Source organism: Aquila chrysaetos, chromosome 11 (assembly GCF_900496995.4).
Source record: "Aquila chrysaetos chrysaetos chromosome 11, bAquChr1.4, whole genome shotgun sequence".
NCBI classification, from domain to species: domain Eukaryota; kingdom Metazoa; phylum Chordata; class Aves; order Accipitriformes; family Accipitridae; genus Aquila; species Aquila chrysaetos.
The window spans coordinates 28,390,134-28,533,706 of NC_044014.1; the positions used below are offsets into that span (position 1 = coordinate 28,390,134).

At 40.7% G+C, this 143,573-nt stretch overlaps 4 protein-coding genes across 8 annotated transcripts; 3 read left to right on the forward strand and 1 right to left on the reverse strand.

Moving 5' to 3' along the window:
• The first annotated feature begins 4,635 nt into the window (after nt 1–4,635).
• LOC115348043 (L-threonine dehydratase catabolic TdcB-like) lies at nt 4,636–39,041 on the forward strand. Of its 5 annotated transcripts, none has more exons than XM_030029982.2 (12): nt 4,890–5,140; nt 9,604–9,630; nt 12,907–13,249; nt 17,658–17,774; nt 18,702–18,943; nt 23,147–23,312; nt 23,756–23,852; nt 24,734–24,809; nt 25,532–25,657; nt 26,894–27,061; nt 27,373–27,430; nt 36,006–39,041. In XM_030029982.2, exons 1-12 carry the CDS (start codon nt 5,040–5,042, stop codon nt 36,102–36,104), a joined length of 1,620 nt encoding a protein of 539 aa, XP_029885842.1. In that variant the 5' UTR covers nt 4,890–5,039; the 3' UTR covers nt 36,105–39,041. The 5 variants fall into 5 exon arrangements, with proteins under 5 accessions (XP_029885844.1, XP_029885842.1, XP_029885843.1 ...); XM_030029980.2 differs by lacking the exon at nt 4,890–5,140 and adding an exon at nt 5,147–5,334; XM_030029984.2 differs by lacking the exons at nt 4,890–5,140; nt 9,604–9,630 and adding an exon at nt 4,636–4,755.
• A 5,370-nt stretch (nt 39,042–44,411) lies between these two features.
• Nucleotides 44,412–51,765, reverse strand: TMEM254 (transmembrane protein 254). The gene is made up of 4 exons (XM_030029985.2): nt 51,582–51,765; nt 49,694–49,797; nt 48,357–48,416; nt 44,412–46,013 (listed from the first exon to the last, which is right to left on the reverse strand). The coding sequence occupies exons 1-4, from the start codon at nt 51,702–51,704 to the stop codon at nt 45,893–45,895; spliced, it is 408 nt and encodes a 135-aa protein (XP_029885845.1). The 5' UTR covers nt 51,705–51,765; the 3' UTR covers nt 44,412–45,892.
• Nucleotides 51,766–54,603: 2,838 nt separating this feature from the next.
• LOC115347929 (retinal homeobox protein Rx-like) lies at nt 54,604–67,836 on the forward strand. The gene is made up of 4 exons (XM_030029652.1): nt 54,604–54,702; nt 64,790–64,958; nt 65,449–65,633; nt 65,730–67,836. The coding sequence occupies exons 1-4, from the start codon at nt 54,604–54,606 to the stop codon at nt 66,681–66,683; spliced, it is 1,407 nt and encodes a 468-aa protein (XP_029885512.1). The 3' UTR covers nt 66,684–67,836.
• Nucleotides 67,837–70,327: 2,491 nt separating this feature from the next.
• BMS1 (BMS1 ribosome biogenesis factor) lies at nt 70,328–93,808 on the forward strand. Its single transcript, XM_030030737.2, has 23 exons — nt 70,328–70,377; nt 70,875–71,117; nt 71,513–71,703; nt 73,179–73,258; nt 74,797–74,985; nt 75,374–75,516; nt 76,825–76,946; nt 77,563–77,759; nt 78,483–78,619; nt 79,177–80,006; nt 80,954–81,055; nt 82,219–82,376; nt 82,918–82,999; nt 83,980–84,056; nt 85,091–85,273; nt 87,016–87,204; nt 87,829–88,009; nt 88,533–88,591; nt 89,645–89,767; nt 90,847–90,994; nt 91,928–92,103; nt 92,403–92,564; nt 93,282–93,808. Exons 2-23 carry the CDS (start codon nt 70,942–70,944, stop codon nt 93,516–93,518), a joined length of 3,942 nt encoding a protein of 1,313 aa, XP_029886597.1. The 5' UTR covers nt 70,328–70,377; nt 70,875–70,941; the 3' UTR covers nt 93,519–93,808.
• Nucleotides 93,809–143,573: the final 49,765 nt, after the last annotated feature.

The following is a 143,573-nucleotide window of genomic DNA, read 5'->3' on the forward strand; positions in this document are numbered from 1 at the left end:
AAATATCTCATCCTTTCAGCAAAATGTCTATGTGATAAGCAGATACACTCTGTCCTGCATAGTAACTTTACACAAAGCACACTCAGGCTTCCCTCTAGCCTCTTGTGCCAGGAGGTATGTTCTTTGAATTGATGCCTGTCCTTTCTCTCAGCCACTACAAAATATAGCTTGAGAAAGCTAGATCTGTTTCCACTGATTTCAGTCTACCTTATCAGTCTTTTCTCAGGTCCCTAAAGATAACAAACAGGAACGTGACATTTCACTACCATGGGTCAGCTGCTATCTGACATAGAAACACTGGGGGCTGAAAGCCTGGTCTGCTTTATAAATATTGATTTATGCAGAAACTGAGATGGAAGTGAAATTAGTACGCTAAATTAGATGGAAGTGTGAAGCTTTTTGTTGTCTATTTGTTCTTTTTCTCCTTTTTTTAATTGGCGATTCCTTTTGAATTGTTTATACTTATTTATCCATACTGATTATTGCAGTGGTTTACCAACACGTTTGCATCAATGCATTGCATAATCCTAAATTATCATCTTGGTTTTCTGTGTTGCTATTCTCTGAAGAACTTTTATTGTTTTTCTTGGCTTAACTGCAGACTGTCTCCACCCTCTATCTTTCTGCAACTGATCAAATTCTGCAAAGAATTATCCACTTTGGATAGACTATCGCTTCCCACCCATGCTGTTCTCACTGAGGTTGGAAATGTTATTAATTTTATTTAGTGTGGGGAAAAACTTGGCTAATCCTTCAAAACCGTCTTTCAAGTACTGTAATTCAATGAAGTCTTTATTTACAATGGTAATAGCTATTTCTCCCAGTGCTGTCCAAACTGAATTTTCTCTGGTTACAAGAGAATGAAGCACTGTTTTCCATCTTCATGGCAAAATGGTCCCATTTTATTTTTCACTTTGGGGGAAAAGCAGCATAAACTTGTTTAGAAGGCTTTCTAGGAAAAGAAGCAGCTGTTACTTTCCACGTTATGCCATCTTGTAATGGCTTTTGTGTCAGTGACTGAGGGCATAAGCCAGGCAGTCATATACAACCTGATGAGTGTAAAACTGTTATTCTGAGGCTTGGATTTTCCACTTCTTTCCACTCCTAATTGTTGATCCTACACACTAGCACATGAGCACTGAATTTCAATTCTGTCCCTTGATTAAACTGGTGTTTGGTGGTTTTTTACTCAAAATTATCTAAGTACAAGATAATAATATGGTATAATGTGGATAAAAACACTTCTCAAGAAATGACATTTCAGATATATACAGTGCCCCTGATAGAGGCTAGTTTTACTGAGGTCTCAATTAGGTATGCCTAACGTTGTGCAGATATGAATGATTATTTCCTTGCACAAACACAAGAAGTGTCACTGCTGGCAGTATGGAAGATGTAAATGAAACGTTCGGAAAGATACACAGCACTGAGGCACTGGCTTTCTTCCCTTAGGACCCACCAAAGAGCAGCTGGGAGGAGGTAAGAAACTCTAGATTTGAAAAGGAATGTGATCTGGGGAAGACCTATAACTTAGTGTCTTCCTTGACAGTTTCATGGCAATTGTGTTGGGTTTCACTTGACAATACCAGCAATGTAATTACAACTTACATCTTACCTACTTGCTCTTGCCCTCTCTCGCACGTGCGCTCTCTCATATAAAATGAAAAAGTCAAAGATGAAAGGTAGTTTTTCCTTCCTGCAGTGGTTGTAGTGTTTTTTGAAGCACTGTGAAGAGGCTTGGAAGTGGCTATATTAAATTATTCCAGGTCAGGGTTTAAGAGAAGTAGAAAAATGGTTATTTGAAGAGTTTGGCTTATTTGGAAGTTAGATAACGGGTCTCAAATAGGCTATAGCTCAGATCAAATCAATGCAAAAGGTACAAAAGAGTCAACCCCATCCTATCACAGGACAGCTAGTTTGTTGTTCACATGTTAATTCTTTGGTTAGTCTTATGGTGCATATTTTTAAATCTTCAAGCAGTTAGAGGATTGATCCCTAGATACTTAGGTAACTTGTTAATTTTCCATATGTTTTGGTCTGCTGGTAGTGATTGGCTTGATTCTATTCAAGATTAATAAATATAATGAAACTAACATATTTCAGTCTGTTAGCCAAGAGCTGAGAGTGAGATTATATGTGAAAGGTTTGCCTGATCAGTTACTAAAAGGCGATATGCTAGAGAAGTTTTTTGCTGATTAAGTGCAAAACCAGAGAGAAATGAGGGCATCCTGGGAACTTCAAATGCAGCAGATAACAACCCCTTGCTGACAGTGGATTCAGAGGCACGCAGTTTGAAAAAGGAATGACAGAAGATGGTATCAGGGAAATCACTAATAGGATGTAGCCTTTATAGCCAACTAATTCAAATGTATAACTGGTCTACCATGATCAGTGTGCTTTTTGATGTAAATTAAGTAGACAGCACCGTAGGTAACAGTGGTTGGATTCCCCCCGCACACCTGACTAGATGCTCTTGGTAGCAGTGGGAAGGAGGCTGTGCGACGGATACCCTGCTGCTGTGTCTTTCACTGTTTGCATCCACTTTGTCAGTTATAAAGCTCCTCTAACAATCACAGCGCTCTACTTGGAATAAATGTCTGAAAACGCAATGAAATCAGAAAGGAGCTGTAAGTTCCGTCATATGGTTTTTGTAATAGCTGTTAAACTATGGGTTAATCTAGTTCAATTGTATTAAACCTTGAATCAAAAAGCATAAAATATGTATTTAAGTTCATCCCCAGCATAAGTATTTTGCTGTGAGACTGCCCCTAAAACATGGCTTTTATGGGGATATTGCCTTCTACTGGAGAGTTCTGGTTCTTGGACAGCAGCAGCAGATATGCCAACTCTTGCTAATAATTGCATTAGTAAAGACAAAGGAAACACATAGGAATCTCCTGCAGAAGGATATTAGGAAGAAGTAGGAGATCAGATTAACTTCCTAGATGAAAGTGGCTATGTTATTCAAAGGATTCAAGTAACAACAGAGAGAGATGTCTTAGAGAAGACACACAGATACTAAAAAACCAGTGCCTGTGAAAGGTGACAAAATCCAATTGCTCTAGAAAGAGAAAGCAGGACTGCTGTATGGCCATCCTCTCTGCATGCATGGATAGTGAAGGTGGATATGTGAAGTGGCAGACAAAACATAAGAACCTAGTAGGGACAATGAAGTCTGACAGACAAGAATGAAAGGAAGACAAATGTAATAATAGCATGTGTTGAACCATTTCTCTCTCATTAAGGAAATAAGCAGCTCAGAAAATAGTCAGTTAACTTACAGCAACTAACAGTGATGCAGTACCTTCTAAGACACAGCACAGCCAATGTTTCCAGCAGACACTTAGGTAAGGGCTTTGAATGAATGTTTGACGTGGGTCTAACTCTACAGCAGAAATTTCCAAATATCCTTTTTCCCTAGTGGGCTGCTTGTTTGGGAGTGTTCTAGAAGGACAGCAATTCAGTGCTTCATGTACTCCTGTCCTGAAAGAGCTTGGTGAAATTGTTTCCAACTGCTTGGCCAAATGGTCCCAAAAATCCTTTTACTGGTTTTGCGTGGTTGACAAGTACCAATCACAGATCAGGGCCTCATTTTGTGAGGAGCTGAACTCATGTCAAGACTTGAGCGCATTGGTCTGGGCTCACAGACAACCGAAAGCTAGGCATTGCCATTTTCACCACTTTTAAGTTCCCTTTCCTTCCCACCACTGCACTTCAGACATGTTATGAGCAAAGTAATAACTCCACCCACCTTCTCTCTGTGCTTCAGGGCACCGGTGAAGTTGGCCTGAACTTCACTCTGGCTTAGAGCTGCAAGTGTTAGCAGCAGCCAACTGCCTTTTTGTCGCTTCACTCCTGGCAGCAGCGTGCTGCTGGGTTGTGGCCATGTGTAGCACATGCCACCTCCACAACCTGCACATCCAGTGCACTACCAAGGGGTTTTGGGTGGGAGAGACAGGAAAAAATGGTGAGCTGGAGCTTCATCTGTACTGATGAAGTCAGGGGAGCATGCACCTGTCTGCCACGCCAGTGTAGGGAAGGCTCCAGCAGCACAGCTCAGAGTTTCCTAAAGATCCCAGAAGACTATTTGATCATATATTCTGACTCTCCCATATAAAGCAGATTATAATATTTCTCACGGTACTCTGTGGGGAGGGTTAGGTCACAGCTAGGGTTAGATTTTACGATGTGCCTGTTCTCTATCTTGGAGGTTAAGATTTTGTACACTATCAGCAGAAAGCAGAGGGTACTGGGGGACCACTGATACCTGGAAGGGGACACCAGGTCAGTCCCAGAGCAGCCTGGAGCCTGCGTTCCATCAGGGCTGTATACCAGAGGAGAGGAACCACAGAAGGACCCCCTGCTCCCATCCCCATTGCATCTGGAAATGCGGCACTGCCTTTGCTAACACTCTCTCAGGGCAATGAAGAACAGATTTAGATGGGTTTTTTCTATATCTGTTGCTGTAGTCTCTTCCTTAGATGATATTTTCTTTTCTATCTGTATGATCTGGATATCTCTGTTTTTCTGCTACGAGGACTTGTGCCAAGAGAAGACCCAAATGAAGTAATCTTTCTCCTCTGCGCCTCAGACACAAAGACCTGTGTCCCTTGGTGCTGCCTTGAAGAGGATCCCTGTGGGTGACTCAACCACCAGAAGAAAGGCATCCCTTTCTTGCCACCTCTGCCTACCCGAGTGTATGCTGTTAAATCGCAGGCCCTACAGCAGGTCTAGATCATGCTCTACAGCTAAGCAGTAAGTAACTAAAGCTTCAAGTGTCCTGCTAACAGAGCGTCACCCAAGCATAATCCAGGCCCTGACTCAAATTGACAAGGACAGGTTGGCCTCTGAAATAATCTCTTTAAATAGCAGCAGCCATCTCTCTCAAAGGCACTTCCCTCCCCCAGCCAGTGCCGGAGAGCTGCTTACAGCACGTCACCCGCTGTTTCCCACCCAGGCATTGCAGGGCTGGCACTTCTCACAGGCAAGTGTGTCCCCTGCCCGCAGTCTCCCAACTTTGCTTTGCACCAGGAATTACAATGAATTTTGCAGCACAGATTCTCTACTCCAGGGTGTTAAAAAACAGAAGTCCCAGGGACCGCACCAGGGAAGATGAAGACTACGATCCTTTCTGGCAAAGGTTGGAGAATATTGCTGTCTGACTTAGAGCTAGAGTGCTCCTTTCTCCCCCTCAGGGGTCATGGTCAGCCCTCGGGGTCCACCCAGGGCCAGGCCCACGGACATGACAACCCCTGGACCCCTCCTGCCTCCTTATGGTGTCGTAGTTGGACTTTTGCTTCACCTCGTTGTTTATTTAGTCGCTGTGCTGTATAGGTAATGCTTTCTTTTTCCTTTCCTTACTTTCTAAAAAAAAAAAAGGAAATTGTTTGTAATTTTCCAATTTCTCCCAGGGTTCTGTGGGTATGAGTTGCTCTTGGAGTCATCCAGTAGAAGCAGTGGAGATTTGAATACTTTAAGGCTGTGGAGTTCACTTTTTTTTATTTCTTCATAAGCACAGTATTAGTAATAACCCTAGACAGGCAATGGGCTGCTGAAAATTTATCTTGGGATAGCCTGTATCAGATCCTGTTATTATAGGTGTTCTGCGCTTTTCTTTGTTATCGTGCTTACGGTCTTGGATTCCTGTTTTCAGGCTTGCATGGTGCAGATGGAATTGAGAAGACATCTAGCACCCTTGCATAGCACCAGTTGGGGGGTGTGCACCCATACGGCATGGTTGTGTTTGCACAACCATGCTCTTAACCTTTTCCATAGTTGTTTTCTCCCCCGATTTTATTATCTGGACACCACTAGCAAGATCACAACCTGGTGTTGCCAGATGTGGTATAAACAATGGGCAATTCTCATCCTGCCAATAGTCGCAGTCGTTGGTAATATTTAAAACATTGTTTCAGTGGGCTCAATGCTGTTAATAAACCCTCATGGAACACCAAAGGGGAAGACAAGATTCCAGTTCTGCATTGAAAAAATGGCTTGCCCAAAGTCGTACATGATGTGACATGTTCTGGAGCGAACTGGGAATTTTAAACCTGTCCTTTCATCGCAGGACCATTCTTTCCTCTAGTTTGGGTTATGCTATTTGTTCTTTATTACAAGTGAATTATGGAGATGTGTTGATCACCAGAGAACCTCTAAACTCAGAATACATTTAACTTACAGAGGAAAAAAGTTTAATTGCTTGAAAAGTTTTAACTGCCAAACTTTATGAAGTGTTTGATAGTAATCATTTGACATTCACAGCTGTGAAAGTCCTATAAGAACTGCTTAGAGGGATGGAGCTGTTTGAGGGACACTTGGAAGGTGTTGAAGCAGAGGTAACCAAGAGGAGTGACCTTCTGAGTTGTTCTTGCTTTCAGATTAGTTTTTTTCATGTTATCTATTTAGCAGCTGACACCCAGTTGCCATTGCCAGCAGTAAGCAATGACATTTCAGTAGGCGTACAGAAGACTGGCAACAGAATATGACCACAGATGAAGGCAGATAGAGTGCTAGGCTCAGACTGGTAAATCTGACTTGCTGAAAATAAAGAGATATTTTATCAGAAGTGATAATGCAGTTTGGTTGTTCCCTGCATGAGCCTGAGCTTTCTTCGTGTTTGTTGTTGGTGTAACATCACCCAGTTTTGTCAGATCTGTGTATGGTGAGGAGAGTTATAAATGCCTGCTCAATCTCAAGTCTTGGTTATTATGTACCTATCTCTGCTGGATGGTCACAGTGCATACATCCCCTAACATTTGTGTCATACAGGCTAGTAACTAAGCCCTGATCTCTTCGTCTTTAAGACACTCTGATAAGTAGCCCTGCTACGAACTTCCTGCGGGAGTCTTAGGCAAGTCGCTCGATCTGTCTGTGCCCCAGTTTCTATCAATAAAGTTGAGCTAATATTTACTGAATTTGTCTTTCAGTAGTGAAAGTGTTTAGGGGAAGATGTCGGTGATCCCTGTGCGATTTAGGAACAATCACTTTGCATAGGGTTTGGGTATGCAAATGTCAGAGATGCATTTTAAATTTCCATCCTGTCATTGCCACTAATTGGGAGTGATACAGTCTCAAATGGGCGTTTCCAAGTACCAGTGTTAGACAAAATACTGGTAATTTGAGAAAGTAATGTTTGAGTGCAGCATTATCTTCAATCTGTTTTAACTGTATTGTCAGAGATCTAGCGTGTTCCCTCCCCATGCCTGGGGGATTTTACTTGTCACCCTGTAGTCCTGTGGAGGACACTCAGACACTATACAGTGCAGTAGCCTAGAATTACTACCAGTGAAGATGACATCCGTTATGATTCTTGTCATTTGTATCTCAGCAAGCCTCAGTTTTTCAATCATTTCTCTTTCATAAAGACCCGCTTGCACAAGCTGCTGAGATGCTTTTATGAATTGCTGCTATCACAGCATTTGGGTGTGGTTGGAGGTGGTGGGGGGGATTAGAAGAGGATTGGGTGGGGTCAGTGGGGATTTTGCAAAAATAGGGGAGCTCACAGGGATTTACACTGCCAAAAGGAGTTGGGATGGAACAGGAGTGCTTCGGAGCTATTGGGAAAGAGGACTGTAACAAATCGGGAAGGTATCAGAGGGGTGTGGAAGTCTCAGGCATCTGGAAGGGTCAGAGGAGACGGGGCTGGGGACATGGAATAAGAAGGATTAATGGAGCTGGGTAGATTCTGGGTAAAAGAGGGATTTGGATGAGGGAAAGGGCCCTCTCTGTCATATCCTGGGATTACCTCTTTCTCACTCCTTTCCGAGGAGATCCTAGTCACATCTCAGTCATAAGCCGAGCAGACTGCTACCTGCAGCAGGCTGCTTACCTCACCCCTCCCGCTACATGACCTGTCTCTGCTCAGCACATTGAAGAATGAGGTAAAGTGACTTTAAAAGGGTCACTTTTTGCTGTAATAAGTATTCTCAACTTCCAGGCATAAGATCTGAGCCCATTTATCCAGAAAGCAGAAGACAAGTATGTCTAAAACTGTACCTTCCCAATGTCTGTTGCTTGGTGTGCTCCAGGAAGGTGTTCAGCCAGCCTGAATGTGATGGCAGCATATAGAAGCAAGCTTAAGAAACCCCTACCCCCAAAACATTAAAAAAGAATGAAATAAAAATGTATAGAGTACATGTGCATATATGTGCATGTGTGTTGATGAGTTAATTACAGGCTAGCCCCAATTCATTGGGGTGGTATTCAAGCTTAACACTAGCCAGTTTGCACTGTGCCATTGACCGGTCCAAGTTAGGCATTTGCTTTTGAAATTCTTGTCATGGCATAGACCCCTAAGGATGCTAAAATACAATACAGAACTTGTACCGTACTGTTGGTCCTTCTTCCTGCTGAGTGTGTATCATTGTGAATGCAGATGACAAAGACTGCTGTGGAAATGACAAAGAAATGCTGAATTTTCAGTCTTATACTGAAATGTCTTTGTTTCCTTTTGTGGCACTTGAATTTCTATCTATGAAGCAGCAGAGTAACATTGGAACATGTGTCCGTAATTCCAGCTTCATTTCTGCCTCAAAATGCACTCTTGTGACTCATTTTGTAAGAGGTGTAAAAGCTGCCAAATGAGCCAAAAGCTGACATTGGGTACGTCTGCAAATAAAAATGGCAACACTGGGTGAGACCAAAGAGTTGTCTACCTCTGTGTCTTCTCTGTAGTGGTGGCCAGTAACAGGAGCTTGGAGAAAAATAAAAGCCACATAAGATGCTTTCTCTCATTTGCTCTCATGGAGCCTGCCAAGTAAGTGCTTAGGGGCTTCTTGAACAATGTACTTATTAGTCATTATTAGACCTACCTCCATATAGTTGCACAATTTTTTTAGGAACCCATTTATACTGCCTTTCATAGCATCCTTTGGCAGTGAGTTCTGCGAGCTAATTATTTTTGGAAGAAGGGACCTTTTAAATTTTCTACCCGATACTTTCATATGATATGCCCTTAACATTTATACTGGGAGAAACAGTTGGCTATTTCCTTCCCAGTTGGCTATTTCCTTCCCCGTTGGCTATTTCCTGGGCATCCATGACTTTGTAGGTTTTTTGCTCCTTCAGTTTTAGAAGCTGAAGATAATCCAGTATATCAGTTTAATCTGTTTAGTCTGTTGCCACATGGATCCTGAGGAAGCCAATTTGCATGTGCTTCATCTGACGGGGACACATAATTGTCCCATCATTGCAGGATAACTGCATAGGCATTTCTTTCTACCTGTAATGAAGGCAATAATTGTGGTCTTCAGGTATAGTATGTGCTACTACTGTATTTTATCTTCCCCAAATTATTTTTGTTGGTTTTATTAATCTCTTGGTGTATTAATATTACTATTTTTCCAAACTTATTTCCACAGTGCTGTTTAACTTGACAAAAATTATCAGTATATTCAAAAAAACAAACTGGAAACAGAAAAATTATTCATTCCGAGTTGTTGCTTTTTATCATTCTAAGAGTACATTTCAGCACACACTCTCTTTGCATTGGCTTTAAGACTTTAAACTATGTAAAACTATCTGCTTAAACAAATTATATTTTTTTCAGTTCCTTAATTATTCATGGAATGTCTGCATATGGATCTTCTCTTTTATTTTTTGCAGTTATGCTGAGCAGCTGTTCTTGAAAAAGTAGGTTTATAAACTGTATTTCCATGTTTGCTTTTACTAATCACTTTAAAGGTAAAATACCATAATTTATAACCACGTAACAAAGCTTGCTAGCTGTATATTTGTTTTATGGCTGGAAATAAACAGACTTTTTCATGAGAACTTTCCAAGACAAACTCCAAAAAAGGAAAAGTGATTCATTTGAAAGGAATAATGTTTTATAATGCTGGGGTTTGTATTTATATTGGCTCAGACTTTCATCTGGTGGGCATGACCTCTAGAACAGGGGCCGTATTTTGTAACTGTGCATGAGAAGTCACGTGCTGTCTTTTTGTGAACACTTGCATGCTTTGCTGCCTGTTTTGACTGTTCCTGCAAAAGAAATCCATACTGAGGTGTTCTACACCAAGCATACAAACTGCATTTGAGGAGAGAAATGCATATGACCCAACAGGGCTATTAGTTGCTTCTTTGCGATGGATTGTCAAACCTAAACCGACTGTTTACCTTGGGAGTTTGAGAGCTCTCACTGGGTCTGTGGCACACCCAGATGGGTTCAATAGGGAAAAATGTCATTCACTAACGTAAACTAAAAATATGTAGATAGAAGGAGAATAAAAATTAATCTGAAATAAATATACATAATACATACATATACAATACCATGATAATATTCCTTTGGTTATAAGGTTGCTGACCTTTCAGATGCAAATGGATGACAGTTTTCATCTTAAATGTTGACATGGTAAGGTTTCAGATGTGCTTTAAACCTGTCTCAAGGTTGAAAAGCCTACACGTATTTTAAATCTGTTTCACTTTTGTTCTTTTTTTCCAGTGGTCATAAGGTGGTGTCTGCATCAGGGTCCTGAGCAGATATTTACTGTTCATAAGAGCAGTGCTGCAGATCAATGACTGAGAATCTGAAAAAAAAAAAAAAAAAAAAGGAAATACAAGAGTAGGGCCAAAAATCAGTATCCCATTTTGGTCTTTCTATTTGCAAATAAGAACATATTTAATGGCACTAGCGTGGTGGGGTGTTACCCTGTAGATTTCTAGCAGAATCCTGGTTCATCAGTGGACTTTTTGTGGTCATCTTTGGTTGGGATTTTTATGGATTTTTGTAGTTGATTGCAATAGATGCAAGGAAAAAGTGTGAGTTTATCTCCTATCTCAAATGCCAGTCAGTAAAAGGAATTTTTGACCTAGAAAAATCACAAGTTTTTGATCTACCTATATATTTTACCTTACATATAGCCTTTTAACCCATTGCCAATGTAAGAAATAGCATTCATTCCTAATGTTTGCTAAAAATTTTAGATAATATATTTAGAGATAAGATGTATATGTTCTTCTCTTTTTGGAGTGGTTATGGGCTACTGTGATATGGAAAATGTGTTGGGTTTTTTTGGCGGGGGGGGGAGTAGGGAATGAGCTAACAGAGATGTAGCTTCGTATGTGACAATAGCTGTTGTTTATTCAACAGTCCTATTTGGTTCCAGGAGCCATGGGCTGTGCCGTAACAAGTTCATGGGGAGACAGTGTGATCTGATTGTCATCTTTGCATTAAGCTAACTAATATGCATGAGAACTAACACTGAAAGCTTAACATTTTCATGAAGTGTTCCAACCCTCTAACCCCAAAGGAGCAGAAATGCAGAAAAGTATGGAAGAGAGCTACTTGATAAGCTATTTAATTTGAAAACGGAATGCCTGCTGTTTGGGTGTATCAACTTTAAGATATGCTATTGGAAAAATATTTTAAATCACAAGTGTTAACATAAACAAGTCACAAATGTGTAAATACTTTATTTATTTATCTTAGAAAATTACTGTTGAACTCCTTAATTTTGGAGAGAGAAGACCTTGCTACAAAAACTGCCCTTTTTTGTCTCCTGTGAAGATATACAGAATGACTGATGCTACTGATAGATCACTTGATTCAAGTAACAAAGCCTCTTATGCTGCCCACATTGTTATGTGAAGTCCTCAGTGGAACAATTGGAAATGTAATAGGAAGCAGATCTACTGGCACAGATTACAGGACCACGACGAAAATGGATGACACTGCCAAAAGCAGCTGTTTCTAAATATTTTAGAATTCTTTTTTGAAATTATTACAATGCTTATTACAGTGATGATTGCTGCTGTAAAACTAGGGAGGCATTTGCTTTAGCCAGCTCTGCTGATGAATAACTGCATAACTTAAATCCAAATTATTTTGTGAAAATGGTAAATGTGGTTTGTTGGAGATGATGCTGGAATCTCTGATGTAATTTAACATGTAAATTTTTTAGAAAACCCTTTCTTCCAAATAGATTAATGTTGAGTCCTTCATGTAGAGGGGCTTATACCATCTGTGTAATCATAGCCACAGAATGGGGGTGGTATCAGCTCTTTTCCAAATTACTGGTCTTCTGCTTAATGCTTCTTTTCCTCCACGTTACTCTCCAAATTCCTGGAAGTTTTCCATTTATTTGTTAGTAGGGCTGCAAAATCCTACACTGTGGTATATTATCCCTTGTGAACTCCTGAACAGTGTGGACCATAGAATAAGACAATCTAAGGTAGGAATACCAGCAAATTTTTGTAGCAAAGTGTTATGTCTCTGAAGTTCCTTGGGGAAGGAGGTTTGTGTGGCATCACAGTGTCATCTTATCTACAGGTGTTTTTATCTATGGAGTGTTAAATTGCAGATCAGCAGACCTACTTCTTTAGCTCTGTAGTAGGATATAATTGTTATCCCTTATCAAAGTAATTTCCTTCCAATCACGAGGCAGTTGACAACTGTCAAGAGTATGGTCTGCAAGTACGCAAGAGCAGAGAAGCATGCCTCTTGTGTACAACGTAATGACATTTGTTACTGCTATTAATAGGATCAGGGAGTGCTCTGCAGCAGCTATTTGCCTTTTTTGAAAAATATGGAGTTGCGTACAGCAAATGCAATTCCAGTTATTCCAAAATTTCTGGAAGCACTGAACTGGGATCATTGCCGATTGAGACTGAGTACCGAGGAAGGTCTGGCTGCCCAGACAGCATGGATTATATCTTTCTTATTTTCTTGGGTATGACAGTTTCCCAGTTTGTCCACATCCCAGGTTATCTGTGGCTTTCCTAAAAGCTGGCTGGTTACAGTAGTTTTCAATCCACCTACAAGATAAGGTAATATGACAGTAATAATTCAGTCTGCCTGTCTGAGGCTTGCAAAGAGCAGCTGAGATGTGCATCCTTCTTAAATGCTAAATGTCAAGCCTTTAATCATCCAAGCTTTCTTGACAAGTTTCTTTTATTTGTTTTTAGGGATGACAATAAAATAAAGAAACAAGATGCCCCAGCACTTTGTGATCTTCACTGTTGTAAGGATGAGCCAATAAGAAATGGCCTTATTGGGCAGAAGCCACCTTCTATCAACCCTGAGAGACTGAAAGATTTTGGTGAGGAGGATTACCTGAACGGGGATGTGAAGACCTGGGAAATGAAGATAGTGAGCCGTAATGAGGAGTTACTTAGGGATGCCCTTTCCCGCATCCCTCAGTCAAGCAGTAGGACCAGCCTGTCAAGCTCTAACAAGCTGATTCGATTTGAAGATATTAGTGCAGCAGCTTTCAAAATCCAGTGCGGTGTTCAGAAAACCCCCTGCATGGTAGGGAGATTATATGGCTTTGCATTCTCTCAGTATTTCTTTTATTTTCTGTATAAAAGTTGATCAGAAATGAATGAAGAGTATGTGTGAGTTGCAGCAGATAGATCTGTGTAAGATGACCCATGTTCATATTAGTTGTTGTTAACTGTCAATAAGCATTTTCGTCTTACCTGTTTACATTAACCTAAATCCTCAAAGATTGCAGTAACCTGTAAACAAAGGATAAACCACATTAGGCATAGACTTAATGCACTGTGATATTATGCTCCTGGTGAAAAACTCTGGCTACGAGGAACCTGAGTTGGAGATGGCAGACTACCAGCTGCTTGGGTAAGCAGTCTTGTGGGAGAGTCTGGTTTGGAACCAGCCCACATATTTGGAGAGTTTGAAGGTACAGGTTTTCCTCCTAGCCTGGCAAGGCTGGATATCTTCTGCAACCAGGTGGTTCTGCCACGTGCATCTTCAACAAAACAAGGACATTAAGATACACAAACATATGCACCTATCGATCAGTCTAGGTATGAAAATGACTGAGACACTCCCATAAATGCACAAGCATTTGCTAAGCGTAAGAGAAGTACAGCGGCAAGCTAGTTAATTCGTAGTGTATTTCTAGTGTTGGGAGCTCTTCATGAGGCTATTGTGGGCACTCTGTGGCTAATCTCCTCTTTTCACTACAGTGGGTGAAAAGAGCGTCTTTGCCAAATAGCAATTCATAGCAGCAGCCCCAAATCACTCTCTCGATGAATCCCTCCCTGTTGGTGACCCAGGGCACTGGGCCAGCCTCACCGGCTGTGGATTGTCTTTCTGGCCTGCGCAGGGAAAGGACCTTGGTGTCTGAGCCGCTGCTTGGGGTTAACAGTCCCTGGAGCAAAGTGGTTGGGTCTGCAAGGTATAGCAGTTCTCCTGGTTCCCAGATGGTGCCTGCTGATCCAGAATTACTTTTGGTGTTTTCTTTTTGACTTAGAGTTCCCAAAATAACTTCAGCGTACTACTGAAGAAGTGTCTCTCGTGACAAAGGGCACGATACAAGACTGTTTGGGGCTGTAAGGTGGCACAAAAAACTTGCAGGGTAGTGTTGGCTGGAGTGCAGGGGGTCAAACTGGATGCATTTTGCATTCTTATGCTGCCTGTTCAGAGTGACTCGGGAGTAAACCATCCTGCCAGCTGTACCTGGATTTCCTTTCAGAGTGGAAAAGTTGGCTTGCTCGGGAAGGCAGGAGGGGGAGTGAGCAAACACCTGTGCAGCACGGGCGGTCAGGGAGCCGGGGCCTGGGTGAACAGAGGGAGTGTACCAAACTCTGCACGTTGCATTGTTTGTCACTAAAACTCTGAGACTGTCATGCCTGAGAGCACAATCGGTGCTCTAGACAGAAGTGTCAATCTTCTGCTTTTGTGGAGACGCTGTCCCAGGACGAGAAGATTTGCATTTATATTGCAGGTACTGAGCACTACACTTCTCTGTAATTGACAGCTCTGGTCAGGTTTGTTAGATGGGTTTAATCTTGCTGTGCAAAGGTAGGTCTATGGGCAGGGAGAGGGAGAGTGTCTGGGCTTATCTGGAAAGCAGAACTAGCTAGCTCCGTACCCTTTGATAGCCTGGATCATCCCTTCCCTGCAGCTCATGGCGTCGTGCACTTCTGCCAGACTACTGAAGTCTATCTCAGCCCCATCCCCTGAGCCATGTCCTTGCTCTCAACACATCCTAATGCAGGGAAAGGCGAGACTGCACCACTGAGTCCATCTTCTGTTCCTGCAGGCACCCGTGTAATACAAAACGTTTTGTAAACTGAGTGGTTAAGCTCTCTTTGGACAATTCACACCATTTGTTCTCAGGCAGCTTTGCCCCTCAACTTAAATAGCTCTTTTCTCTTGGGTGTCCCTGGCAGCTTTATGCAACATGGTTGTATCCCCTTGCTGCATTTACTGTGCCAAGCTAAACAGGCTATCTTTCTTCAGTCTTGTTTTATGAACTATGCTTTTGAGATGATCAGAATAGTGGAAAACCTATATCCCCACTTGTTTTAGTGTGAAAATAGCCCGTGGCTGTTGCTATTCAAAGTAATGTCCCCACAGAAATCATTAGTATATGTTTCATGCACTGATTCAAAAGGAAAGCATTGAAAGCACAGGGTGGTGTCAAGAAAAACACAGATAACCTTTATCTTAACTCATTGCTGAGAGCTAAGAGCCCCTTTCAGGGACATTTGTTTGGATTAAAAAAGCAAGCATGACTATAACCCATTCAGTTAATTGAACGGAGAAAAACTTTGCAGGCTGATTTCTAATCTGCAGGTAAGACCATGGATGGACTGTCCTGGATCCTTCTGCAGGAGTTCGCCTGGAGCTGAGATATGGCATCATGAATTAATGTAACAGATGTTATAGAGGTAGTAAGTATAGGAAAACAAGGAATTAGCATTAAATTGGGCACTTGGTTTCGTTACTGATGTAGAACTTTAAGGGTTGTTTTGTGTTAGCTTTGTGGATGCCAAATGGAGGCTGTGCTGTGTGTTGTACATTAGGCACAGTATCTGTAATCCTCAGATAAGATCTCAGTGACAAAAGGGAAAACTTACAGTCTGGTTCAATGAGTCTTACAAGGTCATGCATCAGGTCAGTACAGCTGAAAATAGCACTGACACCTCCTTTGTTAGAAGTAATTGCTATATTTAGGCTACATGAAAAAAGCCTCAGTTAAAGGAAGCAGAAAAGGATAACCTGAGGAGTTAAAATATTGAGTATCAAAATTAAAGAAAAATAATAATAATCTGAAGTGTACCACCTCTGTGGTAAAGAGTGACTTAATGACACATATTTTTAAATGTAGGAGACTTAGCAACTTTAAAAAGTCACAGGATTCATCTCCTTAAATCCTTTTTCTCATTGTTCACTCTAGAATCCAAGATTCTCTACAAAACCCCAAAGTGATACAACTAGTACAGTATGTGAAGAACCAGTAAAGCAGTGTTTCTTGTCTAGTGTTCTTGTTCTGTTTTGCATAGGCATTGATTAGGCTGTTTAGGATAGAAACTATTACTCTCTTAGTGTACTAAGTGCTTTCCATTCTTTCAGTTCTGCAGCCAGATTTGCAAAGGAGCAGCAAGTGGTAGCTCCTATTGCAGGATTTTCAGAAGCAAAATAGAGAATCTGGCCCCACCTATGGGTGAGGAACTTAACATATGTTTGTAAATCCACTAAAAAACCTTGAAACATTCATCTGACGTATTTAGTTTAATTGTGTACCTTATAAGAAGTATCTGTTTCAGATATATTTAGTTTATATAAATTCACTTTGAAAGTCCCCCAGTCTGAAAAATTTGTCCATACGTATTACCAAGTACACTATACACCATATGCATGACACTGCCAGATACTTTTTGAGATAAATATTTAAAATATGTTGTCATGCTGTCTTTTAATCTATCTCTCTTTGTGACTTATAAATGAGGGCTTGATCCCCTAAATCCCCAGGTCCTTATTTGCTTTGGCAGACAATGGAAGAAATAGAGCCAATTAGGAAATAGAGACACAGAAATAGAGATGCAATAGGCCTAGGGAACTGGAACCCACAGGCTTACCACAGCTCTATTTCATAAGTTATCTTGTTTGAAACTCTTGTTTTAGATAATGTGGTAATAGGAAATTAATATGGCAATGCATGCTGTGTGTGTCTTACTATAAAAATTGATAAAGCTTTGCCATTTAAAAAAAAAATTTAAAAAATCATGGACTTGGACACTGCATCACATGTACTATGCTTGCTAATTCCTCTCAGCTCAGGCATCCTTTCCGTTCCAAACACTGCGCATTTTCAAACAGCTGCTGCTTACATTTGCAATCCGTGGAAATATTTTTTATTATTTCCATCATTCTTCAAATAAGAAATGTCTTTACTAATGTCGTACTGACCTTAGGAGGCAAAATGGACACTATTCAGTAGTGAATCAGTCGCAGAAATGATAGCAGAGTCATACTGGGACTCAAAAAGGAATTCTCTAACTGCTTTTGTATCTATTAGGAGATGACCTTATTTTGGGGGTATTTAATATCCAGTTCTGCAAGTGCTAAAATATCAGACCATGGGGTGGCTTTTGAAATAATTGAAAATACTTATTTTATTATCTGTATTTGAACAGTAAGACCAAAACAAGTGCTATTTTCAGAATTCATAATGGCATGGGGTACATATTTCAGTGCTGCAAGTTTGAAAATGACTTCCATAAACCAGAAGAATCTAGCAGGTAACAACACACTGTCATGTATTTCTAAGGAAACAGATTATGAAATTTACTTTTTAGAGCTCATACATAGCAGTTGAATGCATGCCTCACCAGGGACCTGATGGGGTGTGGAAGATTTTTCTTAATTTTAGATACATCCCCATAATAACTTTTCTATACTCCAGTATTCTAGGCTATCCAAGCAGTATGGAATGGATATCTACCTAAAGAAAGAGTTCCTCCAGTACACGGGATCTGTGAAGGAACGAGGTGTACTTTACCTTCTGACATCATTGCCTCAGGTATAACAAAATGTCAGCATTCAAAAAGAAACAGATTAGTTCTGCTTCACCAAAATGGGACAGAATTAAAGATAATTTTACCCGTAATGTCCATGGAATCACAGTGTTTCTTGCCTTTTGAACCACTGTGCTGAACAACATGGATAGGTCTGTAAGTATCTGAATGTAAAATACTTTATTACTTTCTTTATGCTTGGCCAATCTGCTGGTGAAATACTTAAAAATATTTGAAAGAAAAGCTTGCAAAATATAAACATTGGCGTTTTTCTGTGGCATTTATGTGACAGTGTTTGTATGCTTACTATGGTTCTGACGTGTTGAAACCACCAAACTTTTAAGTGATGATGAAATTGAGTTACAATGGGTGATGAGAAGGATCTAGATCACCAATTGATTTTGTAATGAATTTCAGTATCATTACGTGAATAGCTTGTTTATCATTTGTCGTAGGAGGTTATTGAGTCTCTGCAGCAATAATAATTATAATTGGCATGATACAGCAGCCCAGAAACAGTGGTTATTCCGCACTTTTGTAATAATATGAATAAATCCTTCTACTGAAGGGAAACCTGAAATGAAATAATTTCACACAGGCAGGGAAGAGGGACCAGATATCGGCTCTGAGGGGCCAGATATCGGCTCTGAGGGGCCAGATATCGGCTCTTCTGGGATCAGCTTTTGCAGCTAATTCCAATGGAACAAGAAGTGAACCCAGAGGAGTGCAGGAACAGGGGTTGATCTTGTGCTGTCTTAGCTCTGTGTGTACATCCTGAGATCACACCAGAAATGCATATACTGTATCATAATATCATAATATGATCAGCTAGTAGAGGAAAAGAAGGAAGTCAGACCATTAGAATGATCCAGGATCATATGGGACAACTTTGTGACAATATACAATGTGCAATAAGCAACCCTGTTTTTTAGGATCAGCAAAGAAAGGGGGTGATCGTGGCTTCAGACAGTAACTTTTCCATGGCTGTTGCTTACCACGCCTCAGAGCTCCGTATTCCAGTGTTTGTCATCATGTCAACCAGCACGTCCCCGGCCAGAGTGAAAATGTGCCGTGAGTACGGTGCCATGGTTATATCCTATGGCACTACAGCTAAGGATTCCCAGACGCACGCAAGAAGGTTGGCACAGGAAAATGCTTACCTCTACCTCGAAGAGTAAGTGGAAAGTGAGGCTGATTAGAAAGATTAGATTAGATACTTGTGCAGTTCTGCAAAAACAATTAGTTTCATTAAAATTTGATCACAGGTCACCAAAATGTTCCCATTACCTGGAGTATGGACAGTTACATATTCCCAGGCACAAATCATGAATCTTTTTATAACAGTTGGGGATAGAAACCAAAATGAAACACTCTTCCCCAAATTAGGCAAACTTCCGGATTAGGAATTTTATGGGCTGGTATGGTAATGGATATATGTTAACTCTTTATGAATGCTGTCAGAAAGCATTAAGGCTAGCTTTCGTTTTTGGTCTCTCTGGACTAAAATGGGTAAAAGCTAATCTTTAATGCAAAGGATTCAGTGGCATAGTGTAGAGCAAGAGAAAGTTAATGCTGTAAAATTTTTGCATATCTGGTGTGACTGACAAAACTGCGATTCTGCCTTGAAAAAAGATGAAGAGGAGGCTACTTCACACATATTTAAAGTAGCTAAAGATCAGTATAAATTTTAGTTTGAACTATTTGAGGTCATTGAACAAGCCCGATCTAATACAAACATGATTAGAATAAGCTAAGACAGGCAAAATTATTTAGAACTGATCCATTTTCCTTTTTTTCCTTTTTTCTCTGCAGTCTCTTCTGGCTTTCCCTTCCCTTTTCTTTTTTTCTCTTACCTTTTTTCAAGTAAGATTTCCAAAAGCGCAGAGGGGTGAATCATTAGCATGAGGTAGGCAGCGGTCCCTCTGATGCACTGAGCTGGAATGTTATTCTCCCTCCCCATCGCTGCCTCTGTGCAGGCTTTAATCACCACTTTGTGTTTGTATGGTACCTACTGCAGTGAGTGCCTGTTCCCCTTTGGCTCCTAGGCTCTACTGCATTAAATGTAGTAATAATGAGTAATGTTGCTTGGAAAGAGGATCCCAGAATGAGCAGAATGGTGAAGGTCCTCACTTCTTTCCCAGCTGGTTTATCGGGAAGACAATATTAAAAACTGTACTCTTCAACTGCACTTGCTGACACCAAGTGACCCCCAGGTCTGCTTGGTGTGCCTTCTCTTTCACCATGGGCACAGCCTTGTCCCAGACTGAGCCTTTCAAAGAAACCCAAAGGAATGAGGTGCCCTAGATCCCACTGAATTTTAAACCCATTTAGGCTCTCTCTGAAAACCACAGCTTTCCATAACCTTGTGATTTCCAAATTTCTGTCAGCCATTTTTCAATTGATGTGTTTACTCCCAGCTGGCTTGCATCAGCTATCACGTTTGCACATAAGAACTAAATTATTTTATTGTAATTTCATGTTTAATCTTCCCCTCCTCCCCAAATAATTATTTATGTTACGTAAGGTAGATATTCTCCGGGTTCGTGAAGCTCCAGGGTCAACGCATGCGAAGGACTTCAGCATCTAGCATTAAGGAACTCTAAATGTACATGTTACCATTAATAATATCAAAGCACTCCGATTTATTATATTTCAGGTTACAAGAAACAGAGTTATTCAATCTGTTACTATGTTTAATTAAAACCTCACAGATGCAATTTTCACACTTTGGAGGAACAAAAAAAAAAAAAAATCAACCCCCCCCCTACAGTTGTGAGCCTTTTCATAATGGGATGCCTGAAACATATTTTTTTGGGTGTAGACTGGAAGAGCTTTCCCAGAGAGATGTATGTATATATAGATAGCCAGTCATCTTCAATGTGTGTCTGACACACATTCATCATCACTCACCAAAGTTGTCTGTAAAACATCAGCTAATCTCCTGTGCTTTAGAATGGAACTTCTGAAATGTCATTGTACTTCAGTTTAATTCTAGCTTGCATAAAATCCCTAGCAATTTGGTCTCTGGATCTCCTTAACCAACAATTCATTCATTCCTTCCTGAAGTAGACATTACATGACTGACTGGTTTTACCTGCACAAGTAATGTCCTGTAGTTGGGTGTGTCAATGTTGGTTCTTCCCATTTCTTGAGTTCAATTAAAATACCGTGTTATGAAAATGATCATGCAAGAGTTCAATTAGAGGAAGGAAACTTTTTATCCAACTGCAACTTCCTGTGAAATTCCAGGAAGGAAATGTGATTTTTCAAGTTGGAATTCAATCATGAAGTCTATATAATTGCTGCTTAGCTAACATGGGATTTTTAATAACTATATATGTTCAGGACTTCGTTATAAATGCAATGTGAAGATTGCGAAAAAGCAACACAGTACCTCTAGGATGATGTGAGAAAGATTGATTTGTGAATCAGAGAAGTAAGAGTGCTACAGATTGAATTACACACCTTCCTTCCTTGAGAGTCCATTTTTTTTCCTCATGTAACTCCATGTCCAAATACTGATCAGACCTGATCCTCGTTCATTTGTGATCTGGTTAGTCTCTTACTCTAGGAAGGACAGCCAATAGCTTTCAGGCCCTTTATTTGGAGAACAAGGGAACAGAACCTGCTAGCTGCCACATCAAAATTTGGGAAACTGAAGCCTGACAGCCCGTCTTGGATTGCTGATGTGTCATACCTTTCAGAAGGCAAATGGCCAAATTTCTAGCTCTGAGTAAAAAATGCTTATTTAAATCTACAGTCTTTAGTTTTATCTGCCCTTTTCCTTGATTTTCCTTCAATGGGATATGATACCGAAAGAGATATGTTCGCTTTCACAAAGCGAAAGTAATCAGTCACAGTGCAAATAAAATAACTGGTTTTATTATAAAAAGCTGAAGGCTGATCAGTGAACTGGTGTTCTAACTAGATGTTAGCAAGGAAAACGTGATTATCTGAAACATTCTTTCAAACTGCTAATAAATCTCCATGCCCAGAGCAGTCTCCTTCAGACAGAATTTTTTAGAGAGGTTTTACTCATAAATTGGATATCCCAGGTCCTCATTCATTTTTGCAGGTCCCCATGGCAGGGGTAACTCCACAAACTCACTTCTCAATCTTATTTGTGAATAAGGCTCCAGAAGAATTGTTTAGGAGACCAGGGATATATTTTTGTCACATATAAGAATGAGGGGAGAGGTCCTTCAGTATCTTGATAAAGACAATAAATTTAAGGGTTCAGTTACCCATCCTGCTATGATTTCTTGCCTTCATCTTTAGCTATGCTACAGGAGTGAAAGTTCATTCCTCCCATCCTTTCTTGTGTAGTTATATAGACTCTTGTCCTGAGGAATTTGCTGTGTTTTGCTATGTATGTGAGGTAACTTCGCAAGAGGGCCTTGGTCTCCACCTTGCAGGCATTCTGTACCCCTCTGCTGAGTCTCTCTGTGCATGTCTAACAGTAACAAAAGCATAGCTTCCTCGTACCCAAACGTCCTGGGTCAAGTAAATCAAGTGAAGTCATTGGAGCTATAATTCTGTTTGCGTATCTGTTTGCCAGAAAAAGCAGAACATACAGGCATACAGAGGTCTCATATTTTTCGTTCATATATCATTCTACATTTACATCTTTGCTAACTTTTAAATAAAATGCAAACCAGCTTCAGAAATAGATCCAAGTCAATTGTGTGACTGTACAGTGGACTTTTCTTCAGTCTTTTGACTCTGTTTGATCCTATTCTGCTCATTAAATTACCTTTGCCTGAAAGTGTTTTACCAGTGAGTATTTTGGCATGACTAAATGCTTCTCCTACCCTTCCAGAGTAATGTGAAGGTATCAGATATTGGCCCTGGACTATGGAAAGACTTAACTCTGTAGCAATGTTTGGTATTTGTGAGGTTGAACGCAGTGCTTAAATTTCATGAAAATTCCCATTTATCACAAACACTAAATTCCGCTTATAAGTATAGCGAAGGAGATCTCCTTCTAAGACTTTGCTTTTAGTTTGGACTGCCACGTTTAAAATTTATGAAGCATAAGGTAGTGACAGCAATAGAAAAATTACTTCTGTCTTACCAGCTCTGTAAACACCTGATACTGGTAACAACAGAGATATGTGCTCTTCACCCTGAAGGCTATTTGGGGAGTTTGTGAACTCCCCAACTTGTGTTGGCACAAGTTTTCTCTCGTCACACTTTACACAGCATGCGATGGTCTGTCTGATGGCAGTGTCCTGTTGTATCGCCTCCTGCCCTTGTGCTGGTGATTTACTCTCGCATGTATCTTTTCCTGCTGAACGATGTCTTTAAAGTAGTAGATTGAACTATTATTGTGTTGACAACTGAGAACCCTGCTGAGCTGTGCCCTTCCTTCCCGCAGGGAGGATAGTGCTGTCTACCTGTCGGGCCTGGGAACCGTGGGGCTGGAGGTGTACGAGCAGGTGCCAAAGCTGGATGCAGTGATTTTCCCTGCAGGAGGCCACTGTGGCTTGCTGGCAGGGTCAGCTGCTGCACTCAAACACCTCAACCCACGTATTTCTGTAATTGTAAGTTTCCTTTCACCTACGAAGTGTTGCATTTTGATGGCTTTCACTACGGCTGTTTTCAAAAGGCGCTGGTATCTACTGATACACTGGCAGAGACTGCATACGCTGGGGACAGGGACTATCTGATCCTGTGGGCTTCACCTAGGAGAAAAGCCACTGAGAGCCTGGGAAGCCTCCTGTCCCTTGGCTGCATTTAAGAAAAAGGGTGGGAAGACTCTTCCAAAGCAAATGAAATCCAGTTCTGTGTTTTGAAATAATTTCTTACTGGAGAAGTTTGGCCCTAAATAAGCTACAGGATAAATTTAGTGGTAGCACAGTTATTATGCAATTTGAAATTAATTGTTAATTCTAAGAGGAAACTGTGTAGCTTTTTTTGGTGTCCACTTTGGTGGTGACTTCTGTTATAACTGGATCAATAAAAAAGTGACAACACTTTTCCCCAGGGGGTTGAATCTGAAAGTTTCCCTGTATTGCAACAATCCTTAAAGGCTGGCCACCCAATTGAAGACCAGGCTTGCAGCAATCACCACTTTTATGGAGGTAAGAAAATGGATTATTCTTTTGGAGGTAAAACAAAGGTTTTCATTGATTTCTCCAACCATTAATTCAGTTCAAACAGACTTTAAATGAAACCTCTGAAGAGTCAGAATTTAATTCATGCTTTAGGAGCAACTTCTGACACGTTTCCCCAACCACCACCCTGTGCATGTGAAATGTTCAGGTGAATACTTAGAAATACGAGAGTATTTATCTGACCATGGTGTTCACAAGCAGCATCTTAACCAGTGAAGTCAATGGGAAGACTCTCATGTAAAAGACTATTTGTGAAAAGGCAGGAAAATGCAGCGCTTAAATATTTACTCACAAAACTGTTGTCAGAACAACAGCGTTTATAAACGATACAGTTGTTCCCACATCATTTGCTCAAAACCCCTCAGCTGTTAAGCAATTTAAGAATATCCTGTTTACCTGATGTTCAAATCTCTGGAAGCTTTGGGTTAAATGGGAGTTTTATAAAACAAACAACTTCTTAACTCTCTGGTAAGCTCTGCCTGTCTCTGCACTCCTTTCCGAACTGTCCTGTTGTAGCTGACAAACCCAGTGCCACGCTTGGTTCTTCTCTCCTTCAAACCTTGCTGAACAGTGAAAAGTGCTGGGCTGCAGGGTCACTCTCGCAGTGCAACTATGCCAGTGAAGAATCATAATTTTCTTAAAGGGGACCAAAATGGCAAAATCTTCCTGGGAGATTTGGGCTTTCATTATCAAATGCATTGTTGTCATATAAAAAAATCAAGCAACTTGAGTTCATATAACAGCAGTGTGCTGCACTCATTAAGGGCACCAAGCAGTCAGGATTCTAAAAAATGTTGAACTTGTCCAAAGCAGCCAGCTTCATATTTGTGTCTTTTTGAAATCTGCAGATGTGAGTGGGCTTTGCTTTGGCAGCAATTCTTTGCAGCTGACTGGGAAACTTGTGGATAAAGTTGTTGCTGTGAGGTAGGTGAAGAAAAGCAGTGAAATGAATAATACTGAGTGAACATTGTTGTATATGAAAAATGTGCTGTACCACCAGGGTATGATGGTTCTTAATTTACAGTGGAAAGCAGGTTGGCAGGAGTTGCCATCGTGCACACACTATGAAAGCATGATAGGTAGTGGTGGGGTGCCTTTCCTTCTGAGAGGGGCACTGAAGACACTGAACCCAATCCCACATATCACAGAATCATAGAATACCTCAAGTTGGAAGACACCCATAAAGGACCATCGAGTCCAACTCCCTGCTCCTCACAGGACTACCTAAAACTAAATCATAGGACTCAGAGCATCATCCAGACTGACCCCTTTGGCCAAAACTTCACCTGCTGCTAGTACATGGTCACACTCTGGGTGTAAAACTTGTCCTTGTTGTGTTCTACAACACTTGAAGGCAGCCTTTGACAAAACTCTTCTAAATCATCACAGAAAGGCCAAGTTGGTAGAATATACTTACCACTAGGACTTAGCTAGCACAATGGTTCTAGCAAAAAATGCCATCTTGTCTTTCAGTTGATAACAAAACTGAGATGTGCATTCACCCCCAGCAGCACAGCTTTCTGCAACACTGCTTTGGGGTCATACGTACCTGGGAGGATGGAAAGAATCCACTTATACATAAATGTATTGTCTTCCTCTTCTGGTAACTCTTTTATTTTGTTTTGACACAACTCTTTTGCCTTCAGGGAGGAGGACATCCTCATTTCAATGCTGAGGTTGCTGGAGTATGAACGAGCCACGGTTGATGCAGAAGGGGCCATTGGACTTGCAGCGCTGGTTGCAGGGAAGCTGCCTGAGTTGAAGGGTAAAAGGTACAGCAGCTATTGCAAACAGGGAACTGTGGCAAAAGCATGGCATTGAGTGCCTTGGTCCCAGGAAACAGAGAGAAACTATTTGTTTTATGAGTGACAAGGCAGCTCCTGCCCCTGAACTGGCAATGGGCTTATCTGTGGCATCTACTTCAGGCTGAAGGGACCACTCACAGGTCAGAAGACCATGTTGAACAAGACACATGTCAGCCTGGAGACCTGACAAATCTTGTCGTTTTCCTGTATTCTCAAATGGTTGGGGGAAGGGCAGTTACATACAGCTCCATGAGGCATGGTCACATCAGCCAGGAGGGCATCCTGCTTTTGTCGGCCTGTTGCCTTCTCTCATTCCACTTGTGGAAATCAGCCTGTCTGCGGTAGGACAGGAGCTATGCTGTCTTCTGCAGTCACTCAGTGACACCTGCTTCCTGGCCCTGAGAACTCCTGCCCAGATAGTCAATGGGATTACCCTTGTGCTTAGCATTAAACGTGTGGGTAAGTGCCTTCTTGCATCTGGGCTTGAGTACTCAGTACTTAAGCGGATTGAGCCTTGGCTCAGGACGTAGCCTAGAATGTATTTAAACATACATGCACTCAAGACAAAATAAAATTTCCAATGCACAGCATTGTATGCTAAAATACTGCTGAGGCAGTTCTTCAGAAGAAGCTGACAGAGTACTTAGAGCAGCAACAAATTTCAGTTCAGTACAGCTAAAATAAAAGGCAAAATGCACAGGTTTGGGTTTAAAGGGGTCAGGGTTGGCTCTGCAGAAAGAGAATTATCATGTGGCTCTTCACTTCCTCTTCACACATTTCTGTACTCATTTTGCAGGGTTGAGATGGATGTAATTAATGGTTACAGAAAGCCTTGAACATACATGTTATCTAACCATTAAGAGGCTGAGACTCAGAATTTCCAGGGGAAAATGATGTCACATTTTAAAAATGTGAAACAGACCTAGAATTCTCCAGCTAATTATATCTAACAGGACTAAAATCTCCAGCACATGCAAAATGAAAACAAGTTTTCAGACCAACAAATGCAGCCAGCTTCTATGCTCCCACTGCCTGCCCACAACTGATGCTGAGAGCTGGGAGCCCCTCTGATATGTAGTACATATTTATCAAAGGGTGGTCCTAGCAGATCTTAAGCTGATATTGAATACAGTGTCTGTGATTTACAGTTCCTTTGCACAGACAAGTGCTAATCAAAAATCCTATTTTTCTTTCTGTTTTCAGAGTGGCGATTGTCATATGCAGTGGAAACTTGGAATTACATTTGCTGCAACAGTGCATAGCTCGTGCCCTGACCCTCGATAACAGAGTGTGCAGATTTTCGCTTGTGCTTTCTGACAGCCCAGGAGACATTTCAAAGCTACTGGAGATTTTGGCTCGGGAAGAAGCAAGGTAAATCAGACTAGTAGTAAGGAAATATAATCACAGAATAGCACAAAGATTATTAAAGATTTGGACATGTTTCCAAATGTTCTCTGAAGTCTGTAAGTAACTAATTAATCAAAGGGTTTTTTCTTGTTATATTTCAGAAAAAACTTTTATTTCCTTCATTTTTGTTCCAATGTGCAAGCTACCTTTGCAGCATAGAACAAAGGTCTAACACAGAAAGCAGCAAAGAATATTACTGTCCAAATGCTTACTGAAACTATTTTAGAATGACAAAGGATTGTTGTGGTATCTAATTTATCCCTTATTTGATTTAGAGTTTTGGATATCAAACAAGAACACACATTTGTGACGTCTGAGCTCTTCACTGTCGAGGTAAGATGAGATGCGATTTCAGTTTCTCTAGCAGTACTGGCCTCCCCTAGTTTATTCTGTTTTCCAATGTCTCTATATGACTATGTTGAAGAAGTCCAATAGAGTGTGCTCAGTGATTTGGGGAGCAATGCGATAGATAATTTCTTCTGTGTTATGCAGCATCTTGCCTCACCAAACACTTAGCAGGCATATAAATTATACAGGACCTGTTTTACCTGCTATTGCGACACCATAGGTGAAATACTCCAGCTGTTACTATTGCAAACCTTCCTTACGTGTGTGGTGGTGTGCCGGAGGTGGTGAGCAAGCTGCAGCATCCGTCCAGAACTTGAAGAGCCAGCTGTGTATGCTGGCTGTAATTACCCGAGATCAATTTGCCTTAAAGCAATGTGGAGAACACCCTTACTCCTAAGGAATCCTCGTTTTTAACTAGGGCCTCAGTTTTGTACCTTATTGTCCTAGTTTCAGCTGGGATAGAGTTAACTGTCTTCCTAGTAGCTGGTACGGTGCTATGTTTTGAGTTCAGTATGAGAAGAATGTTGATAACACTGATGTTTTCAGTTGCTGCTAGTAGTGTTTAGACTAACGTCAAGGATTTTTCAGCTTCTCATGCCCAGCCAGCGAGAAAGCTGGAGGAGCACAAGAAGTTGGCACAGGACACAGCCAGGGCACCTGACCCAAACTGGCCAACAGGGTATTCCATACCATATGACGTCCCGTCTAGTATAGGAACTGGGAGGTGGGGGGCGGGGAATCGCCGCTGGGGGACTAGCTGGGTGCCGGTCGGCGGGTGGTGAGCAATTGCACTGCGCATCATTTGTACATTCCAATCCTTTCATTATTGCTGTTGTCATTTTATTAGTGTTATCATTATCATTATCCGTTTCTTCTTTTCTGTTCTATTAAACTGTTCTTCTCTCAACCCGTGGGTTTTGCTTCTTTTTCCCGATTTTCTCCCCCATCCCACTGGGTGGGGGGGGAGTGAGTGAGCGGCTGCGTGGTGCTTAGTTGCTGGCTGGGGTTAAACCACGACACTTATCCACAAAGAGCACAGAGCAAAGTCATTATTCCTTTGTTGAGTATTAGATATAGTAACAGTGAGGAGGTGTTATCAGTTAATGGCATCTCTTAAAAGGATCATTTGTATCATGGCATATCTCTTATTTCAACTGGTTTGGCAAAGGTGTGGTTCCACTGATTCCATGCTACTGCTGTCCGAGTCCAACCTGACTTAGTTTGTGAAATCACAGGTGGCAGTCAAATTAGGGATCTTTGCTAAACAGGCTCATGACTGGAATTCAGTAATGATATTGAGTAAGCAAGTTCTTCCATTTTGGCGTTTAAATGTAGTTGCCACCTGAATGCAAAAACCTGCTCAGTATTTTCACTTGTGTATGTAAAGAATAGGTTAGATTAAAGATGACTATAGCGAAGGACTACAATGAAGTTCACAAACATCTTTCAGCACATAATATTATCAGTTTTCTCAAGTGTCTAGGACTAAAACTACATTATTCTGCAGTTCGCTGTAATGATAGACCAGCTTATGATTTTGAGTAACTTGAAGATGACATGACACTGCGTGCACGGGTAGACAAATCCCTCTGATTCAGTGACTAACTTAGCTCTGAAAAACCTTTTTACTGAAGGCTAGATTCGACAAACCCTGTAACTCTTCTAAAGCTTTCAATGTGGTTTTTATGAAGTAAGGTTTGTAATTTTTATCAATCCTACTGCGTAAATTAAACAATATCCACTCTTGGTTTTTGATTGAGAATGTTAGAACAATTTCCAGTTGCTCTTGCAACCTCCCCCAATGAGGCAATTTTATCAGAATCTCTAGTAAATACAGTGCCTGAACGAAAAAGTGCCATGTACTATTGTCTGCACTTTAAACACAATGTATTTTCACTGGCTGTCCACTTCAAGAATCTGACAGTGTTGTACTACAAGAGGGTTGAAGGGAGGAATTTGCATCCCTGAGTAATTTATTTGGATGTTGGATTTGTATGATGGCTTTTAACTAGCCTGGGAGAGGCTATTGGATAATTAGATGTGAAGTACAAAGTAGTGATCCAGATTTATAGACCTCAGTGACTTTGGAGGCAGCTCTATCTGGTGACACCTAGTGAATCGTGAAGCTTTTCTGTGAAAACTAAAACAAGGATAATCAAAAATGGTAGAATATTGAATTTATCTTTAAGCATCGCAATGAATTTGCTCTAACCAGATATAGAAAAATGTACATATTTTCATAGTAAAGCTAATATGCGTGGGGGATGTTTTGCTTTTTTCTTTGTTGCTTGTAAGGGCCAAAGCCTTGTGTCAGCAAAGCATTTTTAAGCATTTGCTACTAAAGCAGACCTGCAAAGAACTTTGTATCATTTTCATCAGTGTAAATCACAGCACATTAAATTAAGCACGCATTTAAATCTGGATCAAGAACCAAAAATTATCGTGTGTTGAACTGGTGGTAGTATTAAGAAAGACATTACAGCTATACCCACTCCACTCCAACTTTAATACATACTTTTGATTGTGGATATAGATGAAGTGTTTGACAGAACAGAGCAGGAAGTGTAGTGGCTTATTTGAAACACTAAATCAGTCCTGTCAAGATTGTCATCTCAGTGTTTAATCATCCTTTTAGATTTACCCCTTCATTTCCAAAGGAGAGGAAACTCGGCTTCTAGTCACTGCTTATCAGGAAGATAGAGCAATTTTTTTCCTTCTAGTGAAATGCCTTGCTGGGTTAGTGTTTATTCATCTGGTGCACGCTTGGAATGCTCCATGGGAAGATCCCTGCTGATAGTCTGATTGCATGGAGTAGTAAGGACTTTCTAAAAGGAAGCTTTATGTTCAAACTACACTTCTGGAACAAATAACTTTTGGACCACTACTCGTAAAAATAAGAGATTTTTTTTTTTAATTAACAAAAAAAGATTATGGTTACATTAGATTCAGCTGATTTCTTAATGAAGTGCCTTGTGCAGTGGAATTGGCTGGTCACGTTCTTTGGAACAATATGGGACTTTCTTTTGGATGCTGCCTGCTTATACCTCCAGTTCAGTTTCTTTTTCCCTGTGACTCGTACTGGATTTCTGTCTTGCAGAGGACTACACCCAAATTCACTCTTACCTGGGCAGCTAGGAAATGGATTCCAAAGTCCCACTATTAAAATAGATAACTCTTAGCAAATCCTACAAATAACCAGTCTGGTAGGCTTCAGATTTTACAGCTATTGAAGCAGGTTACATGACCAGGAATATCTAGACAAAAATAAAGATCAGAGCTAAGGAAAAAATCATCTAGTATTACCAGCTAACTGGATATAGAGGTCTAAAGGATTACCCAGTTCATGGGAGGAAGCTACAACTTGCTGCTTTGAACTTTCCCTGTTCTTTATCAGTAATATTCCTCAGATTCAATGTAGGACAATTTATCACTTAAATTGCTTCCATCTGTAAACCTCTTTATAACCATTTGAATCCCTTTAATTTCATATTATTATTGACGTAGAGAGAAGTCATTGAGCAAAATCAATAAGGTTCTTATCTTAATAAGGTAAGAACTATCTTTGCTATGAAGCCATGCAAGGCTCTGCTATAGAACAGCAGTTGCCTGCTTAATAGGTGTCTCATATTTGGACTCAGGAAACTCAGCTGAAAAAAAAATATCTTTGAGCTCATCAAGTTTCTAGAAAGTCTTCTCCTCATCACTGCACCTGCAGCTTACTCAGACTGGCAGGTACAGGAGGGTCCTGGAATAGAGCAGCGAGGGCCTGCAAGGTCTCGAGGTGCTCCAGCAGCTTTGCAGAGAAGCAGCTGCAGTGGCAGTTTTCCCTCTGACCTCGGTCCTGTTTGACATTATGGGGTTGACTGGTCTGTTCACTTCAAACCTCTCAGGAGCTTAACTCTGCTGTGGTTTTTAAATAACCTGGAGGAGACCAGTTGTAAAAGAACATCCATCACGTTACTTCTCCCTCTGACTGTGCAACAAAATACTAATTCATAAATCAAATGTTGCTTTTTCTTTACAATAACATTACACATTGTCCCAGTGGTGTTGGGTTTCCTGGCTCGTTTTGTGTAGTGTAATACCTGTTTTTTCCATACAGTTTATTCACCTCAGGCTATAACTCACTAAATTATTTTAGTCTGTTCTGTTCAATGTGAGTAAATTCCTTTGGGCCAGCTTGCATTTTGCAGAAGACTGGAGGAGAACATTTTGTATTAGAGTCCTCAGTTGCCAACATATTCCATGTTATTGTCCTGTGAAAAGAATACAGAGGAGCATGCAGCTGTCCAGCTACAAGAAGGATGCTATCATTCCGAAAGCATTTCCTGCACAACCATGGGCAAGGCACGGTTTCTGTGTGTCAGTTCCCCATCTGCAAAATGGAGACACTTGGAGTGGGAAGTTCAACAATACATTTCTTCTGAGGCCCTCCAAAAGAATTTGGTCATTTTCTTTAATGGCATTCCACAGCAGATTAACGCAGTACAGAATAGCCTGCCCCGGTTGTAGAAGTAAGAACCTGACTCCAGGGAGGCTAAGAGTTGACCTGTTGGATTATTATCTGATTTGTGTAACATGATGGTAACTTATTTGTGCTTGTGCTCGCCGACCCAAATGCAAGAATATGCCAAAAGATAAGGGCTCAGGTTGCACAACCAAGTGCCAGCTGTGGCAGCTGTTACGCTCTTTCTCATGCATTGCATTGCACTGACCTTAGGGACTATCTGGCAGCTGATCCCCAAACCATAAACTGAAGTGCTGTTGCCAAATAATCTGTAATGTGCAGTAACCTACACTGAGTGTTTACTGAATAATTCAGAAAATTGCCCAGTTGTTGATTTTTTAAATAGAAATGAAAAGCCTTGCTTTATTTACAGAACTGAAACCAGTGTGTATGAATAAAGATTTCAGTTCTAAATCCAGCGATTTTTTTTTTTTCCTGTAAACAAACCTATACTGTTGCTGAGCATGGTGTATCATGAATATTAAGTTTTGTGAATCCTCTGAGACCAACAGCTTAGAAGAAGATGAATGTGGTTTCTAGGACTAAAGAAGTGGGATACAAAGGCTCAGTGGATCAGTCAGGGACATAAGAGGAATTGCACTAGCTGGTTATGATCTATCTTTACATGGAGCCTGGAAAAGCACAAGACTGAAATCTTTTGATTGAGCAATGCTGCTCACATTTCCTCTGCTCTCTAGCGCTGGCTCGGCATGTCCACCCAATATCTTTATTTACACACACAACCTACAGATATCAGGCATCAGGGAGTTGAGAGGCATGCCAGATTAATTTTTAATATCTAGGAAAAGACGGTCTAAAAGGCTAAGTGCCCACATGTGATACTTGCAGTTAAAAGGGAGCAAAGGTGCCCACCCTGTTGCCCAAATTATTCAGCACAGAACTTTGCAAATTTCCTCCATCTTGTGAAGTTATGAACTTTCCTCTCTTTGAACTGGAATTAATTCCTATGAATATTTGAATTTATGCATCTGGATTTTGGTTTTGCACAGAGTAGTAACTTGTGATAAATTTTATCCTTTATCTTTTTTTCAGCCTTTGTCCTGCTCCCTCAATTATTTCTAGTTATTAAATAAAACCCATAAGACGTCCATATTCAGTGAAGACTGTTCTGTCTTCCATTACTTGTAGGCCTGCCACAAAAAAACCCCAACAGGCTAACTAAACTCTTAGGCTGGAATCAATCTTTAGATTACCTGCCACAGAGAGCGGAACTCTAAATGCAGTAAAAAATCCATATGGCTGGTTATTTTAACTGTCTTACAGGACCAAATAATTGTGGTTTTTTTGTTTGGTTTTTTTTTTTTTTTTTTTAATCCAGCAAGGATATAATATGCAGGAGAGAAATACATAAAATTTTGGGGGTTTTGTTGTTGTTGGTTTTTGTGGAGTTTTTTGATACACAGAAAAAAATGTCTACCGTGCAAACCTGGTCCTGCAGTCAATGAGAGCTCTGCTGGATCAAAAAGCCTATGTCTGGTACTGAGGGCTTATGGGTTTGAAACAAATTTAAAGCAAAGGTTTCTCTAGTTGTCGTGGGTTATCTTGTCTGGAGTATAAGAAAGATCAGGCAATAGGTTTTGTCATTTGTTCTTAAATAAGATCAGTTTGGAGCACTTAGTCTTAGTTCATCAGTAGGTATGCAACCTCCTGTAGCTAGTAGTACCTGGGTGACTATTCATCCTAGATAAATGTAATCCTCATATACATCCCCATGAATATGAGGATTACCCTGTTGGACACTCATGGAAGTCATACTTACCAGGTGAAGCAAATGGGAGAAAGGAGTTCTGTGAAGGTAAAACTGCAGTGTAAATTGGCTTAATCTGAGCAAGAAAGCAAATTCTTGCCTTCCTTGCTGTTTAGATCTGTAGCTGCTCTAAAGTGTACGGTGATTCTCTGTTCACTCCTACTGTGAGCTAATGTTCTAGCTTCCTCTATTTGACAAGTGTAAAAACTCAGGTGCATTTCTAGAGTTGTTTATTATTGCTGCTGCTGTTATTAGCATATTAATGGCCATATCACATGTTGGATGCCGTGCATGCACAGAACAAACCCACAGTATTTATCCAAACTGTTTACAAGCTCTCTGGCTCCAATCTATCCAAGTCTGTCTGGCTTCAATCATTAGCAGAAAGAAAAGGGCAGAGAGGAGGATAGTTAGCTCTATAAATCAAAATGCTTTCCCATGCTTGCTCCCAGGGCAGAGCAACTGCTTGCTGCCAAATATTCAAAGCTGAACCTGGCAAATCCAGACTGGTTCCAAGTGCAGCAATTGATTTGCTCAGGACAAAAAAGGCATGATTCCTGTGGAAGGGGAAAAAGGTTGCTTTTTTGAATTACACTTTCAGCGAGAGATGAATATGTGCTCTTGGAGATATGACCACAAAGCTTTAGGGATTTTATATGAGCCATGAAATGGGTAATGGTTATTTGGTGCTTTGGTGCCTAGATATCCTTTAGATACTTTTCCCAATCTTTGTGTCCTCTCCTCTTCCCTAATTATTAATTGTCTTCTGTGACCGTCCTTCTCGGGACTATATCCCACTTTTTCAGAGGAGAAAGAAATTAGCACCTAATTTGTGTTCCAAAGAACCAAATAAGAATAGAACTATGTTCAGGATAAGAGGCAAAGCATTACCGAAACAGATCAGATATGTGGCTTATTTCATGATGGATATTTAAGAAGCTATAGTCAGTTTTCTAATTAAGTGAGCTCATGGCTGTTTAGAATAACCTGGAGTTAAGTGTTTTCTCTTCTCGTTCAACAGTTTTGCTAAAGGTTATTGTTATTTTAAGCTCATTTCCAGAAACATGAATTCACAAAGTTCTTATTTAGAAATGTCCTCATAAACATACTTGAGTAGAGACAGTTTTTTTTTTTTTTTTTTTTTTTGGCCTTGTTGCCTCCTGTAAAGGAAGCAGCTCTGATAGGAACATTCTACAGGGCATCTGTCTCTAGTAGCACACCTTAAGGTCACCATGACCAGTTTTTCCTCTATTCACTGTGGATTTGCCTGTTACAGTAAATTCTCCGTTGTTGCACTGTGACTCACCTTGGATCCTTTCCTCATTAGATTTCCATGTTTCTGTGAGGTCTTTTTTCCACGTGGCACTTTCAGCATCAGTGATAATTCCAGCAGCATCAGCGGTGATGGAGTTAGTAGTCTAAAATTGTGAAGTATAATTTTCCTTCTGCACCTTCCCATTGGTGCCTCACCATTGGTAGTGCCCAGATTTTCAAATGATGCAGTAGAGATGTGAGTATATAGAAAAGAGGGATTAAAGAGGAATTGAAAAAATGACATTGAAGTTACTGTCTTCAGTGGCTACGTGACAGTATTGTCAATAATACTTGTGGAGGCAAGTGAAGAATAAAAAGAAAACTATCAAGACTAAGTTTGCCTGTGTTTAGTTTGGTTTAGCAGCAGAACAACTGTAACAGAAAACTAGAAATTAATCAATGAGCAAACAAAAAATCAGAGTAAAACAAGAAGGTGTGCAAGTAGATGAAACCAGCCAGAATACTGCAGAGATGATGAAGGACTGGGAGATAATTCCATGAGAGAGAAGAGGAGGAGAATATAAAAAGTTTGAAGGATGGAACAAACACTGCCCAGAAACATGGGAAATGGGGTGAGGTAAGAGTCAGAGATGGGGGAGGTGGCAGCAGCACTACATATATACCCCAGGGAAGGGACAAGAGAAGCTGCTAATGGATGACTTCAGGGAGGCCAACAGTAGACAAGTACTTGCCCAGCAGCCAGCAGAGGATCAGCCTATCTTCTTCAGCCTTTGAAGGCAATAAAATGTAGGGCTGTTGGAAGTTGTTAAGACTGTGCAGAAGGGCTGGAAGAGCCCCAGATGTCTGCAATGTCAGTTTTCTTCCCTGCGCATACAGGGGAAGTGAGGTCCAGAGTTTTTACGTTGAACTGATCATTTTGGTTTTATGAGTGTATTTTAGGATTTCGTTGGAAATGCCTTTGTCTGAGATTGCTGCCATGCCGTCAGGAATGTTCCTAATTCTTTTCCCAGGTCACCTGCACCGTGGAGACCAGAGACAAGATCCACACAGCCCAGCTGAGGAACGCGCTCCTGGAACGCTACCCCACAGCCGCCTGGACGGAGCGGTGATGGGCACAGCACAAGGGAAGGGGATGAGGTCCTCTGACAAGTATTTTACAGAGCCCTAATCTTGAAGCATTCAGAACAAATATTATCTTTCAAAGCTGAACAGTTAGCGAATAGTTTCGGGATATTTATTTCCTGCTGAAAATGTAGTGAATGTCCTTGGGAATAAAGTTAAACTCAAAACTTTAGCTTAGCTAAGGGAAACTTCTAGTCTCTGCTGGTGTTGGAATTCAATAATTCATTATCAGCTGGCTGTCTGGATTTTGGCTAGTATGTAGGATCCAATGGCGTTCAATAAATAAACAGGGAGAAGGCATTTTTCTTTACATCTGAGTAGAGACCTCTCAAAGGTCTCTTGATTTTCATGCCCCTAGTTAAAGTAATGCAGCTCCTTCTGCTGGATTTTGCCATACTACTAGTATAGTAATTTTCCATTTCCAAGCCAGAAGCAGTTCTCCATTTGCTGAATCTGGTTCAGGAGATATGTACATGTGTGCGGGTACGGGTTTGAACACACTTCTGTTCTAATCTTTGCTATTATGTGAGGAAAAATTACGCTAATAAAATGCAATTTAAACAAAAACAAAAAAAACCTGGGAAGATAAAAGCCAATATTGTATTCATTTTTTTCCCAAGGGAAAATGATCCTATTTATAAAGTAAGGTTCAAAAAGGTGTTGCAGCAATTAAAAAAAAAAAAAGTATTCTGAATATAATTAGACCTCATATGCAGAAAACAAATGTAATTCTTCCCTCTGCTTTTGAGGACTCAGTAGAAAAAGTAGCATATAAAATGGCTTGTGTTTCTTTATAAAAAGGGGTCTTTCCACCCATGTGAATTTTGTAATTAGCATTCCACTGATCATCTTAGTCTGCCTAAAACAGACTCTATCCATCTCACCTGACAGATTAAGTACACTGTTAAGAGTGAAATATATTTAAAGACCACATGTTAATAGCCAAAGTCAGCGCTGGGAGAAGAGGAAGCCTAAGTCTCAGGCACATGGCTAATGCAATTAACAAAGAACACATTGACCTAAATACCATATTCATCACTACAGGCAGAGACCAACTAATAGGGTAGCAGAGTGGGATGGCAAGAAACGTAAGAGAAATTCAGGCCCACTTCTGAGCGTGCGTACGACAGTCGCCTTTCCGTTTGGGCAAAATTCAATTTAAGGCCAGCTGCAACAGAGCCAATATATACCATTCCACTTGGTTAAATTTAACCAGGGTTGACCCCAATTTTGAGTGTAGGTATTTTAATGAGAGGTCTTAATCCTGCCTCTAGCATATCAAGTTGTTAATTAAGTATATAAAATAAATATGATGTATTTAGCAGTGCCCTAGGAGAGCCCAGCTGAAAATCCAGCAAGGTCAGAGTAAGCGTCTCCATGGGCTGCATGGGATCAAATCATTCCAGTTCCGACGTGCAGAGCTAGGTGAGCTGTTACTAAGTGTCCACGAAAAACAACTTTTACTACAGCTTTTTGGGGAGAACAATGCTGTAAGCCCATAGTGATGCTCCTTTGTTGTCATATTACAATTTATAATTTGAGCTTCCATCTTTAGTCCTCCCCTGCAGTTAGGAATGGCCTTGCCAGTACATTTCCTTTCCTGGTTCTGCAGTGGGAAACCTTTGTCTCTAAAGCACAATCAAGAAGTAACATGTGGAAGAGAAGATGCCCTGGGGTAGGCGAAAGCTTTCTCTGCCCTCTCTTAACTCTAGTCCATCTGTAGGCTAGGAAGGGCATCATCCAAAGAGTTAGAGCAACCTCAACAGAGGGTCGGTCCCTATGGACTAAACAGAATGAACTGCATATCCAGTCTTATGCAGATCTCATCTGTATTGTATCTACTACTGATGGATGTCCAGCTATATCTATAACTTAACTTGTGCCCGCAAGGTGGGACAAAGAGGGCAGCATTCTGGCTGTCTCTGCAGTATTTTTTTCTGGGAAATAATCTGTTTGTTCCTTCTTATTGTGGTTCATGAAGGAGCAGGAATAGAGAAGAGACTCTCGCAAATGGTAGACAAATAATAGAAGTTCACTGATCTGGTCTACTTTTGGAAGAAACATGTTGGTTTGCACATGGAACTAAGAATTATTGATGCCCCAACGGTTAGTTTCTTTCCCTTCTTGCCATCCAGGAGGATGGGTATAGGGCTTGGTCTCCAGAACATGTCCTATAAATCACAGACTGTCAGACACAATTCCTTTCTTCACAGTCAGAAGAGTTTAAGAAATCTGTATAGAAATATGTGGTGACAGACTACATACTGTGTACATGCTAATTCCCTTGAAACAAGCAGTGAACCACACAATCAAAGAACAGATTTGGGGATGTAAGGGTCTAATTATCCTCTCATCTCTTTTGGCAAAACTTTCAGGACATTTTGAGGATGTCTCAGGTATCTATGTGAGAAGAAAAGGGTACTTTATGACCAATGTTCTCAGTAGTGGCCAACAGCTGCTGCTGTCCGAGTCATTGGTTTATTGTCCTGCATTATCCTGGACTTTTATTATTTTAGAAGCTCACAGCATTAATAACTTCTTTCCTAATCAGTGGGAATGGCATTTAGCTAGTCTTCACAAAACTGGTGCAAGAGAGGTAGCAGATAAAGCAACCAAAAATCAATGCACTCAAAGTCACTGTATGATTTTGAAAATGTGTTTTGGGGGAAAAAAAAAGGTGCAAAAAAAAAAAAAAAAAGGGCAAAAAAAAAAGCAAAGTGATGTCTAGAAGTTGCTTAAAATGTCAAACATGATATATGCAGTTTGGTTTTATTTTTATTGTATTAAGTATAAACCTAAATTGTAAATCACTCTTCAGTGGTAAACACTTTACATGTGAATATAATGATACCAGAGTTGATTTCCATTCTATATTGCTTCTATGTGGGTCCATTGGCTTTAAAGCTAAGATGAAATACTTCCAAGGGAAAAAAAATCAAAATTAAACATTTAAATGAAAGTATGCAATTGGAAAGAATACTGAAATATCTGTGCTGCTAACCTTTTTGCATTATGAAATATAATAGGACTGTGGCATTTCAAAGATCTAATAATGTGTTTTTAAATGTTTCATTTAAAGAAGTATTTTTATATAGAGCGTTCTTATGTACCTTGAAGGAAAAATATCTTTAATGATTATGTAAAAATTTCACAAATTGTTAAATCAGCAAAATGTAAAACTAAGCATTGTATTTATCTGAAAAATAATTAAAATTATGCTATGCCACCTCAGCAATGAAAAATTTGTCATTCTCTCATATAGTACTGATAGCAGCCTTGCATTAAAATCAGAGTTAATTTTTTCCTTTTCTCTGTCATTGACATGGACACGAAATCCACGTCGTTCGTGCACGCTGAGCTCTGGGCTGCCAGGGAGGTGAGCGCAGCTGGGCAGGACTGCGGCTCTTGCCCTGTGGAGTGGGATGGGAGCCTGCCAGACTGCTCAGCAGCGTGGCTGGGTAAGCATCTCTCCTTACTGGCTTGGAAAGAGGTTCTGTTTCACTTACTGGGCCAGGTACAAATGCTACCTTGCTTGTACCTGGCTGTGTTCCTGGGTAATGTGTAGAGTCTGGGTGCAGAGATATCCAGGGCTGGGCAAGTGTGGGTGAATTAAGTCCATGATATTTGGTGAATCGCATCTCAGATACTCATCAGAAATATTGTGAACTTTGGTAACCCAGTCCTTCAATTTCAGGGTGCAGCAGATTCCAGCAGCTAAAATGCATGTTCATGTCTCCAGTGGAGGAGGATGCTTTGAACCAGACAATTCCACCGGAGCTAAGCTACTTAGCTTTGGGAGCAGTCCTGTGAATACAAGGTTTGTCAGGGACACAGCACAACTTCTTGCAAGGACTGATGCAAACAAGGTGTATCTTTTATTGAAACAAAATCTCGTCCCACATTTGATTCCTTAATTTCTTCAGCCAGGTCCTGTTAGCTCTGGATTAATATCTAAAGCTCTGCCAGTACACGTTTACGTAGTATCAGAAAAAGTTCATCTCCCCATACAGGTGGCGTGTCCTCACAAGTAGCACCTTGCCGTCTAGCCTACTCCTTCCAGAAGATTTAGAAATGTGTGTTCCTTCTTCCCATCCCAAAATGCGGTAAGTGTGTTTGACATGCTGTATCAAACTTTTGCTAGATCCAGACCTAGGCATGTGGTTTAGCAATTAGAAAAGGAAACTGCAAGACTCCCAAGTTTGGGCTCTAATTCCTGCCAATCATTTATTTGATGGCCTTGGTTCTCCTGTCACCTTCTTTGCTGTTTGTTTAACTGTAAGCAGTCTGCCCTGTATAGGCTATTGGAGTTTGCAGAGTTTCTTTCTATTACAAACCTTTGCTTTCATGTGCTCCCAACGTTTTTGCAAGTCCTTAAGGGGCAGAGCCAGATCAACCACACCACAGAAAGAATGTGAGGGGCTTGCCCTGGCCCAAGAGGAGAAGGGTATGTTGGTGAGGGGTTTCAGCTCTGCTGCTGGTGCTGTCTGGAAGCTCTTCTAGATGCAGGTACTCTTATTTGCTTTTTTTTTTTTTTTTCCCCAACTGTGAACTTTTTAATCTTTCACGCTTCTGAAATTTGTGGGAAAGGGTGGTGTTTGCGTGTGGTTTTGCTTTTGATAAGAAGTCTAGAGTGTCTTTAGGAGGAGATTTTAACTTGTGTGGTTTCAAAACTTGGTAGATTGATCTCCCTGTCTATTCCCTCAAAGGGCACCTAAGAGGTTTTGCTTTGAGAGAACAGTCTCGAAGAACGCTGACAAACGATACGACAGTATTCCTTACACCTCTCTTTCCTCCTCTCCCCTCCTCCTTCCCAGTCACGCACGTGCTCTAGTTGTGCTTGTAGTTGCAGGGGCCTTGTAAGGCCTAGTACAGCGTGTGCATTGTGCCCTATTACTGCCTCCCCTCTGAAAAGCAGTAGCAAAGGAAATGTTGAGGGGTATTTTTTTTGTTTCTTTTGCTTTCAACAAACCATGACAATTTCTTGAGCTGGTCATGCAGGCCTTCCATACAAGCACTAGTCTGAATAAACATGTTGCTGACAAAATGAACTGAATGTATAGGCTGCTGGCCATATACCAAAAGTTTTCATTAAGTCCTCGAATGAGTGGATTCATTAAAAAAACCTCTAGAAATATCTGTTTATTTTCTGTGTGGAGATTATCTGCTGGGAGGCAGAGGAGTAAAAATGTACAAGCTTGTAATTAACAAGCAAAAAAGCAAAGGATTTTTTAAACTGCATAGCCTTGTAAATAGTGAAGTGAGACTGACAGCCTCATTAATGAGGGCTCATACACAACAGTACTGTAATTAAAAAATGTGAATTGATGTTCTGCTCTCTTTATTCAAACATGAGGTATAAATACAGAAGGAACATATAATTCAGATTCCCTCATTCATGGAAACATTACTGCATTAGTTACTTTTTTCTTTGCAAAAGTAATTTGCCTGGAAACCTTAAAGTCAGTAAACTAGCAGTTGATTTCCATAACATGTTCCTCTAAAATCTACTGTATTTCTCTGGAAGGTCTGCAATTTCCGCCCCCCTACCTCAGAGATCGTGCCAGAATGCCCAGAAGCAGCAGACTGTAAGACTTCAAAGACCTTGCTTATAGTGGCCAAACTTACTGCAGACTCTACGACAATGGTCAACAAGGCCATTCCCCCAGCTTTAACTGGGCTTTACTGCTGTTCAGGAGACCAGCTGCCTAGCCCCCAGGCAAATTAAATGTCCTTAATGAACCAACACTTGGGTATTTCCAAAGGCTGGCGCAGTTGTCTTCTGTTGTGTTTAGAAAAATCTAGGTCAGCATGGAAGAGAGGCAAAGCAAGACAACATACCGTGATACTGAGAGAAGTTTTTCATCAATCCCTTGCAAAAATGAGCTACAGTCCTTAAGGCTTTAGAAATAGTTCTTGGAAACAGGTAGGAGACATCTCATTGTCTCTGTTCAGGCTCAGTGAAGTTTCTGAGCTGATGCTGCATTTCCTGACACAGTTTCTCATCAACAGAGCTTGATTCAAGCAGTGATTTGCCAAACATGCTGATCTGGATTACTTGCCTTACTTTCAGGAGTACATTGATTTCCACATATTATGACTTAAAGCTGAAATTGGATCTGGGTAGTTTCTTTGTGTTTTCTCCTGAAACAAGGTTACGAAGCAATCGCAGCATAAAAGCACTGTTGTAAGCGATGTGGTTATTTGTGACTTGTATGAAATTATTTCTTTTGATCACCAATGCAGGTCAAATAAATAATGCTTTATTTTTGTATATGCCTAGAAAAAACAGGCACTGTTTAAAATTTTCTTGGCATCTACTTTACATTATTAGCATCAAGCATACCTAGTTTTGCACATATGCTTTCATAGCAAGGTTTTTTTTTTCTTTTCAGTTTGAAATGGATGGCTAAACGGTATTTATTTCTCTTCAGTACTGTCAGCCGCCTAGCTGGCAGAAATATCCATCCTGAAAAACCTTTCTTAATGTAATGTCAGCTTAGCTTTCTTGGTAATTTACCTTCTTATTTAGTGGTATTCTTTATAGTAAAAGCGCTCCTGTAAGTTTCATTTGGTTTTCCTTTTGGTGGGAAATAATATTTTGAAACATTTTTTCACAGTGAAGTACTAACATTTGCAAGTGTTTTCTTTTGGCAGGCCTGGTGGGTTGGGTGTTGATGTGGGAGATGGTTTGACACTCAGCCTCGCCTTTGAGCTGCCATAAGAACGTAAGTGTACACTTCTGTTGCTTTCCCCTTTTGTTGTGGAAAGAGTATTTTGATTGCAGTGGAAAGAGTTGCGCTATGTGATAAAGAGTCATCCTTTATTGTTACTATTAGATTAGCCTGGAGAAATGCTTATGCCTGGTGTAACCAGTGCTACTTCTGAAGAGCCTGTTACTAGCCATGAATGTTATGTCTACGAGCTTTGTGAGTTGCTGACCTGGATTCATGCTTCTGCTGGCTTTTTTTAACTAATAATTTTGTAAAGTACTATGGTATGTTTATCTTGCTGTGACGTTAGGGACACTGTAAACAAATATTCAGAAATGGTATCTCAGTATTATTTTGAATCTTGTCATTCTGCTGGTTTCTTTCTTTTCCTCAAGGCTATTTTACATCAAAAAGCTAGTCAGCATTGCTTATCCCATGCTTCTCAGATTTTGAGTTGGGAATCTCCTGGGCTTCAAAACCATTAGAAAACAGGCATCTGTGATGTTTACAGCTCTGGGACAGAGGCTGAGAGCAAATACTTTTTTTTTTTTTTTCTTTTTTTTTTAAACAAATGGAAAAACCAAACTGCTGCCAAGCAAGGGTAGAGAAGAGAAAATGTTTGAAGGTAGGTGAATACAATGTAGTTACATCTCTAAAAAGTTTGATAAGCAAAGCCCAACAACCTCCAAACAGAGAGCTGCTGAGATCTGTCAAGCTAAAAAAACCCCCAAACTAACAACAACAGAAAAAAACCCCAAAGAAGCTTCAAAAAAATCTGCTGATGCCAGTTTCTGGCTACAACTTGTTCTAACTTGGAAATATTTTTTAACTAAGGCAGTTATAAATTGACTACATTTTTTTTTCTTTTATAGCTTCCTTGGGCTGCACTGAGGAAGCTTTTACCATTGCATCTCTAAAAGGAAGCCCTTCTAATTGAGTCGGGTCTAACAGCAAGCGGTTAACTTCTCAGAGCTGTGACTTATCTATAGCCATGGGAGAGCCCTGGCAGAAGGGCTGTGAAAGCTGTGATGGTTGAGCATCACAAGAGCTCACTGCGCAGACTGGCAGTGGGAGGGGAAGCTAGCATAGTTCTGACCTTATTTACAGCTTCACTCATTGAAAGTGAATAGTGGGAAGCAGGAACAGACAAAAATGCCTAGTAAGAAGAAAAAAAAGTCTTTTACCACCTTTCCTGCTGAGTCTTTAACTAGCCTTGGTGTTATCGTTACACCTCTTCCTCTGTACAGGAATGCCATCATGAAAATGTTTTTTCTTTTATCCCTTCACATTCTTAAGTTAATGCTCATTAGGCATTCAGTTAGAATTCATCTTATACCTATACATGTTTTAGTACCATGAAGAATTTTTTTAATTTTTTTTTTTTTTTTTTTTTTTACAGACAAGTCACATCAATACCTTGCCCTGTTAGAAATACCAGAGTTCTGTGGGACTCACTCTGTAAAGCATACAGCCAGCTGATCCTGTATGTTCTAAGTGTGAATACTGATACTCGTGTAAAGATGATGCTTATGTATCTTGTATAGACATTTATTTCCAGGATAAATTAAAAAGAAAAACAGCATCTTCACTTTTTTTAAAATCTGTATTTCAGGGTCACAGACTAAGATAAGAGGTTACACAGTTAAACATAGCTCAGGCTCTTGACATTCCTACTGGATTTCTAGCCCCTAACCATGAGTTTCTACTTCTCTACAAAATGTTATCAGTTAGCCATTTTAAAGAAAAAAACAAACCCAAACCAAACAACCATTTCAAACCCTTCAGTTCTCCATGCTTTTAGTACCCACTGAAAAGCAAAAACTTTATGTACCTGTGCTTGAATAAGACTTCTCCATCAGAAGTGTTACAGTCTGTAGGTACTGCACAAGACATAAGTTTTATTTGTTACTGCCTCATGGAGCTCTTCGTTAGAGCAAGAACAACCTTTTCGTGTCCTTTCTTCCAGAACAATAGCACCACGGGTGGCGTGGTAAAGCTTCTCCCCACACCATAGTTAGTAGTTTAAATAGTTACTAATTTTAAAAGTGCTAAAACAAGACAGGCTAAATTCTTGTTCAAATATTCAAAAGTAAAAGGCAATATGATAAAAGGCTCGCTACACATACAGGAAGTACTCTGAGGGGTGCTTAAGATGGTCTCTCAACCATAGACTTCAGGACGTCAGCACCTGGTAAACAGTGGTGTATGTTTACTCACTACATTTAATTTCATTCAAAAATACAAAATTTTCAGCTAGGTTTTGGAATGCTAGTTGATTTTTTCTTTTTTCTTGGATAATAAATTACTTTTTGAAAAAGCTGCCCTCAAAGCTCCAGGATTACTACTTTATGCTATACTAACTCAAAGATTAAAATCTTCATTCAAAAGATGAGGTCATGCTGCATGAAATTTAAGGCACATGTATTAAACCAAGTTAAAAAGTGCTTTATGTATCCAAGGTCATCATTGCACCTCAACCTGAATTGAGACTTGGTCTTTTTAATGTGCCTGCAGCAATACAGTGGTCTGTCCTTTGTGGAAGAAAATAAGTTGACAAAACTAAGTACAAAGACGAGGCTCTAACAACAACAACAAAGCCAGTAAAATGTCCTGTAGAGAAAATACAGTTAAATTTAAATCCTATCACAAAACAGGTGCAAGTTGCCTTCTGGCGGTAAGTAACTCTCCCTGTTGTAGAAGAAAATTCCTTCATATGAAAAGTAATTTATCAACCACTACTACCAGTTGTCAGGGACTTTTCAATAACAATCAGACTATACAGTCTATGTCAAAAACTGCAGAGGAGCAACTTTTGGCTTCCTGCATAATGGGATTGAACTTTGGCAGTGCCGAGACCAAAGGGCTGAATTTCTACCAAACTATCCACAGGGCCCTGTGAATTATAATGGTCTTGTTTAGTAAGAGGAGAGTTACTTGGGTAGAAGGGTACTGATTCATGTAGCAGGAATCTAATTTAGCTAATTATACCACCTAGACATGTAAGTGAGGGTATTTTCCAAAAAATGAGGATGAAGAATGTGAGAAGTGACTTCTTTCGCTGTCTTCTAGTAGTGCTTCTTGGCTGAAGGTTTGTAAGACACCAGAAGACCAAAGGAAGCATATCCAAATAACAGTGTCTGAATGAACCATTGAAACTGAATTGCCGGGTCAGTGATTCCTTTAGATCTGTAACATTAACAAAAGCATAAAATGTGTCAAAAAACTTATGGTCTTGCAGACTATACTGTGATACTTAACAAAGTAAGGTTAGATATTTCTACCCATCCTTGATACATCAGACTTGATAGAATATTTGAACTTAGCATCACTAATTTCAGTCTACTGAGACTCATTTCCTTTACTAACCAAACATACCAGTTCTTGTGATTTTAGTGGATTTTAAGCTATCTGCAGAATAAAAACTCTTCCAGAGATTTCACGCATACAATTTCCTCAATAATATATAAATTGCAATCTCAGTCTATGCTATTTGAAATGACTTATCTTAGAAGTTTATGTACAAAGAACCAAGAAATTAAGAGTAGCTTAATACTAATCTTAATACAGGAGTCTGTATGTAACTTCTTGTTGACTACAGTCACTGAAGGTAGACTGTATGCTAGCAGGGCTAAGAGGCCTGACAATGACTGTGTGATGCAGGATGGAGAAGCACTGTTACCTGAAGTTGTGGCTAGAAAAATACAGGTACAGGGGACTGAAGACACCTGACTTGATTTATGAAACAGAGACCTCCCTATGTCAGTTAGTTATAACTTAGCATATGTGAGTTTTTCTGTATATTACAGAAAATGTCACTTTTTCCTCCACTTCATTGTTGTTGGAGAAATACTACTTTATTTTCAGAGAAAAGAACGAGTGTAAAAACATGATAGCAAAACCAATGGAGTTCACACTTCCAGTAAACAATTATGTCGGGCATAACTGTGCTCCAACTCATTAGTTTACAAGGGAGCTCCCTCTACTGACCTTTGCTAGAACAGTTCAGCTGTTAATTGTTCATAGCCTCTACACATACAAAATGGTTGTGCAGCAAGCGTTAACACAACATTTCTTAATGTTCATTCTTAAATTATCTTACCAGCTGTGAAAACCTTTTTTTACAATCCCAGCTGCAGTGTTGCCAAATAAGTGCAGAAACTGGAAAACTAGGGCTTAAGAAATTTACCTGCTTATATAAAGCAAGCTTACTTGAATAGACCGTATGCAGAAATGCAGGCCAACAGCCAATGACAGTACTACTGTTGATTAACAAATTTGTATCTGCTTCCTCGCTAGTTTGTCCTCATGCCTCCTTTGTGATGTTCATAAGTAGACATCACTTTTACATCAGTAAAAAGTATATGGTGTTTGGTGCTCATAGTAAAGTACAACTGTTTAGTAATCTAGAGAAGTATGCCTGAAGAGATGATGATGGGCTCTCTCTTTCTTATGGCCTTTAAGACTACTCATAAAACTTCATTACTTAGCTCGACTACAATACACCCATTTGGTACATTCACTGGTAATCAAGTTCCCTCATACTTAAAAATCACCTTAAGCCTATATACCTATCTATCTGCAGAATCAGAGTTAAAGTTTTAACTTTAAAGCTACATAATTTAAAACTGGAGCCTGGCAAAAAGGATTTATTACTAGCTCCCATTCTGAAGGCAGAAAATGTTCATCCATATTCTATTATCTTGAGAACCACCTTAAATAGCTTTCCATGGAACAAAATGCCTTTGCCTCCAAGAGATGTTACCTGAGAAGCCTGTGACAGACAGCTGTGAACTCAACTAAATGAAGTGGAATACCACCATTTTTACAATGGCAAACAGACTGGCCATGTACTCTGTAGAGCATGAAAACCAATATCCACGTTCTTCTGAATTATTACAAACAAAATTCAAATGAACAGAAGGATGATGTGTTTGGGTAGCATACCCTTCCAAATAATGTGTTATCCTAACATAAGACTTAGTTGGCCTCACTTTGGTAGTCTGATTAGTCAAAGCGTTTTATCCCACAAACCTGCAGATACAAGTAGATCTTAAATAATCCCAAATTGAAGTGTCCAATTGTATTCTCACAATATAGATGCAATCATTTAAGCAGGTAATTAGCAGTCTTAAAATTCTGACGAGGTAAGATCTGATGAAGTTGTAACACCTGAAGTTATCGGACTATTTCTACACTATCTATTGTTCCCTCTGCTTCCTGAAGCACAATGTCACCCAGTGAACAGTGAGTTCAGAGGCAGACAGACAAGCTCTGGCAAACCTTGCTGCTGCCAGTTCTGCAAGTTGCCATCCCTTGCTTTTGCCACCCCGTACAATAGTAACCACTAGGAGAATTTGCAGCAATCTCTTGTGGAGTATAGCAACTATCACTGCAGCAAGAATTTTATCAGTATCCTCTGAACTAGTATTGCTGCTGAGAACCACCAAAATAAGTCTGTAGCTTATGTCACTTTTATCAGAAATCCTTTTCAGAGAAACTATGTTGGGGTGAGGGAAGGGAATGACTTACTGGCATAACTTAACACCATAGAAGGCTTCTACTACGTGAATCAACCAGGATACCCAGAACCTAATGAAAAGAAAACATGTTTTATTTTGTTGAAAATTAGGGAGAAGACTGTTGTATCCAAGATGCGTTATGCAGCAAATGTAAAACTGGAAGCACAGAAGTGACATCTCACTTTAACCTAGAAGATGAGGCATGTTTCTTATCTTAGGGGAAAAAAAAACAAACAAAAAAAACCCCAAACCAAACACATGCATAGTCTTAAAAGAAACTGAAGTCCACTGAGAAAATTAGAGGAACTGTAACTCAAGCAATATGCCTGGACCTGCCATTTCAAATATCCACTGCATGTTTCCAAAACTTTCAGCACTTGGATTAAGCCAAAAAGCCAAATGCTTAGCGAAAGCAGTAAAGTTAATCTTAGTTAAGTGTGCAAAATCTGTATTTTTACTTACACAAGTATTTTTAGTGGTCTTAATGAGTTACTTAAGTTTTTATATGTTTAGTTCTATGAAAACAACTGTGTGTACAGATTCAGAATATATAATATGACTTGATTAGTCAAACTTGGTCTAAAATTTTTCATATAGAACCTTTTTTAAAAAAGAAAAAGTTACACAGGATATTCTGTTAGGATCAGTTCAATACCTTGCTAAAGCAAAAGATGCTCTGAGCAAAGATGAAGTCTTATCTTCTATGTGATGCATAGTAAAATAAACAAGAAAATCTTGCTGTCTTCCTGTCTTTGCAGGAAGTCAGCAAGTGACAGATCTGGTTACAGGGAAGTGTTTTCCAGCTCTTTTGTTAATTAAAATAACAAAACCTAAGTTTTGTAACTTAGCAAAACTCAGCACTATGCAGTTTCTTCAGCAGGTTATTTCTCATGTGGATAGGATCAGGATAAGTTAGTAGCAAGGTAGAAAATGTTCTTTACTTGAAGCTGGGCGAAAAAAAAAAAAACAAACCTAAAGAGAGAATTAGACTACTTGAGTAACAGTTTGACAGAAGAACCACTTTTATGAGGTGTTACAAATGTAAGTTTACATATGGACTAATAACTGTCTCCAAAAGTAGTATCTTAATTTTTTTCCTTTCTTACTGTAACAACACAGATCCCAAATTCTAAGTTGAATTTTTCAACTTTCATACCGGTCTTAGCCTGTCTAGTCTTCTACATACTTATTACCCCACACCCTTAGTTGTAATAAGCTTGAGAGAAGAGCTCTTTAAATGTAATTAACAACTGGGTTACAGGAAAGCTTGTTAACAGGGACTAAGCAGAAGAGTCAGAGAGGCAACAGGAGAGATGCCAAATAATTATACAGTCAAATATAACTTACCCATAGCATACCCATTTGTGGTGGTTTTCCACTAAATAATTAAGGAAGGTACCAAATATTCCCAAATAACTATAAGGTATAGTTGAAGGCCAAAGTGTTACCCACTTAAAAAAAAAATAAAAAAATTAGTTAGCTTACTTCAAGGTAGAATTACTATCAATTTAACCTTCAAATTAGCTTTCTTTTTGCTCCCCCTGCCCTCCCCCGTCTGTCAAACATGGTTTAGGGCTCATCTATTCATAGTATTTCAACTCTTTCATTCCACTAACATTGTCTAAGACCCGTATTCTTCAACAAGACCACTAGCCTTCTAAAGCATGCTTACTTAAGAAGATTCAAACCTATGAAATTTCTCTTCCTTGACATATGAGATACCAAAGTGATAAGTTTAAGGTTGCTATCTGTGTACCAAGAGTGCATCGGCATGTTAAGTGGCCTTTAAGTTGTAAGCTCATTACCTACTGCACACGGTAGCAGCAAAAATTATATTGTCTCTGTCCTGAAGAAGTTAATCTGATGTAACTGACCTGAAGAATTCAAGCAATGACTAGACTGAGAAGGAAGAATAACTACTTATCTATAACTACGGTATCAGTCTGTCATCTTCTGTCCCTTAAAAAAAGGGAATGTCAGATTTTGCTCTATTTTGAACAGGGCACAGAAGATAATTGAGCATGAAGCCCAGGACCAAAGATGCACGCAGTGTTCAGGTATCTGTCCTGTCACTGAGTTGTCTGCAGTGCTTATCACTGTCTACCTTTATTTTAACAAGCTGTGGAGGAGAAGCAGGGAGTCAGCGAGCTGCACACTTTAGAGTCCATTGGGGATGTAAGGTAAATACTAAGCTGGGCCAAAGCTCACACTGGCTTATCTTTCCTCTGGTATCAATGGTGCAGTTTCTAACTATATATAAATTTGCCTATGCCAGGGATGTGGCAAGATGATGGATTTAAACAGGGGATCTGCTTAAAGCTCATTTTGTTTCTTGAAACAGTCCAAAAGGTGTTTTGTGAGCTGTTTGGCCTGCCTTGACCGTCATTCTTTCAGTGGTGGTTCTTGTGCGCAAATAGAAGAAAGACTACAACATGTGGAAGTCAATGGACGACCTTTGTAAACTTGTCCAATATATCAAACCTGTCATTAATCTCCCCACTCCAGTAATCTGGCCTATTTTAGCTGAAGTCCATTTTTAGAAATTAAGACAACATGGTGACTGAACTAGTCTGTTTTCCAACAGTGCTACCAGTTAATATAGTCTGTAACTAAAGCCATCGCTCATAAACGTGCCTTACTTATCGATGTAACTGACAGCTGTCCTAGCGCGAGTTTTATTGACGCACAATGCGGTCTCAGTGTCAAAGGCACTTTCGCAAGCTACCTGGAACGCAAACCCGTGCAAGCTACGGCACTTGGGTTGCTGTCATCACACCCCGGGACGCTGTATGCCTTCAGTGCGGCAGCCTTGCTTCGCTTCGGAATCTAATTAAAGTATTTTATTTTTTCCTCTCAACCTCCTTCAGGGATTTGTTTCGGCTACCTGACAGGCTGACCTAGCCAAAGCAGCCTTTTCTAGTTTCCTTTTTCTCCCGGTTTATTTCAGAAAGTGGCTTTTCCGTGGACGCCGGGGCTATTAAGGAAGCCTGTTCCACAGCCCCTGCGGCTTCCGAGCTCCCTGCGAGCCCCGCCGACGCTGTGGTAGCAACAAACCCGCGGCGGTGCCCATCCGGCCCGTCAACGGTTCCGCAGCTCCAGCTCCGAGGCCGCCGGGCCCCCAGCCGCCGCCGGGCCCCCAGCCGCCGCCGGGCCCCCGCGTCTCGCCCAGGGCCCGCCGAGTCCCGCCGGCCCGGCCCGGCCCGGCCCCGCCCCGCGGCCGCCCGCCGCTCCTTACGCCGAGGAGGATCATGCCGAAGGTGATGGCGATCATCCAGATGAGCCGGGAGCGCTGGAAGTGGCAGCTGCCATCGCGGAGCCGCTCCGCGCCCGTCGCCGTCGTCCCCGTCATCCCCGTCATCCCGCCGAGGGCCGCCGCTGTGCGCGCCGGGCGCCGCCGCCGCCGCTAAGACCGCCGCGCGGGGGGCGGGGCCGGGGGCGGGGCCACTGCGCGTGGCGGGGGCGGTGCTGCCGGCCTGCGAGGAGCCGGGGAAAGCCGGGCCGGGCCGGGCCGGGCGGCTGACGCGGGCCGGGCGGCGGCCGAGGGCCGCGGCGGGGCCTTCCAGGGCCGGTGGGGGCCGCCCCCGGGCGTCGCGCGGGGCAGAAGTGGCGGCTGGGGCGGGTGTGGGAAAGCGCGAGGCCGCCTCTCGGTAGCCGGTAATTCGGCCGTGCCGCTGAGGGAACCTCCAGCGGGCGACGGCGTCACCGGCAACGGGCGGGTGACCCTGCGAGCAATACGGCGGCGGCGAGCCGTGCCCGGCCGCGGGCTGGGGCGGCGGGGTGCGCCCGGGGACGGCGGCCATGAGCGGGGGCAGCAGCGCCCCGTCCCCGCCCGGGGTGAGCCTGCCGGCGGCCGCCTCTCCCCGCCGCGGTAGGCGGCCGGCCCTCCGAAGGTAGGTGTGGGGCAGGTCTCCGGTCGGGAAGGCGGCCCTCCCCCGAGGGCGGCCCTGCCCCTGCCCCGGGAGCAGGAGGGGGAGAGGCGCAGCCCCCGAGACCCGGCTGTGAAAGAACGCGCAACCTGCAGCGGGCTGTTCAGCGCAACTCCTCACAAAGCAACTACACCAGTCTGCTTTGGGGATGGAGGAGAAGCGGCAAACGTAGGAAAGCGGACGGTTACTAACAGACGTAGCTGGCCACGCACCGCGTGCTCCAGGGCAGCGTTCCGGCCCCGGCGCTGGCTGCGCTCATCCCTCGGCACTCGCCGGAAGACGCGCACCTTTCCAGGCCGCCCCTTCCCTCCGCGGCGGGAGGTGAGCGGTGCCGTGGTTACGCCAAGAGCGCTCTCTTCTGGCGCGAGTGGTGAACGGCTACAAAGAGAGGGAAAACGAGGTTGACGGGCGTACTCCGAGGGGTGCCAGCGGGCCCCGGGGAGGTGCGGAGCACTGCCTCTGGTACAGGTGCGCGCCGTACCACTGACACAGCCCACCCGGGGGTTACACATGAGCGGTAGTTCTCGCTGCTGGGCTAGAATAAACAGGCGATGACATTTCTACCGCTGGGCGGTTCGGTCTTGGGGAGGACAGGGAATCCAAAGGGCTGAGGAGCCCTGGGAAGGCTTCCTGGAGGTCCGGAAGGTCTCGGCTGAGCTGGGGAAGCCCAAGCCCACACGCACCATGCCCTTGGATGACCCTCAACTTAAGGCAAAACTGAAAGAGGTGCTAGAAGGGTCTAAGTTAATTTCTCCTGCGTTGGTGAGATTTAACTGGTTATAAAGCACGTTGAGGTCCATGCTTTATAGTAAATAAATTATTTGAACTACTCCTAGTAAAAAAAAATACGCATATACACAATTCTATATTACATATGTATATATATGAGGCACTCCTAGAATAATACATAATACCTTCCCTTTCGAAAACTACGGATTTAAAGCATATTAAATCCAGCATTTTCTACTCTGTGCCATCTGGGGACTTTGGACTCGGTGATGAGCTTGTCCAAAGAAGCCACTAGGGCCTTGGGGGAGGTGCCCACAGATAAAAACGTTGGGGGGAGGTGTCTCATGCTTTCCTTAGCGCTTTGCTACCTGTTTGCTTGACAGTGACTTTGACAGGGTAGAGGATAAATAGAGTGAGAAATGTTGACTGTGCTGTTCTCTCTCCTTGCCTGAAGGCTAAATACAGCTGCTTTTTTAACTATGTGTTAATGATGTGCCTGTAAAGCTGTTTTCTTCAACAACTAATGCAGCAAGTCCTGACATTTTCCCAGCATGAGCACTGTGCCGCAGAAAAGGGTCCCTATAGAGGGGATTGACTTTGGGTTAGTTTTTTTTCTGTCCTGAGACCGTTCTGTTTCCTTCTCTCTGTATTTCATTCCCAGCTATTCTTGCCCAAAGCACTGTGCTTTTTTGCTGGGGTGTTCCGTGGAGATTACAGGAGAGTTTGGCAAGAAATTGCTACAGTTGCTGGGAGGCCATCTATAAAAACTTGTGAGGTTGGCTACATGGAATACCATCTGCACGATACAGTTGCCTGCGTTGCTTTTCCTGATGCAGGGGAAAAGTGTGTGTGTGTGTGTGTCTCCACCTGCAACGACTTGGTATCTGGCACAAATTTCTAAAATTCGACACATTTTTTCATAGCCCGTTACTTAATTTCTTGCTCTTCAGAACATTCTACGCAAATCGCTTCTGCCTGCCCGTAAATCCGTGTCCAGAGGTTCTCCTGAGATGGCCCGAGCGTTGTGGTGGAAGTGCCTAGGACTGCCCCACACAAGGAGCTCTGCCCACGCACCGGGACCTTCCGCGGGCACGACGAGGCAGTTGTATTGGAACGTAAGCAAAAAGCAACCGACTTGTGGAAAGGATGGACGTGCTGCTGCGCCGAGTTGACTGGAGAGGGCAGTCAAGCACACGGGAAAGAAAGGGGCTGTCAGCGGCGGGGCCCTGCTCTGGCAGCAGGGTGTTGGAAGGAGGAGGGAAGGTGTTGCTCTCTCGGCCGTGGGGTGTGTGGCCCGCAGCTGGGCCCGGAGAGTCAAACCCTTCCCCTGCCTACTGCGCCTTGGAGCGGGACGCACATCGCGGCCGCTCGTGCGCCTCTGCGCACGTCTGCTTTCTTAGGCTGGCTTTGGAGGCCGAAAGCAGCCAGGTGAGGTCGGAGACGATGTCGTGTTATCCTTTCTGCCACGCTCCAGTGAAGACTGCCCATGCTGTGTCATCTTGGGCAGAGGGGAGGGGAGCTGGCTTACTCCTCTTTCACCAACAATAATTGATTTACCTTTTCATTAGCATTAAGTGATATTCTTCCTGGCCCGGATAGACCATGGTCGCAAAACCAGCTAGCCCAGCGTGCCACCCACCAGATGGGTCGGTCTTCATGTGTGGCAGCAGCCCCCGCTCGCTGCCAGCCTTGTTGACGCAGGTAGCTCTACCAGCCCTGGGCATCTCCACAGCCTCGGACTTGAAAGTGAAATAGTTAATGAAGACAACTCCCTGCTCAGACCTTTTGTGGGGGTGGACTTTCCACAGTTCCTTTTCTAATCCAGGGCAGTGTCTTTGACCTGACTTTTCAAAAAAGGCTGTTTCTCTTGACAAAGAGGGGAGTCTTTGGAGTATTTAAAAAGATGAATATAGTTCCAGTTTTATAATTTAAAGCCAGAAGTCCTGTAGCACCATCTAGTCTGACCAGCACAGGCCATTAAATATTACTTTGTTTCTCCTAATTGAGCTCAGTAACTTGCGCTTACTTAAAGCATACTTTTCAAGGGGTATTTTATCTTACTCCGAAGATGTCAAAAGGCAGAAAATCCACTCCTTTCAATGGTTAGTCTTTCTTGTGTTTCTCAGGTGTTGTTAGTATGTACGTAACAACTGATTTTGAGGGAGTCATTTTCCAGACTCTAGCTGAAAAGCTTACTCTAGCATATTTTGCAAAATGTTTGTATTTATGCCTTCATATTTTGGACCAACAGGTTAGCTACCAGTGCACCTTCAACACTGGAAGTGTTATTTGTCAGTGAATTGCATTTATTGACAAGTATAATCTAAATTAGAAACCACAAATCCCAACAGTGTTATGTTAATTATTGAAAAAATGCAGAACCAATTTACTTTGCTAAGTTTACAGGAAATAAAACTACTTCTGCGTGCTTTACTTCACCATAACTTCTGAGATTTCTACTTTTTTCCTTTCCTTTTCTATTAAGCAGTGCCACAAAGTGACTAAATGAAGACCTGGCATGCTGTTACAAGTTGGCAGCTCTCAATAGCATACTAAAATATCACCAAGGCTGAGTGCAGACAGCCAGCTTGGGCAGCTCTGGCCATGCTTACTAGAAGCCAAATTTAGATTTATAGTTTGGAACCCATATCTCTGTTGTGACAGGATTAACACAGTTCCATGTTCTTTCTCAGGCCTTTCCTATGCTAGAGAACATGCAGATATTGGTAGCTAGCAATCGGCACAGCTGCCATCACAATGACAGGGCTCTGTAAGCATTTGAAGAAGATGAGCTAATCCAGCTTTACCCTGCTTCAGGCTGCACAGATTGCTAAACTATTTTTATAGTAGTCAAGGCCATAGAAAAGAGAGAGAAAGCATAATCTTAAAAACAAGTTGGAAAGAAAAAAAGTGTGTTCCCTCATAATTGCATGCAAACATTTTTTCTTTCACTTGCATCTCTTAGTTTAGATTTCAGATTAGGTTGGTAATTAAAGCCACAGGTACTTTTTACGAATCTAAGATTGAAAGAGATGTTCGTTACAAGATCAACAGGTAAGGTTACTAACCGTACAGTAACATGAAAATAGGACGTATGATCCTCTTTGAGATTTCAAAGACAACTACATTAGTTTTAAAAAGAAGTCTTTTTCACTAAAGTTGTGTCCATAGGGTCCTGAGGTCTCCATAGTGACTGGGTATGTAAACTGAGATGGGTTAGTTCTGCTGAAAACAATAAAACGGACCTGTGCATTCTTCCTGCCTAATCCCTGAGACATAGCTGGCTCATTTCACACACTGTTTCTATCAGTAAATCACTCTCTTAGATTTTCAAATACTAAAGTTTCTGTTGTACCTAGTAGTGGAGAAAACTTGTTCCCCCTTCAGTTTAAAAACATTTGCTATCTCTAACTTAGAGATATTGACTATCTCACTTTCATCGGGAAGTACAAAGGGTATTTGCCAGGTAGTCTGCCTCTTTTGTTTGGTGTTCTTGGTAGATGCCAGAGACTAGATAGAGACATGTTAGCTCTTCTGTGTCTTTTAAAATTCTTTAAATAAAAAAAAAAGGGGGGGGGGATTAGTCAAATTCAGACCAACATTTATGGCATGAGTCATCCTGCTGGAGTCAGTGATGTGACTTGTGTAAACAGCAACTTTCTGTGTAAGTAAGGATTAACGGATTGGGCTGCTTTTAGGAAGTTACTTGGAAATGAACTACAGCCAACTCTAAACTGGATTTGAAGCTGGTATGAAAGAGATGAGATACATTCAGTGAAAGTTACCTAAGGAGATGAAATTATCAATAAAACATTTTTTAATCAGGGTTAAATGACACAATGCTGTAATGAAACTACTGCAAGCAATGTCTGATTCCTAATGTAACTAGTTAACATGTGACTGTTCCTCTGTCATTTTTAATGGGGAGTTAAAAATTATATCACTTTAATCTTTCAGTTCTGAGACTAGAGAAGCTAAGGAAAACTATGGTCTTTAAAAATATTTCATGCTGCACTTTGATAAGCATTACAATTTTGAGGTTATTGGTCAAGATTTTCAGCAGATTCCCATACTTACAAAACAATTTAAAGAGTAGTGAGATGTGCATAAGAAGAAACAATGGGGTATAATAATTCTGCTCGTTGTTGTAATGAATATCCTTTGTGACTTGGAAGTAAATAAACCTTTGCACATATCTCTGCTGTATCCTTCTCATAGGAAAATGGATTCCTTGGATGTCTGATAAAACGAATTCTCTTCTATCACATTTTTAGCACAATTGGGAGCATAACTCAAGTCTTGGAAATTGTCAGCTATAAATTTGTCCCAGCCAAATACTTTATTCTTTGCAAGGATTAAGAATGAAGTAATACCTATAAGCTATAAAGGTATGAATTTCTCACCGATTTTACTACAAATTCAGTTTGTGCATTTGAGATAAATTTATGTCAGACTTCTATATGCTCATCCTAACACTGTGGGTTTTTTGTCTTACTAAAAAGGAACAGAAAGGTGAAACAGACCTTTTTATCGTTATGTGCTTCAGCCAACATTGCAATAATAAGCCCTTCTAAATAGACAGCCAAAGCTCACCAGTTTGAAGTCCAGGTTGCACAGAGAACTTCAGTTTTGATCACCGTTGTGCATTTTACAGTTTTGTATTTGTTTTTACTGATGTTCGCTGGAAGTCAATAACTTTAGTCCTACTAAAAATATTTTGTGAACATCTCTGATGGCTTTCTTTTATTGTGAAGTAGCTTAAAAAAATGAAAGAGTAACAAGTAACATCCATTTGAAATCTCAGTTTATAAAAGTTGGATTTATGCTACAAGTATTTGGTGGAATTTTTAAAATTGGACATATGCTACAGGTATTTGGCAGGATTTTTTTAAAGGTATGTGGGGAAAAAAATATTTTACATCATTTGGGGAAGCTGTTTAATAATACTGAACGTACCTTGCAAGGATAAATTACGTGTGACCAGACAGCCTTGTTCATATTGGTCATGTTGGAAAAACCTGAGTAGTTTAGACTATTCAAAACTGTATTACATACAGGTAAGGGGCTATGACTCTGCATACCAGCGTCTTACAGCATTATAGACTGAGTGGTTAAAACAGGATGAAGGAGTAAGTCTCCAGCAAACCATCAGCATTTTGATGCCTTGTTCTGTCCCTTTACCACTTGATGACAGTGCATGTGTGTTTTTTAGTACATAGTATTTAGTATCTGATATCACTTCTTGTTTCTCTCTGAAGGAATTCCTAACTCTTTATTTCTGCTTCCTGTTTTGAAAGGCACTGCCTTAGGTTGCCAAGTTCTTCACATGCATGGTAGTAAACACAGAAGTGCAGTGTTGGGAAAAAGGAAAGGTTTCCAATTAGCTCACTGTTCTTGAGGGTCTATTGGGACCAGCTAATGCATCTTTATTGTGTTTCTCAGTTAATGAACAAGTCATGTCAATTGACACAGTTTTCAAGCTCTGAGTATTTTTTTTCCCTACATGTCTGAACTAGGAATATTGTGATGGAAAAGCTAGCTGCAGTACAAGAAAGCCAGTGCATATCTAGCAAAGAAGTGGGGTCGCTACCAGATGGGTGAGATGGGTGGGAAGCACATTTCATTACAACCACATGGGTGTGGATGTTATTTGGGAGATGAGAAGGAATAGAACTGACAAGGCAGGTTAGAGCGATAGTTCTTTGAACAGGGAGGAGAAGACTCCAGACAACTTGTCTCCAGTCCCAGCAGACTAGCCTTAAGGCCAAATTCACTCATCTTTAGGCGACTAGTTATCGTAATCAAGTTCGGCAGACTATGATGTTGTGATTTGTTGTATTTCTATAGTATCATGTGGGTGTGTTTGTATTCTGCCAGCACAAGAAAAAGATATAGTCCTTGTCCTAAAACATCTACCGTTCAGAGGTCTGATCCTGTCAGGTGCTGAGAGTCCACAAGTGTTTCTGGAGCTGATCAGCCATAGGGCATCTGCCAGTTACACAAACGGCACCGGTCAGGATGATGACAGAGACTTTCTTACAAAGGAAGGAAGACAGGGAAGGAGGCGGCAGGGAGTACGAGGGAAAGGATTACCATAAAGCAATGCAGACTGGGAACCTGACCGTACTGGGCATAAAATACTGCTACAGTTAAATGAATTGTATTTATCTCAGTGGTGCTGGAACAAGCGAGGGCTTGCCAGACTGAGCTGCACTCAGTAATCCTCTGGAGGCCCAGGCTTGATTTCAGGAGAATGTTTTATACACAATTTTTTGCTGTTCCTTGAGACAGGATTTTAGTGAACACAGGTTTTCTACTGCATGGGTTCCTGTGCAGCTTTTCTACTTGGCATTCAAAGGGGTCAAGAATACTGACAATCTGTGCATGAGGCTTATTAAAAGTGGAAATCCTACTCCAGCCCATTCCTGCACTGGTGCAGACTCTGCTCTGCTGATTTGCTCTTCCCTGTGGTCATCCTAACTCTTTACAGGCTCAGGCTCAGCCTGTCCAAACTCTAGATCAGTGTTCTGTCTGGCTGTGTGAGGCAGGTCTGTCCCACAGAAGAGAAATTTCCCTCCACCAGAGCAGGAGACGTCGTATTGCGTAAGAGCTGGAGCACTAATCGCTACCTTGCCAGCAAGTCTGTGCTATCCTACCTCCATCTCCCAAGACTTTTTTTCTACTGCCCAGAAGAAAAATGAATGGTGTTGGGCACCATCGGGCTACCATTTAATAAAAAGACACAAAGTTTGCAAACACTTTGGCTTCAGTTTTACCTGGGGTCTTATTTCCTTTAAAAATTAAGGCAGTCTTCTCTTTAAAAGGGATGACAATTTCTTTCAAGATTGTCACAGGGCTCAAAAACTTACTAGTAGGCAGCATAATGACAATACAAATAAGGAACCATTTTCGGGTTCAGGTGATAGATTACCGTTAGAACTCAGAGTTTGATAGATAGTTCTGTGAGAATGCAAGCTCAGTGATGGTCAAAAAAGCAAAGCAAATGTTAGGAGCTATTAGGAAAGCAATGGAGAAAAAAAACCATTATCATCATAATATTTAAAACACTGTGATTCCTCTACATCTGCAATTCTGAGAGTCATTCTAGTCTTCTTATCTCAGGAAGGGATACAGTAGAACTGGAAAAGCTCTGAAGAGGGCAACATGAATGATCAAAGGCATGGAACAGTTACCATAGGGAGAGTAATCATGGACTAGCTATCGTAAGATGGGATTCTTCAGTCTGGAAAAGAGGTGGCTGAAAGAGGAAAGTGATGGGGTTTGATGAAAAAATGGGCAGCGTGAATCACTGGAACCAGCAAAGGTCATTCCACATTCTTGTGTGGGAGGCAGAGAGCACCAAATGATTCTAGCAAGCAACATGTTAAGAACACATAAAAGTAAGTGTTCGTTCTTTCATGTAACACGTGGTTAAGCCCTAGTCAGAGGATGCTTTGGAAGCTAAAATTATACATAGGTTGAGAAAAAGACTGACTAAGTTCACAAAATAAACGCATGTTGTGTTTTCTGTATAGTTAGAAACTCTCATCCACATCAGGAATTTGCTGGGCTGAAAATGACTGAGGTCATCATCATCATTACTAGGTAAAAGTACCAGTATGTGGCTGACTGAGCCAGTTTTAGATACCTTCCTTCCTTAGACAGGTATCATTTTTGGCCATTGCTGAAGAGTTAAATATCAGGCTGGACAGGCATTTGGTCTTAGCGAGTATGACCCTTTTTTTACAGTTACCCTAGATTTCAGATAGTTACAATCAGTGCCATGGATTATTTTAAGGGTTAAATATGAGAAAAACCTAAGTGTGAGATTATTCAAAGTTATGTGAAACTGGTCTGATGCCTTTTTCACCTTGAAATCTATAGATTTTAATGGGAACTGAGTCAGAGCAAGACTGGTATGTCTCAAAAGCGTGTGGTATTTTCAGCAATATTGTTTTCTTCCACCTTCAAATGTTAGAAACAACATTCATTTCAGGTAGGAAAAAAGGCTAGAGCAGGGCTTTGGCATCATAAAGGCGTTTATTGTAAGGGAAAGCTCAGTGGTGCAGGTGACAGCTCTCAAGAGCCGGTTCTGGACTGGGGAATGAATGCTCTTAGAAAGCAAGGATTATCATAAGTTTCACCCTCTTTTTGCTCAAGGTGCAAAACGTGCCTCCCTCCTGCTTGCCCTGACACATCATGGAAGCATGCATGTCTAGCCACTGAATTATTTTCAAAACAAGACAGGCTGCTGTAAATGCTCCTTTCCCTGAAGAGCAGGTGAGAGCACAGCCATCACTTGGCTGCTCATGTTCTTTGGAGGGTTCCAGGGCGGGTCTGGCTGTGACACTACTGTGCATAGGGAGAAATCTTTGTGGAAGAGAATCCACATTGTTTTGCTGAATTCCACAGTTTTCCATTTGAACATGAAATCTCTTTGCAATTCTCCAGGGTTGCTTTGTAGCATTTTTATTTCAGTGATGTAAGAGCCGCCTTTTACTGCCAAGCCCATAATTAAAGCAGTGTTGACTGGTAAGTAATGGGCTGCAAAATGTGTACCAAAAGAAAATTAAAGATGCGCTCCAGATAAGCAGGGCATGAGCATCCTTTTTATGAGGTGTTAATGTCTGAAGACCAACTAGTGAAATTGATCTTGCCTCCTTCAGGATGAAAGTTCTGCTTAAACATCAATAGCATTGTACTGCCCTAGAAAATGTTTGGCGTAGGGGTTTCTAAAGGGCTGCGGTTGTCCTAATACTCCCCAGGCAGGCGCCTGGTGACAGAGCCCATGCTGCACTGGGTAGTTTGGCATCCCATTCATGCTAGCATGATTTTGGGGTCACCTTTGCAACTCCTAACATTAGGGCTGCTCTGGAGAGAGAGAGAGGGGAGCTCCCGATGCCCTGATCTGGACTAGGATAGATGCAAACCTTTTTTGAGAGCCATTTTAAAGAGCACTGTGGCTAGTCCTTGTCTAACAATTGTGTTGTCTCTCCTAAATGTCCTTTACATACGTATCTTTCATTTTTGTTTTATCTTCAGCATATTCCACATATGATTTGGATTCCTCTGTAGATGCACTTATACCACGACTCTGGCATAAAAGGAGCATTGGCAGATGACACAGTGGTTTTCCACATTTGATCTCTAGTGAAATATATAGCAAAATTCCATGGATTTTGGTGGGAGCCTGAAGACAATCTATGAACTGAAGAGATGCTGGTTTTGTTAAGCATGCTGCTTTGGGTATTCCTGCATCTTTCCCCACACTCTTAGCATTCCTGTATTTGTGAAATTAATAAAAAATACCGGGGCGGGGGGGATATATAGTATTTTACCAACTCTTTTAGAGAAAAGATTGAGTAGCTCACAAACAGTTGTTTTGATTAGGACTGACATGCAACAGCATGATGATACCAAGTGAAAACGGGCAGCAAGGGCTGGTCAGTATTGTTGCCTGGATTAGTGTATGGTCAAACTGTAGCTGTAGCAGAAATCAGCTCTTACATTAGGTCAAGTCCATGTGTCTCAGCAGAAGAGGGGGAAGAGGAGGGGGAGGCAAAGATTGCCATCTTCTTTCCTGGAATCTCACTTAAAAACAAAACTCACAATCAAAGTCTCTATCAATTAGCATTGCAAAGAAAATCTCTGAAAATGGAGGGTGTAAAGAGGCTGCCTGGCAGAGTGCCTGAAACAATAACTCTGGGAAGTGTGAACTGCTCTCCCTATAGCCAGAGGATGTTAACAAAAGCCTGGTCTATTTGACCTAGCTAGTAGTGATGGACAGTCACTACTAGCAAGCAGTGCAAGTCAGTGCAAGCCCCTGCTGACTCCTCCTTATCTCTTCTGCACTGGCTGGGGCTATAAGGTGTATATGTGTGTGTTGGAGGAGGTGGCTTCCCTGTCCTTTTGAAATCAATATTGCAGGCTGCCTGCAGGGTCAGCTCTGTGTTGTAGTTATTCCTATGAGATGATGTTTTCTGTCATGAAAATTTGAAATCCAGAAAGAATGACAGCATTTGTTCTAACCTTCCCTGTGGCCAGACTGAATGAGTAAGCTCTCTTTGTACCCTGCAAACATCCTTGGTATCTTTGATCCAGTCTATGATGTGTCCCACGGACAGTTGCATTGGAATTGCAGAGAAGGAAAGCTCGCATACAATTCCATACTTTCTTGTGCCAGTTTAAGTTGGGGCTCCCCAAATCTCTTTTACCCTCTTCTCCTTGTGCATCCCTGTCCCATGCTGGTGCTTGAACTAAGCTTGCCAAAAACTAACCTGGAAAAAAAAAAAGTGATCAGTTTTTTGGAAGGAATAGCTCTGTGAGTTGACTCATTTGCTAATCAAGTGTGCACTGGAGGTGGCACGTGCAGGACTGCGTGCGAAGCCATATCGGGGCTTAAAGGCAGGTAGAATTGCAGCCTGCATGCTTAGAACAAGAAGGAATAGCTGAAGCTGGATTTGCTGCAGAGAAGACTGTCAATAAAAATATGCCGCCAAGCTTTATATCTCTGCTTATTGTGTGAGCCTTCACCTACCCCTCCCTACATAGGTATCTGAATATTAAAAGTGAACTGAAACCGAAGGACTAGCAGCATACCTTGACTGTACCTAGAACCACTGAACCACTTGCCACCTGGCTGCTTTTTCCCTTCTCCCACGTGAAAATTCTTGCTTAAATACAGATTTTATTGCTTACATGGACAGGAAAATCTCTGAACTATCCTGGAGCTCTAGGGGAGAAAATAAATCTTGTGGGATGTATCTGTGCTATGACAGACCAGGCTTAGGGCAATGCTATGGTAGTAGAAAGGGGAGGAGTACTGAGAAATTGCTTTAAGCTGTTGTTTCCAGATATTTTGGACTACATGCTGCTGTTATCCCTTTGAAATTCTCACTGCCTTCATGTGCACTTCTACTTGAAAACATTATTTAGATAAAGTGGTTTCTAAGGGCATTCACCTCGCCTTGTGGACATAGCTGCTAAAGGAATCCAGTCTCTGAAGTACTAGACTCACAGGGGCTGACTGTCGCCCCTGTCTGGAAGGATATTAATTTTTGTTGTGAACCACTGTGGTGGTGTGTGTAATGTTAAAACCCTCACCCAGCTCAACCCAAAAGTGGCTGAGTGCATGGTGGATGCACTGGTCCCTGCAGAATGCAAATAGTATGTAACAGCTCGCAGACGTTGTCCCCATACCCTTCAGCTTCAGAGCAAGCTGGAGCAGGTCGCAAATCTGAAAAATGAATGGGGACACGTTGAGATGAAAAACACATGAAGTAATGATGCCGTTGTTCTTGAACACCTCCAGTGATAGCCATTAATGGCCTCATTTGACAAATTATTACATTGACTAATTGATTTGCTGCTGTTCTAATCCTGTTCTAACATGTAATCCTTTCAGCATTGCAACTGTTGCTCCCTGTAAGTCCTTATGTCACTCTTGGCTCTCTTAAATAATATTTCTGGCCTCTCTTTTGGATTAATACGTTGATCGTGATTTCACCTTGGGCTGAAAGCACAGACCTTGCTTGTTCTGTACATGACTAGGATGAGTAGAGCTGTCTGGAGGAAAAAAAAGCAGCCCTAGGAAAGGAAAAGCTCGTGGTGAGCATTTCGTCACACGCTCAGGAGGGAGACTGCTCCTTCTCCCCCAGCTGACCGCAGAGCGTGCTGGGGGAGGCTTTGTCCTTGTGAACGGTGGGGTTTGATGCAATGTCTAGTAAAGCCGCCAGCGATGAGAAACGTCCCGTGGATGGGAATAGGAGCGGGGTAACTAAACGGGGAGGACAAGGACTTGTCACCCCGGTGCAATAAGAGCTGGGATGGTTTCCCCTCGGGAGAAGGGCGGTGTGGAGGCCTCCCCGCACGCGGGGGAGCCCCGTGTTTCCAGCAGAGCCCCAGGCCTGCCGTGCCTCCGGAGAGAAGGGGAGCCTTCTCAGAGGGCCGAACCAAAGGTGAAAGATAACTTCATTAAATTATCCACTCTCCATTTGAATTAAAGAAAGGCGGATGGGTTTGTGGCGGCAGCAGGGTCTTCGCTGGGAGACGCTTTGGCTCCTTCGACGGGGCGAGACCTCATTATGTGTATTTTGGTGATGGGATGACAATGGAGGTGTGGGAGACGGCTCTGAGTCACCCTCGGAGGCCCGGCGGCCCCGGCCCCATTGGCGGGGCCGGGCGGGTGGGGGGTCGCTCGGGGCCGGGCCGGAGGGCTCATAAGGCGAGGAGCGGCCTGTGCCGCCCCACCGCCCGCAGACCTCGGCCCGCATGGAGCTCGCCAGCCTCGCCCCCAGCCCCGGCCCCACCGGTAAGCCTCCCGGGGGTGCGGCCGCGGCCGGGGCCGGGGCCGGGGCCGGGGAGGGCAGGGCGGGTTGACGGTGTCGGCGGGGCAGGAGGAGAGGAGCGCGGCCGGCCGCGGCACCCGCTGACCGCCTCTCCCCGCAGGCGAGGCCCGGGCGCGTCCCGCCGCCCCCAGCGCGGGGCGGGAGGGCGGCCGGCGGAAGCGGACCACCTTCAGCAAGGCCCAGCTGGAGCTGCTGGTCCGCGCCTTCGAGAAGGAGCCCTACCCCGGCATCGCCCTGCGGGAGCAGCTCTCCGGCCTCACCGACATCCCCGAGTCCAGGATCCAGGTGAGAGGGGCGGGCGGGCGACGGGGCGGCTTCCCCCGGCCGGGCCGCGGCAGGGCCGAGGCGGGGGCGGGCGCTCAGTCCCTGCTGGCCTCGCAGGTGTGGTTTCAGAACAGGAGAGCCCGGCAGCTGAACCACAGGAAGAGCGAAGCCGCCGCCTACCCCAAGCCGGCCTGTGGCAAGCAAAAGCCGACCCGCTGCGGCGGCGGCTGCCAGGAGAGGTCCCGGACGACGCAGGGTCTTGGGCCAGACCAGAGCCCCCTCCATCCGCAGCCCGGCCTGCCGGCGGGAAGCCAGAGTTTCTCTGGTCAGCCGTCGCCCTACTCGGGGCAGCCGTGCTCACGGTTCGATACTCGCTTCGGGAGCTTGGATAACGCTTTTGGAGCCCCGGGTCAGACCCCAGCTCACTTCGGTCCGGACTGTGTGGGAAAAGGGGTCCCGCTCGGTGCGGGAAGCGTGCGGAGTTCCCCCCAGCTCGCGCTCCCTGGGCAGCAGGCGCAGGAATACCCGTACCTGAAGAGATCTTTCCCTGAAAGCTACTACTCTGATGCAGGTGTTTTCCAGTCTTGTCTAGAAGATCACCAGTACCTGGCAGCTAAAGAGAACGTGTATAGGAGGCCCGTCTTAAACTACTTAAATGCTAACCAGGGCATGGGCGATGAGAACTATTTGTATAGCAAGTCAAACACTTCTCCCTTTGGGAAGGGCTCTGCTTTCATTTATGGTGAAGGGGAATCTAAGCTTGAGCTCGAGCAGATGAGGCACAGTTCACCTCTGGTTGCGGCCAGTCATGCTAGTCCTCCTTTGGTACTTCCAAAACATGAAGGGGGGTATCAAGGGACGCTTGCCGCTCCAGCCCCATCGTATGGGCAGCAGCTGCTGGAGACAGTAAATGACTGTGACCCTCATTGGCTGGGCGTGAGAAGTGAAATTTTGGGAACTGGGTTAGATTCGCTGTTTGAAAATGAGCAAAATGGGGAGCAAGGTGGGCACAAAAGTTATCTTTTTGCTTTTGGTGGCCAGAGTTCAATCTGTCCTTTGGGTCACACATGAAACCGACAGTGGGTCTGCTTGCCCGATGGAAAAATTCGTGTGGGTTTTTTGTTCGATTGGCAGCGTTGTCCAAAGTGGCTAGAGGTTTTGCAGGTCTGAGAGTGGAGTGCTTGCTGTGAGTTTTGTGTGCTGTCTCAAAGGGAAAGGAAGATAAACAAAGTTAGCAAGGGCTGTGGGAGAGTAACCTGCTGAATGTGTGCTGCCTCCCCACCCCATCCTGCGGGAACTGTCACCAAGCTGCTTGCAGTATTCCTGCATGCGTTTGGTTATCAGCAGCCTCACGTTAACTTGCACATACAGACCGATCTTCTTCGCAAATACATCAGTACTGAAGGTTTACTCTTTCTATGTTCAGACTGTGCTGGATTAATTCTGCCAGGAGGCTTGGGACTATGGCATTGGTTTAGTGACCTTAGCGCTCTGAGGTTTGTTTCTATTCTGGCCAGAATTCACTTAAGAAATCTGTAGAAACCAGACTTATTTATAGTTTTTAGCAGAGAAAGCGTTAACATGAGACGGGGGTATAAGCACGAGAAAAGCAGCCTTGGTGGTGGCAGGGGATGGCTCACTGGGTGTGTTTGCATTTTAGGTGTGCTCCTGATAAAGAACACTGCTGGTCTTTTCCTAGATACTGAATGTATAGTGTTTTCATTTAAAAATGACCACATGTGTAGCCTTTTAAAAGGCAATATTTTTGTGATTTCCTTTTGTATAATTTTTTTCAAATTGTCTTTTTTTTTCAAATTGTAGTTTTCTATTTGCCAAATGAAGGTTTACTACTTGGGTGATAATGAACTTGTAGAACTGCACTCACAGAAAAAAAAAAAATTGTGTTCCATCTTTGCATTCGCATATTGAGCCTATTTTTAGACTTCTCAAGATCCACGGCCATCTGGAAGACCACTGTAATCATGGAAGTGTTCTTCACGTGTATCTCTGGAGAGCTGCCATGGTTGTGTATTAAGGCAATATCAGGCCTTGGATGCTGAAAACTATACATGCAAATCCTTTCTTGTGTTTATAAATGTGGCTCTGGAATATTTTAAATATGCCTAGATTTTAATACATATGTTATTAACTTAATTTGTTTATAGAACAAAAGAAACTTAATAAAAATAAAACTTAAGACCATTATTTTATTAATAAAGTTATCTCTGTGAAGAAGCTGTCTGTTGAGATGTGTACGCAAGAAGTCCAGAAAATTAGTCCTGGCTTTTGTCAGTAATTTTTAGCTGTGATTGCAAAGAAGTTATTTAACTTTTTTGCCTTGACCTGAATAATTGGAACACACTCGTGTATTATGGAAGAGCCATAGCTTCAGACAATAGCTGCAAGGCATTTTGAACACAAAAAGTTGTATCTGAGAGCCAAGCACAAGGAGATGATTATACTTATGATTGTATATATGACTCCCTTAGTAAACTTTTTTAAACCAGTGCATTAAGACTTACTTCTTTATTTACATATACCCTCTCCCTCATAAGACCTCCTTAATGAGAAGTGAGACTTGTTCCTAGGCACAGACAGAACAAGAATAATTTTACCCATGAAAAAGACAAGAAACTGGTATTCAAAAGTGTGTAGGAAAACAGCCTTTCTTCCTAAAGAAAGAGTGAGTTAAAGAGGAAGAGGAAAAAGGACATCTGAAAGAATAGCATGCCCCATTAAACCAACAAGGATGTGGGCTTCTGGTTCCTCCCTGGAATCAGTGGCCACCTGGCAGGTAGCACTGGGTCTTCCCATGGTATCCTCCCTGCTGATCTGAATGCATGGTAACCAGCACCCTCTTACCTCATAGGGGTCTGAGGTAAATAATTGGAGGGTCACTGTTATAGATTTTCTTAAGTGAGCCTGGTCTCTGCAGTGCATCCAGCTGTTTGCCCCTCTCACTCTGTAGACATTCTATTCTGTCACAGCTCACAAAGCTGCACCAAGGCAGCTGTGTTAGGTGACTGGCATTAAGCCATCACTCCTGGCTGCTCTAATAATACTGGGCATTACAACCCCTTCATCTGGTCTAGGGAACATGCTTCCCTTATTAGCAAACCCATGTTTCCAACACTGAAGTGGAATACACTCTGAATACTTCTCATGAGCGAGTCGAAGAAAAAACATAAATCATTCTCCCATCACAGAGCTACCTACTGCTCAGGGTAGAGCTTTTCTGTAAGTTACTGGTTTTCTTTATTTTGTTACAAGTTGCTTTTAACAGACCTACCTAGTGTGTATTTCAGAAATAAGAAAAACCTGTGCAGAGCAGTTGGATGCAATGCTCTCTTGTGATGTTTCTGTGAACTTTCACTCCTCGCAACGAGGTGGAGAATGCCAGAACACAAATTACATGCTTATTCAACATGTAGGAGGTACTTTCACAGTGATGGTATTAGTAGCTTCCCCTGGACTTGCATGCCAAAAGCATCTCTGCTGTCATACGAGTAGGTGACGCTGTGGAAAAGGTGGAGCAGGAACCAAGCCTGTTCAGTATTGGACTACTCTTCTACTGCCTGTAAAAACACCCCTATTCATAAAAGAAAGGAGGATTTTGCGTGTTGAATATTGAAAACTATTTTCTTCCACGTAACTTGTCAAAGAGAGAATAGCGAGGACCCAAATTTACCACTGTGGTTTACAGTCAGCCTGGGCCTACCCCACTGCTAGGAGTCTCGAGTTCTCATTTTGTGGGAGCCTGCAAAGCCCATTCCTTTCTTAGCCACCTCCTCCAGCAGCAGGACCAGAGTGACAGCCACGGCCCCTGCAGCTGCCAGTCCGCTCTGGAAGCCGCCCGCCTGGGAGGCGGGATCTGGCCAGCATCACCGAGACAGCAGTTCATGACCTGGACACCTCTTTAGCAGCCCTGCTCCTCGCTGTTTCTTGGCATAAGGCAAATTACCCCGGGGAAGAGGGCTCTTCACTTAATAAAGTGGGGCCTGTGCTTATAAATAACTTCAGGAGGACTTGCCTTAAGGCGTAGGCACAGATAAACAACTGCTCAGTTCTCACCTCGACTCCTGCATGCCTAGTCACGTCCTTATGGGGTGGCGGACTTGGTATCTGCGAGAAGCCCCCACCTAAGTACGTTTCGCCCCAGTCCACAGCGCTGGAAAGCCCTTCGCAGGTTTTTACCCTCTGACTTGTGTGCCCTCCCATAGTCCTCGGCAGAGGCTTCTTTTTTTAAAAGCGATCTTTTCCCCGTTGATTTCTGGGGCCACAGCAGTCTGTTCGTGTGGGGACAGCCCCAACGGCTGCGCGGCAGCGGGCGGGAACCCGAGGGGCCGCCGGGCCGCCAGCGGCCGCACGCCGCCTCAGCCCCCGGTGCTGCGGGGCCAGCACCGCCGCACCGCTGCCGCCGACCTTCACAGCACTTGCGGGACAGGTATTTACTCACAAGGCAGGCGCAGTCACGGGCCGGTTCCCGGGCTGCCGGCCCGGCCCCAGCGCGTCAAACCCGGCGGAGGGGACGGGCGGGTCCGGGCCCCGGCCCCGGCCCCGGCCCCGGCCCCGGCCCCGGCCCCGGCCCCGGCCCCGGCCCCGTCGGGCTGCCGCCGTGTGTGCCGGCGATAGGGCTCCGCCGCGGCCGCTTCTCCCGGAACTCCGGGCGCAGCCGCTGTTTCCGGGGGGGGTCGCTACAGCGGCACGGCCGGTGCGGGCCCACGCGGACCCGGGCGGCGCGGCGGGACGGGACGGGACAGGACAGGTAGGTGGTCGCGGCGGCGGTCCCGTCCCGTGGGGAGCAGCCCCGCGGGAGGACCCTCTCCCCCTCCCCCTCCTCAGGGGCGTGAGGCCGGCCCGCGGCGCGCCGGCAGCTCCTTGCCGCGGCGGCGTTGGAAGCCGGCTTTGCCCGGAGCGAAGTAGCGTGTCCGTCCCGGCCCGCCCGGCCGCTGCGTGTGAGGGGCCCGCAGCGCCGGGGGCGGGCTGCCGGCCGGCCCGGAGACCCGCGTCCCGCCGGGCGCGGAGGCCGGGCCGGGCCGAGCCCCGCGGCCGTGGCGGCGGTAGCGCGGTGGCCGTCGCGCAGGGCCTGGGGGCTGCCGGCAGCGCCGCTGTACCCTGGGCGGGCTTCGGCGCCTCTCGTGTGCCTCCGGGCAGGGCGGGAATCGGCTGCTCTGGCCGAGGTGGTCAAGTAACGTTTGCATAGTGCTGCTGCTCTCTCGCAGGTATGCTGCGTGCATACGCGCTAACTGCCTTTTCTTCCAGTGCCGGCTGTGCGCCGTATCCCGCAATCTACGTCATCTTGATTGTAAACAGTTGCTGAAAAAGTAAGATGGAGGAAAAAGAGAAGAAGAAGCATCGTGCAAAGCACAGCGGGCCGAAGGCAGAGAAGAAAAGGAAACGTTATCTCAATGACCTGGGAATAGGAGACGAGGAGAATGCACGGAGGAGAAACCCCAAAGCCTTTACGGTCCAGTCCGCTGTGCGGATGGCCAGGACTTTCCATAGGTAAGAAATGGGAATTGGTTATAGAGCGTGCGAGGTTGGCTGGATGGATAGGTGTTGGCTGCGGTTTCTTTGTTACTCTGCATAGAAATATACGTACTGTAAGCTTCATTGGTGTGCTCGCGTAGCTTTCATCGTTCAGCAGCTCGTGTTGTAGTTTATCCGTGTGTCAGGAGTGTGATGCTTTGCGCATCTGCGTTACGTGGTACAGCTGTGTTAGTCTTAATGGAAGAAAAGTGTATAGCTCCTTAGACTTGGTGGGAGTTCCACACACATATTAGTATCTGCGCTCTTGGCGAACCCTTGTGTCCAAGCTTTTGCAAATACTGAAGGCTTTCAAGGAATAAGTGTTACTGGTTTTTAAGTTCTTGTATTTATTTATTACAAATGTCTCTCAGAACTCAGGACTTGAAGACTAAAAAACATCACATTCCTGTGGTTGACCGTACTCCGTTGGAGCCACCTCCTGTGGTGGTGGTTGTAGTCGGCCCTCCCAAGGTTGGGAAGAGCACCTTAATAAAGTGTCTCATTAAGAACTTCACAAGGCAAAAACTGGTTGAAATCCGGGGTCCTGTTACAATTGTCTCAGGTGAGAACAAAGATATGAGAAATGGAAATGCTTATTTTACACTCATCAGTTGTCTTGCTTTTAGAGCCAGGACGTGTTCATGTTCTCGTAATTTTTGGCCATTTTGAAGAAATCATTTGGATGTGTTATCAGGCATACTTATTAACAGTGACAGAATAGTGGGATTTAGGCTTCTGGGGGAATTGTTCCTCTAGACTTGTTTTCCACCCTGCTGGGATCCCAGTTCTGGGTGTTTTGGTCGTTTGTGGTTGGTTGGTTGGTTGGTTTTTTCCCCTTTCTGGCTTTTTTTCCCAGTTTCTTCTATCCCCCCAGTCTTCTCCCAAGTTTTCCTTTTCCACTGGGTTCTGTTTTCCCTTTTGAACTGTTTTCCTCTGGCTTCATCCTAACCTCTGCACGGATTTCCCATTCTTTCAGGTTCCCTGTCTATAATCCCGTCTTTGTGTCCCTTTCTTTCTTAAGCAAAGAATTAGTTTTTGTAGCCATTTCCAGTTATGTTTCTCCACTTCACCCCCTGGTCAGTTCCTTTTTCCTTTTTGTTAAGTTTTTAGTCCCAGTTTTCACTTGTCTTACTCTGTTCCCGTCATACTTTTCCCTGAATATTACTGGGGGGATCGTTATGGTGAAGGGGCAGCACAGCCCACAGCAGCTCAAGGAACCAATTTGTAAGGGAGATCTTGCCTGGACGCAGACAACTGTATGTTTGGTGCAGTTAGACTCTTCAGAGACTTTAATAAATCTCCTTTTTTTGCAAGGAATAATTGACAAATACGGGAAAGTAGAAATGGCAAGGAAAATTCATGTGTTAAATTGGGTTTCCTGATTGGTCTACTGGGACACAAAGGTTGAATTTTGCAATTGATAACCTGAAGAAAAAGAACATGATACCTGTTGTCTATAGTTGTTTAAAGTTTTTTATTCCTGTTGTCTAAAGTTCAGTTAGCTAACTCAAGTTAATCAAGCCAAGTTAACAGTGGGTACTTTTTTCTCATTTGGATACATGTTAAGAAATTTTTTGATATGTAAATCTAGCCTTTTTTTTAAAGGCTAGAATGGAGTGTATTTTTCCTAATAATGTTAAAAGAACAAAAATATATGGTAAAATAAAATCCGTAGTATTAAGTCTGGGGCACTAAAGAGAAAAGAAGCAGAGACTTTTTTTTTTCCAAAGTGGAAAAAAAAAAAACCCCACTTTTTTTTTGCTATTAGCATTGGTTTTGGAAAAGACTGAACAACTCTTTTGAAAACGTGTACTCAACCTGATAATTTTAAAACAAAAAGTTAAAATTTAGTGGAATTATGAACGTTTGAAAACAGGCACTTCTACAATGGTGCAAGTTGGACAATCTGTGTGTTAGACAAGAATTTGAGTCCCAGATACTCTTTAGGAACTTCAGGAATGTGGCCTGAAAAGAAAACAGTGGACTAATAAGTTTGCTCCCTCTGTTTCAGTTTTTGATTCTTAATTCTGTTTTCAGGTAAAAAACGCAGGCTAACTATTATTGAATGTGGATGTGACATTAACACAATGATTGACCTGGCTAAAGTTGCTGATTTGGTAAGTTAACAATGGCATGTGATTTCTACTATAATTTATATTGAAAATACTACTTTTGACTGGACTGCGCCAATGTCTAATTTCTCTACCCATTGCTATCAAAGGCAAAACTGTCCTTGGTTTCAGAGAGAACAGGACTAAGCTCAACAATAGACCTAATATTCTGGAACAGCCCCTAGGACTTTCCTTATCCCGGAGGTGGTGGGGAATAAAGTGTGTGTATGTAGTGGTGGGGAGGATGTGGAAGAAGGGAAATGCAACTGAACTTCATTGCTAATGCAACTGGTAAACTTGGTGGAAGATCTAATAACGAGCCAAGGTGATAAAGTAACTTTTCATTAAGGGATTTGGTCAAAAATCTGAAAATGGTTTTTAGTCAAGAAGTTTTCAACTAATGTATAAAGTAGAAATATGTATTAGTTTACTAGTTGGTTTTATTTGATGCACTCTGATGTCTCTGTCTTTGAAGACAGCTGTGTGGTAATACGATTGATTTCAGTGGAGTGTGGTTACTGTTGTAATTTACTTGTAACTTTTGGTTCAGTGGATTACGTCAACTGATCTTGGGGACCTAATGCATGATTCATTTGTCTATTTAGAATTTACTTTACATGTGGATTTGGAGTGTATTATAGCTGATTAGGGTTTGGGATCCTTACCTAAATATTAAGTATCTAAAGACCTAAATGCATGTGTGCACTAGTCCAGATATTGTTCTACTTGCATGTTTTCTACTTGAGGAAGGGAGATGTATTAAAAAATGCAAAAATTTTTTGTTAGTAGATGTGACAGATGTTTGAGACTTTGCGTGCACATGGTGATGCTGAGAATCTATTTGGTTTTATTGTTAGGAGGCTGAGATTACATAATCGCTTGCAGATCTCTGTCATCAGTTCCCATGTGTTTTAAGTTCTAAATTGCTGAGGCCCTAATACAACTTTGCTTCCATTTTTGTGTGACTGTTGGGTGCTGTTTTCCCATGTCAGTGTGTTTTAGTGATGTGTAACAGTAATTTCAATGTGTGAATTAAGTTTGTCTCATTTTTCCAAAAGATGTGGCCTTAGAGGCATTAGTGCATCCAAGATACAGATACAAAAATCTTATTATTATCCTTTTTTTTTTTTCAGACATTCCTGCAAATATTGAAAGATACTGTATTTTGCATATTTTAAATTTTCCAAGTAAACACCTCTTCAGAACTCATTATGATACTGTATGTTAGTGCATTCATAGAGCAGCCTTATTATTCTATGGTTTTCTTGAACACAACGATCAAATCAAATCTATATAAAGGAGATTTGACTGACTGGAAGAAGAGATTTGATTTCATAAGCCACACTAATTTCTAAAGCAGCTAAGATCCATACTTTAATTAAAAAGCCAAAGTTAATTTTCAGGTTATATGAAAATAAAGAACAAAACTTTTTGCAAGACTTTGGTTCCCAAGAAGCTTATGACTTTAAAGGTGTGGTCTTCGAAATTGGTTCATGTGGGCACCGTGGTATTGTTATAGTGAAATGCTGATGTTGTGTTTTCAGGTTCTAATGCTTATTGATGCCAGCTTTGGATTTGAGATGGAAACATTTGAATTCCTGAACATTTGTCAGGTACATGGCTTTCCCAAAATTATGGGAGTTCTTACCCACCTGGATACATTCAAGAACAACAAACAATTAAAGAAGACCAAAAAGAAGTTAAAGCACAGATTCTGGACTGAAGTGTATCCGGTATGACATTCAACATTCATTTTTCCATGTATTTTGCATTATGGAAGCTAAATTAAAAATGGGGCAATACTTCTGTGTTCTATTATGTTCTCACATCTTTTAAATAATACTATAAATGGGAAAGTTATGAAATCTTTCTTCTATTTGCTAAACTACTTGTGTAATTATTCTCTGTCCCAGTGTGACTATGTGACTCGCTACTAAACGTGATACTAGTAAAAAGGGGGCAATTTTCATGTTGAAGTAAACTAGTTAGTATGATCTTTTGGAAGCGGTTGTAACCTGCAATTTCCGATTATGATTTACAAATTAGAATTGCATTACCTTTTTTAGTTTTGTAGATATTAAATTGATGTTTAATGTTTTTATGTCTTTTTAATGTGTTTAGGGTGCCAAGCTGTTTTATCTGTCTGGGATGGTTCATGGAGAATATCAAAAGCAGGAAGTTCACAATTTGGGGCGTTTTATCTCAGTTATGAAATTCCGACCTCTTACTTGGCAAACGTCTCATCCGTATGTTCTCGCAGACAGGTGTGTGCTTTTCTCTCTGTTCTTCAATCTCAGCGTAGATAGCACCTTGCTGTTTAAAAAAGACTGTAATATTAGAGCCAGTCAGCTCTATGTGTGAGCGGGTATTTAGTGTTTTCTAGATGGCTTTAGGGAAATGAAAGCATACTTTTCACGTTTGTGCCAATAACTTTAGCCATTCAGTTTTCACTTGCATGGGATCCTGTAGATAGGCCGTTGATACATTGTAAATACTTTTGAAACACAGGAAAAAAAAGATTAAAATAATCCTGCTTGTTGATGATTATATTGAATTTCTGTGGAAAAGAAACAGTATTCCAGCAATTTAACAACAGCTGGTGAATTAGTCATCTGAGTTCCCTGGATCATTCCTCTGCTCCGTCTTCATGTATAGCATTTGATTCACAGTCTCTTTGAAACTTGAGTGTAATCTTGATGGTGGCTGTGCCTACCTGAGAAATTACCTCACCTTTCATATTTTATTGCCAGAATGCTTACAGTTATGACTGAACTCCCACAAGAATCCAAGGTGCCTAGAACAAGTCTCTCTAAAAGTTCTAATTCTTTAGAAAAAATTGTCGGAGAAGTACATAAGCATCATGCTAAGTCCTGCAAAATATAGAAAGCAATGGGAGGGAAAATGAGAAAAAAACACTCCATAGTCTTTCAGTAACATTGTTTTAGGTTGCTATAACTGTTACAGTTATTTTGGTTGTGGGGTCACTTTTAAGCTGATCTGCAGGCAGAACGTGTGTCCCGTCCTCTTCCTTGGCTGTGTGTTTGTTTTGCCTCCCTTGTGCAGTGTAGAAAGGAGCTCTGGAAGGAGTTCCTCCCTCATCTGCCTGAAAACAGCCATTCTTTCCCTCTCCTCTTTCCTGTGGTAGTCTTTGTGTTGCTCACTGCCATTAATAGGGAAAAGAACGTGGTGTGTGGCTGCAGGGAATGTGGCTTTCAGCTGTTTTCCCTCTAATGGCAAAATTGATTTGAGGAGGGTTGTGTGTGGAAAGCGTATAAGCAGTAATTGTGCTAAGAGAGCAGTACATGTTTAGTGAAATGTCAGTAAGTCTTCTGGAAATATATTGTTGAACGTGATTATACAAGTTTTAAAATACAATTTAAAAATATTTTTGAAAGCTCTTTTTTCCATGGATTTTTTTTTTTTCTTATGATCATTCTATTTTAATTATTAGAGTCTGCAGAGCATGCAGTGGCAGCAGTGATGCTGCAATTCTCTTCTCTTAAATTACCTTTTTTCAAAAGTTACTATTAGGACTGCTGGATATTCTAACTTTTTTTTTGAATGTTGGGTAGAATGGAAGAGTTGACAAACCCGGAAGATGTTCGAATCAATCCCAAATGTGACAGGAAGATATCACTTTATGGATACTTGAGAGGAGCACACCTAAAAAACAAAAGTCAAATTCATATGCCAGGTAGTTTATCGGGTTCTTAAAACTGTTTTTGTACTGGTCTGTGAATAACAACATACCTGTCGCTGTTTTTATTGTGGAATGATTTGTATCTTTAAACTGTACAGTTTAAACTAGATTTTTCACCTTTCTAAATCCATGTTATGCTTTTGGAAATTAATTTTCATAGTACATGTTTTTGTAAAAATAAATCCTTGTAAATAGTTTTGCTTTTAATTGTGCAGTTTTGTAAATTGTTATGTAAAATTTCTCATGCTCATTGAATAAATTTAATATTTTAAGTGAATGATTTAAAAGCTTAAATTGGGAAATATTTTAATAATAAACTTACAGACCTACTCAGAAAAGCGAGTTTCTAGTTTTCTCATTTAAAAACAAGCAAACAAACCCAAAGCTTTGCAGTGTTCTGGTGAACTTAAGAATGCTTCTCTAAGTTCAGTGGTAGGGCAGAAGAATTGGATGTTTGATACAGAGCTCGCTGTTGATGAATTGCTGAATGCTAGAGTGTCTTGGTTTGGTTTTTTTTGTTTTTTTTTTTAATCTCTTCATGGTGAATTGTACAGATTTCAGAATCAAAACTTTGTGAAAACCTTATTACTTCCCTTGTCTGTCACCCCAGGTGTAGGAGACTTTACTGTGAGCGATGTGAGTTTCCTACCAGATCCCTGTGCTCTACCTGAACAGCAGAAGAAGCGTTCTTTAAATGAGAAAGAGAAGCTAGTCTATGCCCCCCTTTCAGGAGTTGGGGGCATTGTATATGATAAAGATGCTGTTTATATTGACCTTGGTGGAAGCCATGCTCATGAAAAAGAAGAGGTAAGGGAATGCTGTTGGTGACTTGATTTCTCTTGCAAAATGTAGTTTTTATCCTTAGAGTCAAAATAAGTGTTTAAAAATAAGCTTCTTTAAAATAATCAATCCTTATACATTTGTAGTGGGTAACTTTTTTTTCCTCTGGTGATTTCAGAGGAGAGATATTTTTATTATCTCTGTGTAAAATATTGTGCAAAACCTTTGGAGGATCAGTTAATAATAAGTACCTAAAGTTAGTTTCATTAACTTTCCAAGCATTGTATTAAGGCTTATAAAAACTACTGGTACTGGGATATTATCACTCTTATTTTGCAGGGCAGGGTCTTTGTGGGAGAGCACTTACGGGATTTGACTGGTCAAAGGGAGAGGTGGAAAACATTTGCATACAAACATTGAATCCAGCTCTTTTCCCCTGTATTGTGCTACCTGTTAAATATGTTTGGATCTACAATAATGTGTGCTTGCTGGTATTTACTGTAGTGGTTGTATACTGTGAAGGAGGCCCTCTTTAAGTTTTCTTGGTTTAATATTGTATGCATTCTTCAAATGTGAAGAGGGGAAGGGAGACCTTGCTATTCTGAGAAAATGTTTATTTAAAATGCTTTGGAATTTTTTCATGCATATGCATATTTCTACTATTCTAGGCAGATTAATGACTCTGTTAGCTGTTCACTAGACATTTGTTTATTCATTTTAACTGAAAAGTAAAAAATCTTGGCTTTCCAGGAGGAAGTGAGACCAAATCATGAACTAGTTCAGAGCCTCATCTCCACACATTCAGCCATTGATGTTAAGATGGCGTCAAGCAAGGTCTCTCTCTTCATGGACTCTAGACCCTTAGGTTCAGAAGATGTAGGACAAGAGTAAGTTTTGAATGCTGAGCAGTGTTTGAGCATGAATGAATCTCTAATTTCAGGCTCTAATTCAGGAAGAATTCTCAATAGAGCACCGTTAGTAGAATGGCTTATTGCCTAATTCTTCCTCTTCTGAGGCTACTCATATGCCACGTGTATTTTGAGATAGGAATAAGTGATATTAGAAAAGTTTTGCAAGCAGTATAGCCCTGCCTTCCAGGAATTCCTTGCTGTTACAGCCGTAAGTAACATACCTCTGTTTTTCATCAGAGTTTTCGAGAATGGCAGTTATAATCTTCAGTAGAATTCATTGTATAACCTATTTTCATTCTGTGGAAAATGAAGAAATTTCTTGGAATTATTTATGGCTATAACATAGGGTATATTCTTGAATTAAGACATGTTCTGTACTTAAAGAACTCCATTGCCTTTTTAACGTTCTTCATAACCTCGGTCTGTTTTTAAAAAAAAAATATTTTAAAATATTGACATGAAGCTTCATTGTTTCATTAAAATTTCCTTGTATTTTATCATCTTACCCCAAAATGTGATCTTTGGGAAACCAGGTTTGTGATGCCAAGAGAAGAGAGACGGATTGATTTGATGACTGGAAGAGTACGTCGGAAGGCATTATTTGAAGAAGAGGAGAAAGAAAATGATGATGCAGGAAGTGATGAGGAAGATGATGAAGAAGAAGAAGCAGCGGCAATGTCTGAGGATGGAAGTGATGGCGATGATGAAGATGATGCTGAGGAAGAAAGTGACGGAGAGCTGTTTCGGGAAGAGATGGCTGTTAGGAGAGCCAAGCGTCTGAAAACAGAAGTGGCTAAAGAAGAAACTGTGAATGAACTGCCAGCATTTGCAGACAGTGACGACGATCTTGAGATGAGTTCTGAAGGAGAAGGAAAAACTGCCCCTGAAGAGAACGAGATGGAACAAGATGATGATGAGGAGGAGGAGAATGAGGATGATCAAAGGACTCATGAAAATGAAAGCTCAGATAGTGAATTTGAGGCTGCAAGCAAAAGAGTAGCTGAACCTAAGCAGTATGAAATAAATAGTGAAGATACAGAAATGAGATCACAAATCTCAGATCACAGTTTGAAAAGAAAAGCAGTGCTTACTACAGATTCAGGAAACTGCACAGCAGAAGAGGCATCAGAATCTGAGGCTGAAAACTCTTCCCTCGATGAGAGCGATGATGAAGAAGGATCACACGATGAATCAGAAGCTGAAGAGTCAAATAGGAAGGGATGTCAGCACACTCCAAAGAAAGCTGATAGTATTAGACAGACCAAACTTAAAGCTCTAGAAGCTCTGGATGATGATGTGGAGAATCTACTGAGAGAGGAGGAGGAGTATGAAGAAAAAATAGATTTTTCTGCTGACACGACAGGTAAACGATATATGTTAAAAATTTTTACTGTCCATTTTTAATTGGGTTCATTGTTAAAGGATATAGTAATTAGTAAATATTATATAATGTTGCCCCTCCAATATATATATAGTTGTTAAGTGGCAAACTTCAAGTTGGGAAACCAGGCATTATCTGCTATTAAGACTTTGATTTGCAATGTAGTATACAGGTCTTGGGTTTCCTTCCTCTGAAATAGAGGTGATTCATTTTGTAAACTTCATTGATTCTGCATACATTTCTCTAACTTTATCTTTATGGCTATGTGTGTAAAACAAATTATGATGTTCTATTACATTTAGAAAGAATAAAACATTCTTGGGGGAATGTTACTAAAATGTATTAACTACTCAGTGAGCACTGGAACAGGTTGCCCAGAGAAGTTGTGGAATCTCCATCCTTGGAGATTTTCAAAAGCTGTCTGAACATGGTGCTGGGCAACCTGCTGTAGGTGACCGTGCTTGAGCAGTGGGGCTGGACAAGATGACCTCCAGAAGTCCCTTCCAACCTCAACCATTCTGTGAGTCTGTGAAGAAGACATGTATCATCATGAAAATAATCAAATCTGTTACTATTGCTAATAATAATCTCTTAAAATTTTGTCCTAAAATTAGGACTCATCAGAAAAAAAAAAAATCAGTGATATAACTTGTTAGCCACGATTTATGTTTCTGTGTATATATATGGAGTATAGTTATAGTTACGGAATATGGTTGTAGTATATTGGTTTAGTGGGCATGGCTGACGGTTGGACTTGATGGTCTTAAAGGTCTTTTCCAACCTAAATGATTCTATGATTCTATTAAAAGAAGAAACTGTGGGTTGTGTCTACACTTCTTAAGCCTGTTGTCATGATTGTATTTAAATTTTGCAGCTCCTTATTCTTGTTCTTTCTTGAAGGTAGAATGCAAATTTTTTTCCCTTTTCAGGTGCGCTTAAGTGGAAAGAGGACCTTACACAGAAGGCAGCTCAGGCCTTTCTAAGACAGCAGCGTTCAACTCCCAATCTTCGTAAACTCATATATGGAACAGGTACAAATCTGTTGGGAAACTTTTACTGTCTTAATATATGGTAGCTTTTTAGCTGTTACCAAGTTTGCAAGTCTGAATCTTTGAGCACTGTCTTTTGGTGGGAGGCTTGAGGAGAGATAATTGACTTTTTTAGTTGCTGGTACTAATTTTCACTAATAATAAAGACAATTTTGACTTTTTCAATAAAAAGCATTTTGAGCTCATTTTCCAGACTACTAGGTTGTTACTCATGTTTTCTTGTACAACTATTTCCCTCCAGACATTTCAAGTTTGGTCATTTGTATAAGTATCTGGTAGGTATTAGGCAAATCCATTGTGGTAATTGATGTGTTTCATAAAGGGATGTCGTTTGTTGGCTGTTTTCAGGAATATCTGTCTCACAGTGACTGAGAATGGAATATTCTCTTAGGTGTGACTTAGTATTATCATGGCTGTAATAAGGGTGTTTGTCAAGAAGAAAAAGCTACCTGGCTTAAAAGGAAAAGTGCTATTTATGTAACTTGTCCTTTTTAGTTAACAACTTTTCCAGTAGTTGTCTGAGTGTACAAACCTCATCATGCAGAACGTCTGTAGAACACAATGAGAATTTGGCTTTTGTGAACCTTCCACGGTGCAGGAGCAGGAAGATTTGCTGACAGATTCTCAAGTCTGGTATTCTTGATTTACAGATTAGCTTAATGTCATTTCTATTCACAGATTGTTTTGGTATTGTTTCTACTTATGATATTGAACAAACTTCCTGTGTTTACTTATTGGGTATTATTTTTTCAGATTATTCCAGTTATGCAAATAGAACCAGATTTCAGGTTGTTCAAAGAAATTTGCACTTGTGGAATTTGTGAAATGAATTACATCTTTCCATATGGAACAACTGTACAACTGAAGTTCACTATGATCACAGTGTTTAGTATCTCTGTGGTTGCTGCTAACCTTATTTTGTCCTTGTGAGGGTATTAATTTAACTCTTACACTGGATCAGTATACCTTTTTCTTCAGTCTTTTATCTTTAAAACTATTTTTAGTTTTTAGTTTGCATCTTTTTTTTTTTTTTTTTTACTCAAACTACTGCAGGTGTTGTGAATCATGAGGCAGAAGAGAGGTTATTAATGAATGTAATCCATGTACTGTGGGGTAAATAATTGCAGCTTGTACGTTTCATTTAGCTGTCGAGGATGAGGACCATGAGGATGAGGATGCCGGTGATGAACTTGGGGGTTTGTTTCGTGTCAGCCGTCCAGACAAAGCATCCAAACAGAACGCTAATGCTCTTGACTGCTCCAAATTTCTGATAGAAAAGCCGCAAGATTGGGATTTAGAAGAGGTAATACCATTGGATAATTGTTTCTGCGTATCCTATACTGGTTATGTCCTGGCTGTGTCTCATAAAGTACCACTGAGTTGTCATTGAAACAGACCTATGGGAGCTACAGCCAGTAGCTAGAGTATCTTCTGCTACTTGCTGTCGTTAGAAGTATTTACTAGCTAACAGATTCCAAGGTCTGTTCTTACAGGAATGGAAAGTTAGAATAAGTCAATTTAATGCTTGGCGCTCTTTGACTATTTGGTGGATCACAGTTTGCTATTTATTTACTGAAAAGTAAAAAGCAGAGGAATCCTGAGTGAAAATATGATCTGGGTAGAGACCTTTAGTGTAAAGACCTTTGAGCAAGAGTTGAGTTGGTTTCACATTCCTGCTTTTGCTGAGGCATTGTATACTTTTGGTAATGATGGCTTGATGTGGAGCTGTGCGTGAGAATATCACATGATCCCTGAGATGATGGAGGAGTGGGGAACATGTCATCAACAGAAACAGTCTCTGATAAGTTGTAACTGTACAAGGCAATGACACTATTATTTTGCAGGTTATGAGCAGTATTCGAGACTGCTTTGTTACTGGAAAGTGGGAAGATGATAAAGATGCAGCAAAGCTGTTGGAGGAAGATGGTATGTGTAAGACTTCTAAAATGATTAATGCATACAAGATTTTTAAGAGAAGTACAGTTTTGTAGTTACAGATGTAGAATGTTTTGCATTAGTGATATACTTGCAAATTTTTTCAAACTATTACATAAAGTATTATACAGATACTGATACAATAAAACATTGCTGTAAAACTCTCTACAAACAGTAGGCAAGTAGCACATTCTGGAATTTTATTCTCTGAAAAATAGGGTATATAATTTTAATTAGGAATTGGAGTCCTTAGTCATCACATGGCCATGCCAACTTTTGAGTTATGTATCCAAGTTTAGCTATTCATCCTCTATGTATGGTTTATTCTTTTGGATGCTCTCGGTAGAAATAAACAGAAATTCTTCTTTAATAAACTGGTCATTCACATTTGGCTGAGAAGTGATATCTATCTTCAGATGTTTTGGAGGTGGTGTTTTTGTTTTTTAATTAGGAAATATTCAGAAAATTTTAATAATGTGCCTGTACCTTATATACTAAATTATTGTGGTTTGATAGCCTTCTATAAGCATTTGGTTTTAACTTAAAATTTGTCTACTAGATTTAATTTTTTATTAAGTTTATTTTTTTAAATTAAAGGTAGGAGCTCGATTGCTTGGCTGGTGTCTTGTGTCATTAGAGTGCTAACAAATGTGCTGTGTGGTCCTTTGGAATGATCTAAACTTTATTTACATCTTTGAAATCATTAAGTTAAAGGTATTGAAAGGAAAAAGGAGGAGTCACTGGAGTTCAGCTGAGAATTTTCAGCTGAAACTATAGAGAGGGCAGAACAGACTTACAAAACTGTTGATGGGAAGAAAAAAATATTTGGACTGCAACTAATCTACAAAGCAGTGCTGAGAAATACACAATACTGAAAATATGAGAAATTGTATGGAACAATACAACAGTGGTTAACTGCAGTGTAACAGAGTGGTTAACTTGTCAGATATCTTGGGTGCTTATTGTTGCAGAAGAACTGTATGGAGATTTTGAAGATCTTGAAACCGGTGTTGTGCACAAAGGAAAGCATGCTGCTGAAGGAGATGAGGTCTGACCTGTATTTTTATGTTCTTTAGCAACATGTATGTATAGAAGTTCCTGATCAAGTGATAGGCATCCTATGTAATAAATTTAGTTTTCATGAATCAATAGGAAAGAAATCAATGGGAATAAGGAAGAAAAGGTGTATGTATTACAGACTTTGGAACCTATAAATACCTAGAATGGCATGTTCTTAGTCTCAAACTGAATTGTTTAAAGTTAATTATGTAGGAGAAATCACCTCACTTATTTAACAGTAGGTGTCAGGCTTAATCAAGAGCTGGAGGATCTGGAGGTATGGGAGAAGTATTTTAAAACCAAATGTGATCGTAACTGTTTGTACTATGTCATTTCATCTGATGCAGAAGATTATAGAGCTCTGTTTAAACACAACAAATTGTGGAAGCTGACACAGTTTCCTAGTCATTCCTCATATCTGCATAAAAGAGGCTGGTGGAAGCAATTTTATGCTGTGGCTTGGATATCTTCCAAGAACAGAGATGTAGTTGTCTGTGACAATACAGATTGAAAAATCAATTTTTTTTCGGAATGAGCAACTTGATGGCTTTGCATTTCATTATAAAATTGGGGGCAACGGCATCATTTTGGCAGTTTTCAAATGGTCTGTGAACAAACTTCCTCCGCTCTGGCCTCTAAAGAGTGCTGCCTTCCAGCACAGTATTACTCAGTGCTATCAACAATTACTTTTTTTCCTCTTTTATTATGTGTGCTTATTTTAGCTGTAGAATAACAGATAGGTCAGTTCTAGGGTCTGTTCCCTGACATTAAAATAAATGTTAAGTCAAGAAGTTTTCTCAGTGAAAAGGGATATGATGAGATCATGAAATGTTTTGGCCATTGCTGAAGTTACATCTTCTTGTATGAATAACTTACTAATTTCTATCTAAGATTGAAATATTTTCAAAGTGTCTCATTTGCATTATGACAAAATACAACTTAATAATATATAGTAAACTGTTAATCAGAATGGGTTGTTTTCAGTGAAACGTTTTACATGTTTGATAACTTACTGTTGATTAGTCTGGAAGTGAAGAAGAGGAGGAAGATGGAAAAATGTCCAAACCAGAACCTGAGGAGGAAGAAAAGAAAAAGGAGCGCATGGACAAGAAACGGAAACTGAAAGAAATGTTTGATGCAGAGTATGATGAAGGGGATGCCACGTACTTTGATGATCTTAAAGAAGAAATGCATAAACAGGCACAGGTACAAGCTGTTAACTTGGCAATTTATCTGGCTCTACATCTTCAAAAATATCCCACAGAGTTTGCTCGAAGGTTTTTTCCTGGAGACATGCATGACATTCAGGAGCTACTTCAGAAAGTACACAGAAAGAAATACATGCTTGTGATTTGTTGTTGTTGGGTTTTGTGTTTTGTTTTGTTTTTTTTTTATGGTTGAAATTTTTGATTCCATTAGCTGGAAAGAAAAACAAGCCAAACAACTGAAAGCTTAACTTAAATTGACTTAAGTAGTTAACCATATTCTAAATCACGGAATAAGTCAGGATGTGTCATCTAAACTTCATCTACTTAAAAGTTTTTAACAGTTATCCATCTGTCCCTTAGTGGTAGAACGAGCATAACAGGTCTCAAAAAAACCCAACCAACAAACCAAAACGTGAGAGAGAGAAGGTTCCCCTCCAGGTAGGGGCAGGGTGAGGGGTGGGCAGGGAAGGCATCCTTTTATGTGTAGGAAAGTGAAAACCCTTCTCATACTAATTTGTGTCAAATATTTTTCTGGTGTTATTTTTAGTGTGATTTTTGCAATGTTAATGGATAAGTAAGTTCTGTGTGGCAGTCTTTTTCATCAAACTGTCAAGTTACTTTGAGGAAAAAAAAAATTGAGGACCATTGCTCTGTAGATGCGGTAGGAGTCTTCAGGGTAACTATATCTAGAATTGGAGGTGTTGATTTTGCTCCAGGCCTTGGTTTTTTAGATAAAATCTTGTAAGCTTAAAAGTAGCTTCTTTCTTTGGCTGACTTGGAAGAGCATTGCCTTACATTGCTAACAACTTCACTGTCTTCTCTTCTGACAAAATCTTGCCCTGAATAGTCATTAAATTAATCGTTACCTTCTTGCATTAGCCTCTGTCATAAGTGATCATAAGAGCTCTGGTATGCTGATGTACTTACTAAGAGCACTTAAAGTGGAAAGGACATTCCAGTAAAAGAATAGAAGACAATTTACAACCGTTTCACTTGAGGTCTGTTACAGAAATATATATTAGCAATACTCCTACTGCAGAATGGAAGGGCAAGGATCTCAGACTGGGGATGTGTAAAAGCTTCTACAAAAATACACTTGGACCAGAAGATTTGTGCCATATCTCAATACCTTGACAAATTAAATTAATAATTAGTTTGCTTAAACATGGTGTCTTATCGGTAGCTGAACATCAGGAGCTAGAACAGGAGGGTGAGGCTTCTGTTATTCCCAAGGATATGTTAAATATTTACACAATATCTGCATTCATATGGTACAGAAGAGCTTTAAAAGACCCTTTTGACGATACACAGTGAGAGGATGCACAGAAATATTTTTAAGCTGCTGAGTAAGATAGGAGCTGTCATAAAGGGACACCTTAAAGATCGGGACATTAACTTTAAAAGGTACTTGGGCTCCTAAATCAAAAACGTACTTTTGACAGTTGTATCTTTAAAATCCAAAGTCACTGGTATGAAAGGTATATCAGAAGTCATTCAGTCATTTGCTTCTCTTGGGTACTGTCTTTCAAGTAGACTAACAGGCCCACTTGGGATTTCAAATTGGAAGGAATTCATGGTGGCAGAGATCTTGCTCTGAATAAAAAGTCACAAAACCTGTCAGATCTTTCGCAAAAGATTATATAAATGTTAGCATGTTTTAAATAGAACTGGCACCTCATGAACAAGTTGTTAATGCTTGAATTTTGTAAAACACATGGTGACTTCCTCTTTGTCACATAGCTTAATCGAGCAGAATTTGAAGATCAAGATGATGAGACCAGAGTGCAGTATGAGGGCTTCCGGCCTGGGATGTATGTTCGAATAGAGATTGAGAATGTCCCATGTGAATTTGTCTTGAATTTTGACCCTCATTATCCTATTATCCTGGGTGGTTTAGGCAACAGCGAAGGAAATGTCGGATATGTACAGGTATGTAGCCAAAGCTGTGAGTGCACTTTATATCGGTACAGGTATGCTTCAGAGTGTCTGGAGTTACTATTTATTTTCTGTCTACTAAAGATACTGTAAACACAGAGAGAAACCTTTGTCTTTTGTCTCTTGAATAAGGGATTTGCTTTCGACACAATTAACTCTACAGTAGCAGACACTGGATTTTTACAGGCTTAATTGGATAACTGGAAGAAGTTACTGTTGTTGAATGTTCATCTGCAGACATGTCTCAGGACTAAGGTCTGATTGTGATTGCTAAATTGCAAACCTAAATTGCACTCTGAGGTTCATGGTCAATGGACGAGTGGCTGTAGAGAAGTTACTAGCACATATATATATATATATATATAAAAGTATTTTTTTTAATACAATATTTGCTTGTATGCATACGAACAGGATTTCAAACTGAGTGAAATACTGATTAGCTTTATCTTTCCAGTCAACCTAGTGTTAATGAGAATGTTTGAAGATATAAAGCTTACAGAATAAAACATTCTAGTGTAGATGGAAGTTGCTTTCAATCATTCCTGAAAATTAAGGCTTGAGTTTCAGAATTGATGTTATTATCCTGTAATAGCATTGTTCATATTTTCTTCTAATTAGTTGCGCCTGAAGAAGCACCGATGGTATAAGAAGATACTTAAGACACGTGATCCTTTAATCCTCTCATTAGGGTGGAGGCGATTTCAGACTATCCCCATGTTCTACATTGAAGATCACAACGGGCGTCATAGGCTTCTGAAATACACACCACAACATATGCATTGTGGAGCAACTTTCTGGGGTGAGGGTGTTCTGGAGTTAGTGTCCTGTATCACTTAATCATTATAAAATTCTCAAGCTTTACAGGATGTATCAGGAAATACAGCCAGTAGCTTTTGGAATGAGAAGTCTTTAGAAAGTTGTGTTCTCCATGGAATATAAAATAACACCAAGTAGTATGGGAAAATAGGCAATTGCCTATTATTTGTGATTTATTTGGCTTTTAATGAAATTCTGAGCATTCTGCTAGGTTGTATTGTATCAAAGAGGAACCTGATTTGTTGGCTGTGTGCAGAGACACGCTTGCACACATTATGGGCCCAGCCCTGCAAACACTTCTGTACATGAGTAACTATTTGTTAACCATTCCTTTAACTTCCGTGGGGCTATATATGCGAGTAACGGGTTGAATGCTTTAAACTTTTCTTTGGTTTTATTCATTGAGAATATTTGGCATGTATTTCTAAGCTTTCTTTCTTTAAATAGAGGCTAGATGTTGCCTAGTAAAACTTTTCATAATTTTTTAAAATTTAATTTCCTTGCAGGGCCTATCACTCCTCAGGGGACAGGATTTTTGGCAGTTCAGTCTGTCAGTGGCACAATGGTAGGTTTGTTATTGCAAAATGTTGATTACTGCTTTCCATGGGTCTTTGGATAAAATATAGATTTAGGGAAGGTTTACATATGGTAAAGCAGTGATGTAGGATCTGAGAAAGTAGTGGACTCAAGCTTTTGAAAGGTGTCTTGTAATGAGATAGGAAACTGGATGGAGGGTTAGTTTTGGGGGGTTTTGGGATTGTTGTTGTCTTTTTTGTGAAGTTTTTTGTTTGTTTGGTTGGTTGGTTTTTTCCAATTTTCATCTGCTACACTGAAAGTGACAAATACTGCTTTATTATTTTCTGTGGAAGGATTTATACCTACTTGATTTTCAGGTACTAAGTATTTAGATAACTTTTAAAACCCTTTTGCAGGATGAGATACTGATGTTCCTGTTAAAAGTTTGCTCTTAGCATGATTTCTCCTCATCTTGTTAGAATATTTATGGGTATCTGAATTAATTTAAATTAGTGCTAAAGCAGTATTTATCAAATATGATCTTTGTTGCATATGCATTACCCAAAGGTAGATTTATGTTTACATACAACATATTTATGAAAGCTTTGCATGGCATTGTAATGAGCATGGTAGTGATCAGAGTGGTGATTATTATCTCCTTCCTAAAATACGCCTTGTTTAAGTCCTATTGCACAGTCATCTTTTTATATGTATTAAAAGGCTCTTTTCATCATGTGTCCCTAGCATAATATAGTGACTTACAGCAGTGCACAAAGCACTTCTCCTTTGAGACTTTCTGTCTGAGTAAGATTCTGTTTCATAAAGAGAACACAGGTAGGTAACAAGGACTGTTAGATTGCTTCCAAGGTAATTAGAATGGCAGTTCTGAAAATCTCATTAGTGAGTGGTAGGAATGTTATGTCAGCAGCACCTCAACTAGTCTGTACAAAGTCAATTTGCATTTGTCATGCTGCTGTACTGCTGTAAAGGTTATAAATTCTGAACTCAAACTCTAAAAAAGAGTGAAATTTTATCAGTGAAATGGTTTCTTCACTGTCTGGTAAATATACATTCAGTAGTGTCTTTCATCTGTCTGTTTCAGCCTGATTTCCGGATTGCTGCGACAGGAGTTGTGCTCGATTTAGATAAATCGATAACTATTGTAAAGAAATTAAAGCTAACCGGTTTTCCATTCAAAATTTTTAAGAACACTTCTTTTATTAAGGTAGGTATGTAGGTATGTATACTGTAAAACCACATGTAACCAATGTTAGGAAGGAATGCAACCTGGGACTCCATCTGTCTTTCACAAGGCAGAAGTTCCCTGTAATTGTTGCATACTGTTCTGGATCTCAGTAGCTGCTTGGGTTTTTTTGAGCTCTCTTCAGTGCAGTCTCTAAAGATACTGATCATTAGCTAATGAATAAGAATTCTTGTTAACCAGAGAAAAATTCTGGAACAGTCTCTTGGCTCACGTTCAGTGTGACTTGTTTGTTTGTTTGTTTTTTGTTTTTTTTTTCTGTCCCTTCCCCTTCCTTCCTTGAACCCACTGATTAGTTTCCCACAGTGGCAGACACGTCTGGAGACTGTGAACCTGTCCCTGGTGTCATTCAGGCAGTTTGATCCCACTGAATTTAAGGTCTGGGATCAAAGATGACTTCTAGCAGTGCTTATGACTTCACAATTACAGTTACAAAAGCGTTTGGGGCAGGAAGTGTTGCAGAACTGAATTTTCATTGACCTTCTAGTTGTCCTTAGTTCAGCTTCTAGGCTCAGGAAGAGCTTGGGTTATTCTGCATTTGGGGCAGTAAGCAACTAAGCATTGATCCCAACAGTGAGGCACTCAAGTATTCGCACTAATAAGCCTACGCAGAATTTTTCCTGACTTCCTTGTGACTTACGAAAGAAGCACAAAACTTGAAGAGCTATATTGTAGTAGTCTTAGAGCTAGCAACTTAAGGCAGCTTACTTGCTTTTAAGGTATGCTGTGTTCCAGCAAATGACTTTAAAAGAGAACTGGACAGATTCTCTTAAATATGTTCTGGTTTAGAATTGTAAATGTATATATTTAATGCTAAGAAGTCTTGCCTGTGGTATATGACACTAGATTACTTTTAGTAGCTTACCTTAAAGTCAGCTCAGTAGGTTTATGGTATGATCAGCACTCTTAGTATAAAGACAACGTTATGTTCTTCCTATTTCTTTATATGATATGCTTGTGGGAATTACTTATGTTTTTGTGGCCTCCATAGGTCACAGAGAGACTTAGAATCTTGAATGATGGTGGGTAATTCACACTTTCAGGGAATGTTTAACTCTCAGTTGGAAGTGGCTAAATTTGAAGGTGCAGCAATTCGTACTGTGAGTGGTATCCGAGGACAGATCAAAAAGGCCCTCCGAACTCCAGTAGGTGCTTTCAGAGCAACATTTGAAGACAAGTTGCTGATGAGTGGTAAGTTGCACTTTCCATGTAAGTTATCGTACAACTTTCATCCTGCTTCACAGATTGAAAAGCTGTGTTTCAAAATCTCTGGAATCTGATAATTGAGATGTGAATTCAAAGAGCATGAACTATCTGGTGAGATGCAGAATGAAATTTTAAAAAAGTACATTTTATGTTGGATTTCTTTGTTATACTCAGAAGTCGTATAGTATGCAGATGAAAAGGTTTGTCTTGGAGACATATTTCTCAGAGTGTTCAAAAGTGTTTTACACAGCATGGTATGCTTTTCTTCTTGAACATGAAGATGAATTGTGTTTAGTGGTGTAAGTGCTAGAAGGATGTTTTTCTGAGAAATCCAAAGAGTGGCATTGTAACTTCAGTTAACTTTTTTCCCTAACCTTTTGGGGAAATTTTGCAGAGGGTAGGGGTAAGTGATCTCCTATGTTTACCGAGTGTCACTGTGATGTTGAGAACATGAGTTTGTGCTTATTTGGGTTTATATGACCTCTGTTTTCTTGAACCCATTGAAATTATGGATAGTGCAAAATAAAAGCAAGTTAGTTACTGTATAGAAATAGGCAGAGGAAAAGCAAATTGTTTTTGTCAGTAATAGTAGAGGCACAGATAGATATATGAACTCTGTTGCTAGTTCTTTAGTTGAATATGAATAATGAATAGGGTGGTATTCTCAGCTGGCTGCTCTTCAGGAATATGTACTGTTTATGACTTTATGGAGTTTTGCAAAATCCAAGTGTACAAATAGTTACATTGCTTTTGCCTAATGTTGAAGAGACTTGGTATGTATACCAAACATGTGGTCTAGATGCTAGAACACGTGGTCTGGATACTAGTTATCTATTCTATTCAGGCAATCCTTACTTAGAAAATGGATGTGATGAACTGTGGTGTTATAGAGCCAAGTAATGTTTCCTTTTCTTTCAGATATTGTCTTTGTGAGGACTTGGTATCCTGTTTCTATCCCAACATTTTATAACCCCGTAACATCCTTGCTGAAGCCAGCAGGTGAGAAAGATAGTTGGAGTGGAATGAAGACAACAGGCCAGCTGAGGCATGAGCGAGGCATCAAACTGAAACAAAACAAAGATTCTCTCTATAAGGTATATCTGATAGGTTTTTTTTTTTGTTGTTGTTGTTTTTTTAAACCAGTGATGACAGTCAGATTTGCTCTCTGTCTCAGACCTGTGCAAACTGAGAGCAGTAAAATTGGGGTGAACAGATTCACGGTTCAGTGCAAGGACATCACAGAATGTTTTTGGGGGTTCTTTTTTGAGGGGGTGGGAGCTTGGGGTTGGTTTTTTTTTTGCTTTGTGGTGGTTTGGGTTTTTTCCCCTGAAAGACAGAAAACAAAAGCTTTTTATGATCATGAATCTTGTATGCTCTATATCCATTTTTTTAGCCTATTGTGAGGGAGAAAAGGCATTTCAATAAGCTCCACATTCCTAAAGCACTGCAGAAGGCACTGCCTTTTAAGAACAAGCCTAAGAATCTTGAGAAGAAAGGCAAGACTCCAAAAGACCAGTGGAGACCAGCTGTTATCAGGGAGCCTCATGAAAAGAAGGTAATTATCACTTATTCTCAAACAAGGACTCCCGAAGAGCAAACATGTTGCTTAGACCATTTCTGACTATTGTTTCAGCACTTGAATTTACTGCTAGTGCTGAAGACATATATGCTCCTAGTGAAAAATTATCACCTGCAATTTGTTTTGTGCTTGTTTGGCATGCAGTATGTACATGGAACTGTTGCTGAGTGGACTGTGTCGATTTTTTTTTTTTTTAAACTACTGGGTCACCTGAAGCCTAAATATAACTTTTGTCCTTGTCACAGCACTTGCAAGATAATTCAGTTGGGTGTACTGCTCTCACATTATGGGTGACTTAAATTGGCAGCTGTGGTCTTTTATTTGACTTGTCATTGCTATGCATTATTAACACAGACAGGACTTGAAGCAAATACTCTGCTTCAGAAATTGAGAATTACAGAGTGCTTGCAAAGGCAAGAATATCCAAACTGCAGTTTAAGTGTTCTATAGTAGCAGTTAGGCATAGCCTTTTAAATAGTATCTAACAAAAATCAGAGTTCAAAAAAATTAAACCTTTGATTAACTTCCTAACAAGATAATTAAACCATTTTAGAAATTGGTTAACAGGTGCAGAAATAATTAGGAACTTGCCTTAGTCTCTAATTCATTATATGGCTTTCTGCTGAGGTTAAAGTGTTTCTTGTTCACCAAAACCACATTGTTTGTATATTGATTCTCTATTTTCTGTTTTAGATATCAGCCCTACTCAGTGCTTTAAGTACAGTGAATAATTACAAGATAAAGAAAGCCAAAATAAAACATCGGGAACAGCTTAAAGAATATCTCAAAGTTAAGCAGAAGGAGGATGAACAGAAATTCAAGAGGCAAAAGGAGGCTAAGAAAAAAATCTATCGCATACTGGGACAAAGGGAGAAAAAGAGGCAGAAGTCAAGCTTGAAAGGATCTAGCAAGGGAGAGAAGAGTACGTAAAATTTCATCAGATTTCAGGCCAAATGAGGAAATAGGGTAGCTGTGCAATTTTCTGTTGAAGAAACAAGGCGGCCTTGGACTACACTAGATGCGCTTTCAAGAGAAGAAAAAAATGCAAATATGACCTTATTCATGCTCTTGAATACATTTGGCGATGTATATAACTAAGATGTAGAAGTATGGATTGTGGTTTTTCTACATGATGACTCTGGAGGACTTTGTATTTCAGTATATTTCTATCCATACTACACATTCTATCTAGCCAATAAAGTATTTTAATGTCAATTACAGAATATTGTTTGTTTGTAAGTGTTTTGTCTTGGTACTAGTGGACTTTGGTGGGAGAAAGAACTCCTTTGGATGTCTCTGTGTTAATGTTTTGGCAGTACTTTGAGCCATTGCCTAAATTTTGCCCTTGGCAAATCTTCCATTAAAAAGCGTGAAGATCAGCTCTTACTGGGCAGGAGTTTTGGATTCTCTAGCTTTGATGTGCTAGCAGATGCCACCAGAGTAGCTCACTCCTGTGCTTAGATCGTCTGGTCCTGCATGAAAGCATCTCAGTTTTTTCTACTTCTCACTAGATATTAAGCAGATCTTCAAAACTGTTCTATCCAGACCTTCTGTTACTTGACCAGTTTTGGCACACTGTCAGTAGGTCCATCAATGACTGCAGCTTTCTGGGCAAGCAGGATCAGACCCTTCTCAAATGTGTGTAACTACTTGGTGATTTTCTGTCAGGTAAGCACAGGTGGGGTAACTTGCTTCCTTTGGGAGCATCTTCCTATGTCCAGCCAGCTTGGTTTGATGATATGGCGTTAAGATTTTCTTAAGATGAATGGAGAGGAGAGGTAGTAGATGGTTTCAATCCTGTTAAATTAACTGAGAGTTGAAGTCTTTTTCTGCATGACAAGAGGCTTTGAATGATAATTCTGTTGGAAGAGCAGAGGAATTTATTTTTTTTTTTATGCCATATATGGCATGAAATAGTTAGTGATACATGTATCTTTTTAATACTTCATCCTGGAACAGGCAGTGGGTCAGATAACATCAGTAATTTCTTGGTCTCCTTCCTGAATGAGTTTATACTTTATCATCAAGCCAAAATTCATTATTATTACATCGTAGTAATATTTGCTGTCTCAGATGGGAGATCCTGTGTGGGATCGGGCTGCCTCACAAAAAAGCTTTCTGCTGAATGGGTTTGTAGACTTTTTTGTGAATGTTTAGCACTTCAGGATTTTCTTAATTAATCTCATGTTCTGTGTACTGATAGTGAAATTCTAATGCACCTGTCTTTGCCTATATGATAGTAGGCTGAAGCCTGACTCAAATTAATTTGTCAGTAATTTTTTTCCCCTCTGTGATTAAGCTGAGGTCACGTGAATATGAAAATATGATTTATGCTTAAATAATTGAAGATTCTCTGCTGAATAGACAACTACTGCCTTCAGAGATTTACAACAAAGCTGTTGGCTTTTTTTTCCCCACAGAGTGACGCAGGGTGGTCCACCATGACTTTGTTCTGCAGGGTTGTTACCTTTTCTGTCATACCATGCTAGGCGAGGTCTAATCTAAACCATCAAGGAAGTGTTTCCTATTAATCCTATTTTTATGCCATTGTGATCAAACTTCCATCTTATGTGCTGTTGTTTGCATCTTCCATGTATTCACGTGTGACAAGTAGTCGTTTTTTTGAGCGCCTAAGAGGTTGCCAGTGCAACACTTGACTTGAGGTTTCACATCTGCGATTTATGTGTAATGAAAAATAATTCTGATCTAGCTTTGTTCGTAATAGCTCTGCCAAAGACAAAAATGGGGAAATGGTGGACTTCAGTCTTGTTTTCATTGTGGAGAGAACCACTCAGAGCACCAACTGAGCATGAAAATATTTCACCTGCGAAGATTATAGAAAATACTTGTTCTGGATTGTACTTTTTTTTTTTTTTTTTAACTCTGTAGGTAGCCCTTTTCAAAGGGAGAGAAAATTTTGTAAATTTAACAGATTGTTTTAAAGTAAAAAATAAGTTTAATATGCAGTGGGTTGTAGATAGGAGCCGGTGTGTGTTGTGAGCCCTGCTAAAAGAAAGGCAGAGGTTTTGCAATCTCTTGCAGTGCTGACATTATTTTGGAAATCGAAGAGAGAACCAGTTTAGCGATGGTGCCAGCAGAGCCTGGCTCTGCTTTGGCCGGAGGAGGCCTCGTGCCGCCCAGGCGTTGTGACGGGGAGCCTGGCCAGGGCCCGTACGTTTGCTAAGTGTTCCTGGGCCATGATTTACAGTGCTGCGGAGAAGGTCGGTGTAAATCCTCTGCTCCAGCATGAGGGAGCGCCGTACAACGTATAGGTTGAAATCATCGCAGTACTTGTCTGAAAATGACAGCTCTGCTACAGCCTTTGCATAGCTGGGAGAGACGTTAATACTGTGTGTGAGGAGAGCTACCAGAGTCCTGGTAACAAAGGTATTTGTTTTTTGTCCAGAAAGACTAAATAAAACCTTGGTTTTCGTAGTAACAGTGACCTTTAATAGCGCTTTTGACCTGTTTTTTAACATTGAATGTTTTAGTTTTGCCCCGGCATGAGAAAGGGCAGTGGTTAGCGCTGAGGCGGTCGCGCTGGGCCGAGTGCTCAACGCCTCGCCGGTGCTGCACCGGCACCCTGAACCCCCGCCGAGGGAGGTTTGCTCTGGAGAGCCACTGCGCGCCAGCCTGGCGCCGGTGCAAGCTGCTGGCCTTGGAGAACGCGAGGGCCCCGCACTATGTTAAGTTATGCAAACCCCCAAAGTTATGTAAAAAAAGTTATGTCTGTATGTATTGCATAACCGAGTGCCTCCCCCTGTGCTCAGAAACCCATTTCCCGCCACTGGGCTGGGCCGGTGGCTTGTGTTCCCCTCTTGCCTGGGCCTTCAGTAGAGAGGAGGCTGAAGCCTGCCCTGCAGGCTGTCCCCCTTACTGCAACCAAGTAAAACTGCTGCTAGGAAAACAAAAACAATATTTACTTCTCCTTGTCAGCTGCAGAAAAAGCCTGAGTTATTGTAGGGAATTGCTGGCAACGGTCTTGTGCTGGCAGGTGGTGGAACAAGGGGCTGAACTGTTCTTATCTTGGATAAACCTAGTCAGTGCTGCAGGAGGTACAAATAATTAGCAGTCTTGTTCATGATTAAGCCTTAGGCAAACATCAAAACCTGTAACAAAAGCAAAGTCTTTTGTACGATGATTTCCATGTTGAAGGAGGAAAAAAAAAAAGTAATCGGTGGGTAGAAGGCACAGTACAGGTCTTCCAGGTGGGGTAATATGAAATGAACTGTATCCCAAAATATTTCAGGTAGGAGAGGATGCTAATCACCTGTGAGCAAGGGGATTTCATCAGCAACGGTTCAACCTACGAGGCTGCAGAAACGTGTAACTTGGGAGAAAAACTGAAATTGCAAAGAAACAGGCCATATGAGGTTTTGAATTAGAATTAAAAATAGATGAGATGTGAGTGGGTGATGGAGTACAATCAAGAGGGCAGTCGTGTTGCTGATGGGGATCTGTTACCCACAGCACTATCTGTACAAATGGTTAGCAAAGGCTAATGCTAGGTGAAGAGCAGCTGGGAGCTGGCTTTTTAAATAAAAGCTTTCCTAGGAAGCATAAAGCTAGATGAATGATAGTTTCCATTTTGGGTTAACTCTTTGGATTAATTTTACAAGGTTTAGACCTTATTCCTCCTAACTCTTAGTGTCGCTTCAGTGTGATTTCAAGCTGGAATTGGTGATACATACACTGGAGCAGATGAGGTCTCATGCCCTGTCCCGGAGGCTGGATTGTGGGGTGGGTATCTGGCAAATACCTGCTAAGGTGGTTTGAAAAGTGTCTGTCTGGGCATCCCCAGTCCAGTTGCTCATTGTATGTTCAAGACTTCACCCCACACATTGTCAGGTCACCATGTTCTTTACTTGTGGTGGAAAACTCCTCTCTGACTGACTTAAGAGGTGGTATAAAATACATGTGAAGGTAGCTGGCTGTATAGCTATGGGAGGATGTAGGAATCATGTCAGGGCTAAGTAGCGTTGAGAGAATTATTTTATATCACTTGCTATTTTAAAATGGAATTACATCTTTGTAATGGTTTGCAAATAAAACCTCCATTCACATTGTATTTCAAACTAAGTTAATGTGATATTGTGGCATAGTTATTGGATTCAATTGATATAATTAAAATAACTATGTTAGACTTTCAAAATACTTTTGTGCTGTGCGTAATGCTCAATGTTGCTTGCATATACAAAGCTAAGGCCATTCTTGACTTCATCACTCAAACTAGGCTGTGTCTGTGGTGGGCGATGCAGGTAAATAGAGAGGTCCTGCTTTTTTCACAACTGCTATGGACCCACAGCTCTATGTGAAGTCATTGACATCTGCACATGTCCATTGCTGCTTCACATCAGGACTGTAATTGGCCACCAATAAACTGTTTGCAAAGAGTCTCAGGGTGTTGTAGCATTGACACAAACTAAAGCAATTAGACATATTAGACACTGGTTTCTCTGCAACTGATTGTAAACAGCATCCTTGCTGTAGCTTTAAAGGTCACTGTTGATGGAGCCTTGCATTTGCAAACACCAAGCTTAATTTGTTGTCTATTTTAATGTATTGTCCTGAAGTTATTGGGTTTTGAGAACATAGAATCTATTAAGAAGCTTAATAGAGCAGCTCATTCCAATTATAAGAAATGTATTGGTGGAAAAAATGGAAATGCATGGAAGATCAATGTATTAACCAGTTGCCTGAATGGAGGATACAGAGGAAATAGATTAAAATTAATTCTCTTTAATACAAAAATGATATTTGCTTCTGTATAGTACTAAACATGTTGGGTTGCTTATATTGTAGGGGATGATAAAGCATTTCTATGCTGATTGTGTAAAATCAGATAAAGAGCTATCCACAACTTCCTCCTTCATTTCTTTTTCCCCAAGATATTGCTGGGTATAGTTGGATTTGTTTTGTCATGGGTTTGGGGTTTTTTTCATCTGGGTTGTTTTCCTATTTTAGAGGTTCTTAAATTCCTACACTGGAAGACTGTCATACTGAAAACTTACCTGGCAGCAAGATAACTTAGCAGTGAACCTGAGACAGGTCATCTGTGAAGATGCAGTCTGGAGCTACTGGCTCTTTGGCTTTGAATTTCTGTTGCTAAATGCCAGGTTTCCTAGATGCAAAATCAGGGTTTCAGACGATGCCCTAAGGACCACGGGCATTTGGATAGTAATCCCAAATGAATGCTGCTGGCTTCCTTTATCAGTGGTGTCTACAGGAAACATCAGGGGACGTACTTCTGACTCAGATCAACGCTCTGCTCCAGTTTGCCATGTGGCACAACTCAGTGTGTCATCTGCTTTGGCAAAAACTCATGGGGAGGCATAGGAGGGGGCAAATTCATTGAGCCAGATTTTGCTTTTACTACCTTACTAAACTGGCTGCAGCCCCTCATGCTCAGGGCAATCACCATTCAAACAGATGTTTGAAGAATGCTATTGTAATTAATTTTTACTTACTATTAAGGGCAGGTTTCATTGGAACTATGAAACAAACTTATGATCCATAGAAATTAAATATTAAAAGCTAGTTGAATTATTTACAGTATCATCCATTTACTAATTTCACCTTTTGTGGTATAAACAGGTTGCCATTTAAGCTTCATTTTAAATTATTTTCAGATAATATCTGTGAAGGGGTTCCCAAGATTTTTTCATGTAGGAGGATGTTATAGCCTGAATGTAAGCAAAACAAGGTAAAGACTAACTCAAAAGTTAACTCAAACACAAATTGTGTATTTGCAGTAGGTTTTTACTTTGAATTGTCTGAACAAATATTTTTCTTGTTTCCCTGTGAGAAGAGCAGTTGGTAGGACCTCGAGACAGAAGTCCCACCACCATGTCACAGGAAAGAGCTAAAAGAGTGATCATGAACCCCTTTACTCTGCCTTGCTGGAGCTCCTTCCATATGAATTGGGAAAGGGGTAAAACCTCTGTGCCAGGGACGAAGCAGGCTAGTAAGTGGATATATTATAGTTGGGACTGAACTGAAATGTGCTCATACTTTCCCTCTGGGATTTGCACCAAACCTGACATTTCAGTGCATGAGGAAGAATATGGCTTTTGTGCCACAGCAGGGTTAAGCAATATGAAGAAACAGGTTAAAATAACATCATCTGTAGCTGAAAATCACTTCAGCCTCATCAGGCCTCCTAAGATTGTCTCAGGTCTTCTCTTCCTCTGGTTTGGCTGTAAGATCATAAGTTCCTTGCTTTGTTTGTTTCGGGTTTTTTTTGTGTGTGTTTTTTTTTTTTTAATAATATATATCTGATGCCAGACAAAAACACAACTATGTTATAGAAATTCTCCTTTATGCTCAAGTTTTCAGCATGTGTTCATAGTGTTGTATGCTCTTTCAAAAATTATCAAGAGAGGCTGTAAATCTTACAAGGCTGCAGACTGCTAAAGATTCAGAGGTCTTCAGATCATGCAATAGTTTCTAGGGCACATTATTCATTACAGACAGTAATCAACGCAGGGAAAGAGATGGATTATTGAGGATCTTGATAGATGATTCTGTGATCTGACACTGGTCATAGCTTGAAAAGAAAGATTGAGATCTTTATTCCTGAAAATATTAAACCCCTGACTTTGATGGGATTGCTTGTATGATTTAAATTAAAAATGCTTTTTTGTAAGAGAATTAATTTCCAGCCTACTGGAATGTGTGTATTTTAAAATTATTTTATCACAATTTTCCTGCTTGTTCTTCTGTTTCCAACATTCATTGTTTAAGTAATTTTAAAAAAATCTAATTGTCAATAAGTTGTTTATCCCAGTGCTATATAAAGCAATTTAATTCACTTGGATTTGCAAAAAGGCTTTTTACAAAGTTCATTACAAAAGGCTCTTCAGGAAACAAACAGATCGCGAGTTCAGTCCTCCTCCCCCCATGATGCTCCATCTGTCTAGACTATATCTATTCTAGACACATAAGAACCTTTGCCTGCATCCAGGAAGGAACAGACTTTCAAAAATTACTCCCAGTGTTGAGCTGCATATGTTTTTGGGTAGTTTTATATTCTATAAGGTGTCCTTTCTGGCAATAATGTGGTGGAAACATATGTAGATGTGTCAAGAAGATTCCCATAACAATTTTGCTTTGCAGAATCCATTTACAATTGTTGGACCTTTTGCTACTATTGACCTTACTTGTCTTGCAGCTTTTGGTTAATGGGGGCTGATCCCTGAGGACAGGGTACTGCATGTGTTTTGAGAGCAGTAACGTCTGCTAGGCCTCTTCGGTCTCTTGAGAGGTGGTCTCTGCAAACTCCACAAAAATCAGAGCTTGGCTTAAAAAGCATCTTTCTGAACACAAAACTGATTTGTAAAGCTTTAGCATCAGTGTTTAGGGAGGAACAGCAAACTGCTGAGACCTCCAGCATTGAGTTTTGTCTTGCCCCGAGTGGGAGAGAGTAGAAGTGTTTCCACCTGTTGGCTGTTTGGCTGCCCAGGTAGATGAGAGCCCTCCTCCCAGCTGCCCTGCAGAGGTGGCGGTTGGCACTAGTGGCCTCCTTGAAGACTGGCAGGAGCAAGGTCTGGTGAGGCCATAACTGACCTGACACCTCCCAAAGCCTCAGCCCTGCTCCAACTTCTCCACCTTGCCTTGTACTTGGGCAGTTATGAACCAGTTATAACCTGAGGGCTGTAAAGCAGATGCTGCAATAGCCCTGAGCATGCCAGAGGCTTCACCATGTGCAACCAGCATTCAGGCTGCTAGTCTCATAGGGCTGGCACTCAGCGCTGAAAAAATATGGGATATGCTCATTGTGCTGTATACAAAGTTGAGGTGTTGGGGTTTTTTTAACCTTTCTGTTGGAGAACTGAAGTTTTGCTCTTGCTCTTTATACTAGCAGCATGATTTCTTTTCAATTCTAGCTGTTCCCAAAATATGGGAATTAACTCTGTAAAGAGTTCAGCAGCAAATTAATTGCTTCCCCACGCATACAAGCAGAAGTCTGCAGGTACCTGTCTCAGGCCATCATTCCTGATCCTTGTTAATAGTTCTGCCTGTGATAACCATGCTATAAAATATTATTTTGCTGAGACACTAATGGGTCCTGTAGGGTTTTTATACTGCAGGAAACTGCAGTATTGCACAAGGGAAAGCCTTGATTTAGGACATGTGCCGGTGGGGGGGGGGAAGTGATGAGGGCTAAAGGCCAGACCTCAGAATCATTGCTGCTTTGGGAGAGAAAGCCAAAGGACCCACTTTTCTCCTGAGAGTCAGGTTTTAATTCTGCCATTCACATCTTTGTTGGTGGTTCAGTTTTCCTTTCCGTAAACCTGATGTTGGTGTATATCTGCATGCACAAATCTGCATTGTTATGACTCTGCCTTGCCTTGCTTACACTCTCACAATGCAGGGCTGCAGGGCAGGAGGTGCTGTTCAGCTCTGTCACTGCAGGCAGATGGTAATGAGGATGAGACACCGATACACAATATGATACTTGCCTGCCTCCACACCTGTTGTGAAGCTTCATGCATTTTTGCAAAGTGCTTTAGGAGCTGTGGATGAGAGCTGGTCACTGTTGGAAGGACAGCATGAATTAAGGCCACCGTTGACCCACAAGTGGCATTGCCAAACTGTAATGGCAGATGTAGAAAGCATAAATCTTTGGGCAGCACAGGCAAGCCTCATCCTTAGCTGAAGCAATTCTAAGTTCAGATATTTGGAAGGTCCCATGGTGCTATATAAACCCGGTATGGCACTCCAAAATCTGGAAGCTCAGTCTCCTCTTGCTTTGAAGCCAAGAACACTTAGAGCTAATTCTCTCTTCTTTGCCCTTGCTGTTGACCTCATTTACAGAGATGAAAGAAGTAAAAACAATTAGCTCACTGGGAAATTCTATTATGTGGAAGGGAGGTGGACGTTTGATCAATACTCATGGGTTATGGTCTCAGCTGGAAGGGCAGATTTTTTTCTCCCAGATGGAGCGATGCCTGTTAGTCCCAGAGGCTTTGCAAGTGGCAAAGATAGTGATCCAGCCTTTCACTTCTGGAAAACTAAAAGATGCTATTTTAATCTTCTCAAGTAGTGAACTGGAATATATATTGGACATAATTCATCCTGTTGTTGTAGGGGTAAAAGGGCTCATTAGGGAAATGTGCCCTTCATTTAACTACGCCTAACTGTGTGTGGGAGCCTCTTGCTCCCCCAGCCCAGAAGTGATTTCTCTTTGACTGTTTCACAGTATCAAGTAACTTACTCCATTCAAACCCATAACACGTTCTCTGAGAGCTTTTCTTGCTCCTTCACCTTGTCGACATGAACGGGGCCCCTGAACACACATCCATGCCGTGGGCTGGAGCGTACACTGGCCACGTGTGCACAGCGTGTCCTGCTGAGGGCAGCCTGTGCGACTGGGGTTGCAGCTGTGACTCCAAAGCAGCCTTTCTGGTAAATTGGAGCAGGTGAAGTAGATCTGGCTGCTCTTGAATGTTAATGTTCCCATTGAAGCAAATGATCATATATTAGGAGAGGCAAGGATAAGTGGACTTTTGCCTTTGAAGCTACTGTTGCGTGATTTGAATCAGTGTTTTTTCCTAACCACTACAGAAAAGTATTAATTTATCTCATTTAAGGTTTGTTATTACGAAAAGGCAGAGATGCCAATATTTTAGGGTTCAAGGTTTAATTTCTAGTGAGAGAAGTGTTGATAAGCTTTCGAAAGGTATGGCTAATTTGCTGTAAACTTAAAAGCTTAAACTAGTACTGTTAACGGTAAAGAATTCTTGCACCTCTGCTAATGCCCTCTAACATTCACTTATGTTCATGCCACCAGTTGCCTTTTGGAATGGATAATTTGCCATATTGAGTAAAGCAATTAGTCTACTGAGCCTCCTATTTTCCTTCCAGCCATAGCTAATGTGGAGAGTTAATTTATTTTGCATTTTTATTCTACCTCTACTCTAACAGTCTTGACGATTTTTACTCATGTTAGTGTAAGAAGCCTCTAAGCTACCCTGATAGCAGAGACATCATAAATGATTTCCTTTGGGCAACAGAGCAATGGCATGACAATGTGCTTTAGTGTTCCTGGTACTGGATTTAGAACATCATAGCTGTGAGACACAAAGCAGTAATTCCATATATCTTTATCCTATCAGTTAAAATGTATGTATTTTAAAAAAAAACCCACCATAATTATTTAACTACCTTTTGGCAGGTTTTATTCCAGTTTATATATCTTTTTTGTTTTCCAGTACATAACCAGACCTTCCCCCAATCTTTCTACAAGTTACTTCTAGCTCTCTTGTGCTTGTTTTGTCCGAGGAGCTCAGCTGGTATGCCCGCACCGCACCGCACCTCACACAAGCAGGCTCTGTATGTCCCTGATAGTCCCTTGGCTCCCCTCCCCACTGTTATGCTAGCTAGAGCCCAGAAAATTTGCTAGGGCTCTGTGATCTTAACAGATGAGACACAGGCTTTTCTGATTAAGGTGTGTGATAACTGATCTGCTACACCTTGTTTTGCAGGTGTTTCAGCATCAAAGCTGTTCAGTGTCAGGTGACTGAAGTTGGTCCATTTAAAAGTTGAGCATGGTTGTGAAAGCTGCTGTGCTTGGAGAACTGTGATGAAACCAGGTAAGTAGGAATGATCCTTTGCACTACTGATTACCTAGTGCTGCTGGAAGCCCCTTTAGGAGCCACTGGGTAATGCAAGAAAAAGGCTTTCTAAGCCAAGCATGTTGCTGCTGTTATGAATTTTGCATCAGTCCTGGTACTTACTACGTGCAGTGCCGGGGGTCAATGGGATGGGCTGATTTTGTAGATGCTGCTGCTTGCTGAGCCTTGTGTTCTAGTGTGGGGTCCAGCTGTTTGCATGTCCCTGGGGGGTGGCAAGGGCTGGAGCACCAGGTACTGTGTGCTGTGTCTTTGTGAGGGGTACTGGAAGGACCCTGGCCATGGCTTGCAGCCTCTGTCCATTTTTCTTCAGCCCTTAACCCTAGAGCTTTTTGCTGTTGGTATTTAAGAAGATAAATGGCAATGCAGAGCTGCCTGTGTGCAGCAACGGTGGTGACTTGTTCCTGCTAAAGGTGAGGTTTCTGTGGGGAAGCTGGGCTGGACCCTTGCAAGATTCCCCTCTGCACATCAACATAGACCAGGTATCTGACCTCTTCTGCTATACAGTTGATCATTATTGTTTGGACTTACAATATTATCTGTAGCTAAATATAGCAACAGACCTTCCTCTGGGTAGTTTCTGGGGTAGCAAATTTGTCTGCTCATGTTTAAGAAGTTCTGTTTCTTGGTCAGGTGATACAGCACGGGATGCCCTCAACTCAGCAAAGAGCAGGACTTGCTAAGGTGTGTGCTGGGCATGTCTGGGTATGCTTTAGCTCACGGTCTGGCCCCAGCTGTGACCGGGGACGAGCTGTTGTGCAAACTGGCTCAATGGGAGAAAAGGACATGGTCCATAAGTGTTATTTATCTGTTGAGCTGTGAGGGCGCAACGACTGCCTTCACTTCTTTTCTTGTGGAGAATAGATGCTCAGTGCTGTATGCAGTGAAGTTACAGTAGCACTGAAGCAGCAAGGAGAAGCTGATTTGGGCAGAAGCATGCATGCTGTTTTTGAGTGGGGGTGCTTACTGTAGATTGTGTCCAGGAGGAGTATAGCTGCCCTCAATGAGCAGAATGGACACAAGAAAGTAGTCCTGGTCATGAGAATGAATGCAGCGTCAGGAGCACTGGTCAGTCAGCAGGCTAAAACAATGTGCAGTTCTTGCAGTGCTGAGATGCAAATAAAGGTCTGATTCAGCTAAGCAGCCTTTCTGCAAGGCTGTTTCTTGGAAATGTGGGTGACCTTGGAAACAGAAGGGCTGCCCCTCCAAGAGGGCTGCTCAGAAAGCCTTGCAGTATTGCAGAAGAGGCATTTTGCAATGCACCAGGTGGTGGGGATCAGCACAGGCTGGGATCAGTGCAATCTGGAATACCAGGTGGCATGCTGAAGGCTGGTGCCAGCACAGACTTGCTATCATTCTCATCATATAATTCATTGGTGATCTTGCTAATTTGAAATCCGATCTGTGTTTTATAATGGCTTAAATATGTTCTGCCAAATGAGTGGTAGTGTGAAAATCTAGCATTAATTGTTTGTCAAGACACAGTTGGAGCTGCAGTGAAAGTGAGTATGACTCACTTTAAAGAAGTGTTTTTCACCTTTATTTCCCTGTCTTCTCCCTCCCTGCTGACCCCATCACCCTTATCTTTGTAGAGTGATGCTTTAGGTAAGTGCTAGGACCTTGGCATTGAGAACTGTGCAAAGGTACTGTTCAGGCTGCAGGAGCTACTGAAATTCTCTGAGTAGCAGATGACAGGTTTTCCATCACCGTTGCATTTCTGGTGCTCTGGATCTTTTACTGGATGTATATAGTGGCATTTCACAGTGGGGCCGAGTTTGGTGACCTTTTGATGGTCATCAGCATGTGGTTTATTGTCACTTTTCATACAGTTGCAAAGAAAACGCTGCTGGCACAGTTTGTAGGTATGACTGCACTGCAGATGAATCTGATGTGATGGGACGGCTGCAGTCTGGAGGGATGAATGTATGGCAATCTCTAAAGCCAGGTAACTTCTCAAGTCTGGCGTGTGATATGGCAAAACAAGGTGAGATATTTTTGGTTGCTTAGCTTAATTATGTAGAGTATTTTGCCTTCTCTTTGCTACAGCGTTTTGTATCTATTTTGGGGGAAAATAAATAGCTTTAAAAATGTGGGTGTATGTATGGCAGAAGTAGCGCTGAATAGAAACAGCGTGAAGAAAACGGTAGTGTTTGCAAGCTGTCGGAGAAGCTTGCCTCCTTATTGATCCTCTGGGTTAGCAGAATGTGACAACCTATAGCAACAAAAGTGAACAAGCATGGAAGAATATACAAGGTCTGATTAAAAATTTATTAAGTTGAACTCTAAAACCTCAGAAGGATATTTGTGTTGTTTTTTTTCTTTTCTTTCTTTCCTTAGCAGTGTTTCTAAACAATCTGGAGTGAATCAGGCCCCTACAATTGGAAATTTAATTTGGGGTCATCTTTAAATGAACTCCAAAAGCATTAGACTCTCTGTTTGGCCAGGATCTCGGCTTTGGGCCTAAGCCCAGCATGTCATCTCCAAATCAATTCCAAGGTCCCTTTCCAGCCCAAGCTACTATTGATTATTTCTTTTTCCTTTTAACAAAAAGTCACCTCTATGGTGATCACATTATATATTTTCGTCAGTAAATCAGTAAAGCCAATTTCAGACCAAAGGAAGCTGCTGCACGAGGAAGCACTGTGGCTTGTGTTTGGCAGCGGTGCAGCAGCTGGCGTGTGTGCCCATGTTGACCAGTGTCCTCTTGGCAAGGCTACATCTTGGGCTCACAAGGCTGCAGTTGCTCAGAAGTCACGCAAAAAGGAGCATGTATATGTATCTTAGGCACCCGCCCTTCCTGATCTTGAGTCTTGGAGACAGGCTGTTTTACCTTTTGATTCACTTTGGAAGTGGAGTACGATCCTGGAGAAAGGGTGCTCCAACTTGGTGTGTTTTGCTTCTGATGAGCTCGTGCATATCAGAGGTGCTGGGGTGTGTGTTGTGTCACCTCTGTAGTGACGGGCTGTGACATACACAGCAGGAGGTCTCATTCATGACCCAGCTGTTGTTGTTCCTCTGTTGTATTTTGACAGAAGCCTTGTTTGATTCGTTTGCAAGTGTTTTTGTCAGAAGGAGTAAATGTGAGATGACAAAGAGCATTTTAATACCTTGGTGATGGTAGTAGTGTGCACAAAGTATTCCCTTTTGAGAATTGCTATTCATAATCAAGAAGTTCATACAAAGCAACACATGGTCACAGTGAGTTGTTTTGTTGGGTTTTTTTAATCGCATTTTAAGCCTGTCTTGCTAAAGTCATAGTTTTGTGCATGGATCACATCTTAAATTGTTATTGAATAGACTTAATTCCTACCCTACTTTAAACTGATAACTGTATCCTACACACGTTGTTTTATCTAAACTAAGGTCATTAGACTGGTGCTACCCTGCATGCAGGTGGTCTCAGTGCTTGTGTTAAAGGGCTGAAGTTTGGCAAGCACATTGCATCATGGCATAATGGTGTGTATATCATACTCTGTAATGCTTCACAGATGTGCCTTTCTCTCCAATAAGCTCTTCTCTTTTGCAAATGGCAAGATAGTACTTGTGCAGTGGTTTTTTCCCGTCAGTGTCTTGACATAATGTTTAAAGAAAGAGCATGCAGAGTGGTGCTATGACAAGGTTGGAAGGCTAAAGGTATTTGTGTTTGTGTAGTATGAGCTTTTATAGGCTTACTTAAAATTTGTAAAGCAACAGCTTTTTTTTTTTCCTTTTTCAGGTGAAAAATACTCCTTTTTAGTGTAAGTTGTCATGGGAGTCCAATGGAAAATAACTGTAAATAAGGAACTGATGAGAATATAGTTGGAGTCAAGTCATATGAAATTGAATAAATCTCTTAAAATAAAGGCCAGGTGGCAACACAAGCCCAGAGCAATGATGCACTACTAACTTAGTTAGTGCAGTTACCAATAATTACCACATCCTTAAATGACTGTATTGTATTCAGTAGTGTCAGTAAGGTCAAATCACAGTCATAGGATAAAAGGGGACACTCCAATAGCTCTTAATGTGCATCAAAATGAGAAGATTGATATTGACAAGGTGACCTCAGCTCCGAAGGGGCAGTTTGTTTTGAATGCCTGTAGTTTTTCTTGCTTATGATTGACAACCTCAATGGTATGACTATTTTCTTTCTTTTTGTGTGGTGGTTTGGTTTATTTTTTTTTTTCCCCTCTTCCCCTAAAGGAGCACCACAGTTCATGTTAGCTGTTTCAAGTAACACAGCAGTAGTACAAGTAAAGACTAGGAAGATTTTTGCAGGAAGTTGCTGCACCCCAGTGCCCAATGTCCCCCAAATGCCCTTTGATCGTTCTCTGAATGACCCTGGCTCTGTGTTAATGTCTGGCATGCAGTTCCGCAATTAAAATGTGTGGCCTGACATCAGTTCCGAATTTGTCTTTCCTTCAATTTTTCATGTCCACCCAATCATTCTTTTGTCCTCTTAACCTTCTCTGTGTCAGATAACTGTGTTTTATTCTTCAGTTGCCATCAGTGGAAAGTTTGCACACAATTTACTTTTTCATCTGTCTCTCTCTCTCTTTTTTTTTTTTTTTTTTTTTTTTTTTTTTTTTACATTGAGTTTTGCACTGAAAAGGATTTTAATTGATACTCTGTAAAATTTGGAACCATCCACACTCTTCTACTCCATAGCTTGTTTTTTCTTTTTTTCCCCAAGTAAAGTGATTGGAAAGATATACGCTGTAAAATTTTTGGAGGAAGAACTCCACATTCTTCTTTGTCTGAAGAACACCTAGGTGCATGCAAATTTGTAAGCTTAGTTAAATAAATGTAGGCCTTGAAGACTGTTCTCTGATTACATTGGGTGATTAAGAGTTCAGGCTTAGTGAGCACTGTTACTATCAGCAGAAAGAGAAAACATTTTAAATAAAACCAGTGAATATCTCCAGGATTTGACCAACAGTATTAGTTATGGAGGGAGGTTTGATGTTATAGCTTGAGTAATTAATGCAACTGTTCTGAGATGTGGAGGAGAAAGGAAAGTTAGGAAGTATAGCAAACATGAGAAAACAGAGGTTTCAGTTGGAGGGGTCTTTAACCTAAGCTTCCTTAGAGGTTAAGAATACTTATACGGCATTTCTTCCTGCAGAATATAGTGCTGCAACTGTAGAAAATGCTATGCACTGGATAAAATAAATTGTACAAACAGAATGGCACCCCCCTACCCCCCTTTCTTCCAATGCCTGTGGGTTTGGTATAATACAGTGTGAAAAACACATTGAAAGAGCCAAGGATGAGTATTTCTATAGTATTTTTTTTTTCCTTCTGAAGGTTTGTTTTACAAATATGATGCAGCTCTGAAGGAGTTTCTAGTGCAGAAGTTGCTGCATTTGCCTTGAGTGAATGGATGGCAAAGGGATGCATTGGACAGAAAAGCCAGAAATATGGCTGCAGGAGCAGTAACTGTGCTCATAGATGGGAAATGTGAGGAGGTATCTTGGCAGACCTGGGGCTGGGAGAGCAGGTAGACAGGCTTCAGATCTCCAGGTCCTTCTCCTCTCCTCTTTCTCTGGTTGAGGTCCCATTCCCCACACCAAACCTTTGGTGATCCCTGAGCAGCAGCAGCGGGTGGCTGATGCCTCTTGCCCGAGTGTTGCGGCAGGAATGACGCCTGATGTAGCATGTAAGGTAGTAACGAAAAGCTGTGGCTGTTGTTTATTCTTCCATTAGTACCCGTGTTGTACCTTCAGCTGTGTGTCCAAGGCCGTGAAAATTTGGAATAAATATTGTAACTAGTAAATAGTAGGCAAATACAACTCTTCTGTCTTGGTATATAATAATATTGGTGTGGGCTTTTTTTTTTTTTTTTTTTTTCCCCAATATTCAGGGAATACTTTGCCTTACTAAAGCTTTTACATCAGGAAGGATGTACTTTTTCAACTAACTTTTACTGTATTCTCTGATTTCCCGTTAGTCAAATCACTGGCATATTTGAGGTGAAAAAAGGAAACAAAACTTAACCAAGAAAAACCCCTTGATTCTTTAACCAACTTCTAAAAATAAGTTCATAAACCATGCATTTGTAATAAGTTTACTTTTTTTTTCTTGGATACTAAGATTTATTCTCCATAGAGTGTAATAAATCTGAGGTGGAAACAGGCCAGCGTACACTCATCTGTTGCCTTTTGGGAAATGGCATTTGCAGAGTGATGGCTGGCCTGGAGACTCACACTATCAGCCTGAACCTCTCCTTCAGAAAATGTTTAAGGTTTAATTGTAATGGCTAATTTTCAGTCTTTAGACCAGTAAACTCATCTGGCATTTTGTTGAGGCTCAGCTCTATTCGGTGACAGGAGGTGTAGTACTTAGGAAGCTGCACATCCTGACTGGCAAGAAGCGCGTGTATGTATGTGTGTATCTATACATGTCTCACTGTGACCAGGGTGTGCAGCCAAACAGGTCCAGAGTGGGTTAAGAAGCGTGAGAATGAGCTGCCTGCTCAGCAGAGTGGGAGAGAGGTGTTTTTGTAATATAGTTTGAGAAACGGCTCTTATTTCAGTGATGGGTTTTGACTGAGTGGGTTGACATTGCTGAGCCCAGTGATGCTATGTGCTATCCCTGTTTGAAGGAACATTTTTTTGTATTTACCTGGGCAATATAGGTTTGCTAAAATATTTCTTTGTTAAAAAGAAATCTCTGTTAAAAAGCATTGTTTTAACTTCAACACCCTTCATTGTCTCTGTTGCAGCTTTCTAATTTGGACATTGAAGCAGTTTGCTTCCATATGTCCCAGACCTCAGCGAACTCCCATTGTCCTCTCTGGCCTTTGAGCAAAGCTCTGGGTAAGTCCCTGCTGGGCTTGCCTAGGAAGACTGTTTCTGTGTAACAGGCTGAAAGCTCAATGAGTTTTACACATTCTCTAAAAAGAGCTCGAGAGCTGGATTGCAGTTGGTTTATTACTGATTGTTATTTTATTAGATTTTTGTGCGAACTGTTTTAAATCCTCTCCATCTCTCTAAACTGTCTCCATTGCAAATGTTAGCACAAATGCATGTCATACAGCTAAAATCCATGGCTTGTTACAGGACATTAGGCATCATCTATGATATTCAGTCATGCTGGTAATAACACATAATTTCTGTTAAAGGTGTTTACCCTTAGCAGTTTTCATCAATGAAAAGAAATGGAGATGTTGGGTCTCCTCTCCTGTTAGGAAGTCTTCTGTTGGAAGCACAGGAAAAGGGCTACAAGAGGCAAAGGGTCTGTATTTTTCAGAGCAGCAGTTAAGTCATCACTATAGTCTTACTGTAATCCCAGCCTGCTTTCTTAAACTGTGATATGAGGGCAGAGAAGAGGACTGCTATGACAAGGCAAGCATGCTGCTTCAGGTATGTTCTCTTCTCCTTTCTGTGTTAAGAAAAGGGGAAATCTTGTTGATTTAATTCAATTTTTTGACTTTGTCTTGAATTGGTAGCTGAAGTCCCAAATGTCTGTTCCTCTGCTACCCTGCAAGTGGAAGCACTAGGCTGACTGGTCACTGGGTGCACACACCATAAAATAAGCAGCACTGTATTGCTTGTTACTGTACTGTACCTCTAACCTCCTGTCAGGATGCTGCTGACAGCAACAAGGACCCAGCTTGAATTTTAGGGGTCACTAACAAATGCTGGTTTAAGCTCCTACACAGAAAAATGTAAGCTAATTGCCCTTGTGTTGAACAAGCTGCTCTTTGCCAAGTAACATAATAAAGCGGTGCCTTATTAAAGGGAAGAAAGGAGAGGACATCAGGAAGGAAATCAAGTTTGTACACACTTAAAACAGGCTACTTCTTTCCCCAGACACTGCTCTTATGTGACATTCCCTGCTCTGGTGCCCAGGGAGGTGAGGTGTCAGGCAGCTGCTGCCCATCCAACAGCAGGGGCTACTGGCAGCCCAGGATGACAGGACGCTCCTCAGCCACTGCTGCACATGGGGCAGCACCATGTCACTGGTCAGCTGGATTACAGTGCAAAAGGGGCTGACTGAAGTAATCTTTTTATTCCATGCCCTGGGAAGGAAACTCATGGTACGAAAGAACATACGGTAGGCGAGAAGAATGGCCAAAGGCAGGAAAGGCAGCTGAGCCCGGTTTATGCCCCTCAGGCATGGGGTTCTCCTGGCTGTGCCTGGTTTCCACCACACAACATAGCTCTTGCTGGCTTTCATCACTGTACCAGGATGCTATGTGTTTTACTGATTATGGGGTGTGATTCATATTTATTATGTTATTGGAGAAGTAGTAGAGATTTACTTAATTCTTGCAAATACTACTGAAGTAAAATAGGATTGGAGAATTTCTGTTGTCTAAAACATGCTAGTGCTTACACCGAAGATAGTAGAAAGCACACGTGATCCGTCGGTTCTAGCGTTTTCTTAATTTGTTTCTTTTCTTATTGAGACAGAGGGTTTAACCTTTCCGGTTTGTTAGAAAAGCCAAGATGGATTTCTTTCAACAAAGTTCATGCAAATATAGGCAGGAAGGGTAGGAGAAGTATAAAACACTTTAAATTCATTCCCACAAAAAATAATTGAAATATTTCAGTCTCTAGAAATTCCATTATAATTTTATTTCTGCGATCGAATAACAAGTATATCTTCTAAACATATTCTTTGTTCTCACTGTTTTTAAATAGTTTTGCATGGAGTATGATTGTATGTTGATGATTAATATTCTAAAAGGAATGGAAAAAACAAGTGCTTTATACTGGCAACTAAATATGAGAGTTCCACAAATTCATAGTTTGAGTACATTATGTACTTAATTGTTCCTGAATGGTATTAAAAAAAAAAAAAAAAAACAAACCCAAAACCCTTTTAATTTAGCTGAGCAATCTGATTTTACCGGGCTGGAGCTGAAAAGCTTTTTACAAAGGTATTCTCCTCATGCTGCTGGATTTGAGCTAATGCTTTGTAGGTGTTGAAGCTGATAATGTGTTTCTAGAGAAGAGGGCTTCAGACCGTGAGGTTTTTGCCTTTGATCTTAGGGTGCACAGAGCTAACCTGTACTAAGTGTGTGTGCTGTCACAGTGCTGAGATACCCAGCTTTGAGCTGTGCTTGCCGAGTCGTAGCTCATCACTGTCTGAGGCTGTTCCTGTCCACTGAGGACATGCTGTATGCCTCTGTTACCCTACAACAGGACATTTCACCTTTTTCTGCATAGCAAAGTTATAGCTGCAAAATGCTGTGTGTTGTTTTTGTTTTGTTTTGCCTTTTTATTTTCACTATGGCAAACTGGACACCACACACAAGAACTGTGGTAAACACCTGCTAATTCAGTTAGATGTCAGGTACAACAGGGGATGCTGGCATCAGATAATTCTTCTTTTGGTGAAGAATTTATGCTGTAACAAACTTTTTGATTATCAAGTTCTTTAGCCCCATAAATGTATGTAGAAGGGGGAGAGAGAGCAAACATGTCATGCATCTTGCCTGCAAACTTGCAGGTCGATAGGAAAGAGAATCTTCTATTCAGCTGAATTTTCCATGACAGAGGTTATTGCAAATTTTTTCCTGCTCTTTTTTTTTTTTTTTTTTTTTTTTTTCATTTGCAGCAAATGAGATTAATGTATCTCAATACTTAGGGGCAGCTTTCTGAAAAATACTAGATACAATAATTTTTGAATTGTAATTATAGGTAGATACAAAAAATTACAGTCATTGTCTAAAGTTCATAGCTGGGATGTCTTCCTTCCTTTTTCAAAAGACACCTGATATTTCCTTTTTGAGCTTATGTTTCAGAACTGATAAAACTCAGAGGGGTTTTTCTTGCTGCAGTATTAATTTCATTTATGAAGAAAGCCAAGATATCAAATATTGACCTGACCTAGAGAAAATATTGACATTGGAACTAGAAACTTCACTGGTTAAGGTGCAAGATGAGAACAAAAATCTCTTACCCAGGGTGCACTGAGAGCTTAGAAGCAGCTTGAGGCTAATGTGAAGAGACAGGTTGTCTGGGTTAATACCAGCTGGGGAAAGACTCTGCAAAACCAGAAGGGAAGAGGTCTTTCTAAATTTTATCAGGCTTTGGGGATCTAGTCTCTGTTTTATAACATATAGCAAAGTGATTGATATTCTTGTAATAATAGAGTATTGTAGAGGATTAATAATCCTCTCCCCCTCCAAACTTTAAGCCATCCATGTTGCTTTCAGAAGGCAAGATAATGACCCATTGCATGTACAATTTGTTATACTTCACTAGTTTCCTTAAATCTGCTGGACATTGTGACCAGCAGAGTCCTAGACAATTCTGAGACTGACTTTATTGGACTTGTGGTATTGAAATGCATGATGATTTCTAGGTTCTTTTTACTTTTTTTTTTTTTTTTTTAATTTTTAAAAGATTTCACTATTCCAGCTTCTTCTGCAGTAGTGACCATTGGATATTTTCTGTTGCTTTGAATTGATCTTGAAAAGGATGCAAGAGGCACCTGAGGCCTTTTGAAAAGACTGAGTAGGAGATGGTAGTTGCTGCTTGTTGTTATTCTTTGTAAAGGATTAAACGAAAAGTGAACAACCTCGGGCAACAGCCATGAGGTCACTGAAACAGTACCAGGTGAAGAAGGCTTCATAGCCCAGTGAAAGGGGAAATGTCTGGAAATAGGATGGTCTGGATGCTACTGCTTGCTTGGTCAGTGTGGCTAGGGCAATCCTGCTTCTTGGAATTCGTTCTCACTTACTGTCTGCCTGTTCACTTTTTGCTCCTCACTGCTGTTGTGGTTTAACTCCAGCCAGCAACTAAGCACCACACACACAGCCGCTCACTCGCTTCCCCCGCATCAGGGTGGGGGAGAGAATGGGAAGGGTAAAAGTGAGAAAACTCCTGGGTTGAGATAAAGACAGTTCAATAGGTAAAGCAAAAGCTGTGTGCGCACAAGCAAAGCATAACAAGGAGGTCATTCACTACTTCCCATCTGCAGGCAGGTGTTCAGCCACCTCCAGGAAAGCAGGGCTCCATCACATGTTAACAGTTACTTGGGAAGCCAAATGCCATCACTCCGAACATCCCTGAGCTTTATATGCTGAGCGTGACGTCATACGGTCTGGAACATCCCTCTGGTCAGTTGGGTTCGGCTGTCCCGGCTGTGTCCCCTCCCAAATCCTTGTGCCCCCCCCAGCCTGCTCGCTGGTGGGGTGGGGTGAGGAGCAGAAAAGGCCTTGGCTCTGTGTGAGCACTGCTCAGCAGTAACTAAAACATCCCTCTGTGTTATCAACACTGTTTCCAGCACAAATCCAAAGCATAGCCCCATACAAGCTACTATGAAGAAAACTAACTCTATCCCAGCCAAAACCAGCACAACTGGGTGTGCATGTGGTACCCAACAAACCGGGTCCTGGGTTTTGTCTTCTCTTTCCACTTTATCTTTTCAGAAGGGCTGAGACGTCTTCTGTCTCATTTGGTACTGAACTGAAAGCAACATAAAATGGCTAACAGTACTATGAGTATTGCATTACAAGATCTTTTGGCTACCAATTACTTGTAGTGCAATAATTATTAAGTAAAACCGATCTGCCTGAGGTCACAAAGCCAGGAATAGAGCACATCTCTCCTGACTTCCAGTCCAGTGACGCAGCTGTTAATTCACACAATTTCTACTTGAGTTCATTAAAAATCTTCTCCCACAGCTCTGCCTCCCTCAGCAGCCAAAAATTCTTCTTTTAAAAGAAGAAAGGAGCTTCCTTTGGGACTGTAATTCCCCCCACAGTGAAAGAACTTATCCAGCTGAGAGTACGTGCTACCTTTTGAAGTACCATTAGCCCTTTGTGACCTGAGAAATGAGAGGGGAACTGAACTCATATCTAAGCTCGGAAAGCACGTCTAATACAGTCAGGGCATGTGTGCTAGACACTTTTCTTTTCATGTCCAAATGCTGCAGATAATGTATTTTGAAGTTGTCTGAGATGAAGACTTGATTTATTATAATAAGGAGGATGCCTACTCCCTCTCCTAGCCAACTAAACTCTGAAATAGAACTACAGAATGGGAAAATGAGTCAGATGTGGTGTGTGTGGGTTTGGTGGTATTTTTGTTTTGTTTGTTTGTATCTTGTTTTTGTGGTGTGGTGGGTGGTTCTGGGTTTTTTTGGTGTGGTTGGTTTTTTTTTTTTTTTTAAGAGGAATAGATTTTGAGGACAGCAGGGACCATTATGGTCTAATCTGCTGTATAAGTCAGTGATACAGAACTTCATCCTGTGATTTCTTCATTGAGCCTATAATGTGGCGTTGAGCATATTTTGTAGGTAGATATCCATTCGTGATCTATTTAAATTAGTCCCAAATGAGGACTAACTCACCTTTTCAGATGCCAAGTTGTTCCAACCCTTAAATACCAGTTTTAATGCTAATGGCTAAGAAATAAAGATGTATGTACCTTGGAAGAGAGCAAACTTCACTACAACCGGGATGCTCAGAACATGAGCTAGCGTGCTGTTTGGTAACAAACAGGATTATACTTGTATTTTGCTTCAGATAATGCACCAGTTCAGAACTATTTAAATCAGAGTTCCATGATACTAATTTACTTCTATGCTTGCAGTGCTTCAAAAAATCATTTTGGGGAGAGTTTGGGCTATTGAGAAGTTGCTTCAGCATACACTGTTATTCAAAAAAGATGAATCCTGAATGTTTCTGGATGAAGCCCTACCTATGTTTTAAAAATAGCGATTTAAGACCTCTTTCTAGTGTAACATATTAGCTATACAACCATGAAAACAGTAACACAGAGTCTTTTCTAATTACATATAACAAAACTTAATACAGAAATTGGTGTTAGATATATTCACATATTCAGCTTGACTCTGGATCATCTTAAACCACTTTGGAAACATGACTTAGGTTTTATTTTCTGTAGCCTTCTCCAAAGGTTTAATTTCAACAGTGAAAAATGGCCAGTAACGTAATAAAATCTTATGTGGATGCTTTCTGTACTCCTTGGGATCAAATAAGTTGTGTGGGTTTTTTGTTGTTGGGTTTTTTTGAAGGTTTTTACTTGTCCTGTTTTCTATGAGTTCTCAGTATAATGCTTTGAAAAGCTGCTACAGAAACTTAGTGTTATGAGCTAAAACTAAATAAATAACTGGGGCTTTCTGCTGTCAGATTTATGTCAATATTGCAGTATGGCATATACACAAACATCACAAGTGCTTGTAGTTGAAAGTGGCCAAGAAGTGGGAGAAAGGAAAGGGGAAAGAAGAGTAAATCCCCTAATTCCTGCAGATGTTTGAGCTATTGGAGACAATAGTACTTTAACAGACTGTTCTTCCCCTTTGTTCCAGGAGCAATGCCAGCGCTTGCAGGAACAGGAAACTTGGCAGTCGCAGACGTCTCTCTTTATTAGCACGCTGTGTCTCTTAAACTTTGTCTCACCTACCTCAGAGAGCAGCAGAATGGGGGAGTTTTTCAGAACCGAGGGACTCTGGGTGCCCTAGAAATTGGATTGAGTTAGAGCAATGTGTGTTTGTGTGTTTTGCTGTAGCTCCTTCTTAAGGCATTCCCCATTATATGATGTAAAATGTCAATGGTTAGTGATGTAAAAGACTAACTAAAGGTAACTATCAAAAGCTTAAAGCCTGTCTTTTCCAGGTGCCTTTAACTCGGAAACTGTGAAATGCATAGAAAATGGCATATAATTGCCAGTGATACTCACTTTTTTTTTTTTTTAACCTGTTCCCCTCCCCTGCCCTGGTGTGCCTTGCTAGTGAAAAGTATGGGGGTTTTGATTTTTAAATTATAACTTCAATTCTCATACCCAATTTTTAAAGGGGTAACAGAGTTCACAGTATGTGAAGGGCTCTGCACAGAACTTGTAGAAATCCAGCCCAAATCAGGATCAAGCAAAATTTGTATTTCCCTCTGATAATTACTTAAGCTGCCTAGATAAAGGACATAAACCCATGTTTAATTTCAAGCACAGGATTTAAATTAAGCATACGCTTTGTGCATATGCTGAACTGGAATCATACAAGAATGGTACCAGAGTAATTTCTCTTGAGCACATGCATATATGAATGTATATACACAACAAAACTGTCAATTGGTTAATGATTGCAATATAACGTGAAGATCATATGCCACTTTCCTGGAACAATGTTAGTCAAAAAATAGACAAGGGAAAGGGTATGCATGTAGGATGTTAATAATATTGTTGCACTGACTATAACTTCTGAGGATATATTTCAGGACATATTTCCTGTTCTTGTGCATCTTATCTGTACTTTTACCAACTTATTTTAAGACAGCAATGATCAAATTGAACGGTGATATTACCTAGTGAATGGGAAGTCCTGCTCTCGACTTTTAAACGCTTATTTTTCTATATGTGTATATATATATATCCTGTGTGTGAGTATATGTGCGCATATATATACACATTGGAACATTTTATATATATATATATGTGTGTTTATTTCTGTATTAACTCAATATTGGTTCACTATTTTTCCTTTAAAATTTGACTTAAGAAGCAGAATGGCATTTTGATTTTACAAAAGGATATTCCTTTTAAAGGTCATCTTTGTGTAGGCTGCCAAGATATATATTGCTGCCATGTTTTGCTTGCGTGTGATTTTTATAGAGCTATATAGCTATCTATCTATATCTAGATATAGATATATGAAATCAAACAATATCTATATAATTACTTGCAGAGAGCATGAGATTTATATAGCAATGTATCATAGATCTTGTCAGTGAAAAGGAGCAAGTGAGATGATCCTGCCTCAAACCGTGGCCCTAATCTTTTCATGAAGGGAACTGTCAGTCACTCTTTGATTCCTCCTGTCTAATTGTGTCAAAGAGTTTGTATCCCATTTAATTTCTGGCAATGAAAGAATGAAAACTCTTAGTTTTTTCTATAAATACATATGAATTAAAAAAGAAACAGGGTGACTTACGAGGATTCTTTTCTGCTTTTCTTCTTATTCTTCCTTGAAATGCTTAGAGAGCTCTATCAAGCTGCATTCTGTGGTGTTAATTATTGGACATAAGCAAATACAGAACACTCTAAGTCTCAAAATTGCTCAAAAATAAAATAACCATATAGGCAATGTCATTATTTTCATTTTATAGATAAGAAAGCTGTAGCTAAAGGATTATGAATTTTTACCTAAGGTTGTAAGAGGATCCTGACTGAGTCTGGAACTAAATGCAGGTCTTGTGTGTCCTGTTCTAACGTTTTAACTATGAAACCATACTTACTTTAACTCGCTGTTCACCTACAGGTACAATATATTGTTCAAGTAAGGTTATTATTTTTTTTTCTGTGTGTATTGTTTTTAACACTGTATGGTAATAGGTTGGGAAAGGTGTGTCAGAAAATGTGCACATAGGGAGGAGGGAGAAGAGGCACCTCAGTCTGTTGCAATGATACAGCATCTAGGGTGATGTGCATTACTTGGAGAAAGAATCCATTAAGAGCAGTAAGCTTGAAAGCCAAACAAATGACAGGATATGTGAAGGATTAGGTGGATGGAGCATCTGTTATTAATACTGAACAGTGCTTTTTGAAAACGAATGTGAAGCATTAGCACAGTGGTGAGAATTAGTTTTAATGCTTTTGCATGAAAGAGAGTATGAATGAGATTCATGCTCTTCTTTATTTAGAAGTAATGTTTTAATTTCTCGCTTTATCTGAAGTCTGAACACAAGTTCAATTCTAAGTGGAGAAGTGATGCATGGAACGCTGGCTCCTTCCGATCCCCTAGAGGAAAGCACGTCTGGTGCGGCAAAGCAGCTTACTTCTTTTACAGGGAGTTAACTATATGCTTGATCAAGGAAAGGCAGGCTGGCTAATGCTTATCTATTGAGTGGTAAGCAATGGAAAATTAGCAAGAAACTGTGGCACATTTCGAGGGCTTTATTGATCTGATTTCCCTGCAGAACTGATTTCTCCATGAAAGCAATCTACCTGCTCTCAGGACCCAAGGCATATACACTGAAGTTTAATTGAGTCTGGCAGTTGTGATAAATACAGATTGTTCTCAGGAGTCTTTCTCAGGTGGCACCAAAGAACAAATGCACCATAATCTCTTGCTTGCTCTTTTTTTCTCTCTCTTTTTAATTTTTTTTTTTTTTTTTGGTTATTACTGCTTTTCTGTAGCAGACTGGGATTTGAAGGATTTATAGAGTACTTTTCTTCAAAATCTGCAATAATGATCCATTCCTTTTTTGTGAGGACTTATTTGACAGTTGACAGTGACAGTTGTCAATGCCACTGTTTATAACTGTAGTGAACGTTAAAGGTTGAGTACATTGTATACTGAGGTCTGTGCAGTTTTTCCCTCGACTACAAACACAAGTTTACCAACATAGAACATGCACAGAAAGGTTCAAGCTCAGCTATATACTGCAGAGATGTTAGTTGCTACAGCCTGTACTCAGATGATGCTTTATGCAACTTTATAGCAGTAGCTTTCGTGGAAGGATCATAGACAGCAGTGATTAAGCATATTTTTTAAGTGTACTTGAGCGTATGTATTATTTATAAATACAAACTGTACTGTATATTGAATACACTGCAATACCTCTATACTTTATATCTGTTTTGGACACGCAGTGAGGGTGAAAGGATAAATCTCAGTAGGAACACTAGAGATTGGCTTCCACTTATTGTGTCAAAAAGCTTGTGTTCCTCCCTTCCTCTCTTCCTCATCTCTGTTTAGACTGTAAACTGACACTAAGGAGGAAAAGGTACCTTTCTGTGTGCTAATATAGAGGAAGGAGCAACAGGCATTTATCTGGCTTGCAACATAAGACCTCTCTGCTAAAAAGACAACTAATAAAAAAAGCATCTTCCTGCTTGACTTTATGCCTTGCCTTATTGAAATGCATTTGTAGATCACGTTCTGCTCAAGTCTCTGGCTGTCTTTCTGTGAAGTGAGCAGCAATTCTAACTTGTTAGCTTGCAAGTGGAAAGGTCAATTTTCTGTTTCTGATTAGATGGCAGGTAAATGGGAAAGATGGATTGTTGATGTGTGACAGGAAAGACCAAGTTACATGTCTTAGCTGCTTGCAGGCAGTTGTATATGCAGAGCTAGTGACTAGATTGCCTGGGTTTAGGCATGTTGCTTCTGATTCTTGCAACATGGCAAGTTCTTAGTTGCATTGAAGTCCCTGGCTATATGAACCTAAATGAATTTGAGATTTTACTTAAGAAAATTAATTAAAATAATTTTAAGCCGTATTCGTATGAGTGACTACATAGGAAATATAATGTTCTTTTCTTCATGATCTAAAAATTCTTATCTGAATACAGAAAATGCTAGCCTAAAGGACCAAATTTAAAGGATTGTAAACAACTTCTGAGGTTCTGTCTTTACAATACTTCATTCCAATGAGTATCTGGCAATTGTCCTGCTAATTGAAACTCCAGTGGACAAATTATTTTGCAAAAATCTATCATCATTCATACTGATATATTCGTTTCCAGAAAGAGCAAGGATGGAAGAATTGTGGGCTTTGTACATTTGAATTGGTTACTTTGTATGGCTAGGTGTTGTATGGAAACTTGCTTACTTGTGCTGTCAAATTTCCTCTTGGTACCTAACCAATTTCAGACTATGTAACATGGCACTAGTTGGCCAGAGTACAGGAACAAGCAACACTTCTTAACAAACTAAAGCTGAAATGGGATGAGCTGCAGTTTCTTCGCTTCCATAAATTATTGGGTTTTAACACCAGCCATGTTAGCAAGTACTCCCCCCCCCCCCCCCAAGTATCTTGGCTTCAATTACAAAATTACAGTGGGATATCTGCAGTGGTTTTTGATCGTAAAGCTACAGAATCGTCATTCATGAGACAATCTGTAGTAATTTCGGACAAAAAAAAGGAATAGTTTTGGGATAATCTCAGACAGCAGCTGCCTAGCTGCTGCTGCTGGGCTTTCTGGTGTGGCATGTGTCAGCAGGGGCCACCATTCTCCTCTGCAAGCAGAACCGAGTGGGAGGGTAACTCGGTGGTGGGGAAAGCACTTGCTTCCTCGGGTTTCCTCAGTGGGCTTCGGAGGAGGACAGTCCCCGGGGGCTGGGCTTTCCAGGGTATGGGGGGTGAAGAGCTGAGTGGCAGGAATGTGTTTCTTACAGTTTTTCATAGTCACTGCCTGTCTTGTGGCACGGTGCAGTGCTTAGGTTACCCTGGTGCCTGAGGTCCTGAGTTAGGCTTTTGATGAACATTGCCCAGAAGTTTGAGAATGGGTTCTAAGAAAACAACCCCCTTTCCTCTCCTTTGGTACACGTGTGCTAAACCGCACCCCAAGACTGTGGGTGAGTTTTAGGAATCATCCTTGGGGTTTTGACTGGGAATAGAGTTTTATCTTCATATGAAGCCATCCATGCCCAGAGATACCATTTGCTCATCTGTAGCAGTACTATTGACTCTGCTTGGGGATGCTCTCCCTTCCAGCAGCTCTGTGTTCCCAAGATTGGGATTGTCCCACACAATCCTGTGGCAGTCTCCCTGATCTACCCAGCCACAAATTCAGCATCAAGTGGCCATGCAGCCACTGTATTTGGCTGTGTCCAAGTGTATTTGCCCACCTTGCTTCACGTGTCCTTGTAGTCTCTGCAAGTCTGAACACAGCTAGATTAATGGGATAGTGAGGAAAGTTTGTCCAAGTTGTTTCTTATGTGAGTAATCTGGGGATATTACTTGATAGACTTTATACGGAGGTGTGTATGAGTGCTCTATTAGTTAAAATCTATCAGCTCAAGTCTAGATATGTGTATTGCACCTACGAATAGATTTTCTTAGGCAAAAGCACTAATGTTTTCTGGTGCTCTGTAGAGCAGAGGAACATGCAGTAGAAGAAAATTAGAGACTTTTTTTTCTAGCACAATTGTGTTACACTTGGACCTTTTTGAAGGGGAGACTGTATAACTAACTTTTTAAAATGAAAGTCATCACTGATGTTTTCCTAATGTCCCATTTTTCTCCCCCACTCTTGGGTTGTTTGGGTTTTTTGACCCTGTTTACAGGGCTTGTTCCTGTAAATCCCTGTGTTTCTACTGACTTCACTAGGGTACTCTCTATGGGAACTTTGCAGAATTGCACCCTTTGTATCTTTTGAATTATAAATGAAGAAAATTGAAAATAGCATTCTTGCTTTTAAGCCTTTCTCACCTGCTAATTTCTCCCTTTGGCTACTTCTTGTGGTTAATTCTGCCACCAATTAGGAAATAAATGCAGGCAGCTACTATCAGATCACTTGTACAAAGAGGGATGTAAAAGCTGATTATCAGGATACATATAACAATTCAGCTAGTATACTCTTTTTGTTTTATATTGCAATGACTAGAACAAAGTTGTTATAAGGATATGTAAAGGAAAGACTCATTTCCTGTCTGAAAGAGCTCTTTATGTAAGGGTGTGTGTGTGTTACTTTCTTAATTTCTCCACGTTGTTCTGCCATCCACCATTTATCATCTTGAAATCTTAAGAAGTGTTTCTCTGCAAATTCAACTTTTCTTCTTTCTGAATATGTTTGAATAAACTGGGTTTATCTGCACCTCAGCTTTCGATATGTGGGCTTTACAGCCCACATAGATCAGGCAAAATATTTTTAGCACTGTGTCAATTGTAATTGAATGTTGAAGGAGTAAGGATTTGTTAGTTGTTAGGTGAATAAGTATTTTGAATCAGCAGGACAATGTACATTTTGAATTAATCTAAGCCAATTTACTATTCTCTAACTTAGCATTTTCAAGCAAAAACCTAAAAACTTCCTTTTAAGTAACACATGGAGAAAGCAGTTAAGTGTGCTTATGCAAGATTTTTGTGAGGCAAAACCACTACTTTCCCAGCTGGGATCTGCTTTCAAAATATAAATTTATCAGAGAGACACAAAAAACATTTCTTGTTTGACAGCAGTAGCAAGCAGGGGGTCTCAGACCATTTGCTGGTGAACAAGATTACATATCATAAAGCTGTCATGAGTTGGCACTAATTTGACAGTTTGTTGGCTCAAGAGACTCCAGCACTGTGAATGCAGGGGATAGAAATGTCTCTGTGATGCCATGAAGTTCATGTGGAGGGCATTGATGAATGGCAGACAAATTGGATTCTTAAGTAAGGTTGTCTTGTGCTGGGGGTTGGGGGGAGCATGTTAAATCTGACAAATTTTGGTTGTAAAATGTGTAATGGAAGACAATGGGAATCTTCAGACTCCTTAAAAGTTGAAATATCTGGATTTTTGGTGAGCCAATTTTAGATATTTTAACCTTGAATTACTCTGCATTCTCTCTCCCACTTTACAGAACTGTTTCCCTTGGAGTCTTATACCAGTTAGAACTTACTAGCTATAAGCTAATAATCTTTGGGCAATATGCAAGCTACCTTTTGTGTCTCAGAACAAATGGAGACAGAGCGAACGTGTCTGGGAAAGAAAGTACACGAATAGAGATTAAGGAGACTATTCTGGGGAAAAAGTGAATGGGCAGACAACAAGGGAGATAAATAGTGGGGGGGGGGGTGTGGAGAAATAAACGTTCATGGACAAACCTTTAAAAAATAAAACTTTTTTGGTTAGAACCATGTTTTCAAGGAATGTCAGTAGAATATTTCAAAAGCCATTTTAACATGTTTTCCTGCCCATTAATGAAACCATCACTAAAATATTGGCTAATGCATTTGTTGCACTTTACCTTAGAATGCCTCAATCATGTTACTCTTGGCCTTAATTTCAGCCTTGCTTACTAATCTATATGCAATACCAGGAGCATTCATTGTGAATTTCTCAATTTTTTTCAGGTGCATACAGAACTGAAGTTTATTTTTGAAAACAAAAAACACAAATTAGCTCAAAATTATTCTATAGCTTCTGTGTACCTTAACTGAAGTTATTCAAATGATGTTTTCACAAAGAATATTTTGGGTTCCACACACTTGAAATTGGATGTAACATAAGCTTAGCATGGCTGGAGATGTTTTTATCAAGCAATGGGGATATGTCACATTTTGGTCATTTTTCTTTGTGTGTATTGATTTTTTTGTTGTTGTTTTTTTTGTTAGTTGTTCAGTCAGACAAGCAAGAAACAAAATTATCTGGTTTTAAAGAGCTGATACTTGTACTTTTTTTTCTCGCTGTCCTTGTGCTGTGTTCTTTTGTACGTAATTTGGTGACAACCATTGGGCAAATAATCAGTCTGCTCTGCATTGTTGTCTGCTCCAAATTAAATATTGACCAGATGTGCTGGTTTAACAGCATGAATTTGCTCTGAGAACAAGACAAACTCATTTGTACACTAAAACTCACTCTCGCATAGATTAAGGCACCTGTATTAAGTGTAATAACATATATGGACTTATTTTAGGCACAAGTCTTCCACGCATACCCTAAGCAAAGTTTGGCATGCAACGTAATTCTTAGCAAAGATGCATGCTTAGGTATCTGAGTTGTTCTAGTGACCATATCTTGATAGAATATCTATTTTCATCTCTTAAAGAATTAGATAGAATTATATTGCTGAGATATTACAAGGTCAGTGATTGTGCTCACTTTCAAACATAGTCAGTGTAAGCAACTGAATTTCTATAGTAAATCCATATGTTATTTCAAGAGTGGTTATGTAACTGAAGGAAATTGAAAAATTGCTGAGTGACTGGAGAGGTCTAATGCAGATTCAGGGAGAGTTCACCTCTGCTGAAGCTGCTGAATCCTCTCTCCTAGCAGCCTGAAATTGGATATAAAATCCAGACCGTGAGGCTTGTAATCCAGAAAAGATGAAGGAACCTTAATAAAATGTATTTAATCAGGTTTAGCAGCAAAGTAAATTGCCCAGTTTTATCTGTCCATATCTGAACATAATAAACAGAAGACTACCTAGGCTAGTCTAAGGAAAGCAAGCCTTGGGCATAGCTGTTGGGACCTCTCTATCTCTGGTAGGAAGATTGCTTTTCAATGTGTTGGGGAATTACATATCTCTACATAGGTGAAAGTCTCAGGCTGAGACTTGGATCAGAAGGAAACCTTCAGCCCAGGCACATGCATGGGGGTTGCCTACATTCAGCAGGGAAGTTATATACAGTTGTTATTGATTTCTTTATTGCTTTCAGTGTCTGATGTGCTGCGTTGAGGAACACAAAAAGGGCAGTTGTTTGTGCCTGTTCAGTGCCTAAGAAAATCGGTGTCTAAGGTGCATCGAGTTGCTACCAAGATTAAGAAATAATGGAAGTTAAAAATCAATATTTTGCTTAATTTAAATTCCCCCAACTTCCTCTGAATCACTAAAGTGAATGAAGGGACTGCTCTTTCACCGGAAGTCGTTGCTCACTTTAACTTTTCTCATCAGTCTTTGCTGGGTGCTTGGTTTAGATAACCATGAGGTGAAGCTAGCAGTTACAATACACCTATTAAGTAATGCCATAGGCATTAATTTATGATTTGACATGTGTAATTAATTATTAGAAAAGGCTAAAGTGTAACCTGTATTTTGAAGCATTTACACCCTTTCCAGAGTAAAGGAACAACACAAAATGAGAACTGCCTCTGTTTCCATTCTCACTAGAGACAGATGTACTTAATCCTTAGAACAATTTCTTTCAAGTGTCTCTAGGTTTAAACTTGAACAACAAAACCTCAAACCTATAATAATAATAACAACAAAACAGTTCAGGACTATGGGTTCCAAGAGAAAGGACAAGAGAAGTTATGTAATGTTTTCCAAGAGAGTCCTGAAAAAAATAGGAGGTTGATTTTTAGTCATGCTACAGGATGTCTTGGGCCAAAATTATTTCAGTAACAAAACCCACTGGTTATGGGAAGTGAAACAATAGGTGTAAAATACTACTGCTTATTTGCTGACATGCTTGTATCTCATTGTTTGTCTATGTTGCAATATAGTTGAGCTCCAAATGGAAAAACAGTAGTTTCTAAGTGACAGCTTAAGTAAACATGGCCACATGCTGACAATTGGTCACTTGGTAGTAATAGGATATGAATGACACCCTGTGGAAAATGCCCTGTTATTTAGTTAGTAAAATGTTGTGAGCCATAAAAGGCAGAACAATCTATTGTCTACAATGCATGGGGAGTGACCTTCGTTTGGAAACAATTAGAGGATAAAAATCCTCTTTACTCCTGAAAGGTGCAGAGCTGGGATCAGGGGCGTTTGCCACCTTCACAAGCCTGGCTTTGGGCTCTAACTTCTGCAGTACTGCAAATTTGCAACCAGACACTGAACCTGCTTCCAGGTGGAGGCAGTTGTTTTAACACCATCTGTTTAGACAAGTGTCTGGATAAGATGCTGAAGTAGGACTGTCACAGCTGGGTATGGTGAGCTGGTTCCCAAACTGGTAAGAGAGTCTTGTCTGGATAGTCCAGCTGGATACACTTAACTGGGACAAAATGTACAAGAACCTACCAAAGAAGGAGCAGAACAATAGTACTCTGAGGAAATGCCTGATAATCAGTAATACAAGCTTGAATATCCAGTTTTGAAAGCTGTCCCTGCCTTGAGTGTGGATATACAGGTCACAGCCCCAGTGCCTTTGTGAGAGGAGATACACAAGTTACCAAGAACAAATCAGAGATGGGGATTCAAAACCACATTGCTTTGGCCCTTCTTTTCCTACCGGGAAAACTTATAGTCCTAATCTTTCTGTGCAAACTTAGAGAAGAGACCTTTGTTTCTCAGCAAGATGCACAAAATTCAACAGATGGAGATGGGTGCCTACTGAGCTACTCTGTGAAAGGAGTTAGTAAGCCAGATAAGCTGCACAAGTGTACACTAAAATTGACTTCCATCCCAGAAGCTGCCCAACCCATTTGGATTTTATAACTGGGAATCCTTTTGTCAATACTGTAGTGACTTTTTAAAAACAAAGCACTAAGTTATTTAACAGTTTTCTTTTATGAAACAGGAGTGAGAAGAGATGTCCACAGTATGTGGGTTACTAGTGTTGTCCTCCTTCTCTCTGTCTGCAAGGGCTCAGCCCTCATCCTCACTGGAGCTTTGCCTTGTCTGACTGGAGGCTGTTTTGTGTGGAGGTATTATCTATCTCTCCTGTTGAAGTTGGTCTGTTTTGTAGGGATTCAGAAGGGACTCTTGGGATTCAAACAGAGTAAGTGCAAAAGGAATGGGGGGAATATCATGTGCTGTAGGAATAAATCTGTCCTTGTGGTGATGACTCTTATAAAATCACTTCTAAATATAAAGTACTCAGAACAAGAGCTTTTTTCTTTCCTGGGTAAGTGCTGTCATCACTAGGGTATCCTATAAAAGAATGAATGAGGCATGTCACTGGGGTTGAAGCTGATAGATAAACCTTGCTTTTATTATGGAGTTCAGTGTACTATGGGAATGCCTGCTAGACCACCACCTCAGCTAAAATATGTGGAAGTACTTTGCTTTATGGGTGTTAACAAGGTACAGATGCAAATTTCTGAATTCCTCAGCTTTCCTCACCCGTCCAACATGGATGTGCAGAAGCCCAGCTCTAGGCAGATAGGGAATTTTAAATGTTGAAAACTAACATATCAGAGGAATTTAGGCAGTAAGTGAACATAGGTTTTGAAGATTATATTTTTGGCTTAGGTGGTTCCTACATTCCCGTAACTCCAACTTTCAATACAAAAATCCCTCTTGGATCTTGGACTTGGTTTGTTTTTCTGTGCATGAAAAGGACATGAATGATTAAGTAGTATGCGGATTTCCTGGTGGTCACAGCCTTGCCAGAAGGAAGCTGTGGTAAAATTCTTCAGCCAAAATATTCATGTTTAAATGATGGAAGGGAACAGATTTAAAATGTTGTCTACAATGGCAAATCTTTGCAAGGCCTTTGTTACAATAGGAAAGATTGACTCTCTCTTATGCTCATCTACCCCAAACCAAAGATGAAGTTGTAGAACAACAGTAATAACAACACATCGTTAAAATAGACTACGGGCCAACTGGTGACTTGCACCACAACTTTAAGTTATATTTGTAACCTGGTTCTTTTGAATTAATTATTGAGTAAAATCTTCACTGGCTCTCAGATGAAGTCAGTGCTTAAAAGGAGCAGGGAATTATGCTATTATTACAAAAAATGCATGGGTGGGGCATTGGGAGGAAGAAATTTTGCTTAATCTACTGATTTTATTCTCATCTGCTTCTCGGTAAATAAACATGCAGCTCCCCCCCCGCTTCCCCCCTCGGTTTTCCTAGTTAGTCAGCTCTGCTTACATCTGTGCTTGGTGTTATTAAGAGTCTATTATGGATGTTATCTCCTCTTAGGCTGTGCAGGATCAAACTTTGAAAGTTCAATGCATTCCATCTGCCTTCTATTAATTACCACTTTTATTCCTTATGATTCCGCTTCCTTCTAAGGGAGTGGGTTTTTTATATTGCTTCTAAAGGACAATTTCCTATAGTAAGATATGTAAGCATAAGGCATGTATTGATCTTTTCATGACCTTTTCTAGTAATAACATGTAAGATGTACTGCTACCTTCAAAGAACAGAGTGCATCTTCTTGATATCATGGAAGATGAAATACTGCAGTGTGAAATGTGTAGTTCATTTAAAGGCATGTAAATACTCTTTACAGCACTTAAGAACTTTAGACAAAGTTCTAGGGGGTGGGAAATAAAGGAAACATCATAAATTTGAGAAAAAACCAAAACCCAACCCCCCCCCCCCCCAACCTTTATCAAGTGCTACCCCTCCCCCCAAAACCCGGAAAATATGAACATTTCAAGATTATTTGGAAGACTCGCATAAAATGAAAAGCCTGAGGAAATAAACTCGTGCATCTGTTCTATGAGACATTGTGCTACATCCTGTCACTTATAACACAGTTTTAAATAAGAGTGTTTGCCCATAAACTCTAACATTAATGATACTAATAATTGATAATGCTAATAAGTTTAGTAGCATTACAAATACTGTACTTCTATACAGTGTTGTGCCAAAAGATACATGCATATTTTTACTTTTTGTCCACATCTCTCTCGTAAGAAAACCAGGCACAGGCAAGGGAAGTGTTTTGCTTGGCAGGCTAATGTCATTCATTCTGCTGGGCTGCATTCTGTTCAGGGTGCTCTGTAAAGGCAGCACTAGCCTCTTCCTGTTGCCTCTGCCCACACCCAATTGTTTCATTTCCTTTACCGATGACTTCTTTGTGCTGAAGTTAAGCAGTGTATGGTATACAGCGAGACAATTGTCATCTTACTACAGAATTGGAAGCCACCTGTGGAAAGCTGAGGGTTGTGTCCGCACTGTGGCTTTGCTGGTGTGGTCTGTTGTATATTGGTGATGCTCCAGAGCTAGGTTAAAACTGCTGGTTTGTTGCAGGAGCACTTCATTCATCCTAGAAAACCTGGGATGAACAGCTGAGCACATTCCCCAGCAATTATCATCCTAATTTCTTTACTTCAGCAGCTATGCAGCTAATCTTTCTGCTTGGATTTGTTAACTCCAGTCACATTAGTGTTACAGACACAGCTAGGCAGAAGTATAGACTGAAGTGTTGTAATTCTCCTGCATGTCTGTTCTCCCTTGCTCTTTCTCTTTGCGCCTGATTTCCATCTCTTTCCAGCCACCAACCTAATGGATGAATTCAAAACTTGGAGCAATGAGCCAGTAGGAAGGGTATGCTTCCTTAGGGGCAGGTCTGGACTTTATTTTAGAGTTTTCTGTGAAAATTCAAATCTTCACTTGTGCAGGAAAGGACGACAGTGCTTTCAGAAGAGGAAACCTCTAGACACAACTTGTTTTCTACTGCACTACTTCTAATCATACCCTGCAATGTGTTAAGCCCTCAGAAAGCCAAGTATCATCTTACCCTGATTTGTGTCTGGTTTCTCTTCAGGCTGGTGAACAGACAAATGCTGAAAATCTTCAGATGATGGAATATATATCTCTCAGCCTCAGTACTTTGAGCTTCCTCTGGGTGAACAGACCCACTGCACAATAGTCACTGCTAAAGATATAGATCTAATTAGGATGTAGTCTTAATTAGAATGCATTGGAAAAGTTGACCATATGGTGATAAAGATGGATAACTTGTGAAACCTTCTTGCCTTGTGTAGAAAAGTACACTTTTATTTTAACAATCTTTAGGGATTCCTGGCTGCCAAAGACCTCTTTTGATTAGAAACCTAAGAAAGTACCACACTGTAAAGCTGAGGACATGCAGTACTTGGGAACACAGGGGCCTGGAATAAATGTGCTCTGTAACAAAGCAAGCTGAGGAAATTGTAGAAACCTTTGTTTTTGTTTTGTTTCTAAGAGATGCTGTAACTGGCTGCGCTTAATAACACAGGACCTGGAACCAGTCCAGGGAGAATCATGATAAAGGCACCCCCACTCTGCCCATGCACATGTAAGTATTTAAAACAAAAATATTTTAAAGGGACCGCCATTTTGGAATGTTTATTTTCAGTTATTTTGCACCTGTCACCCCCTTTCATCTTTCAGTATGAATTGTCTCCTTTGGAAAGTCACAGCTCATGTGTGAATATATTCATGTTCACAAATGTTGCTTTGCTTTGCTTTTCTTAAAGGAGAAATACCAGTGTAGTATGAAACCTTGATTAATGCCTAGAAATGGTTATTTCTTTTGTCTGGTTTAGGAGGAGCCCTGTTTTTCTTGGGACGCAGCTGTAACTAGTCCAGTAAAAATAATAACCAGAAATATACAGAGAGGAATTACAGTATTTCACATCTGCCACTAGAGAGCTAGAAGCAACTTCAGACAGACCTACTTTGTCCCAGCATCTGCCTGCTGGCTGCTAGCTTTGAAAATACCCTTGTTACAGAAAACGTGGGTAACTGTCCTGAGACTGAGTTCATTTATTGCACTCATTAAACTGCTGTAGAAAATGCACTGCAGAGGCTATTGGAGGGGAAACGCCCACCCAGGAGGGTTATGTCAGATCTTCTACTTGGTCTTCTTGACCTCAAAAGACAGTAAAGAGCAATGCAAGTGATACTCAGTGTTTGGTTTTTATATAATTCTTAGTATCTTTAAGTTATAGACATAATTTTTCTGGTTCTAAAGATGACACTGCATCAGAGCAAGTTTTAGATTGTTGCTTAAGTTAGACTAGTAGTTTGTGTGTGAAATAATGGTATTTTAATCAGAATAATTTTTGAGACAAGTAAAATGAAAGACTGAAGGTCAGGTGACATACCCCATCAGAGTGCCCAGCATCCCCGCAGACTGGCTGTGATATAAGCAACATTGATTGCTGAAGAGTTGCCAGCAAGTACCCAGGCACTTGGAGTTTTCTTTCAGCATGTTAACTTTTATTAGGTATTTGATGCGACTACCAAAAGCAATAATTTCCAATGATTCGTTACAGGTTTGGGGATATTTTATACAAATATCCAATATTTGTACACAGTGAGGATAAATACACCAGTAAACGTTATAAAACAGTCTTTAGCTGTCCTTCTGCATTACTAATAACACTTTTTGAAAAAAGTAATGTTAATTAACTAATTTGCTCTACTTTTAGACTTCCTGGACCAGTGATTAGAATTGTCATTTTCCTTCACTTTGATAGTCTATTTCACTTTGATTCTCCTGGACTAGTACAAGGCTTATCTGTCTTGCTTTTCATTCCCCTAATGACACATTTAATGGAAAAAACAATATAGCCTAAGCATTTATATTTTGAAAATCATTCTCCCTGTTTATTTTCTTCTAAAACAATCATAAACATGACTGAACTACTTGAGTTTCCTTCTGTAATTAATGAAGAAAAAAAAATATCTGATAAAGGCTGACCTAAATTCATCTATTTGTTGCTCACTCATTTCATTGACATTACTTTAGGGGTGATGATGTCCCTAGAAATCTACATGCAAGTTGGGTTACGGCGTTTTAGGTAATATATTATCTATAAACCTATATTAGTTTTGTTTCAAATACCTGTATTAATAAAATTAAAATTATTAAATATAGACTAGCATTTAGTATGTGTCTATATAACCACTTGATTATTCATCTTAATGCCAGACATGTTTCTAAAAATCCTTTCTAATATCATTGCTTAAATTCTAGCCAAGAACAGACAGTATCAGCCTTTTGACTAAAGTCTCTGAGAGTCCTTCAAAGGTTTCTTTTCTCTTGCCAAAAAATGTGGAAAATATATGATGACAATAATTCAAAAGCTTCTGTGGTCTAGATAGCTTAGACAAACACTTAATTTGTAATGCAGACAGGCTAGCTGATGCACAGTTAATCTTGTTTGGGGACATGAGCTGTTGCTTGTGTTTTGGCTTTCTGTAAGTGCTTATAAACTTCCTTCCTCCTCCTTCCTCTTCTCTACTCTGGATTATGTTCTTACCTTCCAGCAGTCTTCACTTGCTTTGTACTCACTGATCCTTTTTGCATTTAATATATCTGTGACTAAATGGAGAATGTGAGTAAGAAAATGTGAGTTTCTGGAGAAGGGATCTGTACCATAAATGTGTACATACATACCATGGGGGTAGGTTACTCATAGCATGTAGGCATGGATAACTTCCAGTTATGGCTAGTTGAGTGTGGAATAGTGCAGACTCATGACCTGACATTAACAGCCTGCTTTGAATGCTGTGGTTAGTAGGTACTTGGTATTTCCAGACTGTGTTGTATGTTATATCGCTTTGAAGGCTTCTTGTTTTCCTGCACATCCTCAACTGAGTTTAAAGGGCTTCTACTAAGGTGTAAATTCAGTTGTATGATTCACTTTCATTTTTCATTTGCAAACTGAAGATACTCCTAACTCAGAAAACAAGCAGGTGTATAATGATGGGGAGTCCTGTTATTACTACCTTTGCCAGGCACACAATCTAGAGGCTAAATTCTTCTGCCAAGCAAATGGTTTTTGCAGGAACATAGGTCCTGTGTTCAGCGGTTTTACTTAGATTGATTTAAAACATATTGTTAATCACAGCTGGCTTGACTGAGTCAAGTGTTTTATCCCATCTCTTTCCTTATACCTCCCTCAGTTCTTCTCTAGGCCTGCCCTGTTAAAACAAACCAAAAAACCCAAGCCCCTTTTGCCCCAAATTCACTTCTTGTACCTTAGTGAAGATGCAAGAAAGTGTTGCTTTTTGTATTTTTCTTACGTGCTGTAGAAGCTGTTTTTTCTAGGAGGAAACTGAGCTTTAAAAGAACAGGAGGCTGCTGCTTCTGGTAATGGAGTTGTAGTTTGTGGAGAGGAGTTGGTCAATAGAAGTGATCCATCTTGGCTCGATCAACCTTTCCATTATGAAAACTTTATATTAAATGCTTGTAATGTTGATTGATAGTAAATATTGGGTCTCTGTTTGCTGATTTGATGCGAGGCTGCAGCATGGGATTTCTCCTGCAGCATGCAATTAATAAGAAAACTTGAGCTCCTTTTCAATTATTTTAACCTGTCGGTCTCTGATTCACCACACTGAACTTTGAATTACCTTGCCTCTCTGAAATTTTAGTGAAGATAAACAAGCTCCTGTCTGAAAAATTTCAATAGAGCTCTTAAACATTATATTCCCTTTTGGTACCACTGATTTTCCTTTTACCCCTGAGGACAAAAGCAAGTGATGGTGCAATGATTTCAACAAGAGAGGTTCCCAGTCCCACTTGAGATTGCAAGCTGCTATAAATGCCCTCTGGAAGATGACAGAGCTGATATCAGATGCCAAACAGCCCCATAGTTTAAGAAAAAGTAAAGGGTGCTGAGGTAAACAAGGTGGAGAACACTGTAGGGAGGGCTTTAAGAGGGCCCTCAGAAGATTTTTCTGAGGTTTTTCATGGGTTTTGGAGATGCTAGCATGCTAATCAACAAATTCTGTAATTTTCCTACGTGCATTTGAAACAAGGAGAATCATGTGTAATTTGTATTGAAATTCTAGTTATTCTATTTACTACTTAACTGTGTGTTGGGGAATAATGACTATCAAGTCTGGTATGGTTGCAGATTTGCCAGATGATTGTTAGAGACTCATTTGCTGACTGAAAATAAAAGAAAGAAGGCTTTTTTTTTTTTTTTTTTTTTTTCCTTGGGGAAAGGGAATAGTTTGACCTGAAACTTCTCACAAGAAAAGGTTTGTTTTGAACTTCATGTTTTTCAGAACACTTCTAATAGTTGAAATACTTTGTTCCTATATTCAATTACTTTTAAATGTGTCTAGTATTATATTAATAAAATATATTCATATATTCAGTGGTTCATATTAAATTATTTCAAAACATTAGTTACTCATAGTTATGTTTAAACAGATTAAATCTAAATGATCCAGAATAATTTTAATTTCTGTCTTTATATTTTTGTTTCCAATTTCTCAAAATCTAACTTTTCTGATTTGATCATGGGCATATTCCACTTCCCCCCTCTGCCCCGGTTCAGTTTTCATGAGATAGGAATAGTATGGCCCACAAAATAGGGGGGATAGCTGGTCCACAAAAAAATCATAAGTATGCATATATCATAAATATGCTCATAAGTGTGCATACATGTGCAGTAAGTTACTAGTAGAGCTCATTGTGCAATGAAAGAGATTAATTCCAGTAACTATATTTATGGAAACTATTCACAAATAACAAAATGGAGTATTATTCAATAACCCCCAGAGCTGGTTGAAAAATGAAAGCTCCTCTCGGGAAAAATTTAATTGACAACAACACAGGCATATAGATCAACTCTATTATTGGTGAATATTAAGAATTAGAGCTGAATTAATGTGTTAGAGTTTGAGGCAACCACTTGTTTTCCAAGGGTGCTCTGTATTGACTATTGCCCTACTGACCTGTTCTATGGCAGGAAAAATGAGTGATCATTTGCAGTAAAATATGGTAAAAATACCTGCAATCGTCCTCTTCAATTTCACTCGGCCTTCTCAGTAAGACTGTGCTTTCATGCTACATTAATTCTGAACTTAATTGAATGCTGTCATCTGTGTGCCATCTCACTGCAGAGATTGAGCCTGAAAAAAAGAAGAGCTTTAGCTGATGGAGTAAGGGAATGTGTTGGCAATTTCTTCTTGAAATGAAGAAATATGCTGCTTTAACAAGTATGCTTACATGTTACCTGATCAGACTAATTGTGAAATTTGAAGTAAAAGCAACTAAAAATTATCTCTTATTGTTAATTCAGCTATGCCATTAAATTCTCCAAGTATTAACATGTTATATGTAAAAAGCATTTGAAAGGCCCATTTCTCTGAATTTCCAGCTACTGTTGTATCTCTCTTCATATCCTGATTGCAGGAATCAAGTTGTCAGTAACAGAGTAACACATATAAAACATGAGCATTTTGGGACCCGAGTTGCTAGTTTTGTTTTTATTTCCTGGGGTTTGCCATTTTCTTTGTTGATCCTGAGAATGTTTAACCTGAGTGTGAGTGTGTGTGTGTACCTGGTATGCTCAGTCACCTAGGGGAGCTCTCTGTTCATGTGATGTGATCTGCTAACTCCTGTTTGGGAAGTAGGAAGCATTTTATTAGCATGTGCAAATATATGTAAGCCTGTGAAATGTGGCAGACTGTTGCTTCTGTGCTGCTGTAAACTTTAAAGGAGTTATTTAAGTCACATTGAAATCATGGTGAAACTCCCCTTACGTAATGCAGGAGCGACAGTTATTGCCTTGCCCTCCTGGAAAAAGTGTCTGTATGTACAGCATGTTACAGCGATCAACATACCAATAAATAAGCCTTTTTCGATGTTGTCTTATTAAAAAAAAAACAAACCAAAAAACCCCCATCAAAACGAAAAAACCCCAAACCAACAACAAACAAAACTTCTGGCAATGATCTCACACTTGCTAGGGCATACAGATAGTTGCCTATGTTAAAAGGGCATAGGCATTTCCTTTTGATTACAAAACTCATTAAATTCATTGTTGGATACATTGGTTAATAAATTGGCAAGTTGTGCTCTCAATACAGCTAAACATGTTAATGTCATAATTTTGTTTTGCTAGAATAGTCTGAAATGTAACAAATCATTATTGTTTGTAATTATTTAAAAAGCTGTGCATTTTGACAAATCACTAACACTAACATGCCTTTTTAAAGATGTCTTTTCTTTAAGTAAAATTATCCAGTGATGAAGTTTCTGTTGCTTAGTTTATTATAATTTTATAGGATAGAGCTCCTAATCATGACTTAAATTTCTCTCTCACACATGGAGAGCTATATTTTCATTGAAGTACCTATGTTTAATGCACTTATTCTAGTGTATGAGACTGCAGATTCTGAAAAAGTTTTGTTCTGAACAAGTACAAAACACGCCACCTGATAACAGATGTGTTTTCATAGGGAGATTCATTTTTATGTATATATACATCTTTTTTTCCCATAGCTTATTGGCTCATTATAACCCCTCTAGTTGAAATCATGTTTTGTTCCTTATAAACATCATCTCTGATGAAGCTATTTGACACTGGTCTTTTCTGAGTTGCATTCATTTATTAAGCAACTATTCTGTTGTGAACCCTGTACTTTAAGTGTTATGTTTTTATGATCACCTGGATTTTAATTAACCTATGTTGAAATATTTACACCTGGTTAACTTTATCTTTTACAACTTCCATCAGTAGATGCTTATAGGTATACCTGCAAAAGAATGTTTTTAGACAATTAAATGCATTCTTCTCTACAGTTCCTATAGTTAAAGTAATAGAGAACAAGACTGGCAATATAAGCATTCTTTAAATATTTTTTTATTTTCTGTAGACTTTTTTTCTAGCACAGTATCAATGAAATCTTTTTATATACTTCTAAATATAATTTACTACTAATATCATCATTTTTTCCAGAATCAGTTAGGTTTGCACCATCAGTATGCAATATTTGTTATATCCTGTTCTATCTGCTTTTCTCCCATTCTGCAGTTGTCCTTGATACTAGCTGCTATATATTTTTTTCACTTAGAGTTTGCAGCCCAAACTTTCGGCTAATGGGTGATAATTGTGGTTTTCCTTACACTAACAAAGAAAGATGTAGTGACCAACCAAGTATAGCATTTGAGGTCAGAATACTTAGTTTTGTTCCTTTCTGTATTTATTCAGTTATTTCCAAGCTCCTTCCCTTTGCTTGAAATAAAACCGCCACTGACATTTTCTCATCCACCTTCTATGAAGACAGACCCTAACTCCAAAGACTTGGAACGTGTCACCTTCGCTAAAGCGGAGTCCAGCCTGAAATCAGTCTCGGTGACAAAAGCAGAGTTTCTGTCAGCGAATTTAATTTTCTAGTGAGCAAAATTTGCAAAGAAAGTGGCTGAAAATTCATCATTGTAGAGCAGAGTTTGGTTCCAGAACGAACAGAATTATTCCTCAGTTTCAATTCCAGCTGGAATTTTCAGCAGAAAAGTAACTGTCCCTCTTACTTACATGAACAATGTTTCCCAGAATAGATTCTGCCAGCCCTTTTTAGGGATTGTAAGTTCTATAGGATTGGAATAGGTAATTTTTCCTTTCATTTGTACCCAGCAGAGCAGAAAATGCTGCAAAGGCATTGAACTAATAGGTTATATAACAACCTTTTGTACGCTTCTTAAACTCTGTTCTCATCCATGGTCATTGAGCATTGCCCACTTTCTGATTTCTATACACCCATGGGATGTACACTTTAATCCAAGAGCTTGTAACAGAGAATCCTTAACTGGTAAGATTCATGATACTCTTAAAGAAACAAAAGAAAATAGAAAACCACAAACCCTTTCCTTTTTGGGAGGGGTGGAGTGAGGGAAGGGACATTGAGGGTAATTCTGGTTTTGAGGGCATTTTTTCTGAGTCCCAGACTATAAACACCTGTACTGTAATAAAAAGAGTTTAGTGAGTTCATAAAAGGACACATCGGGTTATGCATAATAGGAGTGCCTAGGGAGGCAATTTTGGGGTTTATTATAAGGGGAAAAATAAGATACTTTTTGATGCAGAAGTGGACCAGGAAACTGAGGTTAGTAAAAATGCTGTAATATGCTTTTGTTAAGTTTGTTGTTTTTTGGGTTGTGGTGGTGTTTTTTTTTTTTTTTTTTTTTTTTTTTTTTTTTTTTTTACTACTGAGGTTGATAGGAGGCTTTGCAAATTCTGGTACCTGGATCTAAAAGTTCTGTGCCCATCTCCCTTGCTATGAAGAATGCGAACAAGGTATTTCTTGTTTTCCTTGAGTTCTTTTCAGTTCCCAGATTCTTGTCTTTTCTGATTATGGCTGCTGTGGGAATGTTGTTAGATGTGTGATATTTACTGACTATGTTGAAGGAAGACTATACTATTTTTTTCTAATAATACTTTCAATTACATATGTCATCAAAAAATCCTAGTTTTGGGCCAAAGATCTATGGGATTAGAAAAGGTAGGAGCAACCAGTGTTGTCCTGAAGAACAGATTGTGTAGGCAGGAGGATACAAGTGTTGAGATGAGAAAGGGGGAATACAAGTGTACAATAAAATATTAACTGGTTAACAACACAGGCTGCAGTCTTATTTATGCTGCCTTAAGGCAAGACTGACTGGCTGCTTGGTTAACAAACCGAAGAATATCCACCAGAGCCTGGGGCAATTGGTGTGTTGGACAGATTATGTAAAGGACAAGTGGGTGGATGGGTGACAGAACACATTCAGAGAAATGATTATTTTCAGAGGAATATCAGCCTAAACAATACTTTTCCAATAGCAGAATAGACTTCTATAATTCACTCAAATTTGGGTGAAAGAATTTTGAAATTAATGTGTGTAGATAGTTGAGAATCTCTTCAGATTCCTGTGGTTAAATTGGCTTTAGGGTTAAATGTCTTACTCATACACAGCATATGCAATTGTAACACTTGTACAGATGTGGTGCCCTGAAACTTCTCAGGTAGGTTGTCCATATGCCAGCATTTTCTTTTCAAAGTTTAAGGAATTAAATGGTGATAGTCCACCCTTTGTTTTAGATGTTAGATTTTAGATAGGTTCCTGCTCACCTACTAGTACAATACAGCAATGGACAATGTTCTCAGTTAAGACCTGGTTATTTTAAAAGTCCTCTGTGATGTGAATTGCACAGTTATGATGCATGCTTTTATTTTTCACGTGGCATTACACACATGCTGAAACTGGTTATATCACTGGAAACCATTGCCACGTGCTGATGCCTTCTTCCCCTTCTACCTCAGCCTTTCCTCTTTCTGAGTTATATGAACTGGTTCATTTGTTTAGGTATTTGTTTCTAGAAAAACTTATTTTTGATAGCTGAACTTGCTACGTGCCTTCACAGTGCAGAAAAGAAAAAGAGCTATCATATATATCTATACTTGATCTCTTTACTTCCTTAAACAGAAGGATTAGTCACAGTAAAGAAACATAAATGCAAGGAATAAATGTGTTTAAAGTCTGAATAATATCTATTCCCTTTCCATGTGTATTTCCTATAGAAACATATGTTATTGTATAAGGGTGTCTATAATGCTACCTTTATAACACAATCTAATGAATAATCCTATGGCTGGGATTGTTCTGGTTTATTTGATTCTGCACAAATGTCACTTTTAAGGCATGGAGAGCTTCCTTACAAAGCTATTAGGTCCATTGCTTTCTATTTAAAAATTTCTCTTATTGGTTCTCCCCACACAGATTGTTAAACAATCCTGGAAAAGAATTGTTTAGAGACAATCCGGGGCTGAGAGGGGTGGGGGGAGAAGGAGGCAGAGTCAATAAAATGTTAAAACAAGCAAACTCCAAACCCTGCTTCTTGCAGAGTCTTTAGTGGGTGGAACTAATAGTAACTCTTGAAATCTACTGGAAGATTTATCATTTCTACTTTCTGTAGCAAAGGGGATCAGATACTGTGGGATGAACAGCACTGCCAGATTCCATGCAGGTGCTTGTCGATAACACAAAAGAGGAATAATCTAGAGATGTAGGGGTTACAGACTTTAAAGTATTTGTATTGTAGGTCTTTTATTCCATTTTCTACAATTTTCTACAAGAACTGTGAAATAAAAAGCATTCAACTACCTTGCTGCTTATAAATGTCTGATTGAGTCTTCCCATAGCAAAATGAGATAAGAGCAGATGAAACTTATTTGGGAGGAGGGGAAGGCTGCAGAATCATGGTTGGCTAGGCATCACTGATAAATCAGCTTTTGGGAACTGGGTGTAAGAGGAGGACTCAGACACTATGTGGATAATTTTATCCTAATGGGCTGAAGGTCAGGTGCTGTATATGGCAGTAATTAAAATATTATGTTACAATTCTGAGAATGGCAATCTGTTTTTCTGATCAATAAACAGTGTCAAACAGCTGAAGAGCTGCAAGTTACAATTCCCTGATCACATGTATGGGGCTTTTACATTGCAACTGCATAGTTAATCGATTGACTAACATCTGTGAAATGTCTCTTCTGTTAGATGCTACGAGATTTTCTGTTGGATAAATTCCTGAATAAGACTGAATGCTGGTAAGCTTCAGCAAGGCTTTGAAAAGTGCTAATACAGTTTCTGTGTTTACTGGTTGGAAATTAGAGTTGAACAAGTGGCTGAATTTGTGCTATTTTCTCAAGGAAAGTGTTGCATGGGAGGGGTTCTGGATTTTTCCAGGAGAGACACGAACCAATCTAGGGAAAGAGGAGAGGAGAATTATAATATTCAAATGGCTTTGTGGTGTTATGGCCAAGCAAAAGTATCAGTTCCATCACTGGATATTACTTGGGAAGAAAACACCATGGCTTAGCTAATCAATGTTTTTTAAAATACATTGCCGAAAGGGATTAATCTTTCAACGTACTCCCTTAAACAAACTGAAGGAAAATCCTCCATAGATTCACTAATTAAGATATTTACATTGTAGTTTCTGAATCGTTCAGAGGCATTTATATTCTCAGGTTGAATTATCTGAAGTCAATTGAGATATTTCATGGTAAAAAGTCAGTTCTTGTGGTATGGCTGCTGGTTGGTAGAAAGCCAATTAGAGTCAAAGAGCGTGAAAATTGGATAGAGATATCTGCTTAAGGATGTTGGTAGGTCTGCTTCTCACAAGAAGCAGAATACACAATGGATCTAAGACAGATGCAGGAAAAGTTCATGGACAAAGTGTCGGAGAAATCATCAAGGAATTGTATTAGAAATTAAAAAAAATAATAAATTGGTATTTACAGAAAAATAAGTTATACCTTTTTGCCTATGAATATTATAAGTGCAGATGAACCAAGATGCCTTAAGGGGGTAGGTACTGCCTTGATAAAGTAGGCATTTTAGGAGCATGAGGAATGCTAGAAAACCAATGGCATCCTGTGACAGCTGGATCGCAAACTGCCTTGAGTGAAGGGTGCTTTCTACAAGACCATTAGGATATTTTTAGAAATGGAAAACACTGTTCAGTTGACTCCGTAGGAGCTAAATTCTAGGCTGCAAGGAAAGTAAGTTTGTCTGCGGAGCAATAGTGCCAATTTTCAGATCGAGAGAAGGTGTTGGAGGAGATTGCATGGGTAGAACATGGTGGATATCAGATAGGCAGGAAAATCTAACTGACTCCTTACAGTAGGGCACCTCCTGTATGTTTATCCCATAAACCAGCCAAATGAAGCAACTGAGAAAGGTGGAAGTGCCAGGAAACTTTATGGCCCTTTGCAGCAACTGCTTCCTTGAGTGCTTTCCTCTGCAGCCGGAGTGAGAGGAGGCTGCTCTCAGCTCGGCTCTGGGCAGGAGCCTATGCCTCTGCTACAACTTTTAGACCTAAGTAGTGGTGGTCACAGTGAATTAAATTAGGATGGCAATACTGACAGAGAGATGATAAAATAGAGAGGTAGGGGCCCTCTTGAGCTAGACCCACTGGTGGTCTGCTGGCCTGGCCTTGGTGTGTCCTCAGGGAGGTGCTCAGGCCTGGGGCCACCCTGCTCCCTGGCTGGGGTAGTGGGACAGGCCCTGGCTGCCAGGCCCTGCCCTGCCCTGCCCTGCCCGCCTGGGCAGCCCCTGGCCCCAGGGAGCTGCTGGCCCCCGGGGCGCACCAGGGCACTGTTAAGGAGAGGGGCTGGGGGGGCTGGGATGTGTCAGCACAGTTATGCAAGAAGGGGCCATGGGGGACAGACAAAGCAGGTGTGGGAGCTCTCTGAGCATCAATGTGCCTACTGGAGCCATAGAAATTACTGTGCGGGGATGCGGGGCCCATGCTGCCAACTCTAATGTTTTGTGGAGGATTGTATTCAATCTGATGGCTTAATTTGCTGTGTAACTACTGGGATTAGCAGGTTTCTTAAATGTGTTTGGTGGACAGCTGTTCTCTGCTTCTGGAGAGAAAATACACACTGGGCTCTGGCTCGTTCGTAGCTGTGGGGCTTAACCGCCTCCAGAGCAAATACCCAGTCTGAGGTCAGAGGGAAAGCCTGAACCACAGCAGGCTCTTCCACTGCTCCTCAATACCTGTTCTGGCAATACCAGTAACTGCTTTTAGTGACTATTGGCTTTACACAGAGGAAATTTCTCAACAAA

Bases quoted from the DNA above. Each gene is read 5' to 3' on its own strand.
- LOC115348043 (XM_030029980.2), top strand. From the start codon at position 5,201: ATGGTCAGCCCTCGGGGTCCACCCAGGGCCAGGCCCACGGACATGACA. The intron at 17,775-18,701 runs GTATAACAAAAT...CCTGTTTTTTAG, and splicing joins TTCTGACATCATTGCCTCAG to GATCAGCAAAGAAAGGGGGT. The intron at 23,313-23,755 runs GTAAGTTTCCTT...ACTTTTCCCCAG, and splicing joins ACCCACGTATTTCTGTAATT to GGGGTTGAATCTGAAAGTTT.
- TMEM254 (XM_030029985.2), bottom strand. From the start codon at position 51,704: ATGACGGGGATGACGGGGACGACGGCGACGGGCGCGGAGCGGCTCCGC. The intron at 48,417-49,693 runs GTAAGTTATATT...TCTTTTCATTAG, and splicing joins CACAAATGGGTATGCTATGG to GTTCTGGGTATCCTGGTTGA. The intron at 46,014-48,356 runs GTAAGTCATTCC...TTAATGTTACAG, and splicing joins TATGGTGTTAAGTTATGCCA to ATCTAAAGGAATCACTGACC.
- LOC115347929 (XM_030029652.1), top strand. From the start codon at position 54,604: ATGGTCGCAAAACCAGCTAGCCCAGCGTGCCACCCACCAGATGGGTCG. The intron at 54,703-64,789 runs GTAGCTCTACCA...CTAAACGGGGAG, and splicing joins TGCCAGCCTTGTTGACGCAG to GACAAGGACTTGTCACCCCG. The intron at 64,959-65,448 runs GTGAAAGATAAC...CTCTCCCCGCAG, and splicing joins CTCAGAGGGCCGAACCAAAG to GCGAGGCCCGGGCGCGTCCC.
- BMS1 (XM_030030737.2), top strand. From the start codon at position 70,942: ATGGAGGAAAAAGAGAAGAAGAAGCATCGTGCAAAGCACAGCGGGCCG. The intron at 71,118-71,512 runs GTAAGAAATGGG...AATGTCTCTCAG, and splicing joins ATGGCCAGGACTTTCCATAG to AACTCAGGACTTGAAGACTA. The intron at 83,000-83,979 runs GTATGTGTAAGA...TTATTGTTGCAG, and splicing joins AAAGCTGTTGGAGGAAGATG to AAGAACTGTATGGAGATTTT.